Genomic DNA, 144179 nt, shown 5'->3' with positions numbered 1-144179 from the left:
GGGGGTATCATTAACATTCAAATAAGTCTGTGCCTTGGCTGTCTCTTGGAAACCCTCATGACACTGATTATGTGGGAGCACGCTGATGCCACTTGACCTTTGCACTGCGTGAACTTGTGTGAGTGAGAAAGCACGGGGGACTGCGGGAGCATAATGTATATGATTATACGGATGAGAGGTTAACATGCCATCTTATGTGGGATCCTAGAACACTCACTGCGGAACAATTAAAGGTCAACGCTTCATGGTATCTATAAAAAAAAAACCATTGTTTTAAGGTCTACGTAAAGCACCTATGTGTATTTACTTTTGTACTTACTTAAAATAAACAGTAGATTAAAATGACATTTGTTGTTGTTGTTGTTGTTGTTGTTTGCTTGTTTCAGGCCCTGCAGCATAATTCACTGCAAGCCAGCAAGATAAATCTGTAAGCAGAGGGAGAAAAGTCCAGCCTCAGAAAGTAATAGTCCAACCATGTATTGGTTTTACCTGTGCACTTCACAGATGATTTCACCAAGTAGCTGCTCTATCTGGCCAAAGAGTCTTGCTGATTAGAATCTGCTGCTTTAAAGGGACACTTCACCGATTAGCATTAAGCTTTGTATCTTTAGAAAACCAGTCATGTTTTTGAATGCATCGTGCATCATTCCCTCAGTTTGCCTTGAGATGGGAGAAATACGTATTTCAATGAAACCCATGAATAGGACTTCCTGCTTTCAATGATGTAAAATGATGATTTTCACATCATTGAAAGCAGGAAGTCCAACATTGAAATCCGTATTTATCCGATGCACGACCATTCAAAAACATGACTGGTTTTCTAAAGATACAAAGCTTAATGGTAATCGGTGAAGTGTCCCTTTAAGTGAACGATTGGCACAGATATGTGGTAGGACTCTCCACCTCTGCACTACATAAGTGGCCTTCTGTACACAGGTATAGACAGATCATAGCACTGGCTAGAACTTAATTCCCAGATACTCTGCTACTCAACCAATACACCCCAACTTCTGCTCTACCTCGTTCCCCTTCCTTCACTATTGTCCATTTAGAGAGAGAGAGAGAGAGAGAGAGAGAGAGAGGGAGAGAGAGGGAGAGAGAGATCTTGGAAGTTGTTGAGTGAGCGGCAGACCTCATGGGCTCAGGCAGAGTCTCTCCCCCAACCCCCAGACAGATGTCGCCCCTTTTCAGATGAAACAATCCCGGCCGCCTGGTCTCGGCCAGAAAGCCCCCCTGCCTGGCTCTTTCACAGGGTGCTCTGCGGAAGTCCGTGTGAAACTTGCAGGCCATGGGCCCTTCAGAGCCTCAAAGCTATACCCCCTCGCCTTACTCTCTCCTCCCTCCCCCCCCCCCCCCCACCACACACACGTCTCCGCCCCATCCAGTGCCTGCCCACTTGCTCCCTCTGCATATAATTAATAGCTTTCACTGGCAGATTTTGCCCCCTCCCCTCTCTTTGCCTCCTCGGATCCAAATGGCCATTAGTGTCTATTAATTTTGCCTCTGGCCAGTGATTACAGATTGCACCGCATTGAAAGGAGGCATTAACAGTTGGAGTTTTTGTGAATACTTGGGGTGTGAAGTCGAGTTAAAAACGTGATTATTGTTCCCCTGCCTGGAACAAGCTGACTGACGACGTGAATCTCCCTTTCATCTGTGACCAGGGGAAGGGTGTGAAATAAGTGTTGGCTATTTTACCAGTTCTAAAGAGGCCGGGGCTTTATATTAGAGGATTAGACGGAAGAGAGTGACATTTCTTTTTTCTTTTTTTTTTTTTTAAAAATGACACCGCTGTATACCTCAATAACCTCATCTAAGAAAGTGACACATTATGAGGACTTGGAAGCAATTATGTGATGTCTTTAGCGGCATGTGTTTTAAAGTTCTGTGCAACTTTTATACTGTTCTTGTGTCGCTGGCACAAAAGATAGACAATAAGTTTCCTACAGCAAAGGACTTCACCCCCCTATTTAAAGATAAAAGAGGGCATTGAGTATTTGTTCATGTAGGCTATGTATGTATGTAAGTATGTATGTTTGTAGGTATAGTCCTATAGAAGTTTAAATGAGAACATAATGCTAATAACAGATCTATAGGCCTACGACAACTCAAGTCAGTCTTATATATTTTGAATGTACAAATCTGCTATATTACTGCCATGGATTGGTGTGAACCTTCTGTTTTAATCATTGTATTTATCACCTAATTCCTATTATAGGATTAACCAAATGTGGCTAATTATATTTGCAATCTTATCACGAATCTTGTTTGAGTTAACCATGATCCTGTCCTAATGCCGTGTCCACTCTTTAATGCCATCTAGTGATCTAATCATGTAAAGGATAACCATGGTTACGGGTTATTCCTCAAGTGCACCTCTACAGGTGTTGGGCTACCTGAAGCAGACAGAACACTTAGCAGTCAGTTTCATCATCATCATTGTTATTATTATTATTATTATTTATTATCAATATTAAGAACGTTCGACTGTAAAGTAGGCTATAAATGTTTGCCAGATGCGCACTAGGCCGCTGCATTGCCGATTCTACTGTGTTCTACAGTTTTTCATCGAACAAGGCTATAACAGAGACGTTTTGTTATCGTAGCCTATGCACTCAAAATCATGTCAGTAAATCTTCCCTCTGCAAGACCTTTGTTTTGCTAATTATATTTATGCATGTGTTACCCTTAATTCCATTTGCGCTTTTGATGCGTCTTCATCTCTAAAGGTGTAGCCTATGCTATATTAACCCATTTCATTATGGCGGAACGCATATCAACACGTTCTGTGAAACATACGTGTCACAGGTGTGACCTTCCAGTAAAATAATTAGGCTAGGCTATACCATGATTTTGGAGTCCATGATAATAAAAAGGCTAACGTGTCCACATTCGATATTGAATGCAAATGTAAAGTTAGTCAAACTTAAACAACGACTCAATTGTAGGGTGTTTTGAAATTATTCGTTAGAGGGGATTGTTAAATCAAATGACATAAGCAATTAGAAAATTACTATAATAACACAATAATAATACTAATAATAATTATTATCATTGTTATAAAATGCTAATAATTATATACACTTTCATTTATATTCAAATAAATGATCATGACTAATTGTTTAAATGCACATTCATTTGATAGATTAACGAATAGGCTACGAGACAACAGTATAGGAATATTTCAATTCCTTGTACCGCACACATTGACCCCAGAGAGAAATTGTAGGGTGGCCTATATTTTATTGAAGAGGCATGGGATACCACACAGTAGTACCATCTTCCAAATGAGTCTTGTCTGACAAGAAATACCTTAGGTCAGTGGTTATCAAACTTTTCACAATAAGTACCACCTAGGAAAACAATTGGCTCTCCAAGCCTATCACCATTATCACCGTGATTAAAACACAGTAGCGCAGGACAATTGAATTACATATTTTACATTGCACATACATTTTTTCCAGGAAAGACAAAACTAGTTTAAATTCAACTAACTTTGACATAATTGGAATTGATTATTTCTTTTTATGAAAAAACATCCCGGAGATTCCCAGAGTAGAAAGAGTCTGCGTATCAGCAATGGTACCCGTACCACAGTTTGATAACCACTGCTTTAGGACATATACTTTCGTAACAGAAATTAAAATAAAGACAAATATGTTGCGGTGTCTTAACACCAACTGTTTAAGTTCCTTTAAACTACAGGGAGTCGTCACTGTCGACCGAGATGAACTGTTCGTCCCCCGAACACGGCGACTGTTGGGCTTGGTCCTCTTTGCTCTTTCTCCATTTCGTTCTCCGGTTCTGGAACCACACTTTAACCTGGATCTCTGTAAGGCGCAGGGCCGAAGCGAGTAAAATTTTCTCAGTCCCGGTCATATAGCGCTGCTTGCTAAACACCTCCTCCAGTCTCGTCAGTTGTTCTGTGGTGAAGATTGTGCGGATCCGTCTGCATGTTTTACGCACGAAACCTCCATGATATGTCAAATTATTTGGGTAAACGGCGTTACCTATAGCGCACAAAAATAAACATGTTATTCTGTGAATTATATGTTTTATGTTACGCAGCCTTGCCTGTTGCCGCACACATTTCAATGGATGTGAATATTAAAAAAAATCTTACCATCATATAAGTCTGTTTCATAGCTGTGGTGATGGAATGGCTGGAGATGTAGCTGAAGGGGTTGTTTCTGGTACGGAGCCCTGCCAGATATATAGGCATACGGCGAGGACAGCGGAACATGCGAGGCGATTATTTGCTGGGGGTGAGCGGACCGATGGTCTGTGGACAATATGGCATCAATGCTGAACGAATATTTCGGCTGTGCCAACGGTTCCAAGGATTTGATGTAGAAGGACCCCTCCAAGAGAGGGAGGTGTCCCTTCGTGCGTCCGCCGAGTTTTTCTGGGAGCGTCCACGTCATGTTTGCCTGTAATGAGAGCCGAGGAACCTCTCAAGCATTTATAGCGCCGTGGCCTGGTCACAGAAGACAAGGCGGCAATTCCGGCAGTGAGCGACGCCTTTGAGGGAATTAGACCTAAATCCGATGAGGACAGAGAGTCGGGTGTTCTGTGCTAATGAGCAGATTACGATCAACGTCCTGACTTGTTCTCGGTCCCCTAACGTCCAATCAAAATGGTTTCTCATATCGACAATGTTTGATATTTAACTGAAAAGAATCCAACCTGCCGAAAGGCTCCCCATCCACCTACTTGATAATTGTTCAAGAATATTATAGTTAGACCTGACACTACGTTTCAACATAGGACACGGTTAAAACTAAATTAGCTAGGCCTACATTATTTTGTCATGTTGATTAATATGACTGAATCACGAGCAGCCCTCTTTTGTAGCAGGTGCCGATTTTAAAATATGGAAATCAGTCTAGTCCAGTCATCACTTAATATGGTGGGCAGACAGGAGTAGGTTATCATTTCAATAATTGTGTCACTGGCACCATGTACGAAAAAATACTAAATAACAAACAGTAGCCTAATGTGGGGATTTAGCAGCTTAATCCATCCTTACACCAGAAAGGAAAAGATTATTGAAGTCATTTCACTGAAGAATAAATGGGGAACATTACATTAAAAGATTCCAATCTTTCAAGAATCTTTCCCAAATCCTGTAAAAGTCTTCTGATATGGTATTAGCTGGATGGCATTACCATAGGGAAACCATGACCAAGGCGGTAAAAATTCCCAAGAGTTATTTGGAGGCATTATCTTGTGCTTGGCTGCTTTTATGCCAATTTTGATTATGACTATGTCTGAATCCTTTAATTCAAAACATGCATGCTCATTTCTATTGCCTGCATGCCAACTTTAAATCACTGTGCAGGCTTAGGTATTTTGGTGACTAGAGCTCCCTCTAGTGTCACAATATAGTTATAATTTACTCTCAGGGAAATATATATATTTGATAGACATTTGATAGACATCTGTGGCGCCCAATGAACGGATTTGGGCATTTTTTCAAATACGAGAAAATAAACGTCTGGTTGCCAGACCACATCTCGTTTGAGAAGTGGTAGGCGCTAGCCAGGCTAGAACATTGACGGAGTTTGTTCTCTTTCCCCTCTAAAACTTCCTGTTTACATGGTTCAAACTCATGTTGCCGTAGAAGTTACATTTCTGTCACTAAGAGGAAACTCATATTTGAAATAGCCTATTTTGTAGGCTGTTCCTTTTACGAGAACACTTTAAGAGACTGATCAAGCTTTCAGCCATTGAATGCTTTAAATCACTCAGTTATGGTGTAGGCCTATGGCTTGAGTGATCGCTGCACCTTTAAATGTATGGGATTTTACATGTATAACCATGCTGTCTTTTGTTGAAGAGCGAAGAGATAGTGTTCCATCTGTGGATGAACTGCTGCACAATTTCAAACAGAATCATGTTCAGGTTTATCCTAAAATGTAGGGGGAAAAATTATCTTCCCATTTCTGTTCAAGAGGACATTGTTCATGATGTTAATTTCTTATACTTTGTTTTTTTCAAGGAGAACTATGATTCTTTCATAGCTTATCACCTGCACAACAGTGGGTTTGATATTTCAGATGGTCCAGATTTAGCAAAAGTAATTCAGTCTGAGGATTTTTTTGATGAGGCATATAAGGCAGTACGATCTCCATACATGATAAAAGACCATTGTAAATCACAGCTTAATATGACAGAGCATGTCCATTTTAAGTTGAGAATCGATGAAGGACATTCTGTGGGCTCTTACTCATATGTACCTATTGGTTTGGTTTTAAATAGTTACTTATCTCATGAAGATATGAGATCAAATTCTGTTAGAGAATAGACGAGAGTTGGATAGAGAATATGTAAGTGACTACACTGATGGAGACATTTATAGAAACCACCAGTTCTTTAAAGATTGCCCACATGCATTGAGACTTCATTTTTATGAAGATGAATTCGAAGTTGTAAACCCATTGGGTTCAAAAAGAACAAAGCACAAGCTTTGTGCATTTTATTACACTGTTGGCAATTTGGACCCAAGGTATAGATCTCAGCAAGGTCATATTCACTTAGCGTTGTTATTCCGCTATGCATTTGTCAGACAGTTCGGTTTGAACATGATACTAGGACCGATGCTTGATGATCTTAAAAAACTAGCCACTGATGGCTTTACAGTAAATTGGGATGGAATAGAGCACACTATTCATGCAGCTCTAGCAACAATATCTGGTGATAATTTGTCAGCTCACATGTTAGGTGGGTTTATCATGTATTTCAACTCTGGAAGAATTTGTCGCTATTGCATGGCTACACATGCCGACATAAAAGAGATGTTTAGTGAGACAAACTTTGTTTTAAGAACAGCTGAAATTCATCAGTGTCATCTTAACCGGATTCAGCAAGTTCCTGGTGATGAAGTAATATATGGGTCAACACAGTCGTTCACCTTTTGAGGGGTTACCTTACTTTGATGTGACTACATCTCTACCACCAGACATTATGCATGATTTATTAGAAGGAGTTATTCCTTTAGTCATGAAATTGGTTATCAGCAAAGCTCACACGGAGAAACACATTAAGGGAGGTAAATGAAGAACTGCAAAACATGTGTATTGGTCAAAATGACTGACAAAAGTAACAAACCAGTTCAGCTTTCAGAAAGACTACAGAATGTTGGTGTTGCTGGATCATGCCTCTTGAAAATGGTGCCTCTTCAGGCTTCTGTCTTCTGTAATGGCACATCGAGTGCCACTTAATTGCAAATACTGGCATGTTTTTTTTTTTTTTTGTGTAGGGAAATAACAGATGTGGTGATGTCTCGAAAGGTGAAAAGGTGAAAATCTTCCGTTGTTAATTATGTTGGTTCATGAGTTTCTAACCGAGATGAAGGACGTTTTTTTGGTGATGTTATGACACCCAAGTGTCACTATTTAGTCCATTATGCAACACTTATTGAAAAGTATGGGCCCCCCCTATGGTGCATGCGTTTTGAAAGCAAACACCAATATTTTAAAATAGTTGCCCGCAACTGTCGTAATTTTGTTAACATTGCCTCATCTCTTACCACCAGACATCAGTTTAGGCAGTGCTGGGAGTTTTCTTCACAGTTTGTACTGAGTTAATTTGAAAATGTTCCTGGAAAAAGTGTAACCACACCATTTTTGTCTTTGCCCATTGAGTTACAAAGACAAAAAACATTGTTTGTACGGGCACTGCACTAGTATGCAATCAATGCACAATAATTCTATTTCATTCACATGAGCAATTATGAGCAAGAGAAAAGGCAGTGACATCAGAAACCTTTTTGATGCTAAAAGAAGAGTAAGTAGGCTATAGGGTATAACACATTGGGAGGCAAGTGGTTAGATATAAATGCTGTAGCCTTATAAAATGTTGTGTATGAAGGAAACAGGCACTCTGCAGTCAGAGATGAGAGATCAGAGCCAGGCAGACAACAATGCAGCACAGCAGGGGGAGAACCAGAGGGCAGCAATAAGGACCATGAGCAGGCAGTAAATACAGGAAATGAGGACAGAGCCAGTGTTGCCAGATTGGCCAATTGGGCTTCCTTTATTATAAATAACTCAAAATGTTATTTACCCGCCTACTGCTTATTTCCCCCCCCCCCCCCCCCCCCCCCCGAACGATATCCGCGGGGGAAAATAAGCAGTAGGCGGGTAAATAACATTTTGAGTTCAATGGTTCTCTATGAGAAAAACGTCATCGGGCGTTTTTTTTGCTGAAGACGGCGGGGTGATTGGGCGGAAATCAGTCAACCCAATCTGGCAACACTGGGGACAGAGCGGGAGGAGGAGGAGGACCTTGAGCACCATGAGGACCATGAGCAGGCAGGACATAGCCAAGAGGTGGGGTGTACTGTAGGCTAATTAGAGTGGGATAACTCTATAACACTGTGGGTGTGTTGTTTATTTTGACGGCACAGGTTCAAAGTTCTTTTTTCACTGATTTTTAAATGGCAATTGGCCCTCCTTTTTGTCGTTGTTATTTTTCAATGTTGTGCATTCTTTTGACAGCGTCCTTCCTTCAAGAGCTTCAGCGCTCACTGGGGGAGGACATTGATGATGAAACACCACCACTTCAGACCTCATCTGACTGGGCGACCCGAAAGAGCCTCATAAGTGGATGGTGGGCAAAAGAGAGACCCCGGCTGGTGAACACCATGCTGGGCCGGCAATTAGGCATTTTCACGTGATGTCAGCAGCTGGGTATCAGTTCGTCCGGTAACGTAATTTAACTTTACTCTCAAATCAAGGCAGCTACGAGAGCAATGATTGCAAACGATAACTGAGGAGACGTTAGGAGACCCCTGCTATACATAGCAGCAACTTCAGCTAGCTAACATATCAGCACCGAAGATGAAGTTGGTTTGACATTGGCTATTCAGATACCCAATGAAAGACCTTATTTTGAATCTCTGTCGAATATCCAACTTGATCTTCGGTGAAGCTAGCTGAAGTTGCTGCTATATATTAAGGATTAGGCTACTGACTTTACTCTCAAATCAAGGCAGCTACGTGACGGCAATGATCACCAACGATAACAAGGAAAATGAAGATAATAAATACACGTGAAATATTAATCTTACCTCAAAAACTGTAACCATATCACCATAGCTTTTGCTTACGCCGGATGAACTGATACCCAGCAAAGCTTCAAAGCGGAAAGTGTCTGACGTTAGCATGAAAAGGGTGAATTTGCGGCACCTCGGATTTTCCAGCTATGTGGAGAAGGTCCAGCCATTATTTGTTGTTCTGACTGTCGACCAAAACCATTCCTCTATGGTCAGTGCGATATCAGGGTCCACCAATGTCAAGTGTTCCATAAAAGGGATTTTATCACCCGTTGCCTCCCACAACTTGCATAGTCGAAAGGGTTCTAACCCATCGTGGTAAGTTGTAGCTTTTGAAAGTCACATTGTCATTCTTTTTTTTCAAGACTGTCTTGTACCTTTGGAGATGTCAGACAGAATATGTGGTTGTCTACGATCCAGTGTCATCGCAGGACAGTCCACAGTTGTGGTTACAAGTTGGTAAGAGGTTGTTTATGGGTGAGATGGTGGCAGCAGAATTCCACCCACAGCTGTTGCCTGACTACAGCCCACATTTACTCCCTCTCATTTTCTGTTACATCTATATTCATGCACATTAAATTCTATATGAATCAAAATGTTTGTAGAAGTGTCCTCCTCATCCATCCTCAGTCAAAGGTTCTCACATCAATGATCTGTACAAACAGGAGCTGAAATAGTTAAAGAGGAATAATGCAGGATTGGCGATTTCATCTCTGGTTTCGTTTTCGCTCGTTTTATGCTTGCATATTTCTCTGCAGAGCTTCCCCGACAGCTTTACCGTGTATATTTATACATATATAGGCTATATATAAATATATAAATTGCAAGCGTGGTTCTTCTTGTTCCTTTCGCGTCTCTGACTTCCAGATGTAAACAGCAAACGATCGTTTATCAGAAAGTTGCAAGGTTGTAATAGCGGAGAGGGACACTAGGGGCGGGAGGAAATGTGACTGTTTTCGATAAAACTGGTCAGTCAAGCAAAACAACGATTTCTAAGCGATTTTATGACTATGAAAAAGTTGCATAGGGTCTCTTTAACTGAGTGCATATTTCCCTGTTTTTCCATCCAGGGCGATAGGATCTCAGATTGCCTCAGATTAGATGTGAAGCATGTGAAGCCACTTGGAGTCCTAGAGTAGACAACCTGGGGCCATGTTTCCCGATAACGTTCACTCTTATGGCCTAGTCAGATTACACAATTTCAGCCCGATTTTGGCCCGACAGCGTTGTATCCGATCTCAAATGGTCGGGCACGACATCGAACGCGGAGTGAATCTTATAATGTGACATGCTTCACGACTTGTGATTTGTCGTTCACAATGTTCTAAAACAACCCGACATTTCTGGCTTGTCAGAAATTTGACGGGAGTCGTATTACGCGACCGATGCTTTCGGTGTATGTGGCCACTCCCGACCAAGACGCGGAGAGGTTTTCATGGTTCTAAAATCATATAGTGTGACATGGTAGATCGTAAGCGACAATCGTGAGCGACAAAAAAATCGCAGTCTGACCAGGCCATTAGCGAGCGTCGTGGTTCCCGAACTGTTTCTTAGGAGTCTTCTTACGAAAAGCTACTTACGTCCGACGTACAAGGCACTGTCCACCAAGAAGGTGCTGAATTAGGTGACATCGATTGCTCAGAAATCGATTTTTTATTTTACGGGGAGGCATGACAGTATTATGAAAGCGTTCACACAAAAAAACATTGCTCAAATAGCCTATCGCCCTCATAACATTCACTATTGTGTTACCCTGTGCTTACTGGCACACTTCGAGGAGAACCCAAATGGACTACTGCTACAAGTTGATGAAAGTGTTGAGGTATGTTTCTATATCTGTCTGTTTTGTTTTGCTATGTTTCAGGAAACAGACACTCCTGCAGATGTTGAGAGATTCCCTTCACGAGATGCGCCGAGATTAGTCATTCAAGGTCGCTCCCAGTTCAAAGATCGATTTAAAACGAGCTTTGGCACCTGAAAAACTGTCCCTGTGGCCAACAATACTATGTGGAACAGTATGATGTCGGTCCACTCTTTGCAGCTATAACAGAATATTTAAGCTTTAGGAGACGTTTGCCATCTGGCTTTCTAATGTGGAACAGCTCATGAAGAATCAAGATTGAGATCTGACATTTCCCCACTCCATGGGTGCCTCTCATTTGTCTTTTTATACATCCTCCCTTCCTTCCTCGGTCCTCGTTCCCACTGATCTCGATAAAGAAAGATGGGGTGGCAACAATGGGATAGTCTATCCAGTGTTAGTTATAGATCAGTGGGAATGAGCCTGGAGGACCGAACATTGAGGAGAGAGGTTGAGAGGCACCCCATGAAAACATATCGTAAAGCAACCTTTGGTGCTCTGGACAAGGTGACTGCTGCAAAGGAGAAGAGGAAGGAAGCCCGGTTGTCAGCGGAGAATGAGAGAAAACAAAGGTAAGGCATATCTTTCATGTTCTGCGGCTGGACCCTGCTTTCCTCACCACTGACATCTCAACGTGCGAGCTCACCCAGCCTACAAGCAGGCTTTGATTCACTTGGTCCATGAATATGGTCAATGACAGCGCGGAGCGTAATGTGAAACTCAGCAGACTACATAGGCTCTACAAGAGTAAACTGACATATCTCAGTAAGTAATGAAGATAGACACAACTGGCACCAAATGATGCGCAATGTCCATATTTATATTCAACTTTCTTTATCATGGTAGGGCTTATTTTTGTCGTTAATTAAGAAATACACGATATTTATGTATGTTGTTAAAGAGACCCTATGCAACTTGCTGTCGGGGAAGCTCTGCAGAGCTTTGCAAGCATAAAACGAGCACGGATAGAGAGTCCAGAATGAATTTAATCGAGTCAGTACATATCCGGAAATGTCGCTGCTGCAGCTGGCAACGCTAAAACAACACTTTATTAACATTTCCGGAAAGGTACGGACTCGATTAAATTCATTCTGGACTCTCTATCCGACCACATAAAGACGTGGGGATACTTCAGTTTGGCTTTAGGGATCCTCTACTCACTCCCACGTAAGTGTAGTGTTGTTTGGAACAGTAGAAGAGGTATAAAAATAGCGTTTTGTAGCGGCGAAAGGACATGCCTGCGTCACTTCCAGGCTAACGAGTTTTGGCTAAACGGTGAGCTCAAACTTTCTCAAAATACATCCGAATGACATGATTTTGGTGTCAACTCAACGTATGTACTCCCAATAGTCCGAAAAATTTATCTAAAGTGCATTTCACTCCGGATTATCCCTTTAAGGTAGCCTGGCTAACGCCTACCACTTCTCAAATGAGACGTGGTCTGGCAACCAGACATTCATTTTCTCGTATTTGAAAAAATGCCCAGATCCGTTCATTGGGCGCCAAGGATGTCTATCAAATGCGCATAACTCACCCAACTCGTTCGTATGCAACGCTAAGGGCTGCCATTGACATCAGTGTAAATACTTTGGTGTCGAATGTAGACGCAAGAAGGCAACGGAAACTTCTCGGATGTTCTGTGATTGGTTCGCCAACATCAGGCGAACATTTGGGCGTTAGTTTCCAGACTGGCTTAGCAGCGGGATTGAAATCACCGCGCAAGGCAGTATGGGAAAACCCAGGCTACCTTTAAGGCCTATTCGGATGGGATTAGTTTTATGGGGTGACATCAGGTAAAGTAATAATTACCAGGGAAACATAACGGAGTAGGCCGATGTCGGTGAAATTTACAGCCACTTTTACCTTCTGTAAAACGGTCCGGAGAAATTACCGTTGGTAATAATAATCCCGTGCGAACGCAACCCTCTGTAAAGATGTCTGTAATATTTCGTCACATCCTGATTTAAAAACAATTCCACCATAGTCTGAATGAAAACATAACATGCTGTGCAGCTTCGAATAGGACGTTAGCTAGTTTGCCTAATGGCATGTTGTTAGCAATTTCAAACTACTTATGGCAGAATAGAAAGACAACGTTAGCTAGTTTAACCAACTTGTGTAGTCTTTGAAATCTGAAAATGCCGAACGCAAGTTGGAGAGGAGCAATATGCAGCATGAACTTCCCCCCTGCAGAGGCGCTTCGGAGGATAGAGCCGGTGTATCCCTCCAACTCAAAGGCCACAGCGGCCATTCTCCTCCTTCCATGGCCACCTGTAAATTCAATCATTCAATTCAATCATTTTGATTGGAATTAAAAGTAGTGGTAAACAAGCACATAACATCATGCTTCAGTGAAAATGCCACACGCAACTTGGAGAGGAGCAATATACAGCATGAACTTCCCCCCTGCAGAGGCGCTTCGGAGGATAGAGCCGGTGTATCCCATCCCTCCTCTTCATCCTCACCTACAAAACCCAACAGCAGAAACTAAAAATGACAGTGAAATACCATGGTACATACAATATACAGCCTAAGTAATAACTACAACATGTAACCACACATAGACACACTGTTTCTACTATGGCAATTCGTTTTGGCTGACATGAACATACCTGGTGTTGGAGTCTCATCACCCACACAGATCACCTCTGCACAAATAACAGACGTTTAATACTAAATAACTTTTACACTTGTGATATTATTGGTATTGATAATCAGCATTACTCAAATTACCCAATTCTCTTCTCCCAACATAAAATGTCCTTTTCCAAGGTGAGATTATGTCAGAAGCAGTCTGGAACTCGGCAGAGAATTCACCCTTTGTCCATTTACTGCCATCTATATGGCAAAGGGTGAATTCACTGTCCTCATGCCTTCCCGGCCAGAACATTTCCTATTTGGAGTAGGTCATCATATGTCTCATCCCCCTGCAGTATGGCGGTCGCATTTTGATGACGTATCATGACGTATTGATGCGTGATTCTTTTAAGCTCCTCCGATTTTTCTGAGACTCCACTATTTCTGACAGCGTTTTTCTGACGACGACTCTGAGATGTTTTTCTGAGGCCGTTGGTTATAAGCAGCTTTTAAGCTTTTATGCACTTTAGCTTTTAAAAAAAAATTATGGGACTGATATCACTGCTATTGCTGTGTTGATTGTTGATGTTTAATGTTCTGTATTCTCTACGTCCTCAATGTTAGATGTTGTTGTGTCTCTTTTCTTAGTATTTATTTATTGATATTTATTGTTGTCTGTGCTTAAATGTTCAATGTGGCTCCATTGAGTGCAAGACAAATTCCCCTCGGGGCAATAAAGGTTTCATTCATTCATTTATAAGCAGTTTTATCTGATGATGACAGAAGTTTTTCTGACACAGTTTTGTCTGAGGATGACAGAGTTTTTTCTGACACTGAGAAAGTTTTGTCTGAGGATGAGAGAGGTTTTTCTGACACGGTTTTGTCTGAGGATGACGAGGCTTTTCTGACGCTGAGGCAGTTTTGTCTGAGGATGAGAGAGGTTTTTCTGACGCTGACACAGTTTTCTCTGAAGATGACAAGGTTTTTCTGACGCTGAGGCAGTTTTGTCTGAAGATGACAGAGGTGTTTCTGATGCTGAGGCAGTTTTGTCTAAAGGCTGGCTTACATTGCACGATTTTGGTCTGTTTTAACAGTCGGCGACTACATTTCCAAAATCGGGCGGAAATCTTGAGAGTTGTACTAGAATCTCGGCGCGCTCCAGTCATCTAAATCGTTTAATGTAAGGTGCCAATCTAAGCGGTTTTAAGTCCGTCATTGTCGGTCTTTTTCTAGTTTTGCTGTTACGACAATATCAAACATGTTTGATATTATCGGAAGTCTTTTCAGTCGTGGCTCATGCAAATAGTGACGTGAACATTAAAAACCAATAGCGAGCGAGCTCCAACACCAAACAGGAAGGGGCAAAATAGGCGACAGCTGTTGCCTATATGATTATTTGTTAATTCATTTCTTATAATTTATTAGTTGGCTATTCTACGTGACAGAACAGCTCTATATCTGTTAGGGATGTCACACATGAAACAATGCTGCAGAAACGCAACAAAATTACTTTGATATGAGTAGGCTATCACGTGAGTTCCTGTTGATGATTACGTGGGTTACATGCTGCCACTCAGACATGCCACCACTACGACATTCCTCCATTTAGACACGCCTCTATTTCGACATGCTGCTATTTAGACATGCTGCCAATCCGACACATTTTAGTACCCCCATTCCGACAGTTTAAACAAATCCTTTTTTTTTCAAGTCAATTCATTTTTTTAATTAAAGGCCTATTTAATAATAGGCCTTATTACAAGTGTAGCCTATAATTCCGGACGTGCATTCTTCAAATGAGCGTCGTCTGGCTGTGTCGGCTAGACTACCATAGGCTATCATAATGCATTTAATTATGGCCCCATTCTTTTTTTTTTCCTCATTTTTTTAACATTCACTCACAGCAAATAACCTTTATGCTTTGTCACGATGACATAGCCTACTCATCTGTCCGGAAATGTAGGCTATTTGCTTGTAGGCTTACACATTGTCCGTATCAAGAATATACATGATCATTTAGCCTATCCATGCAAAATTCACCAAGTTTCTGCTCGAGTTACTTTTTTAAATCATTATGTTAACGTGCCTATGGCATGACTCTTTGGCCACCAGAGACAGCGCACGCTTTGAGCGGCAAGTAAACCTAATGACAATCTCTATTGTGATCATCATTATTGTCCACTCTAATCTTTGATTTGGATTTTTTTCGTTGGAAAATAATTCCATTTGAAGTACGAACTGTCTTTGAATCAAGTTTGAACGGAGTTTTAGTTGATAGAAGAAAGTTTCAAGACCCCACTAGGCTACCCTATATTTTGAATGAATAAACGATACTTTTAAACTTCTATATCATGTAGTCTATATTTGTTTGTGTGTTCTTACTATAGCCTACTTGTTGTAACTTCTCTCAGACGGATCCTTAACCAACAGTGGGCATACATCACGAGCTTCCTGGTGATGCTTGAAACAAAGTTGATTAACTTTATTACGATTTCCTTTTTTTCTGCAATTTCTGTGGATTTCACGTGTTAGTAGGCTATAGCCTATATGACAAATAAATCCTTATGTGCTTGCAATGGTAGGCCTAGGCCTACATTTATTTTCTGTTAAATTCAATTGTGTTCTATTCTGTCTTCTTCACACAAATAGCAATGACCTCGTGACACCAGGGTCCTCAACTAGTTAGCCGAACTGCCATATTAGTTTAGCTTCATGGTAGCTACATGACTGTTGAGAGATGGCATATCTACAAATTGCCAACAGTCGGGGTGGGAAATGCTTGATTTTGGAGAACTACCGGTATTTAAGAAACAAATCCAGACAAGCGTCTATGTACTGGCGTTGTGCCCGGACTGGGTGCAATGTTTATCTAAAGACGGGAGTCTTTGATGTTGACGGGGACGATCCCCACATCAATATACTCTCTCAACCTGGCCAACATGGTCATGAGGCTGAGGCGGATTTAGTGGCCACCACCGGTTTAATTGAACAGATGCTTGTTCAGGTGGCCGCTGATCCATCCCGCCCATCGAAGAGAGTATATGACCAGGTATCTACTTTATAACTTTATATTATGCTAAATGTATTTCGTTTTCATGCTGCCCCGAGTGGTTATTACAGTAAGCGGTATCTTAAACCAGGTCCTGGCCCGTGCCGCGGATGTGGCGGCTATGCCCCCTTTCGAGGCAGTAAGGTCAAGGCTGGAGAGAAAGAGGGCCAGCCTCATGCCCCCCATCCCCGCCACATTTCAAGAGGTGGTCGTGGAGGGGGAATGGGCCGAGACGTGGGGTGGCGAGGCTTTCCTCTCCATGCGCAATGAGGTTCATGGGTTTGTTCTGTTCACGACAGAGGAAAACCTCAATAAGCTTGCCAGATGTCGCCAGGTTAGAAGCCATCCCCCATGTTAAGATTTGTAGCAGAGGCGTTTCACCGGAGCAGCTCAAATGGGAGATCTTATATTTTATTTAGGCTAAAAATTAAGGTGCCAACATAAAGGACAAACGTTTCGACGTGTGTCCTAATATGAATTAAAATAGCCTAAATATCTCCCATCTGAGTAGCTCCAGTGAAACTCTTTCCCTGCTACAGTTTGGCCTCCCCTGTGGATGCACCAGATAGTGAATTACAGAAGCGCGGAGGAAACACTGTTTTTCTATGTTTAAGATTTACATGGATGGAACATTTAAAACGTGCCCTAGGCCGTTTTATCAGTTGGTGTCTATCCACGGCCTGTATATGGACAGAGGCATTCCATTCGTCTTCATTCTGATGTCTGGGAAGACTGAGGAGATGTACCGCGCTGTGCTAAGGCATTTAAAAAGGAAAATTCAGCGCATCACGGGACAAGGGTGCGTATATGAGCGTGTGCGCTCGCGTCTTTGCTTCTGTGAGCGTCTATGTGTGTAGGTCTGTCAGTCTGTCTCTCAAGCGCACGTAGGGTGCCGTATCTGTCCTGTCGATCATCTGAAGGCCTACTGCCAAAGCTATGCCATTTCTCCCCCTCTTCGCAGAAGCATTCTAATTCAGTCAATTTGGAAGTTAACTGCGGGTGGAGTTGCCAACAGTTCAGACCTCTGGATGTTATTTTCACTTTTGCCAGAGTCTCTGGCGAAAGATCCAGGAGCTTGGCCTGTCTGGTAACTTGTTTAGGATAAATGATCATTTGGGGTGTGTGTGTGTGTGTGTGTGTGTGTGTGTGTGTGTGTGTGTGTGTGTGTGTGTGTGTGTGTGTGTGTGTGTGTGTGTGTGTGTGTGTGTGTGTGTGTGTGTGTGTGTGTGTGTGTGTGTGTGTGTGTGTGTGTGTGTGTGTGTGTGTGTGTGTGTGTGTGTGTGTGTGTGTGTGTGTGTGTGTGTGTGTGTGTGTGTGTGTGTGTGTGTGTGTGTGTGTGTGTGTGTGTGTGTGTGTGTGTGTGTGTGTGTGTGTGTGTGTGTGTGTGTGTGTGTGTGTGTGTGTGTGTGTGTGTGTGTGTGTGTGTGTGTGTGTGTGTGTGTGTGTGTGTGATAGCCTAATTTACTAATTTTCTCAACTTATGCAGCACCGTACCGGCACGACAGGCGACTCAAAAAGTGGGTAAGGAAAGCCATGGCAGTGGGCTACATCCCACTACCAGTACTGAGGCAGAATTTCCACCTCATGATCACCTCCCGACACACCACCAGGCTTCTACGTGTGTACCCTGAACTGAACGATTTCATTTCAACGATAACAGAACCAACAACCTTGTGGAAGGTACTGTCAGTATTAGATCCCGTCCCCTGATCTAAGTTTTCTCAACATGCATGAGAACACGCATACTAGGCTACTAGGCTATGCCAGTTTATTATCTTCTTCAGATGTTCAATTCGCGCACAAAGAAAACTGTTTGTTAAGTCGCCACATATAACACTCACGTTTGTGCACACCTGGAATGGTCATACAAATTTCCCACAATGTCTCAAGCAAACTTTTCACAGACAGAACAATGCATTCGCGTAGGGTAAAAGCCGATGCTTTTAGGCTATATTTTCCTCCTGTGTTTCGCAAATAAAGTGTAATTCGTGCATCACCTTGAACATCGTTTCATTGTGCAGGTAGCCTCTGTGTGCGACCCCATGCCTATGGCCTGAATTGCTGTGCCCAATCCCTATGAAACAGTCTAGAAACAGCCTATACCGATGCAAAATAATTAACTTGGCGTGGCTATCCTTAGAAATACATGGTAGAAATTAAATCAGAATGCATGTTTTATGAGAAGCAGATAGGCCCGTCTTATTATTTTCAGTCATTATGTTTGAGCTCAGTACTGTAGTCTGGAATGCACATGGTGATCTTAACCCTTTGATGCACGCATTGTGAAATACATTTTCAGGATTTTTTTCTGTATTGTTTTTCTTAATCAAAATTGACCTAAAGTTGATATCCCAAAAAATATTTTTTTTGAAATCTCATTTAGTTGACATAGCCTACACTTTACTGTCCATAGGTTATTACGGTGCTATTATCAGTAACTTGCAAACAATACAACACATTCAAATACAATTTTTGAGATTTTTGGATGCCCATGCAGTCACACTCATAGGCTACACCAATTGATCAGGAGACTTCAACCTTGCCCAGCTTCAGAAATTAAGCCCAACCGACCATGGACCATGTTTTCAGCATATAGGCCTCTTACACATCTATTTTTTCAGCTTTCCATCACAGATGGAACGCCGGCATGGAGCGGCGCCACCCGTCACTCTGGGTCTTCATCCGTCAGCTCAAAGATGAGCAGCGGCGGGTGGAGGCCCAGTGCGCAATAGCTGAACGTGGGGATCCTGCCCCACAGCAGAGGAGGAAGTGGAGGCAGTTGGAGGCAAGGCTTCAGCGGTTGCGGCGTCAGTACCTGAGAGGTGCCAGGTCACTGGAGGAGTACTGGGAGGCGGTCCAGTACTGCATTGTACAATTTGAATAGGCCTAACCAATTCATAATTTATTCATTGATTGGGTCGATTTTGTTAATTTGTGATTTATAAAGATTCGTATAACCACCATCACTAGGCTACTGCTGCCTGATGCAGATTTATTAATTCATTGATTGGTGGGTTGGTTGGTTGGTTTGATTTGATTATTATTGTCTGGTATTTCGTTGAAATTGATTTTTGGTTTATGGTGAACTGTTGTATTGTTTGGTTACTGAGTAAATTTGAATAGGCCTAACCAATTCATAATTTATTCATTGATTGGGTCGATTTTGTAATTTTATTTATTTATAAAGATTTGTATAACCACCATCACTAGGCTACTGCTGCCTGATGCAGATTTTTTTTTATTAATTCATTGATTGATTGGTGGGTTGGTTGGTTTGATTTGATTATTATTGTCTGGTATTTCGTTGAAATTGATTTTTGGTTTATGTTGAACTGTTGTATTGTTTGGTTACTGAGTAAATACTTGTTCTGGTTTACAAATTGCAGTTAATTTATGTGGAAATTAAGCACTCATAATGACACATTTATGATTTGCATGCAACTACGTCACATCACATAAATGTTGCATTAGGCTATTGCACAGTGAGATTGGCCTGCATTACCTCAGATTCTTAAATTATTGACTTAAAACTTCTTCCTTAAAACTCTGCTAATCACCACATAGTGCACGCCCCCCCTTAGTTACAGCCAGGGCTTTTAGGCCTATACAGATCATACATAGCTCATACATGGGGGTTGGTCGTGGGGGCATCGACCTGTGTGATATCTATATAGGCTATGTGACATGCTATATCCAAATCTGACCAGGTTTAATAGGATAGCCTACTGCTAGGTATCAAGACAAACATGTTTTGTGTCTTCATTTGTTTCATTATTGCCGTCTCAGCATAGGAAGCATTCAAAAATAAATCTTAGGCCTATATGTCTATAGGATGGATTGTTTAGAATCTGGCAATGCAAGAATCATCATGGAGGTTGGTGGTTTAGCAATTTGCAAATGCTGACAGAGTTTTTTAATTTTTATTTTTTTTTGTAAATTCAAAGCTGACTCTCTCGCGAACGGTGCATCATATCAACTAGCAAGTGACACCTTGGAAAAGCTCAAATCGTGCCGTTTCACGCAATGCCTATGTTATGACAAAGAGTCCGCGAATAATGAGACAGAGAAGAATGGACTTATATGTATGAAAACTGCTGGCTTTGAGCGATTTTATTTATTTATTTTCCGGGGACGTAATCAATGCGGGAGGGCTACTGTCAAGACCGCGCGTAAAGCGCTGGGGGGGAAACCCTATATGTCATGCAGTCATCCTAAGTTAGATGCCGCATGTCAGTTTTTATATGTTTCCCCACAGGTTATTGAGGGAAACAATCCCCCTATAGGTCCAGGGCTAAAAGTAGGCCTAGTTTTTATTCTTACCAGTAGTCTACAACTGAATAGGTTGAACTGCGTGCGACGAGAAATGTTCATATTGCTGAAATAACTTTTAATGACCAGCCGTGTCCATTACGCACTACAGATATTTAGGCTATTGTTTTATTTGAGTGTTTTTTGTCCACTACTCATGGCAAACATAGTTTAAAAGTTTGCCAATACTTAGGCCTATTTCTTTACGGCTTTCACAATCAGCTACAGCTGCGCCACTTCCCCGAGTCGCGGACGCAACAGACACATAAAATGACATTTTAAATGTGAATCTTTATTATTTTACACAGTTGAATATAGTAATGACATTAATAGCCTATTAATGACCTCAATGTCGGAATGGCACGTTGTTTGAAAAAAAAGTTAAATACCGCCACTGCGACCATGGAAAAAAAAAATGTCGGAGTGGTGGGACTTTTTCACATAAAGAGACATGCCTCCACTCCGACAATTGGACGTCCATGTCGGAGTGCTGGTATGTCGGAATGAACGGCGGATACCATTACGTGTAGCCTAGTGCACGATGGAAATAATTTGAAGGAATCTAGCGGCAGTCTTGTAAATAGTGACCCACTGTCTTTGCAAAATCCTAATCTGAGACTGGCCTGTGACTAGACAGTGACTAGAAACTCAATGAATTGTCTTTAGATGTGAGAGGGTCTGAGACAGTAGTCTTTCAAAAATCTTTTCCAAATCTTTGCAAAGTCTGTCAATGTAAGGTAGGCTTAAGGATGACAGATGTTTTACTGAGTCTGACTCCTAAGTCTGAGGATGTCCTAAAATGTACACCGTACTATGATGACTGGTCTGGGTTCCCACTCCAAGTCAAACTTAAAATTTCTGTACCGTAAATTCAGCTGAGGAGTGAAAAAGGAATAAACTTATTCACTCACTTAAGAAAAAAACGTTGGGAAGATCCACGGCTCACGGGGCCAACCCCACTGCCAATGGTGATGGTGAGGGAGGTGGTATACACTATATTGCCAAAAGTATTCGCTCACCTGTATTGACCCCCATATGAACTTCGGTCACGTCCCATCCTTAATCCATAGGGTTTATGATGACGTCAGTCCACCCTTTGCAGCTACAACAGATTCAACTCTGCTAGGAAGACTTTCCACAAGGTTTAGGAGTGTGTTAATGGGATTTTTAACCATTCTTTCAGAAGCGCATTTGTGAAGTCACATTATGATGTTGGACGAGGCGACTGGCTCTCAGGATCCACTGTAATTCATCTCAGAGGTGTTTTATTGGGTTGAGGACAGGCCTCTGTGCAGGCCTGTCCAGGTTATCCACACCAAACTCTGTCAGCCATGCCTTTATGGACCATGCTTTGTGCACTGGTGCACAGTCATGTTGGAACAGGAAGTGGTCTGTCAGTTTAACCGTAGTTCTTAGGCCGCTGAGCGATTTGCGACCAGATCGCCCTTTTTTTTTTTTTTGGCTTGAATCAGCCTTCAATGCGGCCGCACCAAATAAAAGGGTTTGGTGTGTTTTCACCACTGCACCAGAACCTCCAGCTCGATCCCCTCAGAAAAATTCGGCTTCCTTGTTCGACCCGACTTCGCCATCATTGCTTTCATGGTCCATTTGCAAATGTGTCATTACAAACTTGACCTTGAGCAGTACCTGGGCCAACTTTACATCAAACTGAATGGCGAGGTTTTCGGTGGCCGTTACTTACCTTAGGCTCCCTTTACACAGAAACGATCTGAAACAAAAACGCTAAAATGGTGTTTCGTTTTCACTTTTAACTCCGCATTTAGACGAGCGTTTTTGGGTAAAAGTCTGCGTGCATACGGAAACGCAAAAGTGTGTGACATTTCATATTTATCAATGCAGTAAACACGCCAGATGAATTTTTATGAATGGCACCTGTCCCAGTCATTAAGAAGGTAGCCTGCACGCTGTACTATTTAAGCGACGAGGGTCGGCTACACAAAACGGTGTTATGGATCCCGATGGGATCCTGTTATCTGGGGATAAACCATAGCAGGCAGTTTTACCAAATTTACTGCAGATGTGACTCTGATTCGACAAATAGTCAATCATAAAGCCTACTTCTGGGCAATACCGAACATATGGTATTGACGTGTCCATAATACAATTTACAAAAACAAACCTTATTTCTGCGATCAGTTGAAGACCCAGTTAAGTGTTACTGTCGTCAACGAAAATTATGACTAAATATCGTCGTCAACGAACTTTTATCATGTGATGAAAACGAGACGAGACGCAAAGTCGAGAAGTAAATGCTGGTCATGTGGCGATGACTATAATTAAATGTATATTGCAATATTGTTGACGAATAAAAACGAGACGAAAACTAGGCTTAAAGAGGAACTATGCAGGATTGGCGATTTCATCTCTGGTTTCGGTTTCGTTGTTCGTTTTCGCTCGTTTTATGCTTGCCTTTTCTCTGCAGAGCTTCCCCAACAGCTTTAGCTTGTATATTTATACATGTATAGGCTATATTTAAATATATAAATTGCAAGCGTGGTTCTACGTCTCAGACTTCCAGATGTAAACAAAGAGCGATCGTCTCCTGCAGAAAGTTGCATAGGGTCTCTTCAAATGTATCTTCATTTTTGTTGACGAAAACGTGATGAGATAAAATGTTATCGTATAGCAGTATAGTGTTTATATAGTAGAGGTTGAGAGTTAATATGGTAGAAAAAAAACCCAGCAAGGATTTATGCTACCTAATGCAACAGTTAGATTTTCCAGAGGCTGCATCTGTCCTGACATTGTATCTAACCCTGCTCCAGATTCCAGAAGTAGCACCAGCAGTGAAGCAAACCCTACATAAGAAAATGGCCAATCCAAGTGTTCAGGACTTCTTTACCACAACAAGGAAGTACAATGACAGCTCTCCAGAGCAGCGTACAAAAGAGCAGGGGATTACATTATGGATAGGCCACACATCATGACTCCCAGCGCGGATAGTAGAGGATGAGGAGTTTGTTGTCATGATGTCAGAAATGGACACAAAGTTTTAAGTGCCAAAACAACATAAAATATTGAACTTAATTGAGAACATGTATAAGGAAGAGAGGGAAAAGATAACAAACAATCGAGCCATAGCCCTGAGAATTACTATAGGGTCGGACATTTGGACGAAAAAGGGGCTAACAGCATCTTTCCTGGGAGTCAGCGCCTATTATTTCCACCCTGTGAAACAGGGCTGAACACAAACTCCTGAACCTGAAGGAGATGCTCCACCCTCTAACCGCAGAGGTGATTTATACACTTGTGGAAGAGTCGATGGAAGAATGGAGGATCCCCAGAGAGAAGATCCTCACAACGATAACAGACAATGGTAGCAATATGGTGGCTGCGTTCCACACTAAAGCAGAAGTTGCCACAACTTCCAAAGAGGACTCTGAAACCGAGCATGATGATTCCAATGATGAGCATCAGGAACGGGAGGATGATGAGTAAGTCTGTATGTTCTTTTGCACATTGGAATACGATATTTAACTCGTACCTTGGAGTTTGAGCGCTCTCTCTCTGCAAACTTAAGTCTGATATGTTATTAATTCAGAAGTACACAACAAACACTTTACATATAAAGAGTAAAAACACAAGGGGGACAGTAAGTTTGTTATCATCATTATTTCCATTTAGATACAACTATGGAGCCAGAGAGGACCCCATGCGTGGTTCACACTCTACAGCTGGTTGTAGATGCATCCTCCAAAATTCTCAGAACGAAGGACTCAGTACTTGCTAGATTTACGAGATTTGATGACGTAACGTTCTTGAAAAAGTGGCTTGAAAGTAGGGCTGAACGATATATTGCATTTGCGATAATATTGCGATATGATGAAGTGCAATTTTCTAACCGCAAAGGCTGCGATTACCCTGCGATTACCCCTGGTCACGTGACATGAGAGCGTAAAGTAGCAAATATTTGAAACAGTCTACCAGAGAGTGAACTCGGCAAGCTGCTCGATAGAACCATTGAAACATTTTTAAGAGTGCGACTGAAACAAATTCTAGGTTGCTCTGGTGCACCTGCGCTGCTCGGGTGAAAGCATCATGTCTTTCGCAAGTTTTCATTGTAGACTATGCGTGCAAATTCACCAAACGGTATAGATTCAAACCCCTCTCCTTGGCCCGCTTTCTCTCCCCCCCCCCCCCCCCCCCCCCCCCTCTCTCTCTCTGTCGTGCGCGCTCAATGGACATCCGCCCCTCGACATGCACATTCAATCCAAATAAAACATTCACAATCGTGAAAGCAATGGCGCATAGAAGACGATTAGCTAAATTATATATAAAATCCGGTTAGCATCATTATTAGCATGCGGCAGACATCTAAAACTCTTGCGTTCAAATTGACTGATCATCTCAATACAGATGTTTTCCAACTTCAAGACTCAAAAGGGCTTATTCCAAGGAGAAAAAAGTATTTATCTACCTTGAAACAGACGTGGGGAAACTGACCCGTCCAACCAGTAGACTATGATAAGATAGCCAATTACTGTATGCTACTTTGTTTACAATATGAGGCTTCAATCAGACAGCTGAGTTAAAGAGACGGAGTTTAATAGTCAGTGCAGTGTGCTGTGCAGCCATGAATAGCAGGAATTTCTGTATGCAGAACATATCACGTTCATTAAAGTGAATTATCCGAAAATTATCTGAATAAGCCACAGATTTAGGCTATTAATATTTTCATATTTTTGCAATCTGCACTTTTGTCTGTGTGACTTACTTTCATTTTAATCTTTACACCAGGCTTCCTTGTACTATAGCCTACTTTATGTCCTGATGTGTAGGCCTACAAGGTTGAAAGTTCAAAATATAGGCCTACTATTGTGATTGAAGTAGCTAGTTAAAAAAAATGTCATCCATCAATTCATGCATCACCTGTCATCATAACAGAGGTAGCCTATGACTTCCAGGAAATAAGAGTTTATTTTTAATCTAATATAGCCTATTGCCCATACTATATGATTCACTGCTTGTTTTTGTTGAAAAATTCACAAGACAAACACCTTAAAAAATAATGGCATATCGCATCGCAATCGCAATATTGGCAAGAAAAATCGCAATTAGATTATTTTCCATAATCGTTCAGCCTTACTTGAAAGGATCAATCCTTGACTTTGAGAAACACATTCAGTAGGCTATCAACTCCCTCTTTCATAGGCCTACATCATTAAAATATGGGCAATGCAGTAGCCTAACTTTGGCGATTTTAGAAGATAGCCTACAGCTGGAATAGATAGGACGCACACAAAACAGTCGCCTGTCAACAGACTGGATTACATTACCTGTTTGTCAGTACCTTTCTGGAAATGTCGCTGCTGCAGCTAGCAACGTGTTAACAACATTTTAATAACATTTCCGGAAAGGTACGGACTCGATTAAATTCATTCTGGACTCTCTATCCGACCACATAAAGACGTGGGGATACTTCGGTTTGGCTTTAGGGACCCTCTACTCACTACCACGTAAGTGTAGTGTTGGTTGGAACAGTAGAAGAGGTATAAAAATAGCGTTTTGTAGCGGCGAAAGGACTTGCCCCGGTCACTTCCAGGCTAACGAGTTTTGGCTAAAAACGGTGAACTTGAACATTCTCAAAATACATCCGAATGACATGATTTTGGTGTCAACTCAACGTATGTACTCCCAATAGTCCGAAAAATTGATCTAAAGTGCATTTCACTCCAGATTATCCCTTTAACAGGAAGGGGACATTTTCCCTGAATGTCCAAGCTGTATGCGACCAGAAATACAGGTAGGCCTACAAGGGTCTCACACGGTCTAGGTCGCCTCCTCTCTCTGAACGTCAAGAATTTCCAGAACGTAGTTTATATTTTTTCTCTGTTCTGTACTGGACTACTCTCGATCATCATTGCTGTTAACTGATTAACTCTTGAACGTGAATTACTGCATCTAAGGCAAGTTGAAAGTCTGCAGGGACGGACATGTTGATCCTGATGTGTTTCCCACGGTTTTCCGGCGCTAGATTATGCTTGTCACGTCATTTCTATGTGACAAGAAATGCAGTTTTGCGTTTTTCATCCTTTACACGGTGGCGCGACAGTAGAGCGTTTTCAAGAATTCCACTCTGGAGGGCGGTTTCACTTTCTTGCATTTTCATCCCCCCAAAACGCCGTTACCATCTAAACGATATAGTGCATCCGCAAAAAGGTGTTGTGTTAACCCGTTTTCATTTCTGTGTAAAGTGCCCCTTATGGTCTGGTCAGACTATACCATTTTTTTGTCGCTCAAGATTGTCGTTTACGATTTTAGAACCATGAAAGCCTCTCCGCGTCTTGGTCGGGAGAGTGGCCACATACACTGAAAGCATCGGTCGCGTCATACGACTCCCGTCAAATTTCTGACAACCCAGACTTTTTGTCGGGCTGTTTTAGAACGTTGTGAACGACAAATCGCAAGTCGTGAAGCATGTCACATTATAAGATTCACTCCGCGTTCGATGTCGTGCCCGACCATTTGAAATTGGATACAACGCTGTAAACTTGTTGGTCACGACAAATTCGGGCCAAAATCGGGCTGAAATCGTGTAATCTGACCAGGCCATTAGACCGTATTTGAACCATATTACCAAACACACCATTAATTTTCCAATAGAGATTGAGAACGTGACGTAAAACGCAACGCATTTTGGGAATAGGTGGCCCAAAATTAAGTTGTTTTACTGACGTGCGGGAACAACGAAGTGCAGTTGTCGAAATGCCGTTTACCTGCTGTGTTATAAAATTCAATAGAGTAACATGAAGCTTATCTTTTATAGTTTTCCAGCGTAGAAAAATAATAGTATACGTCATGTTTCAGAGGTGACAAAAAGGCGAGGAATGGCTTGGATAGCAGCACTAAGGAAGCGCGAGATTATAACTGTTTTTCACACAATTTTTTCACGCTTAGTTTTCATTATTATCATGCCAGATCATAGACCCAGACCCACTAGTTTACATGGGCTGGCATCAGGCGAGCCAAACCTACCCATAATTCTTTGTGTTTTGATGACTTTAGTCACATGTCTTAGCGATCTCTATAAAGATTTTTTTTTTTCTTACTAACCAGGAAGCATTAAAATGGTAACACTAAAAACTACAAGCTTCCGTGTGACTACCACACTTTATGGCTGATATTTTCAGAGCCCCAAACTATATAATCCCATGATGATGGTTGGCGAAATATGCATTTCTTTTGCGTAGCAACCTGAGAACCATTGGCTTAAAGGGATATTTTGCCATTTTTGGAAATAAGCTCATTTTCCACCTCCCCTCGAGCAAAACAATTGATATTTACCTTTTTCCCGTTCATCCAGCCATTCCGTGAGTTTGCCGATACAACTTTTAGCTTCAGTCATTGAATCGGATTAGACTATTAGCATCTCGCCTGCTAGCATCATGCTTAAAAGAATTCCGGTGATTTTCTCATTTAAAATGTCTCTTCTCAAGTTAGAAAGTGCAATGAGACCAACTGAAAATGAAACCTGGCGTTTTTCTTGGCTGATTTACCATGGGGCTACTCTCATCTGGCGTAATAATCAAGGGAAGTTGCCAACGTGTTTGATTCTGAGTGCCCGTTTTCTGAGAGAGGAGAGCATTTATCCTCTTGGAGCTTCCAAGTCAAAGGATCATGACATCTGTATCCTCACTTATGGTAAGTAAGGTTTGATAGCCATTTTGTCTGGCATGATTAGCATGAAGGAGCACACGGGTATCTGCCTCCTCATGGGAACATCTCAGCTCTTCCACAATATTCCAGGCTTCTTGGCTAAGGCAATAGTATGTCTCTCCACAGGTTGCAATTAACTGTTTGCTCCGAAGCTTTGCCCGATTCTCTGTCTGTTTCCACTGGTCCACAATGAATTTTGATCAAGGTTGTTTTGCTCTCAGAATTACTTAACAGTTTTCTCCACAGCACAACATCGTGCCCCACTGAGTGCTACAGTACTTGCTGAGCCACGACAGCACCTCTCAGCATTTTTTAATTGATGTCTTCCAGTACACATCAAATACAACATCTTGTTGTTCTGTAACCTAACTAAACTGCTTCCACACACTGGCCTAGCAAACACCAACCAACTCCAACTCTAAAGTTATATTTGTAGCCTACTGTAGAATGTTCAAAAATAAATCTAGTTCCAGACAAACAGGAAAAATGTAGGCCTAATACTTATGCAGGATCTACATGCATTCTCTTTTGGATTGAACTATATCATGGCATGTCCGATATGTATAGTTCTGGTATCATTAAGAAAACAGGTTAATTACCCTAAAATATATTTTTCTGAGAAGTCTGTATACTCTAGATGAGATATAATGTACATTGAGACATCTCCCAACTTCCTCCCTACCACTATACAGTACCTTAGTTCTGTAATGTGTTCTACATTACATTGAAATGCATTGATTTTCAATGGACAGCTCTTAGTTATGGGTCTAAAATAGCTGTGCAAAGTGTGTTCAGCTATCTATCCCATATATTTTCTAAAAGCCCATACTCGCTAGATGTGATATAGCAAGTGTTGGGATTTGACCCACCCACTTTCAGTCCTTTGCCTGTATCTAATCCTATATTATATAGGTGAAAAAGTGTATGACGAATACATTTTAGCCTATGTAATTCATGGAAATGTAGCAGGACTAGGTCCACGCCCCTTAGACAGCTCGGCAATGCCCTTCTGAGTGGCTCTGGGAAATTGGAGGTGAGCCAATCAGTACGTGGGAGCGGCTATAAGGTTTTAGCTTTTATGTTGAAGGCTAGCGTCGTAACTACATCGTTTGCTTGACTCCAGCCTTCACCGCTCCCCGTATTGGCTTCACCTCTGGCCGGTTCCGTGTGTCCGCCGACTTCTCGGTAGGTGATGGAAGTATTGTGTTTGTTGTTGGCTACGTTTGTATCAGTCAGTGGGCTAACTCAAACATTGGGGTTTAGGAGTGCAGTTAGTCGCTGAACATGGGCCTTATGACCGACCACAGCAGAGCGGTAGGTCACGTTAAACGTTTTTAAAGTAATATGTAAACTTGTGTGGGTTTAATCGTATGTTCTTTGTGTAGCAGATCTCGGGCGTAACAGGGGGCGGCAACATCAAGGCGTCTTGGTCCCAGTTCCGACGAACGCTGCTGTTTTGTTTTGTCTTGTTTTGTTTTGTCTTGTTTTGTTTTGTTCAGTGTTGTGTTTGTGTTTCATTCCGTGGTTGAATCGGCTGTGTTTAGCCACCACGAAGTCAGCCCTAATTGACTAACTGAAGTGACGACAGGTGTGCTGCTGTGTGCTAACGAGTGACTACGAACGCAGTTCGGTTGTGGAGGCTATCCTTACCTTGTTGCACTGCGTGTCATAATTTGTCACCATAAGCCAGCGTGAAGTGATTGTGATTTACACTGTTTGCTGTGACAACTGAGTGCTGTGCATTGTAGTGCTGTGTATTCACGAGTGTCTCATTCCCTGAATAGCCACCATACTGACTTTAGCGAACTCACTCTGGAGAGTACTACTGCTGTTTAGCGAATCCACACTGGAGAACCATACTGACTTTAGCGAACTCACTCTGGAGAGTACTACTGCTGTTTAGCGAATCCACACTGGAGAATAATATACTGACTTGAGCGAACCCACACTGGAGAGAATTCACTCCCTATGTTCTTAATTGTAATAAAGAGTTTATTTTTGGACACACGCCTCTCTGGTTTTCCGTGACCCCGAACCTGTGTTGCCTGGTAGCTAGTTTAAATCCATTAACCATTCATATTCTGAGGGGAAGGGCCTCAGATGGCGTAGTCGACATGTGTCAAAATCTAGCAAACCATCCACTTTGCCACAGAAAGGTAAATTATCCATCTGTATATTTCCTGCCATGTACTGGGTATGGGTTTAAATGCCAGTAAAAATACAACTAAGCTACCACTTAGAAAAGGTTATCATACCAATATCTCTCAGACATAGAGGATTATGAAAATCATTGATAGATTTTGCCACCTTTGGTGAAACCAACTTCTGCTCTGGCCCATGGACTATTGGGCGTTGTGTTGTCAGTCATAAATGCTATGACAGTAGCTTACGACGAGTTAACGTTACGGGCGTGTCTCATAAGCCAAACGGTTAAGACCAAGTAGGCTGCAAGGTTGGTTTTGGTCAAGTTGAAGTTGGGTGTTTGAAAAGCATCTGCGCTACACATAATTTAACTAGAAAAGCACTCAGAGAGCACAGCTACCTCCGCCTAGCCTGATTGTCATCGACTTGAAAGGCTCTGCGAGACTTTAGTCTGACCAAGAGCCTGTGCTACACGGTTTCTCCAAGCGCTTGGTTGACCCGCCTCCTTTAAGTGCCTCGATTTGCTACTGGTCGATGTCTGAAAGCGGTTTGCTGAGTTTAAACCAATAACAACACTCTTTCCTCTGCCTTGAACACGCCTCTACCCAGAGCCGTTGGAGCTGCTCAAAGTTGATTGGTTCTCGACCAAAGGGGGCAGTTCTGCAGATTTGGGGAATTCAGAAATCCTTCCCGATTAGCAGTTGACCAGACCAAAGATCCTTAAGGCGTAGCAAGATATGTCGTCGTAGTTCATGTCTATGGGCGCAAAACGGGGATCACTTCCTCTGCATAAAGAGGCGCGTCATTGCGTGTCAGACGTATTCATGGGTTTCATCAGGTCCCTTTCCACAGGTGTACAAAATCAAGCACTCGATTATCAATGCTTGATGATGTTCCAAAAATAATCTTGCTGCTCTTTCAAGCCCTCTACATTTATTAGTTCTAATATGGAAGTAACACACACAAAGCATACATTTCAAGAAATTGAATAAAAACATCAGTGGAATAATGGAAATATGTCGCTGCTCTCATTAAGTTACCCCAGCGCCATCTGATCGTCGTTAGCACAAATCAGGATTTGGTCAGCTGGCTGGCTAATGTGTTGTCTAGGTAGAGCGTCATGGAGGTATTATAAGAACTGGAGAAAGTGAACAAGTCCCGTCCCCATTCATTTCAATGGGAATGCAAGGCTAATGAAAAGTGCCAAAATTGAACGATTTTTTCAGGCTTCAACATGGCGTTTCAAGGGGCTTGTTTCCAGTGCCGTTTTACTTAGCCAATTAAGTGCCAGGTTACTGACTGACGTAAGGTACAGAACGAGATCTCGTGCCCACACTAAGCTCGTGCATGAGCTGAGAGTGGAACAGCCACCAATCAGCATGAGGAAAACGCAGGGAAAACGGCACCGGACATGATGTATTTCTGGAAAATGGCGACGAGGAAGTGCTTTGCTAATCGGCGAAGCTAATCTGTCAAATCCTGACCCCCTGTAGAGCGTAGACCAGCGACAGCAACGCCGAAGATGTTACATCACTGGGAGGGCGTGCCAGGCTAACCTCCGCCTGCCTTGTTCTTCCTAGGTTGTCATACATTTGAACCTAAACTATACAGATCGCCACCACGTGGCCATACCATGCCATTACACCACTAAGCTTAATACATACACGCCTCCGGAATCACGATGGAATTATGGATCACTCCCAAAATGTAATCGTTTCTTCCTCGGGCCATGTCTCACCTTCCCTGAAAATTTCATAGAAATCCAATCATTAGTCAGAGACAACAAGATTTTTCTATTGCTCTGATAATACAGCTCTGGTGTGTCTTTGTTATCCCTGTGATCTGAATGATCAATAGTATTCTGCTAGTGTCCTTTGCTTAAGACTATAGGTGCTTCTCAACATACCTTGGCGATCCTCGATGCTCGATCCTCAAGGGGCGTTCCCACTGATCTACAACTAACACTGGGGCTACCGCCGTTCATTCCGACATACCAGCACTCCGACATTGACGTCCAATTGTCGTAGTGGAGGCATGTCTCTTTATGGGAAAAAGTCCCACCACTCCGACATTTGTTTTTTTCATGGTCGCAGTGGCGGTATTTAACTTTTTTTTCAAACAACGTGCCATTCCGACATGAGGTCATTAATAGGCTATTAATGTCATAGCTATATCCAATTGTGTAAAATAATAAAGATTCACATTTAAAATGTCATTGTGAAGACTTCTTGATATGGTTAAGTGTCTGTTGCGTGCACGACTCGGGGAAGTGAAAGCAGTTCTAGACATGGCAAGTTTTCTTCTCTGTCTCATTATTCGCCGACTAAGTGGAGCTAAATTAAGTTATTATTTTGCTGTCACTTCATCTGTTTTATGGCCTAGAAGGTTGTATTTGGTATCTGTGGATAGCTCTAGCTCTCCTCTTTTATCTGACATGCAAGCCGTATCTTTATAACCACGGTTTCACGAGTAAATTAAACGAAAGCGGTAGTCGAAGCTATATGATTCTTATTTGTTTGTCACTTCGTCTGTTTCTATAACACAAAAGGATCGATGTGTTTGGTATCAATGGAAAGCTCTGTTTCTCCTCTTTCATTTGATATGCGTGTTATGTCTGTGTGATGCCTGGTCCCGGAGTAATTCAAGCGAGAGCAGTGGCTGCGTGGGTGAACGCAGAGCAATAGACTGTAAATATGATATCATTTAAATTCATGATTTTATTTTTATTTTCATACTTGATCGTACAGACACGTGTCTAGTCTCGTTGGAAAGCCCCGGATCTGAGCTCTTTCATGCAATATAGGTCTCATCTTGCTGTGACTAATAATCGCGGAGCAATGTAACAGAATGGGTGTGTTTTTTGACGCACTTTGCGTCCGTCGGGCTCATAGGGTCCGTTAAATTGACGTGGGAAAAAAATATGATTTGTAAACTGTCGGAATGGGGGTACTAAAATGTGTCGGATTGGCAGCATGTCGGAATAACACCATGTCTGAATAGCGGCATGTCGGACGAAAGGGATGTCGGACTGGCAGGATGTCGGACTGCCGACATGTAACCAACACTGGATAGACTATCCCATTGTTTTCGCCCAATCATTCTTATGTAAATCAGTGAGGATCGAGGCCAGAGGTGCGAGGGAGGACGTATAAAAGCCAAAATGAGAGGCACCCATTGTATACTTCACGGGTGCACATTTGACGTTTTACCTCTGTGAGTTGAAGAACAAAATTATCTGTTTCTCTCAGACTCTTGTCTGTTTGTCTCCCTCTGTAGGAGCTGTAAGGTACTGCTGTCATCCAAAGTCTCCGCCCTTCCCTTGTCGGCCCCTGGTTCTCACCTGCCTACCTGTGTCTGATCTGCCTACCTATTGTTTTTTTTGCTGCCAGTGAAAGAAGACTGGCCTGCTGCCCGGAGGAAGGATTGGGTCTTGCCAGAGCGGTAGATAAAACAGAATGGCGACACTCCCATAGACCTCCATAGGAAAAAATGGCAGCGCTTTTTCCAGGCTATTTCCTCGTTATGGGGCTTTTGGAACTGTTTACAGCCAATCTCTTGGTCAGTAGTCAATGAGTTAATTGATTACACCTTCCAGCATCAGAAGTACATCCCACCCTCCTGCGATTCAGCCATTCAGCACAGGTTTTTTTGGAACTTTTGATGCGGCAACATCAAAGAGTGTCGCAACTCTCTTTCTATGGCTCTGGGTCTTGCGCTTTCCCCTGCGACCCCCCGGCGAGTCCAGTGGTCGTTTTTCATTTTTTTCTCAAGAGGACTTCTTCCTGTGTTTTTTGCTCTATTTCCTCAGGACTGTGGAAGCTGTTTTTAGACTGTTAATGAAAGACCTCTTTTGAGCCAAGTCTGACTGTGTCATATCTGAACCTGAGTCCTTCCTGTGTAAACGTGACAGTTTCATTGGGGCAGGAAAAATCTGAGATATACGTGGTAAACTGTAACACACCATGGACCAAATAAGTAAGGAATAATGTATAGAACGCCAGTCATTATCGGAAAATAATGCCCGACAGGATGAACTGAACCCCGACGCCCAGCGGAGGGGTTTTGCTTCGTCCTGAAGGGAATTATTTTCCGATAATTACCGGCGTTCTATACATTATCGCGCTTATTATACGGCTACTTGCCAAAATGAGAAAATAAACTTATCTCAATGTGTCTTTAGCAATGACTTGGCTACCATTTCGTGGCTTCCGCAACAACTAGCGGAGTGAACCCGTTGCCATTGGCAGCGGTCATTATACCTTCGGAGTGGTCATTATGCAAAAATAACTGACCGGTAGAACATTGGAGAGGCCCATTCAAATTGAATGGGAGCTCCCTCAACATTCTAGAGAGCCGTATAATAAATGTGATTAAAACAGTGCCCTTTAGGAGACCGGGCTGGCAGAAAGTAGCAATAAACCGAATACAAGATACATTCAATGGGGGGCGCTGTGGCACAACAGCCTACAGCGCTCATACCACATGCGGGTCCGAGTGCCCACGGGGACCCAGGTTCGAGTCCGGCCTGTGGTCATTTCCCGATCCCACCCCATCTCTCTCTCCCACTTACTTCCTGTCTCACCCTTCACTGTCCTATACAAATAAAGGCAAAAAAGCCCCAAAATATTCTTTAAAAAAACTTCTAGAACACCTGATAACACTTGCTGTCTAAAGATAAGGATACATAAACAGAACTCTTCAGTCTCTTACACCTTCAGTAAATCTCACCACAGTGACTTGTGGCTCAGGCCACAGGAAACTGACTGTTCAGACCGTTGCATGCCTATGTGAGCGGAAAGGCTACTAGGCGTTGTTTTCACAGTACTTACAACGTGTTTTAACATAAAGTCTTCTACCGCAACATGTCTATCTGCTGGCATGCTGCTTTGGAGATACTGTAGTCATTCTTTCTTCAGGTTTTTCATTCAGGCTGTCAGACACGTTTTGACAAATTTCAGATATATTGAGGCATGAGGACACAAACGGTACTAGCATTGGTTGTGGTGCTTGCAGGGACAACATATGGTAAGTAGCCTACGATGACCACCATTGGTGATTACAAGATCATTGTACCTTTTTTTAATTCTATGATCTTCATAACCTGCTAATAGACTAGAGCAAGAATTCAGAAAGAACAGGTGCATCTCTAAAAAAATCGAGTGTCATGGATATTTATTTCAGAGGTGACATTTTCATGAAGTCTAGATTCATTTTGCATGAAGTGAAACATTTCAAGTCTTTTTTCTTGTATTATATTAGTCTTGATTATTAAGACCACCACGCAGCGATCTGTTAAGGATTCCCGGGACACTGAAAGACCGGGGTGCACTAAACTTGGTGGGCAAACTGGGCATGTAGCCCCACATGGATAGCATGTCGGCATTGTTTTTAGTTTTGATCCGTCGCCTCCCCACTGGACTGGCGGACACAGTTTTCAGTGAATATCTCGAGAACCGTAGGGCCTAGGTTTTCATTAAACTTCTCACAGCTCACAGCGTCAGCATCACCATCAGTGATGAACTCCACAAAAAAACTGTATAGGTCTCCAGATTTAGAAGCTTTCAACTTCATATCTACACTTCTGTATTATTCAGCTAATCAGTATATTAGTGTAATTAGGTCATAATGCCGTAAAAACATGTATCTTTATGTGAGCAAAGCCTTTAATCAATCATTTTTCACATTTGTTGGACAGGAATGGAGTCGATTTGTGATTCTACAGGCAATGGTACATGTTATGGGACTCATGGACAGCCTCTATTTCTAGCGCTGATCACAGATCAACCCAGACGATTTGAATTTCTTATGTATAGAAAAGAGAAAGATGACAGAGAGCGCAAGATTCTTCAATTTAAAAAGAAAACACTTTCCTATTACAATGAACTGGACCAGCAGAGATGGACGTTTTCTCATGACAATGGGACCTTGATTATAAATCCTGCAACCTCGGCTGATTCAGGAATGTTTAAAGTAGACGTCTTCTACACAAATGGCTTTTTGATGGAAACTAACTACGTGCACCTTATCATAAATGGTAAATAACTTTTTGAGAACAACACTCATACTGGCTATAGGCTTATGAATCTCTTTGTTACAGATAGCTGTACAGCATTTGTTAGTGTTGCCGTTCATATGAGTGTTTAATATCACTATCTATACGCGTGTGCATGTTTTTTAGAGATAACCTCCACAACATTGGCAGTCTCCCCAGTGACAGGCCCTCTACAACCTGATGATACAGTGGCAAATGAACAGGGTGAGATATTTATCATTATTGTAGTATTGTACTGTTCTTGCAGCCATCGGTTTCAATTTGTGTGTACTGTATACTGTATACTGTAGTATGACTTTGAAGTATTTTGTTTTTCTCTTTTAGCCTTAACTGTAATATCAGGATCTCTCGGAGTCTTATTTTTCTGTTTGGCTGGGCCAGGAGGAGTCTACTACATCTACAAAAGAAGAAAGAACTCCAGTTGGAGAGGTAAGACAATTTGACATTTAAATACAATGCATTTATACAATACGAACAAAATTATGTTTCCTTTTGACCCCGTTATAATCAAGTAAAAATGGAGGAATATGGAACATAGAGGAGCTTGCAGTTGTTGTAACTTGGCATAACAGGTTACTTCATCTTCTCTCTGTCTCCCCGTCTGGATGGCGGCTCTTGTCAGTGTTTGTGCTGCTGACAGGTCTCACTCACATTGTACTGTTTGTGTAGTCTGACTGTCACCATTAGTCTGGGGAGCTTTATTTCTACTGCGCAAGAGGCGTGATCAATGGGCATGGTTCAAATGACTCCGTACGCTTGGATAGTCCTTCAACCAATCAGACCAACAATCCGGGTGCACCTGGTGGATAAACCAGTTTGTGATTGGACCATAGACTGTAGGATTGGACCCGGCAAGGTCGTGGACAGGAAGCAGGAGAGATAGATGTGCAGGTTTCCAGCCTGAGCTGCAGAGGGAATTCCACATCGCCTAATTATGCTGCTAATGTGTTGTTTTTTGTGTGACACGGCATCTCTCTTTATGGAATATCCTTCCTTAGGTTTAGCATCATGGATTGGAAAAGATTATTTTTTTTCCAGATAATCTGATCGAGGTATTTTGGCCAGTATTGGACTGATACTGAGTATCTACAGTACATGTGTTTGTCTTTCCTCTCTCCCCTCACACCTGTCTCTCCTCTTAGCTGAGCCTGGAGAGCTGGAGCCTACACACAGCAAGGGCCAATCAGAGCAGAGGCAGTGGTGGGAGGAGACGGAGATGGTGGAGTACAGGTGTGTGGACCTACAGGACCAACGCACACCTGTGGAGCAGGAGGAGTGTGTGAGCCTGATTGTGTATGTTGAGTCTGGACACTAGAGAGGCCAGCGTGAAGTACACTCAGTCTCAGTTCCATGCTCTTTGTCATCGTACAGCACAATATAAAACATCTGACAATGAGAGGAGCTTTTCACAGTTTTTTTCACATGTGGTTACTTCTCTGCTCTTGACTCTGAGCTGCTGCTTTGTGTGTGTTGCATTTGTGAACATAATGAAGTTCGTTTTCTGAAAACTGTTATGATGACTGCTGTTGAGTTCATGTGCTGTACATCTGTTAATCATTTCAGAATCTCCGGTATGTATCTGAAATCTGTAGATATTTGTTTATACTTTCACTCTGCTCTAGGTCAGTGAACCTACTTCAAATGTGTCAGTATTCTTAGAGCATTGTATTGCTCAAGGGGCCTCATTCACCCATAAAAAGAGCACTTTTACCCAGGACTCTCCATTCCTCTACAGAATGCAGCAGATGCTACAATAACTTGCGTACAGTCTAGCTCCAACTCAAGAACTTGTGCTTACTGTAAGTTGCCTACCATATAAACGAGGAAAACGATATAACTGTTTTAGGTTCAGGTCTTCTGTGCTTTGTATTCCTTTGGTTATTTTCATTGTCACCATTATTGTGTTGCCTGACTAAGTGATACTGTGTACTCTCACACACACCTACTCTACTAAAGCCTGTCTGTGATAACTGGGGTGTGTGACATATAATCACTCTAACAGTGCAGGGAGGGTGTCTTTCTCAGAGAGGTCCGAACCTGTGTGGCATTAGGTTGTGCAATGCGTCATACGCTATTTGTAAAAAAAAACTCAATTAAAGAGTTCAAATAATCTCGAAGACAATGTCACTGTTAAGTATCTTTCATATTATTTCTCTTCCATCTCTCTTTCCAAGTTCTAAATATGTGATTTGTGAAACTAATGGCCTGTCTGTATGTGTCAAAGTAGTGACAACTGACATCTATTGACGAAGCTAGTCTAGACAGATATAGGCCTACGTAGTAAACTGCAAAGCATCAGGGACCAGAAATGAATGTGATTAAAATGGTGTCCATGTTCAGGAAACAGGCCTGAGAGGAAGTAACACTAAACTACTCTAAAGCCAAGATGCACTCACTGCACCTCTACCAAGTCTCACCACAGTGACTTGTTAAACTCAGGCCCCAGAAAACTGTGACTACTGTTCAAACAGGTGCATGGCAACGTGAACGAAACGGCTAGGTGTTTCTTCCACAGTTCTTACAAAATGTTCTAACAGAAAGTCTTCTACGGGACCTAATCTGTTTTCTGGCAGATGCTCAGGAGATAGTCACTCTTTCTCAAGGAACACATTTCGACAAATTACCTTTTTAGACATGAGTATACAAGCCGTACTAGCATTGGTGGTGATGCTTACAGGGACAACATATGGTAAGTACTGTAACCTATGATGACCATCATTATTGGTGATAACAAGATTATTTAACTTTTTAAAACAATATTGTTAAATGTTGGCAAAAAAAGACTCTTTAAAATGTTTTGGTTCATTGGTCACAATATCCTAATCTAATGACCCATGATTATCGTGCCTCCGAAGATCTTCATAAGCTGCTAAATAGACCAGAGCAAAAATTCACCAAGTGCAGGTTGTTGAATTCTGGGGTATTCTTACTGTATTCTGATGTGTTCATATATATTACTCATAGAATGGGATAAGCTCTAAGCTCTGATATTAGGTGCCCAAGTAGGCATGTTTACGTCAGAGAAGGCCTTGTAGCCCAGAACATCCAGATAACATGGGCCGAGGGCCGGAGCCATTGTATCTGGGTCAGAGCTGGGTTTTTCCACTTGATTGCCACGTTTACATGTATGATTCATGTTAGGATGTCAGTATAACTAACTTTCCTTATTGTATTTCTCGCGGAGACGGATCGAGAAGCCAACCGCATAGCATCGCTCGCGAAGATACTATGTGCCACGTTTTGATAGCAACCTCAAGGAGTTAGACTCTGTTCGGTTTTACTGTTCGAGACTTAGCCTGTGTCATGTTATCCACTGATTGTACTACCTAACAATAAATCATCATTCAATCGCCGATCCTGATCCAGCCGTCAAGCTTTATTGACCAACTTCAATTCAGACATTAGAACATAAAACTGAAACACAACGCAAACCACTAAAGAATCCTACAAGGTGCATCTCAAAATCATGGGAAAAAAATACACTTTCATAAAATACAAATTCAATATACATAAGATAAAACATGTCAATAATTTTGTTGTTTTAATAACTTTAATAACTTTATTCCAGTCAATGATTAGGCTACATTGTACCGCTCATGGAAATCAGGAATTCTGTTTCAAAATACAATAAAGAATTTATAATACAGAAATGTGGACCTGAAGAGAGCTCTAATCAGTTTATTAAGTTAAAAAAAAAAACAGCAATGTTCTCCTGAGCCTTTAATTTCTCAGTCTCTGCAAGGCAATTATAGACGTTTCAACATTATTTACATTTTGTGAGATGCACCTGTAGTTCTACTAAAGTGTAATGGCAACCTTTTCTTATAGTAAAATGATGGTCATGAAGAACTAGTTAACAAGCCATAACCATTGACTATTAACATATGCAGTTACATATACACTTGTTGGTGCATTTATTGAATCCAGTTTTAGCTGTTTCAACTTGTTGCATTAGTGTTCAGACTCAAGTATCATGACCTAAATTCTGAATTGGTGAAGTGCCACAATAAAAAGTTTTCTTGCTCTTTACAGTCTGCTTTTTTTCAACTTTTTTTCAACAAAATTCAGATTTAGAGGCTGTTAACTTCATGTTTTGTCTACCTTTTTTTTTATTTGTCAGTTAATCAGTACCTACAGGTGAATTAAGTCATGTTTAAGTGAGCCTATTAAAAATATATGTTTTACATTTGTTGGACAGGAATGGAGTCGACTTGTGATGCTACACGGAATGTTTCATGTTATGGGACTCATGGGCAGCCTTTGTTTCTTTTTTTAAGTATATTTTTTGGCTTTTTGCCTTTATTAGTACAGGACAGTGAAGTGGTAGACAGGAAGCAAGTGGGAGAGAGAGATGGGGTGGGATCGGGACATGACCGCAGGCCGGATTCGAACCTGGGTCCCCGTGGGCACTCGGACCCGTAAATGGTACGAGCGCTGTAGCCTGCTGGGCAGCCTTTGTTTCTAATGTCACCAACCAAGTCAGACAACTTGCTGTTAGTTTGTATCGAAAAGACGACAAGAACAATATTTACAATATAATTCATAGATTTAAGAGAAACATGACTACATATGTTGATGGACTGAACAAGCAGAGATGGAAGCTTTCTCCTGACACTGGGACCTTGGTTATGAATCCTGTGAAGTCGAGTGATTCAGGAATCTACAAAGTAGAAATCTTCGACACAGATGGCAGTCAGAAGGGAACTAACTATGTGTTCCTTATAATAAACGGTAAATAACTTTTGAGAGCAACACTCATTCTTGCTAGAAAGTCATACCCATATCTACTGTATGAATCTCTTTGTTGTAGATAAGTATACAGCATTTGTTATACTGTTGCCGTTCATATTTGAAAGTCTGTCAGCACTGTTTAAAATGTATGTGTAATGTGTATGCTTTTAGAGACAACGCCTATGATACTGATGGTCTCCAACATTACTTACCCTCCTCTATATAACAACACAGTGTCAAGGGATCAGGGTGAGACATTTGTGACATTATTTTGGTATATTTGGCCCTCTGCGGTTGTTGCCTTCAGTTACAAGTTGTGTGTATATATTTCTGAAGCCTGTATGTGTTTTTCCTTTTTTTTCTCTCTTTTAGCGTTAATATCGGGATCTCTTGGACTCTTGTTTTTATGTTTGATTGGGTCAGGAGGAGTATACTACATCTGCAAAAGAAGAAAGAGCCCCCATACGACAGGCAAGTCCATTAGAGATTAAAATACAGCTCAGAACAAAATGCTGTGTCCATTGGTCAATTGTCCTTAAATGAAAACTGAGAAAATGGAGCTAAACTATATGCTTTGTAAAATCGTTGCAGGTGTTGTAACTTGGCATAAAAGGTTACTTTATCTCCTCTCTGCCTTGAGTGCTGCAGGACTCACTGCCGTGTCACATCGCACATGAAATATGCAGCTCAAGTTTTTCTGTGTGACAAGGCATCTCTGTTAATGGAGTATCCTTCCTTAGCTTTGGCTTATTGGATCAGACAAGATCAGTATTTATTCATTTTTACTTTTGGCTGATCTTGGTCCGATATAGATCCGGATCGGAGTATCGGATGGGAACACAGAATTTTAAAATGACCGCTAATCCAAATTGTGAGATCAGACTACTGCTGTCGCTGGAACGTGGTAATAAGTGAATGACTTGCTCCTTCTTGCTCTTGTCCCCTCTCTCTTATCAACCCTGTCTCCCCGTAGCTGATCCTGAAGAGCTGGAGGCCACACACAGCAAGAGCCAATCAGAGCAGAGGCAGTGGTGGGAGGAGATGGAGATGGTGGAGTACAGGTGTGTGGACACACAGGCCCACCGCACACCTGTGGAGCAGGAGGAGTGTGTGAGCCTGATTGTGTATGTTGAATCTGGACACTAGAGAGGCCAGCGTGAAGTGCACTCAGTCTCACCACTTCTGTGGTCTTTGTCACTGCCAAACACACAGCACAATTTCAGCCATCTGACAACGAGGGAAGCTTTTCAGTTTTTTTTTTTTTTTTTCTTCTTTCACATGTGGTTACTTCTCTGCTCTTGACTGTTGCTTTGTGTGTGTTGCATTTGTGAACATACTGAAGTCCATTTTCTGAGAACTGTTATGATGACTGCTGTTGAGTTCATGTGCTGAAAGAGTTTGTCTTCTACGTAGAACAGGACATCACAAAAGTCTGATGAATGAATGGCGTTGCTGCACTAGTATCGGTGGGCTAAGTTGCAGATGCCCAAACAAAAGACGTCTTTCAAGTCTGTGTGGTACTCTGAACACCGCTTTGCAAAAGCAGGACAGATGCATAATTTGTGAAGCCAACAACACAACACAACACAACACAACACAACACAACACCAGATGTTACTATAATAATTTATGTTATAATAAAAAGTATGCCTTATATTATGCCTTCTATAGAAATGGTCTATTTTCTAGTGTTATTCACCACTAATCTTACCCCGATGTTTATCCTCACTTTGGGACCTTTGTCCTAACTTTTGGGCACAAGTGTCCTCATTTTCAAAGTCATGGGAAAAGTCACCCTAGACATGCGCACAGACAGGCACGCACACACAGACTCACGCGTGCAGGCAAAACACGCAAGCATGCGCAGCCACACACACATAAACACAAACTTGTACACACACACACACACACACACACACACAAACACGTCATTACCACCACCCACACACTCACAAGTTAATACACACACGAACACAAATACAGGCAAGCCAGCCCACGCACACACAAACACTCACAAGCGAACACACAGAGAAGCACACATACTGTATACACAAAAGGAAACGCACACCTGCAATTCACACACTCATTTAACATACGCAAACATTGCAGGAGTAGGGGATAGAGGAGTTGGAGACAAATTGACAAGCATGAGAGAGCAAATGTGCAGGACTTGAGGAGACAATGGGCAAGACTGAGTGGCGGTTACATTTTGTACCACTTTGTGGTATATCCAGATTTTATTGACACCATTATTGTGTTGCCTGACTGAGTGATCTCCTGTGTACTACTAAAACCTGTCTGTGATAACTGGAGTGTGTGGCATATAACCATTCTAACATTGTGGGGAGGGTTAAAACTATACTGTTCTATACTATGTGTACTCCTCCTTGTGCTTAATTATACAACGATGGGTATCTTTGGATATTCCTCCTTCTTATTTCTAACCGGGTAACATACATTACAAAGTAGCAACGGCAGGCAATGCAACTGAAGCTCATCAAGACCTCTCACTCGGTCTCTCCACAGGGGCGCGCCCTAGAGTAGGGGTCACACATGAAATACAACACATGAAATAAAGTAAAATACATTAAAATGTGTATCCCCATACTACAGAATCTCACTGTTAAGTATCTTTCTTGTTGTTTCTCTTCAATTTTTCCATCTCTCTGTTTCCAAGTTTAAAATATGTGATTTTTGAAACTAATGGCCTGTCTGTATATGTCAAAGTACTGATAACTGACAACTATTGACAAAGCTAGTCTAGCCTGACGAGCCAGACCCACATCAAGATGTAGGGTCTGGACACTCACCGTAGACAGGGCTCAATCGGAGGGGTGGGATAAACAGTTGTCTTTCAAATTCCCTCCCCGCAATAGGATAACGCTAAACGAATCATCTTCTTGTTTTCAAGTAGCAGGATGCGTAACCATGGAGGTATTATAAGAACTGGAGAAAGTGAACAAGTCCCGCCCCCATTCATTTCAATGGGAATGCTAGGCTAGTGAAAATTGCCAAAATTGAACGATTTTTTCAGGCTTCAACATGGCATTTCAAGGGGCTTGTTTCCGGTGCCGTTTTACTTAGCCAATTAAGTGCCAGGTTACCGATTGACGTAAGGTACAGAAGGAGAGCTCGTGCCCACACTCAGCTCGTGCATGAGCTGAGAGTGGAACAGCCACCCATCAGCATGAGGAAAACGCAGGGAAAACGGCACCGGACATGATGTATTTCTGGAAAATGGCGACGAGGAAGTGCTTTGCTAATCGGCGAAGCTAACCAGTCAAATCCTGACCCCCTGTGCGTAACCTTCCCTCTCCACGCAATAGGATTACGCTAAACGAATCATCTTCTTGTTTTCAAATAACAGGATGCGTTACCGTCGCAACTTCTGGTCGCATGTCAGTCACCATTATGTTAAGCCCACCCACCGACGCTGTGATTGGAGCACTGGTGCTGGGGTTTCTCAGCTCCCTGGCTCAATGGATCGTGCCTAGACTGCCCCGCCAGCCAAATTACATTTGCTGCCGCTAGGGGCGTCTAGATTTCTAGGCTAAGTCTAGACAGATAGACAAAGTAAACTGCAAAGCATCAGGGACCAAAAATTAATGTGATTAAAATGGCGCCCTTGTTCAGGAAACAGGCCTAAGAGAAAGTACTAAACTAAAGCCAAGATACACTCAATGCCAAATAGTACAGGATGGATCATTTTACACTTTTACAACATCTAATAACACTGCTGTCTTAATGTGAGAAACACCAGAAACTTGTGATAGGCCTACAAAAGCAGCACTCTTGCACCTCCAGTACAGTTAGTCTCACCACAGTCACTTGTTAAACTGCAACTACTGTTCACACCGGTGTATGGCAACGTGAACGAAACGGCTAGGTGTTGCTTTCACAATACTTACAACATGTTCTAACAGATAAGGGTTCAGCTGCAAAAGCCTCTAAATCCGTCTGACCACTTTTCTTTTAAATGAGCATTTTGTATCAGGCTCCTATAGGGTTTTGCCTACAAATCAATATTTCAGACCAGGAAGAGAATGGTATTTAGTGAGTTTTGAAGCTAAATTATTGAATTAACTTACACTATATGTGAAGAGCATTCACTCACCATCATTATCTCATTTTTGACAAAAGGTGGATTTAGAGGCTTTTGCATCTGAACTCTTAGTCTTCTGCCATTCTGCTGGCAGATAGATGTTCAGGAGATAGTCACTCTTTCTCACGATCTTTCATTCAGACTGGTTGATCGGACACGTTTCGACAAATTGCATATTTAGAGATGAGTATACAAACCCTACTTGCATTGGTTGTGATGCTTACAGGGACAGCATATGGTAAGTAACCGATGACATTATGGTGATAACAAGATTATACTTTTTCAAATATTGTGATCTGTTGGTAAAGCAAAAACTCTTTAAAATGTCTTACTGTAATGGTTCATTGGTCACAATATCATAATCCAATGTCATGACCTCATGACCCATGATTATCGTGCTTTCGAAAATCTTGTAATCTTCATAACCTGCTAAAATAGACCAGAGCAAGATTTCAATTACTGGTGCATCAGAAAAATGAAACTTTATCATATTAATTAATTGCACATGATATAAAAGATGTCAAGCCTTTTGTTCTTTTAATCTTAATTATTCTAGTCTTAATGATTACAGTGAACAATGATTACCACTCATGGATATCAGAAATCCTGTATCTGTAAAATATTATGATAAAGAATTTATATAACAGACATGGACTTGATAAGAGCCCTAATCAGTTAATTAAGTTTAATTAAGTTCCTGAGCCTTTCATCTCTCAGTCTCTGCAAGGCAATAGATGTTTCAACAATATTTAATTTTTTTTTAGATGCACCTGTATTTGTACTAAAGTGTAACGGCAACCTTTTCTTATAGTAAAATGATGATGATGAACTAGTTGAACTAGTTAACAAGCCATAACCATTTACCATTAACATATGCAGTTACTGCAAACACTTGTTGGTGCATTTAATGAATCCAGTTTTAGCTGTTTCAACTTGTTGCATTAGTGTTCAGACTCAAGTATCATGACCTAAATTCTGACTTGGTGAAGTGCCACAATAGAAAGTTTTCTTGCTCTTTACAGTCTGCTTTTTTTCACCTTAACTTTCCCTGCACAGCTCACTGTGTCAGCGTTTACAGATGAACTGCATGAAAAACTGTTGCCGTTTAGAGGCTGCTAACTTCATGTTTTGTCTACTTTTCTTTATTCGTCAGTTAATCAGCACCTATAATTAAGTCGTGTTTATGTGAGCAAAGCCTTTTAACAATATATTTTTTACATTTGTTGGACAGGAATGGAGTCGACTTGTGATGCTACATGCAATGTTTCATGTTATGGGACTCATGGGCAGCCTTTGTTTCTAATGCTAGTCACAGACGAAACCAGACTAATTGAATTTCTTATATTTAGAAAAGGCAAAGACAAAAACAGTGATACCCGGATTCTTAAATTAAAAGGAAACTTAACCATTTACAATCAACTGGACAAGCAGAGATGGAAGTTCTCTCCTGACAATGGAACCCTGATTCTAAATCCTGTAAAGTTCACTGATTCAGGAATATATATGGTAAAACTCTTCTACACAAGCGGCAAGTTTATAGCAGCTATTCATGTGGACCTTATCATAAATGGTAATAACTTTTTCAGAGCAACACTCATACTTGCTAGAATCATATATTTAATGTATGAATCCCTTTGTCATAGATAAATGTACAGCATTTGTTGTAGTGTTGTCGTTCATATTTGAAAGTCTTTCATACTGTCTAAAAGTGTGTGTATGTTTTCAGAGACAAACCCCATGATATTGACGGTCTCCAACATTACATATCCTCCTCAACATAACGACACAGAGTCAAAGGAACGGGGTGAGACATTTATGACATTATTGTGGTATATTGGTTCCACTTTTGCTGTTGGCCTCAGTTATACCTTGTGTGTATAATATCTCAGGCCTTGAGTATGTGTTCTTTTTTCTCTCTTTTAGCTCTTTCTCTCTCTTTTAGACATTTAATGTTAATATCAGGATCGCTCGGAGTCTTGTTTTTAAGTTTGATTGGGTCAGGAGGAGTCAACTACATATACAAAAGAAGAAAGAGCACCCTCAGGACAGGCAAGTCCATTAGAGATTAAAATACAGCTCACAAAATGCTGTGTCCATTTTCCTCAATTGTCCTTAAATGAAAATTGAGAAAATGTAGCTAAACTAGAGAAGCTATGCTTTGTAAAATCTTTGTAGGAGTTGCAACTTGGCATAAAAGGTTACGTTATCTCTTCCTTGAGCGCTGCAGGACTTACTGCCGTGTCACGTTGCTTCTGTTCACATGAAATATGCAGCTCATGTTTTTCTGTGTGACACGTCATCTCTCTTCATGTGTATCCTTCCTTAGCTTTGGTGCCTTAATGGATCAGACAAGATCAGCATTTATTTATATTTACTTTCTAACAATTTGGGAATTTTGGCTGATCTTGCACAGATCCTGAGTACCTCTACTGAATTTTTAAATGATCGCAAATCCAAATTGTGAGATCAGACTACTGCTGTCCCTGGAACATGGTTATCAGTGAATGACTTGCTCCTTCCTGTTGTTCTTGTCCCCTCACACCTCTCTCCCCTCACACCTGTCTCTCCTCTTAGCTGATCCTGGAGAGCTGGAGGCCACACACAGCAAGAGCCAACCAGAGCAGAGGCAGTGGTGGGAGGAGATGGAGATGGTGGAGTACAGGTGTGTGGACACACAGGCCCACCACACACCTGTGGAGCAGGAGGAGTGTGTGAGCCTGATTGTGTATGTTGAATCTGGACACTAGAGAGGTCAGCGTGAAGTGCACTCAGTGTCACCACTTCTGTGGTCCTTGTCACTGGCCAAACGCACAGCACAATTTCAGCCATCTGACAACGAGAGGAGCTTTTCACAGTTTTTCTTTTTTTTCACATGTGGTTACTTCTCTGCTCTTTTCTCTGAGCTGCTGCTTTGTGTGTGTTGCATTTGTCCATTTTCTGAAAACTGTTATGATGACTGCTGTTGAGTGAGTTGATGTGCTGTACATCTGTAAATCATTTCAGAATCTCCTGTCTTTTTCTGAAAGAGTTTGTCTACTACTTAAGTAAGCAAGCACATGCGCGCGCGCGCGCACACACACACACACACACACACACACACACACACACACACACACACACATGCATAAACACAGAAACACATACACATAAAGACACATGCACAAACATACTCACAGTAGACATTAGGGTGGCCATCACAGTAGACATTAGGGTGGCCATCCATGCGGATTTCGTCCAGACAGTCTAGTTTGTGAGCCCTCTGTCCAGACAGAGAGTGTGTCCTCCTTTTTGAATATTTATCTGGATTTTTGGCATGAGTGGCCATCTGTCTGCCTATGTGCATTTCAGAAGCACATAGGCTACACTTCATTCCAAGGTAGCACAGGACATCATAAAACTCCACCGATCTCCTTTTCGCAAAGTAGTCATTGCGACAGCTCACCTCATGACTGTTTGAATGAATGGCGCTGCTGCACTAGTATATCGGTATAGGCGAAGTTACATAATGCCAAAACGAAAGACGTCTTTCAACTCGGCGTGGTATTCTGAACACCTCTTTGCCAAAAGCAGGACAGATGCATAATCTGTGAAACCGAGCCTCATATCAGCTCCAAGTCAAGTCAAGTCAAGTTTATTTATGTAGCGCATTTCATACACAGAGGTCATTCAATGTGCTTTACATAAACAAAAACCAAACAGTAATAGCAGATAAAAGCATAGATGAGCAAAGAGTAATAATAATAATAATAATAATAGTAATAATGATAAAATAAAAATAAAAAGAAAGCAATAAAGAATAATTAACATAAAAGACATAAGGTGGAATAACTAGAAGACAGGTCTGTTTTTAACAGATAGACTTTGCCAGAGTATAATTTAGCAAACCAGTGATAGTGATCCTTCTCAAACACCCAGAGCTGTTGCCACTCTTTGGAGATTCGTTGACGTAGGCCCATCTGTGTGCGCACATAATATTTCCTTTCTTACTGGGGAGACCTTAATGTCCAGGGCCGATAGCTCAGCCGTCCCTGACGCTGACTACCACCCAACAAAAACTATCCCCAAACGGGGGCCCTACTCACCTGAATCTCCCTTTGCCCAACCAGGGGCAGAATGTAGTACTTAAAAGGAACAAACCAGTACTACTCACCATGAGTGCATTTCTCCGGCATGTTGAGGGATCACACACATCAGGTTTCAATTTCCAAAACAAAATAAAAACTTATAAGGAAAGCATAACATCATTTAAAAATAAAGATTTATACAGAAAGCATAAAAGACTCAAGGTGAAATAATTAAGACATTTAGCAGAAAGCATCTGAGAACAATTTTGTCTTAAGTCTAGATTTAAAACTGGCTGCAGTTGAGGCCTTTTTAATGTCATCCGGAAGTTGGTTCCAAAGCTGAGCTGCATAGCAGCTAAAAGCTGCTTCACCATGTTTAGTTCTAACAGCGGGTTTTACTAACAGGTTTTTCTCCTGAGACCTGAGAGGACGAGAAGGTGTGTACTGCTGAAACATGTCTGATAGGTATTTAGGTCCTGCTCCATTTACTGATTTATAAACAAGCAGTAGTGCTTTAAAGTCAATTCTGTGACTTACTGGAAGCCAGTGCAGAGATTTAAGAATTGGAGTAATGTGCTCAGTTCTTTTTGTTTTTGTGAGAACCCTAGCTGCTGCATTTTGAATCACCTGAAGCTGTTTGATAGTCTTTTTAGGAAGGCCTGTGAACAGTCCATTGCCGTAATCAACCCTGCTAGAGATAAATGCATGAATGAGTTTTTCTAAATCATGTTTTGACATTAGCCCTCTCAGTTTGGCAATATTTTTGAGGTGGTAAAAAGCTGATTTAGTTATCATTTTCATGTGGCTGTTGAAATTTAGATCACTGTCGATTAATACACCAAGATTTTTAACAGTATCCTTTGCTTTCAATCCTTTTGTGTCAAGGAGAGTGGCAACCTTAAGTCTTTCCTCCTTTTTACCAAATACAATGACTTCAGTTTTTTCTTTGTTCAGCTGAAGAAAATGTTGAGACATCCAAGTGTTGATTTGTTCTATACACTGACACAGAGAATCAAGGGGACCATAGTCGTTATGAGACAGCTAGCTAAGTAGATTTGTGTGTCATCTGCATAGCTATGATATGAAATCAAATTATTTTGGATGATTTGTCCAAGTGGGAGCATATAGAGGTTGAATAATAGTGGCCCCAGGATCGACCCCTGAGGAACACCACAGGTCAAGGACGTTGGTGTTGAGGTACAGTTGCCGATGGCAACAAAGTAGCTCCTCTGTTGTAGATATGATTTGAGCCAGTTGGTAACTATGCCTGTAAATCCAACCCAGTGTTCTAGTCTGTGTAGTAAAATATTGTGGTCAACAGTGTCAAATGCTGCACTAAGGTCCAGTAGCACTAGGACTGATGTTTTACCAGAATCTGTGTTGAGACGTATGTCATTGAAAACCTTAATGAGAGCTGTTTCAGTGCTGTGATTTGCCCGAAAACCAGACTGAAAGTAATCAAAATACCCATTTGACGTTAAGAAGGTTGTTAGTTGATTAAAGACTACTTTTTCAATAATTTTGCCAATAAAAGGTAGATTTGATATGGGCCTGTAATTGTTTAGCTTGGAGGCATCTAGGTTATTCTTCTTGAGCAGTGGCTTTACAACAGCTGTTTTTAGGGACTTAGGAAAAGTGCCAGACAGCAGTGACGCATTTACAATGTGAAGGACATCTGCGGCTATAAGGTGAGAAACACTTTTGAAGAAATTTGTAGGCAGGGTGTCTAAGACACCCGTGGAGGAGCTGAGAATCTGTACTGTTTTTTCAAGTGTTTCGTAGTCTATCAAATCGAACTCTGACATCAAGTTAAGTTTCCCTCTATTTGTAGCTGGAAGTTCCGGGTGTTGAATGAGTAATTTAGCAGATATATTGAGTCTGATTTTGTCAATTTTACCTTTAAAAAAAGATGAAAACTCATTGCATTTATTAGTTGAGAGAAGTTCGGGTGCTAATTGTGAGGGAGGATTAGTTAACTTATCTACAGTGGAAAATAAAACACGAGTGTTATTTAAACTTCTACTGATGATGTTAGAAAAGAATGATTGCTCATACTGATACTCATAATGAGCTCCAGCGGTAAAAGTGCATTAGGAAGGCACACTCTCATAGTCAAGCGCAAACACAAGAACAGATCTGCTGAGCAATCCTCTATGGCATCGTTTTTACTCCAGCAGCAACCACAGCTGCAGAGCTCAATGAGTTATTAAGTGACTAGAAAGTTACTGGGACATAAAGGTGGATTTGTGGACTAATGTGAAAAAAACACACATAAAACAATAATGTTACTGTGTTATTATAATAAATAGTTGCCTTGCATGGAAATGCTGGAAATGATTGACTAATTTGAAAAAAGCACAAACAACAACAGATGTTAACTATAATATGTTATATATAATATAATATAATATATAATATGTTATAATAAATAGATATGCCTTCTATAGAAATGGTTTCTTTTTTAATGTTATTCCCCACTAATGTTACCCCGATTCTGTGTGGATCCTCACTTTGGGATCTTTGTCCTGTCTTTTAGGCACAGGTGTCCTCATTTTCAGTGTCATGTACACTGTGTAGACATGCACGCCACATACACACACACAGACTCGCACGCACATGCACACACACAAGCATGCGCAGTCACACACAAAAACACATCACATGCGCACACACACACACAGACACACACACATGCACACAAATACACACATACCATTACTCACACCCACACAGTCACATGTCAATACACACACGCACACACATGCAGGCAAGCTAACACACGCACATACGCGAACACACACAGAGAAGCACAAATATACACAAAAACAAACGCACATCTACAAGTTTCTAGGTGTTTTAAGCCCCCAACTGTCTTCAAGGCCATGTTGAAGTACTGCACATCTTCATTGTCACCATTCTTGTGTAGCCTGACTAAGTGATCTCCAGTGTACTTTCTCACACTCTTTCAAACGCCTGTCTGTGATAAATGGGGTGTGTGGTCTAACAAAACTGGGAATGGGCCTGGCCTGGTATTATGTGTACTTAGTTTAAGTCTTTAATAAAATCTGTAAACTGTACTTTGGTCTGGTGTCTGTCTCAGAGAGGAACGAAACGTAGCATCAGGTAGTGTAATGCGACACTATTTGTAAAAAAAAAAACTGAATTAAAGAGTTCAATTCATCTCCAACAGAATCTCACTGTTAAGTATCATATTATTATTCTTACATTTTTCCCTCTCTCTGTTTCCAAGTTCAAAATATGTGATTTTTAAAACGAATGGCCTGTCTGTGTCAAAGTACTGAAAACTATTGACCAAGCTAGTCTTGACAGATGGACGTAGTAAACTGCAAAGCATCAGGGACCAGAAATAAATGTGATTAAAATGGTGCCCTGATTCAGGAAACAGGCATAAGAGAAAGTACTAAACAAAAGCCAAAATGCAGTCAATGCACAAATAGTACAGGATGGATCATTTCACACTTTTACAACATCTGATGACACTGCTGTCTAAATGTGAGAAACAACAGAAACTTGCGATAGGCCTACAAAAGCAGCACTCGTCAGTCACATATTCTCACAGAAAGTCTTCTGCCAGTCTGCTGACATGCTCAGGAGATAGTCACTCTTTCTCAAGATCTTTCATTCAGACTGGTTGATCGGACACGTTTTGACAAATTACCTATTTAGGGATGAATATACAAACCCTACTAGCATTGGTTGTGATGCTTACAGGGACAACATATGGTAAGTAACCTTGACCATCATTATTGGTGACAACAAGATTATTATACTTTTTAAAAATATTGCGACATGTTGGCAAAAAAAAAGACTCTTTAAAATGTCTTGGTCACAATATCATAATTTAATGTCATGGCCCATGATTATTGTGCCTTCCAAGATCTTCATAACCTGCTAAAATACACCAGAGCACAAATTCACCAAGTACAGGTGCATCTCACAAAATACGAATGTCATGGAAAAAAATAAACTTGTTGAATAAAGTATGTCAAGCCTTTTGTTGTTTTAATCTTGATTATTCTAGCCTCTAGCGGTTTTAACTTGCTTAGTCCAAACTCAAGTATCATGATCTACATTCTGAAGTGGTGTGAAGTGCCACAATAAAAAGTTGTCTTGCTCTTTACAATCTGATTGATTTTTTCAACTGAACTTTCCCTGCACAGCTCACTGTGTCAGTGTCACCATTAGAGATTAACTGCACAAAAAAACTGTCTCCAGATTTAGAGGCTTCATGTTTTGTCTACTTTTCTTTATTTGTCACTTAATCAGTACCTAAGTGAATGAAGTCATGTTTAAATGAGCAAAGCCTTTTAAAAAATATATGTTTTTTAATTTGTTGGACAGGAATGGAGTCGATTTGTGATGCTACACGCAATGTTTCATGTTATGGGATTCATGGACAGCCTTTGTTTCTAATGCTGGTCACAGACCAATCCATACAATTTGAATTTCTTTTGAGGAAAAAAGACAATAACTACACTAACACAATTCTTAGATTCAAGAAAAACATGACTAAATATTTTGATGGACTGACCCAGCAGAGATGGAAGCTTTCTCCTGACAATGGGACCTTGGTTATAAATCCTGTGAAGTCGACTGATTCAGGAATGTATAATGTAGAGATCTTCAACACAGAAGGCATACAGAAGGGAAATATCTATGTGCACCTTATAATAAACGGTAAATAACTTTTCAGAGCAACACTACTTGCTAGAGACATACCCATATATTTATGAATATCTTTGTTATAGATTAGTGTCTGTAATGTCTAAAAGTGTGTGTATGTTTTCAGAGACAACGGTCTCCAACATTACCTACCCTCCTCAACATAATGACACAGTGTCAAAGGAACAGGGTGAAACATTTGTGACATTATTGTGGTATATTGGTTCCACTCTCGGAGTCTTCTTTTTATGTTTGACTGGGTCAGGAGTAGTATACTATATCTGCAAAAGAAGAAAGAGCACTCATACCACAGGCAAGTCAATTACAGATTTAAAAATACACCTCCTCAGAACAAAATTATGTTTCCATTTCCGTCAGTTGTCATTAATTGAGGTGAGAGAAATTGAGAAATGGAGCTAAACTAGAGATGCAATGCTTTGTAAAATCTTTGTAGGAGTAGGAGTTGCAACTTGGCATAAGAGGTTACTTTATCTCCTCTCTGCAGGACTCACTGCTGTGTCAGCTACAGTTCCCCCCCCACAGAATTTTTAAATGTCCGCAAATCCAAATTGTGAGATCAGACTACTGCTGTTCCTGGAACATGGTAATACTGTAAGTGAATGACTTGCTCCTTCCTGTTGTTCTTGTCCCCTCACACCTCTCTCCCCTCACATCTGTCTCCTCTTAGCTGAGCCTGGAGAGCTGGAGGCCACACACAGCAAGGGCCAATCAGAGCAGAGGCAGTGGTGGGAGGAGACGGAGATGGTGGAGTACAGGTGTGTGGACATACAGGCCCACTGCACACCTGTGTAGCAGGAGGAGTGTGTGAGCTTGATTGTGTATGTTGAGTCTGGACACTAGAGAGGCCAGTGTGAAGTGCACTCAGTCTCACCACTTCTGTGGTCTTTGTCACTGCCAAACACACAGCACAATTTCAGCCATCTGACAACGAGGGGAGCTTTTCACAGTTTTTCTTTTTTTTTCACATGCGGTTACTTCTCTGCTCTTGTCTCTGAGCTGCTGCTTTGTGTGTGTTGCATTTGTGTGGCATCGTTTTTTGGAAATGGAAATTGTTGACTAATGTGAAAAAAGCACAAACAACAACAGATGTTACTATAATAACGTATGTTATAATAAATAGATATGCCTTCTATAGAAATGTTTTTTTTTTTTTTAATGTTATTCCCCACTAATGTTACCCCGATTCTGTGTGTGTCCTCACTTTGGGACCTTTGTCCTGTCTTTTGGGCACAAATGTATGGATCATTTTCAGAGTCATGGGCCTCATGGCAAAGATCACCCTAGTAGACATGCGCGCATATGCATACAGACAGGCACGCACACACAGACACACACACACACACGTACACACAGGCAAAGCACCAAGCTTCACCCAAGATTAATTAAATCTTTGGATATTCCTCTTTTTATTTCTAACCGGGTAAGATACATTACAAAGTAGCAAAAGCAGGCACTGAAACTGAAGCTCATCAAGACCTCTCACTCGGTCTCTCCACAGGGGCGCGCACTAGAGTAGGGGTCACACATGAAATACAATACATGAGATAAAGTTAAATACATTAAAATGTGTATCCCCATACTACAGACGCTCACTGTTAAGTATCTTTCATATTATTTCACTTCCATCTCTTCCATTCTTCAATATTTCCATCTCTCTGTTTCCAAGTTAAAAATATGTGATTTTTGAAACTAATGGCCTGTCTGTATGTGTCAATACTGACAACGGACAACTATTGACGAAGCTAGTCTAGACAGATAGACGAAGTAAACTGCAAAGCATCAGGGACCAAACATTAAAATGGTAACCTTGTTCAGGAAACCTATGACCTAGGCCTATAAGAGAAAGTAGCATTAAACTAAAGCCAAGATACACTCAATGCGCAAATAGTACCGGATGGATCATTTTACACGTTTACAACATATATAACACTGCTGTCTTAATGTGAGAAACACCAGAAACTTGCGATAGGCCTACAAAAGCAGCACTCGTCAGTCTCTTGCACCTCCAGTACAATAAGTCTCACCACAGTCACTTGTTAAACTGTGACTACTGTTCACACGGGTGTATGGCAACGTGAACGAAACGGCTAGGTGTTGCTTTCACAATACTTACAACATGTTCTAACAGAAAGTCTTCTGCCATTCTGCTGGCAGATAGATGTTCAGGAGATAGTCACTCTTTCTCACGATCTTTCATTCAGACTGGTTGATCGGACACGTTTCGACAAATTGCATATTTAGAGATGAGTATACAAACCCTACTTGCATTGGCTGTGATGCTTACAGGGACAGCATATGGTAAGTAACCTACGATGACATTATGGTGATAACAAGATTATACTTTTTTAAATATTGTGATCTGTTGGTAAAGCAAAAACTCTTTAAAATGTCTCAATGGTTCATTGGTCACAATATCATAATCTAATGTCATGACCTCGTGACCCATGATTATCGTGCTTTCGAAGATCTTGTAATCTTCATAACCTGCTAAAATAGACCAGAGCAAGATTTCAATTAGTGCATCAGAAAAAATAAACTTAAATCATATTAATTCATTGCACATGATATAAAAGATGTCAAGCCTTTTGTTCTTTTAATCTTAATTATTCTAGTCTTAACGATTACAGCGAACAATGATTACCACTCATGGATATCATGAATCCTGTATCCTGTAAAATATTATGATAAAGAATTTATATAACAGACATGGACTTGATAAGAGCCCTAATCAATTAATTAAGTTTAATTAAGTTCCTGAGCCTTTCATCTCTCAGTCTCTGCAAGGCAATAGATGTTTCAACAATATTTAATTTTTTTTAGATGCACCTGTATTTCTACTAAAGTGTAACGGCAACCTTTTCTTAGTAAAATGATGATGATGATGATGAACTAGTTGAACTAGTTAACAACCCATAACCATTTACCATTAACATAAGCAGTTGGTGCATTTAATGAATCCAGTTTAAGCTGTTTCAACTTGTTGCATTAGTGTTCAGACTCAAGTATCATCACCCAAATTCTGAATTGGTGTGAAGTGCCACAACAGTTTTCACAAGTTTTCTTGCTCTTTACAGTCTGCTTTTTTTTCAATGTTTCAACAATATTTAATTTTTTTTAGATGCACCTGTATTTCTACTAAAGTGTAACGGCAACCTTTTCTTAGTAAAATGATGATGATGATGATGATGATGAACTAGTTGAACTAGTTAACAACCCATAACCATTTACCATTAACATAAGCAGTTGGTGCATTTAATGAATCCAGTTTTAGCTGTTTCAACTTGTTGCATTAGTGTTCAGACTCAAGTATCATCACCCAAATTCTGAATTGGTGTGAAGTGCCACAACAGTTTTCACAAGTTTTCTTGCTCTGTACAGTCTGCTTTTTTTTCAACTGAACTTTCCCTGCACAGCTCACTGTGTCAGCGTTTACAGATGAACTGCATGAAAAACTGTTGCCGTTTAGAGGCTGCTAACTTCATGTTTTGTCTACTTTTCTTTATTCGTCAGTTAATCAGCACCTATAATTAAGTCGTGTTTATGTGAGCAAAGCCTTTTAACAATATATTTTTTACATTTGTTGGACAGGAATGGAGTCGACTTGTGATGCTACACGCAATGTTTCATGTTATGGGACTCATGGGCAGCCTTTGTTTCTAATGCTAGTCACAGACGAAACCAGACTAATTGAATTTCGTATATCTAGAAAAGGCAAAGACAAAAACAGTGATACCCTGATTCTTAAATTAAAAGGAAACTTAACCATTTACAATCAACTGGACAAGCAGAGATGGAAGTTCTCTCCTGACAATGGAACCCTGATTCTAAATCCTGTAAAGTTCACTGATTCAGGAATATATATGGTAAAACACTTCTACACAAGAGGCAAGTTTGTAGCAGCTATTCATGTGGACCTTATCATAAATGGTAATAACTTTTTCAGAGCAACACTCATACTTGCTAGAATCATATATTTAATGTATGAATCCCTTTGTCATAGATAAATGTACAGCATTTGTTGTAGTGTTGTCGTTCATATTTGAAAGTCTTTCATACTGTCTAAAAGTGTGTGTATGTTTTCAGAGAAAAACCCCATGATATTGACGGTCTCCAACATTACATATCCTCCTCAACATAACGACACAGAGTCAAAGGAACGGGGTGAGACATTTATGACATTATTGTGGTATATTGGTTCCACTTTTGCTGTTGGCCTCAGTTATACCTTGTGTGTTTAATATCTCAGGCCTTGAGTATGTGTTCTTTTTTCTCTCTTTTAGCTCTTTCTCTCTCTTTTAGACATTTAATGTTAATATCAGGATCGCTCGGAGTCTTGTTTTTAAGTTTGATTGGGTCAGGAGGAGTCAACTACATCTACAAAAGAAGAAAGAGCACCCACAGGACAGGCAAGTCCATTAGAGATTAAAATACAGCTCACAAAATGCTGTGTCCATTTTCCTCAATTGTCCTTAAATGAAAATTGAGAAAATGTAGCTAAACTAGAGAAGCTATGCTTTGTAAAATCTTTGTAGGAGTTGCAACTTGGCATAAATGATTACTTTATCTCTTCCTTGAACGCTGCAGGACTTACTGCCGTGTCACGTTGCTTCTGTTCACATGAAATATGCAGCTCATGTTTTTCTGTGTGACACGTCATCTCTCTTCATGTGTATCCTTCCTTAGCTTTGGTGCCTTAATGGATCAGACAAGATCAGCATTTATTTATATTTACTTTCTAACAATTTGGGAATTTTGGCTGATCTTGCACAGATCCTGAGTACCTCTACTGAATTTTTAAATGATCGCAAATCCAAATTGTGAGATCAGACTACTGCTGTCCCTGGAACATGGTTATCAGTGAATGATCTGTTGTTCTTGTCCCCTCACACCTCTCTCCCCTCACACATCTCTCTCCTCTTAGCTGATCCTGGAGAGCTGGAGGCCACACACAGCAAGAGCCAATCAGAGCAGAGGCAGTGGTGGGAGGAGATGGATATGGAGATGGTAGAGTACAGGTGTGTGGACACACAGGCCCACCACACACCTGTGGAGCAGGAGGAGTGTGTGAGCCTGATTGTGTATGTTGAATCTGGACACTAGAGAGGCCAGCGTGAAGTGCACTCAGTCTCACCACTTCTGTGGTCTTTGTCACTGGCCAAACACACAGCACAATTTCAGCCATCTGACAACGAGAGGAGCTTTTCACAGTTTTTCTTTTTTTTTCACATGCGGTTGCTTCTCTGCTCTTGACTCTGAGCTGCTGCTTTGTGTGTGTTGCATTTGTGAACAAACTGAAGTCCATTTCTGAGAACTATTATGATGACTGCTGTTGAGTGAGTTGATGTGCTGTACATCTGTAAATCATTTCAGAATCTCCTGTCTTTTTCTGAAAGAGTTTGTTCTACTTAAGTAAGCAAGCGCACACACACACACACACACACACACACACACAAGCAAACACACAAGCACAGACACACACACAAGCAAACACACACACACACACACACAAGCAAACACACACACACACACACACATTAACACACACATGCATACACACAGAAAAACATACATATAAAGACACATGCACAAACATACACACACAGTAGACAGGGTGGCCATCCGTCCGGATTTCGTCCAGACAGTCCGATTTTTGAGCTTTCTGTCCGGACAGAGAGAGTGTGTCCATATTTTTGGATATTTGTCCAGATTTCTGGCCATCTGTCCGCATTGCATGAGCACATAGACTATACCTCAAGGCTCCAGGGCCTCTGTACTCACCGCTGTGTCATCATTTCTGACCCTCTGTCAGTACCGTAGCACAAGACATCACAAAACTCCACCGATTTCCTTTTCGCAAAATAGTCAATGCAACAATTGACCTCATGACTCATGACCTCATGATTGAATGAATGCCGTTTATGCACTATTATACCGGTAGGTGAAGTTGCATATGCCGAAATGAAAGACATCTTTCAACAGCGTGGTTTTCTGAACAACGCTTTGCTACCAAAGCAGGACAGATGCATAATCTGTGAAACTGACACTGATGTCAGCAGTAAAAGCGCATTAGAAACTGATCCAGCGGTAAAAGAAAGGCACACTCCCACAGTCAAGCACAAACACAAGAACAGATCTGCTGAGCAATCCTCTGTGGTATCGTGTTTTACTCCAGCAGCAACCACAGCTGCAGAGCTCAATTATTAAGTGACTAGATTCTAGAAAGTTACTGGGACATGAAGGTGGATTTGTTGACAAATGTTTCCGTGTGTGTCCTCACTTTGGGTAGCCTAGAAATCTAGACGCCCCTAGCGGCAGCAAATGTAATTTGCACATCTTGATATGGGTCTTGCTCGTCAGGCTACACTTTGGGACCTTTGTCCTAACATTTGGGCACAAGTGTCCCCATTTTCAGTGTCATGGCGGTAATCACCCTTGTAGACATGCAAGCATATTCAAATACTATACACAGGCATGCATGCACATACTCACACGCACGCACACACATAAGCATGCACAGCCACACACACATAAACACAAACACGTACATGTACCTACACACCACACCCACCCGCACACACACACACACACACACACACACACACACACACACACACACACGCACACACACACACACACACACACCTTTACCCCCACCCACACATTTGCAAGTTAATGCACACATGCACACACATGCAGGCAAGCCAACAGATGCATATACACTCACAAGCGAACACACACAGAGAGGCACACATACAGTAAAACAAACACACACCTGCACGTTTCTAGTTGTTTTAAGCCCCTAACGTTGTCGTCAAGGCAGCATTGCCTGGATGGTGCTAGGGTTAGGTATGAGTCAGGGTTAGGTGTCACCATCAAGTCAATGGTAGCAGTGCTGCCTGGAGGGCAACATTGGGAGCTTAAAACACCAGTTCATGCAGTACATCTAGTTTCCATTGTCACCATTATTGTGTTGCCTGACGAAGTCATGTTGTGTACTCACACACCTACTGTACTAAAGCCTGTCTGTGATAACTGGGGTGTGTGGCATATAACATTCTAACATTGCGGGGAGAGTTAAACTATACTGTACTATAATATACCCCTCCTTGTGCTTGGGTGAAGTCAACCCATGATTAATAAAATCTGTAAACTGTACTTTGGTCTGGTGTCTGTCTCAGAGAGGAACGACATTAACGACATGGCATTAGGTTGTGTAATGCGACATACACTATTTGTAAAAAAAGAGAAAAAATCTGAATTAAAGAGTTAAATTAATCTCAAAGAGAATATCACTGTTAAGTATATTATTATTATTATTATTATTATTCAACTTTTTCAATCTCTTTGTTTCCAAGTTAAAAATATGTGATTTTTGAAATGGCCTGTCTGTATGTGTCAAGTAATGAAAACTCACAACTATTGAAAAAGCTAGTCTAGACAGATATACGTAGTAAACTGCAAAGCATCAGGGACCAGAAAAAAAAAAAAAAACGGTGCCCTCCCACTGAGCAAAAACTGGTCCAAAATATGTCCAGAAGACGTCTTCAGAGTAGCCAGAATGCAAGTTTTTAAGACGTATTTCCTGGACGTTGAATAGATGTGTTGTTCTGGGTGTGATATAGGCGTCGCTTGAAGACGTCTGAAAGACTTAATTAGACATCCAGAAGACGTCCTCAGAGTAGCCAGAATGGCAGAACGTCTAGTTGCAACTAATTGTGGCTGTCTATAGACGTCCCGGATGGGGTCAGGCTGGACTATTGTCCCAATGTCATTTATTAACTGATTCTGGCTGTCAAATAGACGTCCAGATCACAGCCTGGACAGACCACTGTTTTTTGGACGTCCATAGACGTTGCTTGCTCAGTGGACTGATTCAGGAAACAGGCCTAAGAGAAAGTACTAAACTAAAGCCAAGATACACTCAATGCACAAATAGTAGGCTACAGGATGGATCATTTCACACTTTTACAACATCTGATAACACTGCTGTCTAAATGTGAGAAACAACAGAAACTTGCGATAGGCCTACAAAAGCAGCACTCGTCAGTCACTTGCACCTGCAGTAAGTCTCACCACAGTGACTTGTTAAACTGTGACTTGTTAAACATATTCTCACAGAAAGTCTTCTGCCAGTCTGCTGACATGCTCAGGAGATACTGTAGTCACTCTTTCTCAAGATCTTTCATTCAGACTGGTTGATCGGACACGTTTCGACAAATTACCTATTTAGGCATGAGTATACAAACCCTACTAGCATTGGTTGTGATGCTTACAGGGACAACATATGGTAAGTAACCTATGATGACCATCATTATTGGTGATAGCAAGATTATCATACTTTTTTTTTAATATTGTGACGTGTTGGTTAAGTAAAGACTCTTTTAAATGTCTTGGTTCATTGGTCACAATATCATAATCTGTCATGACCCATGGGTTAAGTAAAGACTCTTTTAAATGTCTTGGTTCATTGGTCACAATATCATAATCTGTCATGACCCATGATTATCGTGCCTTCGAAGATCTTCATAAGCTGCTAACATAGACCAGAGCACGAATTCACCAAGTACAGGTGCATCTCAAAAGATAAAAATATTATGATTTAAAAAAAAAAAAAAAAAAAAAAAACTTTTATACAATACAAATTAATTAGTGCAGGTACATCTCAAAAACTAAGAATATCATGGGGAAAAAAATAAACTTTCATATTGTATAAATTCATTGCACATAAAATAAACTATGTCAAGCCTTTTGTTGTTTTAATCTTCTTTTATTCTAGTCTTAATGATTACAGTGCATCGCTCATGGAAATCCTGTATCTCAAAATATTATGAAGATTATTATTAGAATTTATAATACAGAAATGTGGACTTGATAAGAGTTCTAATCAGTTAAATAAGTAAAGAAAAACAGCATTTTTTCCTGAGCTTTTAAACTCTCAGTCTGTGCAAGACAATTGACATTTTCGATTTTGTGAGATGCACCTTTATTTTTGCAAGTGTATACATGGCTAGACTTATTTGCATTGGTTGGTAGGTGTGTAGTTTATGGATCATATGCATAATGTTACGGTTTGTGTAACATTAACTTCAGCCGTGAGACATGTATGTAAAAATGATCAACAGTTCTAGCACTATGGTTTAGTTTAGAGATAGATCATCATTTGGGGCTGTTTGGGAAAGTTTAATAGGCCTACCAGTTTAGATTGGCTTACATCTGGTCAGAATCCAACATAGCGGACGGTGAGAATATATTAATCTTACTTTATTTTTTGTTTAAACTGGTTTAGCTAATCCAGGGTTAAAATTGAGATGTGCAACATAGTTCATTTAAACCCAATTTAAACCTAGATTTACTGATTCTAGTTTAGGGCTAAACCAGGATTAATCTAAATCACATTGGCGCAACCCACCCTAAGAGTGATCTTTTCTTATAATAAAATGATGCCCATGATGAACTAGTTGACACCCCATAAACATTAGAATATGCAGAATACATTCGTTAGTGCATGTAGTCAATCCAGTTGTGTTTTAACTTGTTGCATTAGTGTTCAGACTCAAGTATCATGACCTAAATTCTGAAGTGGTGTGAAGTGCCACAACAGAACGTTTTCTTGCCTTTTACAGTCTGATTGATTTTTTCAACAGAACTTTCCCTGCACAGCACACTGTGTCAGTGTCACAATCAGCGATGAACTGCACGGAAAACTGTTAAGGAATTGAGAGGCTGTTAACTTCATGTTTAGACTACTTTCCTTCATTAGTCAGTTAATCAGTAATTAATCAGTGAATTAGGTTAATGCTATGAAATGTGTTTATGTGAGCAAAGCCTTTTCACAATATCTTTTCACATTTGTTGGACAGGAATGGAGTCCATTTGTGATGCTACAAGCAATATGTCATGCTATGGGACTTATGGACAGCCTCTATTTCTATCACTGGTCACAGACAAAACCAAACTATTTGAGTTGCATATGTATAAAGATAAAAACAAGAGTAAGCTTCTTAGATTAAAAAACAACAATGCTACCTTTTACAATCAAGTGGACCAGCAGAGATGGAAGTTTTCTCTAGTGGGAGACAGTGGGACCTTGGTTATAAATCCTGCAGTCTGGACTGATTCAGGAATGTATATAGTAAATCTCCTCCAAAGAAGTGGCCAAAGAAGTGGCCAGTTGATGGCAACTAACTATGTCCATCTCATAATAAACAGTAAGTAACTTTTTGGGAGCATCCTTCATACTTGCTAGACTCTATAGTGTGTATATACTGTATACTGTATATATATGTGTGTGTGTGTGTGTGTGTGTGTGTGTGTGTGTGTGTGTGTGTGTGTGTGTGTGTGTGTGCGTGTGTGCGTGCGTGCGTGCGTGCGTGCGTATATATATATATATATATATATATATATATATACATATGAATCTCTTTGTAATAATAAGTGAACAGCATTTGTTGTAGTGTTGTCAACCCCCAAGATATTGACAACCTCCAGCGTTACATACCCTCCTCAACATAACGACACAGTGTCAAAGGAACAGGGTGAGACATTTCTGACTTTATTTTGGTATGGTTCCACTTTTGCTGTTGGTCTCAGTTATACCTTGTGTGTATAATATCTCAGAAGCTTGAGTATGTGTTCTTTTTTCTCTCTCTTTTAGCTTTTTCTCTCTCTCTTAGACATTTAATGCTAATATCACTCGGAGGAGTCTTGTTTTTATGCTTGACTGGGTCAGGAGGAGTTTACTATCTCTGCAAAAGAAGCAAGAACACCCATAAGACAGGTAAGTCAATTAGTGATTAAAATACAACAAACAGAACAAAACTATGTTTCCATTTCTGTCAGTTGTTGTCAATCATTAAGAAAAAAAAGATAAATGGAGTAAACTTGAGAAGCTATGCTTTGTAGGTTACTTTACTTCGCCTCGGCCTCTCCCTCTTTCCCTAAAACCTTTTTCAGTTGAGGCTGAGGAGACGGAGCTGGAGTATGCTGATGTGGCCATATTGAGACGACAGAAGAAGCAGCCGCACCAGAAGGGGAGGCAGGAGGAGACGGTGGAGTACGGGGAGGTGAATGTCCAGAGAGGTCTCACACTAGGAGGAGTCTATGTCCCTGACTGTTAGAGCATGTGGTAGAGACAATATGGAGCAATCTGAAATGCACTGTCTATGTGTAATCATCTCTGTGCTCTTTACCATCCACAAACAGATCATTTTTTGTCACATGAAAAAAAATGAGAGAAACTTTTTTCCTGCAGTTTGTCCTTTCTCTGAGTGTGGCGTTTATGTTGAATAGGAAACAACAGGACAGCTATAATATTCTTAGCTGCTTTACCATAATACATTAATGCTATGTTGAATGTAAACAATTTAGGACAGAATTTCCTTCCTCTGCCTTAAAATCCTAGTGCCTTGTTGGTTTATCATCTGTGTTTAGTGTGTGAATCATGCTCTCTTCAGTGAAGAGGCTCCATTCACTTATAGCTTCAATATGCAGATATGTTGCATATGTGTTTGTTTTTCATTTCCTTTGTTGTAATGCAGTGAGTGGTACAATGTTGTGTACAATGTGCACAATGTTGATGGGCACAGAGGCCGTTGTTTTCCTACGTTTGTTTTTGTGGTGTTGTGGTGGCCCGTCTTGCAAAGGGAGAAGCTGTTAACAGTAGGGCAATTGCTTTGTCGCTAGTTTGGAGTTTAACACGGTTTTAAACTAGCCTGGGTGTTCCCATCCTACCTTGCGCGGTGATTTGATTCACGCTGCTAAGGCAGTCTGGAAACTACCACCCTAATTTTTGCCTGAGATAAGGACCATTCACAGAACAGGGGGAAAAGCAAGATAATGATGAGCTATGCACAGACGCATTTGATAGACATCCGTGGTGCCCAATGAACGGATCTGGGCATTTTTTAAAATACGAGAAAATGAACGTCTGGTTGCCAGGCCACGTTTCATTTGAGGAGTGGGAGGCACTAGCCAGGCTAGCGTGCCGAGTACCTTTTGTTTGACACTTTTGACAGCTTCTTGCAGACGTGTGAAATAAAGGTGTCAGCATTTCCTGTGATGACTATTTCCTGTTGTTTGGTCCACAATCCACTTCAAAGGCTTACTTTGCTTAATCATGGCTTTACACATTTTAAAAAACAATGAGCATTTAATAATCATGTTTCAGTTGTTATCGTCACATACTTTAGTGGTTTTTTTTGTATTTAGTCTTTTCGACTTTGAAGTATATTTACTTGTAGGGATTGGTCTTTGAGAGGCAGCATGACAGATTCTATTACTTTTCCATAAAGACTGAGTTTGGGTTAAAACAGGGTTAGATTGTTCTGTTTTGCCAATACAATATTTGGTTGAAAAAAAATATTTATAAAGAAAACATGTTCTTCAGATGATGTAATTTTTTGTATGGGTAGTCCACTGTGAACTTTAAGACTACTTAATGGGCAGTTAAAAGTATGCTTCAAGTATGAAAATAATATCTGGATGCAACGTAGCAGTACACTTTAAAAGTAGGATATGAAGTCCATGTAAAGAAAACTTACAAGTATATATTATTTGCATTGCCATATAAAAACTATTAAACTTATGGTCGACTGAGGATATACTGTACTATACTATATCGTACAGAGGTAATGGTGAAGGGAAATGAAAATTGAGCGGAAGCTTACGTATGGCTATGCCAGGCTATACATTTCTCGAATCATCCTTGCGATTTGCTGACATTTCTGATGTAAGCTATGGCTAAACATTTACACTTTTACTGTTGTTGTTTTTTTTACTGTAATTTGTTGACAGACCCTGTCATTGTGATAACTGCATAGTACAAAGAAAAAAAATAAAGTAGAATTTTTACCATAGGACAATCTCCTTAGGGAAAACTATATATGCAGTGCTGTAGGAATTACAGTGCAGTCTTCCTACACCTCCTGACGTTACTGTCTTTAGGGCCGCAAATGTTAATGACAACATGTTCAACCTTTTGCATGTAAAGACTTATGCTATGAACTGATGCCTAAATGTTGTGGGGGTGAGACTATTCAGCAGAGAATTGTTCATAATAATTTGCATGTATATGTACATTTGCAACTTGCTCAAAGAAATTATAAACTTTTTGATGTGCACAAGATAATCTGATCTGAGATCTGAGAAATGTACCAAAGCGACTGAGAAAACTATAAATCTAACTAACTAACTAACTAACAAACTAACTAAGTACACTATCATGAAATGGGCTATATGTAAGTGTATGTAACCGCCAAGGAGGTTATGTTTTCATCAGGGTTGGTTTGTCTGTCTGTCTGTCTGTCTGTCTGTTTGTTAGCAACTCAAAAAGTATACGGATGGAATTCGATACAATTTTCAGGGAAAGTCAGAAATGACCCAAGGAAGAAACAATCTCATTTTGAGAGTGATCTGTATCACGGGGCCGTTTCTGTGTTTTCTCTTAGCGGTGTAATGGCATGGTATGGCCACGTGGTGGCGATCTGAATAGTTTAGGTTCAAATGTATGACAGCCTAAGAACAACAATACAGGCGGAGGTCTGTGCTCCCTGAGTGCTTTTCTAGTTCACAATGTTGCTTTTTTTTTACACCCATTGATGTTACATTCATTAAATATATTTGAATATTGTATATGAAACTGGATTATAACTTTTACGCACACAAGTGAAGTTCATAATGATAAATATGTTATATGTATTTCTTTGTCAAATATCCTGATAACCTTGTTTCTGTGTGATGGAGAGAAAATAAACCCCCTCAATCATCGAAGGTGGATGAGTGAGAGAAATGCTTTTTATCTATCCTCCCTTCCATCCTTCCTCGGTCCTCCGGCTCGTTCCCACTGATCTACAAAGAACACTGGATAGACTATCCCATCGTTGCTGCCCCATCATTCTTTATCTAGATCAGTGGGAATGAGCCAGAGGACCGAGGAAGGAAGGGAGGATAGATAGATTAAAGATGAATGAGAAGGGCCCATAGAGTAGGTGAGCAGAGGTAGAGAGAGGTTACAGGAGAAGAGAAGAGAAGAGGGAACAGGAAAGAGGAGAGCCACACCTGATGCAGTTATGTACTTTGTCCACCTCTGTATTGTCCATTTCCAAGTTAACGTTTAGCTAGGATTAATGTGTAACCACTTGCATACGACTCTGCATTCCCAGATGCCCAATCAAAGGGTAGGTTGGGAGGGAATGTTAAGGATAGGACAGGCAGCATGAATGAATATTTTGCAGCAGACCAATAGCAATGGGTCTTGAGACCGAAGATGGGCACAGGTTTTCACATTCGTTAGCCAGATGTTCCTGACAATTATACTGAGGTGCATACAGGGAATGAGTTTATCTCTTTTCCACGTTTTTTCCTTAAACTTTGGGGCCAGGGCTATACTAATTAAAATCTAATAATATACCAATAAAGTTTAGGGGTCAGGGGTCGGGCGTTGGGGGTGGTGCATGTGGATTCCTACTAGACCACACCTATCTGAGCAAAAAAACAGCATATCTTTCTTTGGCTGCTAATGTGCACACATAATCCATCATAACAAGTTTGAATTGGATTTTTCCACAAGAAAAAAACACATATGCCAACTCAGAAAGAACAAACAGAAAAGAAGAAACATATTTCACACCAGTAGTATACTATATGCAAAAAAATCTCAAAAATGCTTTATCAAAAATGGAAATGGAACATGTTAATGAGGCATACTGTCTTTACGATTATCAGACAGAACGACTTACAGTGAATTATCTACAATTCCCAGTACCCTGCAGTCACTCACAACTTCCTGTTGTTCTATTTCACGATAGGCCTAAGTACTAAAACACATCACCCCTGTAAATAATAAGAACTAGACATATGGAAAAACACAGAAAGAAAAAAGGATGACTTGATCACATGAAAATACCAAGACACCAAGAAAAAACACTAATGTAAATCTTTAACTCTCTCCCTCACAAATCCCACTAGAAGTCTATATCATTTTCATTAAGATTCATGAAAAGATAGCTAATCAAAAGCTTTTGTTTGTTAAGAAAATAAACACTCTAATATACAGTATAGTCAAATATTTACTAGATGAGAAGTTGTCAGATGATGTGCTTCAGCATTGTTCCTAAAATAATACACCTCTGAAGTGAATTTTAGATGTTTCACTTTCAGTTTATAATTACTCTTTTCTATTCCTGCTGCTCTTCCCACTATCATCCTTCCTTTTAAATCAGAGTACAACGAAAGCCCTGCTATGCATTAAAGTATGATGCTTGTTTAAAATGTACAATATTAAGTTTGGTATGTCACACAAAAAGGGAGGCATCTTCTCAGTGGCACAGAGACACTGAGGATTCCCAAAGCCAAAACCCTGGATAGAGCGGCTCCGTGAATGTGGCATGGAATGTGTACAGAGGAGTGAGGCTGCCTGTGTTGGGGGAGACACTATAGAAGGACAGGGTCCCTGCTGGCCAGTCCAAATACACCCCTACTCTTCTGGAGAACGTGGAGGGGGCAGGTATATTGTCACTCTGATTATTGTGTCTGACAGAGAATGTGTTATGCGCACAGTACAGACTCCAGGACTTGTCGTTGTACCCCAGCCAGGACTTATCTTTGGTTCCAGTCCAGTACTGGTCACTCAGAGCCCTCCTATTGACGCCTTTATAAGCCACGCCTATAGCGGCGCCATTCCCGTCCCACTCGGCCTCCCAGTAACAGCGTCCACTCAGACCCTCTCTACACAGGACCTGATAACAATAGCCCTTAAATCTCTCTGGATGGCTGGGATGGGGCTGCTTCTCAGCGTTCCATGTTGCCTTTCTGTTTGCTTCCGATAAACAGAGATGTGTGTTTGCTGTGTTTGGATCCATTGAAAGTTTACAGACATCTACAGAAATGAGATGAAATAACATTGTAGAACTGTTGACTATACATACTCATGTGAACTCATGTTCATACTATGTGTGTGTGTGTGTGTGCGTGCGCGTGCGCCTTCACAACTACTTACATTTTTGGGGTCCTGGCGTCAGCCTGAACTCTCCTCCTTTGTCGACGCTGGAGACAGAGAGAACCGACAGAAAAAAAAATCGTTTCACTCTCAAGACAACTCATTTTTTGAAGCTGCCAGCATTCATATTTTACATTACCAGACCATGTCTCTAAAAAAAGTCCTGAGTGCTTTTTTTTTTTTTACAGTCGACAGCATTTCTTTCTGCATCTCAGTGCATCTTTTTAAAGTAGAAGAACATTTCACATCACATCCTATTTCATTATAATGGGGCTGAAAGAAGTATTTTCTGCATACTTCAGCTTAATTTGATGGTGTGAATCTTCTCGTTTAGCAGACAGCAGCTTCACTCCCGACTCGGTTGGGTGATTGTAGCTCAGGTCCAGCTCTCTCAGGTGCGTGGGGTTCGAATGCAGAGCTGAAGCCAAAGATGCACAGCCATCCACTGTCACTAAACAGCAGGACAACCTAGAAAGAAGACTTTTTAATTCTTTATTTTGGAAAGAATAACAAACAAAACAAAACAAACAAAAAACATAATTGAGAAGTGTCTAGAACAGAATCACCACCGACCTCAATATCTGCAGATGACACACTGGATCCCTCAATCCAACACAGAGAAACTTCACTCCTGAATCCTGAAGGTCATTGTGACTCATGTCCAGCTCTTTCAGAGGACAATTCACTGACTGAAGAACTGAGGCTACCGCTTCACAGGACTGTGCAGTTAGCTCACAATCAACAAGTCTAGACAGAGAGAGAACCATGTTCATTTCTGTACGTGAAAATTCTATGTGAAAAACAGCCCAGCATTCCATGGTAAGACATCTTCAGCATATTGGTTGTGCTTATAAAGTATGTGTGAAGTTAACTCCAAGTTAGTACAACATTGAGAATTGAACTTTGTAAACAGGGAATTTTAAGTCATCATGTCTGGTGGCTATACACTCACACATGCACCATGCACGCAAAACACACACACACACACACACACACACACACACACAAACAGAAACAGAAAAGAGAGAGAGTGAGAAAGACAGACAGACACACACACACACTCACACAGACACACACACACATACACACACCATAATACTACGTACTTAAGTGTCTTTAGTTGACAGTGTGGATTCTCTTGAATAGCTGAGAACACATTCTCTGCTGAATCTCCGAGGGCATTGTAACTCAGATCCAGCTCTTTCAGATAGGAATGATTGTAACTCAGAGCTGAAGCCAAAGAAGAACAGCCTTCCTCTGTCACTGAACAGCCAGAGAGTCTGAAATCAGATTGATAAAGAGTTAACGATAACTGTATGAGAGCCAAGGAGGCTGTAGTTACAGTAGATGGGAAGATCAGGCCTGCGATGTTTGCCAAATTAAAACAGAGAGTACGACACTACTTTGGGCTCATTACAGTCTATGCAGAAGAGGTCTGCACTGACCGGTACTGGGAATGTCTCACATCTCTAATTTGCTACACCTCTCATCTCACTCTCTCCCACTTCTCTCCTGCTTAAAGCAGCTTTAACTGAAATGGCAGCCATCGTTGAGGACTCAACTCATGAAAATAGGACTTTGACAGACAAAAGGAGCTCATTTGGCATTAGAATAGAATAGGTCATCCCTCTATAGGCATTGTAATTTACAATTGGTTTGCAGTAGTTAAGTGTATTTTTGGGGGCTTTTATGCCTTTAATCTGACAGGACAGTAGAGAGAGACAGGAAGCGAGTGGGAGAGAGAGCTGGGGTGGGATCCGGGAAAGGACCACGGGGCGGGAATCGAACCCGGGTCGTTGGCGTGTGGTGCAGGTCGCGCCACAGCTGGGGCCCGGTTTGCAGTAGTTGTTTAATATTTAGACACATAGGAATTGGCTGCTTGGCCCTGGTCAAGGTCATGCAATATGGCCCTTCTGAAACTTCACAACATCCACAGCAACGGCTCACAAAGACTACATTTATACTAACCTCAAGACCTCCAGTTTGCAGTTTGGGTCCTCCAGCCCAGCTGAGAGCAGTGTTAACGCTGAATCCTGAAGTTTATTGTGACTCAGGTCCAGTTCTCTCAAAGCTGAGTTTGCTGACCGTAGAACCGACACTACAGATGAGCAGGACACATCAGTGAGATTACAGCCAGCCAGTCTGCAGAGTAGGAGAGAGAAGATGCTCATATGTTATGCTTATGGTTATGGTTATGGTTGTGTTATTTAGCAGATGCTTTTTTCCAAAGCCACAAAGCAATAACAATACAATAGTTACATTTAAAAAAAAATGGTCAGACTACACCAAGGAGAACAGCAATAATAAGCATCAATGTCAATTCAATGGAAAATAAATCAATACAATAATATACAAACCATAACGCATCAGAACATAATGTACATATAATCTGCTTTAAATGCACCGCATTCTCAATAGACATTAAGATTCAGCATCAGAATACAAAGCAATATGTTTATACAGACCTCAGTATCTGCAGTTTACACTGTTGATTCTTCAGCTCATTTGAGAGCAGCTTCACCCCTGAATCCTGAATGTCATTGATGCTCAGGTCCAGTTCTCTCAGAGGGAGATCTCCTGACCGCAGAGCTGAAGCTAATGTTTCACAGGACTCTTCCGTTAGTTTACAGTCAGCAAATCTACAAGTTAGAGACAGATATACAGTAGGATACAGTTTATTTTCTAGAAGCACACTCTCTGTATATGATGTAAACTAACAATTTACAAACTCACAGTGCTTTTCTGCAGCACCTCACAGCGGGGAGTAATCTCCTACGACCCTCATCTGATGTGTTGTACTTCCTCAGGTCAAACTCATCCAGCTCTTCTTCTGACATCAGAAGCATATAAACCAGTGCTGTGCAGTGTGCAAGTGTGAACCTGCTTTTGTACATCTTTGACTGGAGAAAGTCTTTAATGTCATCATGAACTGAGCAATCATGCATTTCAGTCAAGCAGTGGAGTATGTTGATCCATCTCTCTGGTTGAACATTATTCTGTTGCATGAGCTTGAGATTCTTGACTGTTTTCTTTCTACTCTCTGGTTTGCTCTCTGTGTATGGCAGCACACCATGGAGTAGTTTCTGGTTGGCTTCCAGTGATATGCCATGAAGGAAGCGAATGAAGAGATCCAGGGACCCGCTGTCACTATCCAAGGCTTTGTCCACCGCTTTCTTTAGCAGAACATCCAAAGGAACAACCTCTGGCTCAGATTCATATTTCTCCCCAAGGAAATACCCAAGCACCTTCATGTTCTTGTTTAGATAGCAGTAAAACACATAGAGAGCAGCAAAGAACTCTTGCACACTTCTATGCACAAAGCAAAATACCTTCTTCTGATGGAGAACATGTTCCTCCTTGAGGAAGACCTCAGTGCAGATCCCAGAGTATACTGTGGCATCATTGACGTCAATGGCACATTCTTTCAGATCCTCATCATAAAAGATAATATTGCCCCTTAGCAACTGATTTAATGCCAGCTCAGCAAGTTTCAGTAAAATCTCCTTGTTTGACTCCAGAGGATTCTTTGAGTTGTTTTCAGCGTCTTCTTGAAATTTCTTGTTCTTTATTTTTGTCTGAATGATCAAGAAGTGAATGTACAATTCGGTCAGAGTTTTAGGGATCTCCTTGCATTTGTCTTGAGCCTGGATTTGCTGAAACACAAATGCTGCAATCCAACAGAAAACTGGGATGTGACACATGATGTGGAGGCTCTTTAAAGCCTTTATGTGTGAGATGATTCTGTTGGCTTGATCCTGATCACTGACTCTTCTTCTGAAGTATTCCTCTTTCTGTGGATCAGCAAATCCTTGTATTTCTGTCACCCGACTGATAAACTCATGGGGAACTTGATTGGTGGCTGCAGGCCTGGAAGTTATCCAGATCTTTGCAGAGGGAAACATATTTCCTTTGATCAGATTTGTTACCAAGACATCCACTGATGATATTGTAGTGACATCATACAACTCCTTGGAGAAATCCAGCTGAAGTTGACTCTCATCTAAACCATCAAAGATGAAGACTGTTTTGTATTGCTCATATGTCATTGGATCCAGCTCTTTCAGTTCTGGGTGAAACTCTTGCAGGAGTCCCTGAAGACTGCACTGGTTTTCCTTAACCAAATTCAGTGCCCGAAAAGGGAAAACAATCAGAAAATGCACATCTTCATTGGCATATCCCTCTGCCCAGTCCACAATGAACTTCAACACAGAGATGGTTTTTCCAATCCCAGCAATGCCCTTGGTTAGCACTGTCTTTATGTGTTGCTCTTTCCTGAGGTATTTGGATTCTTGCATGGGCAGTGATCTGAAGATGTCATTGCAATGGATTTTAACATCCTGTGAGATCTGTTTCCTGGGTGACAGTTCAATCTGTAGAACCTCATGCTCTTCATTGACTCCTTCACTATCTCCCACGGTGATAAGGAGTTCTGTATACAGCATACTGAGTGGACTTTGGTCCTCTTGAACAGTGATGGTTTCAATCAAATTTCCATTCTTGCGTTTCAAAGTGGCTTTATGGTTCTGAATGACGCCCAGCAGGAGCTCACTCATTGGCAACATATTTTCTGCATTTTGGTCAGGCTGGTCACACGCGGCCATACTGCAGCAACATGATAAAATGTAAAAGAAACAAAGAAAGAGAGTTACTGTACACAGACAGATCACTTGAAGCATTTCAACACCGATATTTACCACTAGAAAGGCCACGACGGTTGTTTTTTGACCGCTAAATGTCTTTTCAAATGACTTTCTTAAAAAATAAAAAATAGTTCTGCTGCTGATCAAAATTGCCGCCTTGGTTCTAGTGTTAAAATACTTGTAATTGCTCTGACAAAATTGAGGAGAGAGGTATTTAGATCATAACTGAGCAGCTTCACCTTTAATAAAGTAGTTATTAAATATATCTAAAATAAAATAAACTTATCAAAAGCAAACACCGCATCCACAACATCAATGCCAGAGGCATGGATTACCAAAAAAATTGCCCAGGTCCATGGATTCACTTTGGGCAAAGGGTCGTTTATTCACAGTTATTAATGAGACCTGTCATCTTTTGGCTTAGAAGCCACTCTAGAAACCCACCTTAAGTTAAAGGGGACTTTATCTCCAAGGCAAGCTGGCTGGTGTGTCATGGAAATGTCACTGTGTAGACAAGTAGACACACAGCTGGGCCGAGGCGAGACTGCTCTCTGCAAGTCATCAGTGCTGGGAAACGAGAACAAATAGTTGAAACAATTAACATAAAATAGGAAATGAAACTGCAACAAAATGAAAGAAAGAATGAATGAATGAATGAATGAATGAGGATATACTGTAGATGTTTTATTTTATCAGAAAATAAATAATCCTGAATAAAATCAGGAAATGAATGGCCGTCTGTAACATCTCTGTATCTGCACTACACCAACATAGACAGTCTGACCTGGTATCAGAGGTCTCTCCACTTATATTTGGGGGTTTCTGCAAGGAGGCATCACTCTTAATAGACATGCAGTCGGGGACTGGAGATCCTGTTTCATGAGTGTCAACTCTAGAGATTTAAATGAAAAGAAGACAGACTAACTGATTGGATGAATGGATGAATAAATTAATAAATGCACAAATAAAACATACGTTTTCCCTTGTTTTGTTTCCCTTCCCAGTGTGTCACTTACTTCGTGTTAAAGGGGATTTTCTCTTCACTGAAACATGGATTTTTCATTGAAGTGTCACTCCTCATAGACACACAGCTGGGTACTGGAGATACTGCTCTCTGTGCTTGGTCCCTGGAATACCAGCATGTGCAATGTCATTAAACCAAAGAATTTACAGGTACCAACCTGTATTCACATGAACAGATTAAGATGAATAATATACCCCACCTATGATAAATAGCTAATAAATTAATTTAAAAAGGTCATCGCGCACGACTGCCGCCGTCACTAAACCAAAATTTCATCAGAGCTGATAAAAGCATGTTTGGCTTAGTAGCTGGCCTTGGTCCTGGAATGGCAACAATAGCTGAGACTGCAAGCATGCAATGTTTGACAATGCCTGTGGATAAGGGCTAATGTGATTGTAAGGCTACCAGTCAAAGGAGAAGTAAGTGGGGGGAGAAGAGGGTGGAACAGGTGTGAATTAATTGTTGTCAGTCATCCCTATGGGCTCCTCCTGGTTTTACAGCATTCTGACTTTCTGAGTTTCCAGATCACTTTGGTACTAGAAAAAATACCAACAAGGGCCATAACTGATCTATAGGACAACCGTCAGCACTTTTTTTTTTTTTTGGGGGGGGGGGTTAAACATAAACTAGTTTCCCAGGGCAGCCATGGGTTAAGCTACTAGACTATTTAATAATTCAGTTAAGAACTCCAGTGAAAAAAGCTTTTAGTCCAGGACATCTTGATGTGGGTCTGGCTGGCCAGGCTAGGACTAGACTAATCCAAGTCTGGAAAACTCGCCCATATGGTCTTAAATTCTAGGCTTCTCCAGTACCTGTCATCTTCAAGTAGGCATTTCTTTTTTAATCCCGTCGTCTCCACAGCACAGTTCTCAGGATGCTGCCTTTTAGAGGCAGTGGCTCCCTGCTCTCCATCTCCACAGCGACTCATCTCGAAGTGCCGTTTCCCTCCTCACAGCCTCCACAAAGTTTTCTCCGGCTGAAACACAACAAAAATAACCGACATCTCAGACACAATCGACAGTAGAGACCCAAATCTATGCAGCAGTTCATCCCTGAATCCTTGAACATTAGGTCTAATACGTGAGCCAGCCTGCTAGTCCAGGACACTATAGTTCAGACCAATTAATTCGTTCAATTTTTTGGGGGATTATGAAAACTATATATTTTTGGAATCCTTAGAACCTGAAGAATCAGGAAATCTTTGTTTGACAATTTTCAGAAGTCATTAAAGCAGTCATTTTGGGTCTTGAAAATGGTGTACTATTGCATTAAAAACGCCATATAATGCTATACTGGGTAACATTTTAAACTTTTATGTATCACCACAAAACTTTCCCAGTTATTCACTTACATTAAGACAAGATTTTTTTTGTATTACAAGTTTTCTGAAATGTAATGTTTAAATATGCAAATGCATATGCAAATGAGGCTTAATATACTGAAATAGGCGGTAATTTGCACAAACTTCCAAACCTGACATGTACATATAAAAGTAGCTATCCTTTATGGAGGATTAAGGTTTTAGCCCTTTATTATTAAAATAGCCTACTTAATAGTTCCTGATAAAAAAAAACAGTACGGTAACTATTAAACACTGGGCAGGAATTCAATCCCAAATCATCAGCACTAATATGATGGGATGAAATGCATTATTTCCCCACTAGGCATTAAGCCAAAAAAATGTTAGGCCTACTGCGAAAGAGCAGGTAACATTTTACCTTTACCCATAGCGCCAACACAAGGTTGTAATAATTCTATTGTAACAGTTTGAACAACAATTATCATTTAAAATGACGGAGGGAAGATATTAAATGTAGCTTATGCTATGCGTAAAACGATAGCCTACTGTAAAATAGTAGCCTATGTGCTAATCCATTCGTGTATTTAAATGCAAATCTAAACAGCTGAATCGGACTGATACGTAGGAACCATAGATAGTTTGCACTTTCTGTAGGCTAAATCAAGTCATCCTTTAAAAAAATCTGTCAGATTTCCGTCGTTATGACAAGTAGGCTAGCCTACGTTATTGTCGAAGACCTCCAAATAATAACCTGTCCGTTGATAAAAATCGAGGATTCAACAGTCAAACTATGGGTTCGTTATGACATTTTGAGTGACGTCCAGCCTAGCCCAGTCTCTCGACAGCCACAGATCAGATTTCCAAGAGATTTCTCCCTCACGGAACTTCTCACCTCAGTATGACGCATCATTCTGTTGTCCTATTAATGATAGCCTCCTCGTATCTCATTTGATCCATTTGCATTATTGTGTATCATGAAGTCATGTGATCCTACAGCTGATCTAATGGCAGGCCAGGCCAGCCTTGTATGGTCAAAGTTTACTTTACTTTCCGAGAAAGTGCTTGTCATTTATTGGTCCTTCGCAGTATGCTGGGCGCGGCATTTCAACTTGAGTGAAACACAATGACGATTTAAAAGGTATCACTTCGAAAGCAACCGACACTGATACTCTGTATGATTTGAGTTATACGCGCACTGAACCCCTCACAAATAGTAGGGCCAAGTAGGCCTACAGTATTTTGACTTGGGGTCTAGTCAAGTGCCTTAGATTCCAATTAGGCACTGAGTTTTATCGCAGTCATCTGTATCAACAACTGTACAGTATCTTGTCCTTTAAAAAAATACAAATGCAAATTTAGTTGCAACATTTCACAGGTAGCCTAGATATCATTTGTATTTCACCCATAGGGGGCAGTGTTACACAGAGAAATGATTAAATGACGCACTGGTTTACAACTCTGAGTTATTGATTAACCCCTAAACACCAATCTAAATCCTGAAAGATATATTCATACTTTTTGATGATAAAACGAATCCCTTCAAACGGATACAAAATTGGAGTTTGAAAGCAGCTATTTCATTGTCATGATAAATACTTTTATTCAAACATTTCTTACAATATTGTGGCTTCAATGTGATTTCAATTTTCAAAAGTCTAAATAAACATCTGTTTATTCCTCCATCCTTTCAGTAGTTCATTCATCCTCCCATCCACAAATTCATCCTTTACCAAGTAATAATCAACAGTTTATATTCTATAATAAACACAAACAAAAAAACTATATTATCAGTCTGTGTGGACAGCAGGTAGGCTGACATCTTAGAAATTAGATGGCCTGTATGTAAAGGCCTGAGACAAATTAGATCCACAGATGAATTCAAATGTTCACTAGTCTCTGGTTGAAGTCAATGTTGCTGGCTCTGTGTGCAACAGAACTCCTCCTACCCCACAGATGTGCACACATTAGCATTCACACACACACACACACACACACAGACAGACTGACATACAGACACACAGACACAACCGTTCAATCATACACAAACATTTCACATCACACACATCAGCACAAACACTACTTCCTGTGTTCCTTACAAGGACAATAGTCCTTCCCACATGACCCCTCCAAACATTACTACATGCAGCCCCTGTCTAGATCCTGTTGGACATGATGCCGGTGTTGAGCTTCTTGAAGAAGGCCTTCATGCTGCACTGCTTGCACTTCCCCTTACGCTCCTTGCCCCTGAGCTGGGACAGCTTCCCCCAGTCCTGCTCCTCCTCCTCGTCCGCGGCCCAGGGTCCCCAGGCGCCCCCGTTGTTCTGCGGCTGGGCACGGGGGTCCTGCGGCGGGTACCTGACGGGCACGGAGGTCCGGTTGTAGAGGGCCAGGCGCGCCAGGAGCTGCCTGACCACGTCGGGCCTCTGCCCGGACAGGTCTCGCCGCTCGTACGGGTCGGCGGTCACGTTGAAGAGCCAGAGCGAGCGGCGCGGCGCGGTGTGGCGCTCCAGGCTCCACCAGCCGCCCGGGAAGCTGGACAGCATCTGCGGCGGCGTCCAGTCGCCGTAGCCGGGGTCTCCGGTCAGCAGCTTCCAGTCGCCCACGCGGACCGCGGCCTGCACGGACGTATCCCACAATCCCCAGCCCTCCTCCAGGGAGCCGTGCGGGGCGGGGCTGTGGAGGGGGTCGATGTTGTGGAGGATCTCTTGCCGTGGCGACGCCACGCCCTCGCTGATGGAAGCCCACGCGTCGTAGCCGTCCAATCCTGAGGCAAGGCCGCTCACGTTGCCCCCGGCGATGCTGAGCAGCGTAGGGTACCAGTCCGTGATGTGCAAGAGGTCGCGGCTGACGCGACGCGGGCGCCTCAGGAGGGGGCTGTGCACGAACCCCAACCCTCGCACGCCCCCCTCCCAGTAGGTCCCTTTCCGCCCCCGCAGCGGCCAGTTGTTGCCGCCGAACAGCGGCTGGCCCCCGTTGTCCGTGGAGAAGACGATCACGCTGTTGTCGTAGTAGCCGTACTTGCGGAGCGCGGCGGTCACGTTCCGCACGGCGTCGTCCACCGCCGTGACCATGGCGGCGTACTTGCGGCGCTCCACGTTGCCCATGCGGTGGTACGGGTAGATGTAGGAGCGCGGCGACTGCAGCGGCGTGTGCACGGCCTGGAACGAGAGGTAGACGAAGAGCGGCGCGGCGGCGGGGTCGTGCGCCGCCAGGATCTTCCGCACGCGCCGCGCGTACAGCTGCGTGGAGTACGTGCCGCCGCGGCCCCACGCCACACGCTCGCCCTCGTGGAGGTCGAAGCCGCACACGGCCTGGCCGTCGCACGCCCAGTAGGTGTAGTAGTCCACGCTGCCCGTGAGCGAGCCGAAGTACGAGTGGAAGCCGCGGCGCGTGGGCAGGCAGGCGCGCTTGTAGAATCCCAGGTGCCACTTGCCCACCATGTGCGTGGAGTAGCCCAGCTGCTGCAGCCGCTCCGGCAGCGTGGCCTGGTCCAGAGGCAGGCAGTTGGGCTGCTGGGGCCGGATAATCCCATGCTGGAGCCCTGTGTGGATCTGGTACCTGCAAGGAGTGGCACACAGTTGGTATTTAAGATAAGATAAGAAAAGATAATACTTTGTTGTCTGTCATACAAGGGTTACAGATTTTTTTCTTTGACAAGGCTCCAGTCACAAAGAAACTGACACTCTCATACACATAAACATACACACGCAAAATATACAAAAACATACACACCCACGGAGACAGCTACAGAAACTCTTAACCAGGTAGCCTATGCATGAAAAACTTATTCCGTTTTATATTCAATGGCTTGTTAAACAAATTCGCATTTTATAGAATTCGATATTGCATTGGCTTAAATCAAAAGACGGGTTGGCACTGTGCCAAGGTCACTCACCTGCCTGTCATGAACTGACTACGCGAGGGTGTGCAGGTAGGTTGGATGTAGTAGTTCTCGAGCTTTACGCCCTGCGCCGCGAGCTTGTCCAGCACTGGTGTTCGGATGTCTTTGCTATGATACCCAATATCGTTGTAGCCCTGATCATCGGTCATGATGAAGATGATGTGCGGGGGTCGATAAGACGGACTCCCCGGCTCTCCTGGCTCTGGCACGGCATCGCTCTCGACTTGGTTAGGCTTTGTCCAGTCCCAGGAGAGGTAGCCCAGGCTGAGTAAACTAACTACGGACAGCCCCGTTAGCGCAGACACTCCCATGGCAACGGAGCGCAGCTGTAAGAGGACGGTATAAAAAAATAAATATGGAACAAGCCTACCCTACCTTTCTTCAATCAACCTACAAACATCGTTGACATTGTTGGATAAGGTGTAATAAGGTAATTTACTAACTTGAACTTAAATTTGAAAAAAGTCGGCCGCCTCCAGACCTGGGAGGTCTGTTTCCTCGGGTGGTAGCCTATTCAGTTCGAGCCTCACGCGAATCTTCAGTCTTATTCAGTTAAACACAGACCAACCTTAAGAGTACATTTGTACTGTGTAATAGCATCATCTTAGTCGTTGTAACCCCGCCCGTTTTTTTGCCGGTCCATTGAAATCGGATGCACCAACCTCCCTGGGTTTTTGGCAGCCACCCCTGCCTAAGAAAACAACATGACTCTACAGAACATTCGAGGCAGTGGGCATTCTTCAAGACAAATAGCCTTCGGTAGCCTGCTGTTGCTACTACTGGCCTACCTACTATGACAAATGTGTGTCAAAAAAGTATGTTCTCTTCTGTTTAAACTACATGAGCATATTTCAATAGAAAAAAAAGAATCAAAACGAATGTCTCTATGTCCATTGTTGATGCCTGCCTGTCTGTCCTACTTGATGTCTATGTAATTTCAGTCCTTCATTTTACTTTTATGAGCTCTTTACACTGGAATGATCAACTTGGAACTGTGCAGGTCTAAGTGCTGTTATTCTTCTGTTCACAACATGGTCTTTATGGGTAGGGGGCCAGGGGCCCTGCATAGTCTGCACAGGCTGACTCTGTTCCAGGGGGCTGGGACCTTGAGCTCAGGGGCCCAGTGTGGGGCTGTGACAGGGATACTGTTCAGGACTCTACCTCCTCATGAGACGTCCTTTTACAGGACAACTGCTGTTGTTGGTTAGTGAGGGGTGTAAGTGTTGAGGGAGAGAGTGGCAAGGCAGGAGGCAACAACTGCTGATGTTCTTCACACACACACACACGCACACGCACACACACACACAGAGAGAGAGAGAGAGAGAGAGAGAGAGAGAGAGAGATGAATAAGGAATAAAGAGTCTTCCTATCTTGGCAGTTACAACTTCTGTGTATCATGTTTATGGTTCAAGGATTTAACACCTCTCCTATGAGTATCTGAAACCAATCATTATCACCTCCAGCTATTACAGTACCACACCAAATGATTCTGCAGTGGATGTTGCTACACTTACTCTAAACAAAATGTGTTGTCACTATGTGTATAAAAAAAAAACGATACAAGTTGTGTTGTTTTCCATGGATGTTGTGATATATTCAACACATATTGGGTAACAAATAACAAAAGCAATGTGTTGGGAACAACACAGACAGTCTTATCTGGACACAGAGATGTTGTGTTGCGCAAGTTGTGTTGTTTTCAACACATTTGTTTTAAGAGTATATGAATACTACTAACATTTTAGCTTGAAGCATAATCAAATAAATGTTAAACTGAATTACAATTAGATATAATATCAGCGCACAAGAAGATCTTTATTCATACATTGCTATTTCATACTGTTTGCTCTGACTTCATATTGAAAAATGTATACCTGGATATGATGTTACACACACACACACACACACACACACACACACACACACACACACACACACACACACACACACACACACACACACACCCTGAACTGTGTGAATATACTGTTAACACCAAGGTCAGATTATATTTTTTAAAAGACCTTTTTACAACTTGGTTTTGAGTCATTTGCATGTTAAAGAGAGGTGCTTGCAGGTGCTGGTTTGCCTGAGGACAAGGCGCCTACTTAAAACGGACTTGGACGGAGAGCTGAGGAAGTTGACCAGAGGCAGCCGGCGAGCGTCGGGCCAGTGAGACAGGCGGCACCGCGCTGACCCCCTCCTCAGGTGAGAGTATCAAAGGTCATTTGTGGGAGAGTGGAGGATAGAGATAGAGAGGGGAAAGAGAGAAGGAATTAAAGAGAGAGAACGAGGGATGGGAAGAGGGAGCAGAGAAAAGAGAGAGAGAGAGAGAGAGATTGAGGAGAGGAGGAATGAGCGGAATGAGAGAAAAGTGAGAGAAGTGAAAGGAGGTAAGGAGGGAGGGAGAGGGGCAGTTGAGCTGGATCAAGGGGAACGGCCTCTGAAGTTGATGTTTACTTGTGTGTTTTTCCTAGAGGAGGCGGTCAGCAGTCTGCAGAGATGTGGATCACAGGATGACAGTTGTGTGTTTGTCTCTATATATGTGTGTGTTGTGTGTGTATTTCATTAGAAGCAGGAATCTTTTACTCAGTCATCCGAGGAGAGGCAGCAGCACACAGAGGTTCTTCACGTCCAGACTTTGAGTAAGAGTGTGTGTGTGTGTGTGTGCGTATGTTTATGCGTCTGTGTCAGAGTGTTTGTATTAGTGTATGTGCACAGATACGTGGGGGTAAGAAAAACACCAAGGGAGGGACATGAGTAATTTATTTACTCTTTAGGTGTGAAGTGTGTCTTTCCACGTGTGTGTTTGTGTGTGTCCACACTGACATGTGTGGGCAGTCATAACACTCGGGAGGAACAAGTCTACTCTTTTGGTGTGTGTGCGTTCAACTATCAGTGTACTGAGGCCAGATGATGCTCCCTTGGCCCACCACCCCAGACGGCTGAGTCAGACTTTGCATGAGGGGCCGAAGTGACGTCACCAGGAGTTTACAAAAACCTTACAGTAGTTTTCAGTTGATGCATATAGGGTACAATTATAGGCTTTTAAAGCAACACTAAAGCACTTTTCCTCTGTCACACGCACTGTTTATCCAGCACGATGTCCACAGACAAGGTAGATTATGTTGCATGATTTTATGAAAGTATGATGTTTTGCAACATCGAAGCAAGTTAAATTGACTCTGACGAAGATGTAATCAACATTGAAACGTTAGTCTTTTTGTGCACCATTGTATTTAAAAAATCAGGTCTCAAAAACCTCTGCGTTGCTCCGGTATCCTTCTTCAGTTTGATCAGATTGTCCCCTGCCGTGGATGCACCAGTTGTTTGCAGAAGCGCATAGGATCTACTCCTTTCTTGAAGTCAAATTGGTATGTTTCATTTCATCGAACTACAGGTACGCTACCCAATCTGGTAAGGTTACATAGTCCGGTTATAGCCGATAGAGGGCCACCAAGTGAATGAAGAAGTGCCGTTCACCCTGTTACGAGTTGATGAACCGCTGAAATGATTTTGGAAACATTATTTTAAGGTACGAAAAACTCTTTTGTGTTGCTCTAAGTGTACTGCTAATGAGCCCAATAAGATTTAAAACTAAACCAACTCTAAAGAGAGGGTTAAAGCTACACTATACATGAAAGCTGCTGAGCTTTTGGGTAATGTCAGTAGACAGACCTATACAGTGTGTGCCTTCAGGCACTCAGGCACACATTTGGGATATGTTACGGTCAATACACAGTCATGGTCGCAAACACACACACACACACACACACTCCTACACATACATACACACACACACACACACACACACACACACCTTTCCCTCATACAATTTGTTTATTTTAGTTTTTGTCTGTTTTGCAATCGTGTATGTGTGTGCGTGTGTGTGTGTGTGTGTGTGTGTGTGTGTGTGTGCGACCATGACTGTGTATTGACCGTAACATATCCCAAATGCCGGGCTGTGAGCACCTGATCTTGGCCGTGATGTGTCAGGGCGGCGATGCGTTATTATTTCTCTCTGGCAGGGCAGCAGCAGTGGGCAGAGCAAACACAGTCCTCCAGAGTCAACAGCAGCTTTGAAGCGCCTGTATCTGAGCTGCCGGGCAGCTGAACAGCCAAATACCACACATGCCACAGTGTCCCAAATAATACTTTTAATTTTGTGTTAAAAACCATGATATGTTTACACAAGGTATTAATGGAGAAGGATTCTGATGCAGTTTACTTGAAATAGCAACAGTTAGGGGTGTGAAATGCCTGGTGAGGTATTTTGGCCAGAAATGGTTTGTTTCTTTATTCACACATCCAGTAATAATATGTCCAAAAGTGAACCTTTGTTTCAGCATCTGGTGGTGTATCAGCAATAACATTTAAGACCAACACAAATGTCTCCTTTTAAAGCTTGTGTACACTACTCACAACAAGTTAGGTTCAGTATATCTGGCTTTTGGGTGGAATTCAATGTTTCCGTTCAGAAAGTACTGAAACATTGAACTGTTGGGCATGCACTTTCAAAAGTTCACAGAAGGTCACACTAAGTTCGCCTGTAAAGGTTATAGTGGATTTACAGTGTAAATCCTGAAATTTCAGCCCAAAAGCCGAATATCCCTGACTTTTTGTGAGTAGTGTATATTATCCATTTCATCCATTAGTATCAAGCTTTCATTGGATATTCATATAACATAACATTTTTCCTTGCCTCTTTTACAGTTAATGTCACTGTGCCGTTGACTGTGGCTTGTTGTTTGCAATCCAAGGGGATGTCATATAATACATTTCAAATGTACCATAAACAAACTTCAGGCAATTCATTCCTCAAGTCTGTTGGAGATAAATAACTTGGGGCTGTGTTAAAACATCTGAATATTTTACTTGGCAGACCACTTAAGAAGCGGTAAAAACACATATCCTGTTAGGACTTAAAAAGGCTTAACGCAATCGGCAAACCTTTCCTTTTACTGCGGGAAGATTGAACATGTGGGCTTCAACAAGTTGTAAAATACTTCATCTGCCACTTTGAAGGTCTGCTCTTGTTCTTGTTTGAAACTAGCCTATTTGTCTGATTTTGGGGGGGGGGGGGACGACATTCAGTTGAAAAACAAATCTGTGTCGCATTAGGTTTATGAACACACCCAGCTCACATAGCTGTGTCCCCAGTGCTCAGCAGTGACCTCTATGAACTGTCCTACTGTCCTATGAGACCTGAGAGAGACTAAGCTGGCTCTGCAGCTAACATGAGGTTGTGTTACATCTAATTCCCATTCAAAGATTGACACATTGATTGGCTCAGTGACTGTTTGGCTTTTGCAATCATACCTGTTGCTACTAAATAGCTTCCTCCGTTTTTAGTTGCATCACACAAGTGCCCCAGGTAGGTTCGATAAAGCCACACACACAAAAAAAAGATAAAAGCCTGAGTAAATCCTGATGAAATCTTTTAGCAAATATGCATTCCATGGGGTAGAACCGCACGCGCGCAGACACACACACACACACACACACACACACACACACACACACACACACACACACACACACACACACACACACACACACACACACACACACACACACACACACACACACTACAGTACACTAAATTACACTGCTCAGATGTCAGACCTGAGCAGGAACAGCAGTCACCTACTGGCCTTTTCCTCTGCTTTCTTTACCCTCTTCCTTCTATCCCTCCTTGCTCTCCGCTGTCCCATTTCCCATCACTCCATCTTCCACTCTTTCTCACCATTCCCTCTCTCTCTCTTTCTCTCTCTCTCTCTTATACTGCTCTCCTCCCACTCGTCTCCCAGCCGAGTGAATAATCACGGGCGGAAATAATTAGATGAAGCTCGTTTGAGAGCTGAGCGGCAGGCAGTTTGCCCCAGATGTTGGCTTTGGCTGAGCAGAGAGCGCCAGACGGGCAACGAGGCTGCCATGTGAACACCTGCCTGGGTTTTTATGCTTCCCGTAAACCGGCTCACCTCAGCTCCCACAATAGCCCTCTATCTGTTCTCTTTCTCTCGCTCTCTTTCCCTCTTTTTTCCTCTGTAAAACGTTTACCCCCCGCTTTCCAAAAGAGCATGACTTCTTGTCTGTCTTGTGTTTATGTGTGTGTGTGTGTGTGTGTGTGTGTGTGTGTGTGTGTTATGTACCCTGATTTAATTAGTAGACTATCTTGCCCATGTGATTATCTGACTCTGAATGGAATCATGCTGCCAATCCATGTGACTTTTTCCAAACCAAAGTTTAGCCAGTGGAGGGGCCAGGGGGGAGTAAAAGGTTTTAAAAGGTTATGAGCTCAGTGATACAGACACAGAGAACCAGAGAGTAAAGGACCTGGCATCGCTCTTTCCCTTCTGTCTGTGTGTGTGTGTGTGTGTGTGTGTGTGTGTGTGTGTGTGTGTGTGTGTGAGAGAGAGAGGGGGTACCTGAAGGTTGACCTGGCATTGCTAGAGAAAAAGCACCCTCTTTCCCTTCTCTCTGTGTGTGTGTCAGTGTGTGTGTGTGTGTGTGTGTGTGTGTGTGTGTGTGAGAGAGAGAGAGAGGGGGTACCTGAAGGTTGGCCTCTCCCACACTCTGAGGCCCATGCTTATCTGAGGCTGTGTCTCCACTCTCAGGTATCAGAGAGACCTCCACACTGCACAGGGATGGAGTCACTTTCAAAGGGCCCCTTAATAATAATCCACTGCCTGTCCATAATCACCTACACAAAAGTAAAAGAGGAACACACACACACTCTTTCTCTCTCTCTCACACACACACACACACACATACACACACACACAGATTGTCCCTCAACGGAATAGATATTCATATTTAAGTTACAAGTACATACCTCAAACACAAAGCACACACACACACACCATGTGGCTGGATCTGAGGAATGTGAGGTGGGTTTTTGTTTCCTGAAAGAACAGACCACCCTTCATGAGTTTAGCCTGAATAAACACTCTAGTGAATCACACACAGAAACACACACACACACACACACACACACACACACACACACACACACACACACACACACACACACACACAGATACATAACTCAAATACACACACACATTACACCACACCCACACACTCAAACCAACCGGATAGGGAAAGACCTTGATTCCACCACTTTTGAGTCAGGGGAAGACCTTAGTATACTAAAGTGTGTGTGTGTGTGTGTGCGCGGCGAGAGACAGAGGGTGCCTCTCATGTAAAGTTTATACGTCCTACCTCGCTCCTCGGGCCTCGATCCTCATTGATCTACATAAAGAAAGATAGACGAAGGGATAGACTATCGTTGTTGCTGCCCCATCATTCTTTATGTAGATCAGTGAGGATCGAGGCCTGAGGAGCGAGGGAGGACGTATAAACTTTACATGAGAGGCACCTAGAGAGTAGATGTTTGTGCTTAGACTAGACTGCTCGGATGGCATTTCAACCCAACTTGTCTCTCCTTTGGCTCTATGCTACTGGGAACCATGTGGCTGCTCACACTCCTACTGGTTTCACTGATAATGAATGAGACTCTTTCAGCCTCGAGTAATATCTGACCACCTTTCAACTCTCTCCAAACACACACACAGCAGTGTTCATATTACTGACAAAATTGGAAATACCTTATTTCATCTTTCATCAAGGACCAATAGATATATACAGTAGATAGATATATACTTTAAAGATACTTTATTGATCCTCAAGGGGAAATTCAAATGATTTATCCACAAGGACAGTTGAAATTCAATAAAACTACATATGTGCAAACATATGACGCAGGACAAACAAATGATGCGCACACAAAATGTGATCTGCTCACTTCACATGAGTTTATGACGAATGTTCCATTTCACTTCACGTCATCCAGCACACACACGGTTCCCACATCTCTCTCTCTAGCCATTCTCTGCCGTCTTGTACAAACACACCTGTGCCTCTTCTATCTGATGGGGCCGGCTCCAAGAATGAAAAGCTTTCAACTTGTGTATTTTATTTGTCTGAGGAGTGGGTGGGTTCCACTGTGGTCCTGTTTCCCTGTTAACGTGAGAGGAACTCTAGCAGAACAGAAACAAGGTATCTGCTAGTGTCGCAAGTTTGTGTGTGTATGTGTGTGTGTGTGTGTGTGTGTGTGTGTGTTATAGTGAATGCTACTTTTATTTTCTGTTCTTTTACCTTTAAACTCAAACCAAGAATCGGAGATACAGATCAATGAGAAGTGACCAGATCTCAACCTGTGGCTCAAGCAGAAGAGCAGTGTGACTGAGCTGCTTCCTTACATATTGGATCACACATTCCTCATTTCCCCTAGACTGGCTAGCGCCTACCACTTCTCAATGAGACCTGGTCTGGCAACCAAACGTTTTCTCGCATTCGGAAAAATGCCCAGATCCGTTCATTGGGCGCCACGGATGTCTATCAAATGTGTCTGTGCATAGCTCACCATCGTCTTGCTTTCCCCCCTGTTCTGTGATTGGTCCCCTATATCTGAGGCAAAGATTAGAGCGGTAGTTTCCATGCTGCCTTAGCAACGTGAATCATATCACCACGCAAGGCAGCATTGGAACACCCAGGCTATGTTTCCCCCTCATCCTCGTCAACATTATAGTGATGTGTAAAACTACGGACATGAATAGTGCACCATGAAGACCACCATGAAGCAGTAAGTCTCAAGCATTCAGCAGAAATGTGGCTCAAAGTGAAAACATACTGTGGTTAAACAAGGATAATTGGAGAGGGGAAAAAAATGTTTACACTTCAAATTGCTTTGCTGGACCAGAGTTGTCATGAAACTAGGTGACTGAACAAACATGATTTAATTTAAGAGGTATAGTAATGAGAGAGAATAGAGTTAATGCACATATAGTCTCCGCAGTTTAGGGAAGTTATTTCTGGAGCTACTACAAAAATACGTCAGATCCCTTACAATGGGGTACTTCATAAAGCATGTTTTATTAAAAAAGTTTCTCTCAAATGAAAGGTTCAAAGCTCAAAACGCCCAAAGCTTAATCAGATGAAAACAAATTAAACTCAATTTAAAAGGGATAGCAATTTCCCTTCATATTATGATGAAAATGATATACATCTTTAATTTTTAAAGGAAATTAGCCTACAACGTGCAGGCACTTGGCAATAACACAGTGGCTTTTGAGGTGAAGTTATTTTGTTGCAAAATAATTTGCAAATGTATCTCCATGAGTGCCCACAGGGGGTCTGGGTTTGAGTCCGGCCCGAGTCACTTCCCGATCCCACCTCATCTTTCTCACACAACCGTTTCCTGTCAGTCTCCTCATTGTCGTATCTGAATAAAGGCTAAAAGCCTACACTTAAAAACTCTAACATGTCTGAGAGACACAATGCACTGACGTGCTGCTGATTAAATGTTTGATGCCTATCGGATGCAGAGCTCAGTTGATACTGTACTTATGCTTGGGATCAGTCCGGGTGGTAGTCATCATCACAAAATTATGCTGGTAGCCTTAGAGACCAAATAACTGCTATGGCATACATCACATGTGTGCTGCCTTATGACATGAGATGTTTTGGTTGGTTGGTTGGTTGGTCTTGGACACCCAAAGCTAGTTTGTAAGTGGCTATCTATGGTCTAACACAACACCAGCGACTTTTGAGGACGCAATGTTGGTACCACAGATGTCACGTGTTGTCCTCAGTTGGTACCACAGATGACATGTCAACAGCTGGGCCCATCCTGTGCTTGGACGTTGCCTGCGTTTCCTGGAGCAACACCATAGTGGACCATAATGCGCCGGAAAACACTCTCGAAGTGCATGACACTTGGATTGTTGTTCCATCCACCTGGAGTTCATAAGAGAGATAGCTTCGTCATGTACTGCATTTTTCAAACACGATTAAGGGTCACATCATGTTTAACGTCGGTTTCAGGTAAATGTGTACTGATTTAGTTTTCATAGCTATATCTGGTAGATATGGAAGACAGATGTATTAATATTGTTTTTCACAGCGCCACCATCAGGTAAATATTACAAGTATGTTGTACTGATATTATTAACACAGTTATTTCAGGTAAGCATTTCTTAAGAATTTCCTGTATTTCCTGTAGAACAATTTTGTTTTCTCTCAACAATTTCATTTTAACACTTTAGCACCTGCTCCTATTTTAGGCCCTGATGATGGAATTAAAAAAAGAGAGCTCCAAGTGTCCCTGACTGAAGCAGTATATGCACACACATCACATGTGACTAAGGGCGTACTCACACTACGGCCGTCACCCAATGTTGCTGCAATTTGGATTATGCATTTTTTGACTGACCACCATATACAATAAAAACCTGAACTACATGAAAACCGACACTTGGGCTATAGCCATAGGGCTGGTGTATTGGAGGAGTGCCAGCATGCCGCAGGTGAATTGTGGTGAGAGGTGAATTTGCATGCATATAACTCAGCCCACCATAATAATGTTGTAGTAGGCCTAATTATGAGCTTAAAAAAAAAAAAAAAAAAAAAAACATTAATACATTACCTTCACTCATCTCTGATAGGAAGTCCTCACATTTTTCAGCAGTGCCTTTGTTAAGATCTTTTTGCCTTTTAAATTCTTTAACAGCACATTCACAGTCTTCTTAAGTCTTCTTTCCCTGTCCCTGGCATTTCTTAAGTGCCGTCGTAATTTCTCCACCTCCTCCTGATACTCAGCTAACTTCTGTTTTGCTTTAGCTGGGTCCAAGGCATAATCATGATCCTGAAAAATATTTAAATTTTCAAGAACTTAAACCAAGCTTCCTGACTTTTATAAACGTCACTGTAACATCAGCTCAGCATTCAACAACGATTAAAACCAACATTATTTCACTTACTAAGATTGACTCCTCACTGAGGTCAACTGGTCGAAGTCCTCGCACAAATGTGTGGGACTGTGGAGATGGAACTTCTGCCTTTGATGTCCTGCTTGACCTGGCTGTACTAGGTAGCTAGAGGAAAAGGGCATTTTAAATTCTTAAGTCCCGTCTTTTCCACCTTCTCCTGAGATTCAGTTTTGCTTTGACTGAGTCAAAAGCATAGGCCTAAGATCAAGTCTCCACTCTCCACACTTATAAACTTTAACATCAGTCCAGCATCCAACAAAGGTGTTTGAAACATAGAGAAATAGTTAACTCACTGAGACTGACTCTTCAGGCCTACTGAGGTCAAGTTCTCCAAGTCCTCTGACAGTGCCTGACTGTGAACCTGGAATTTCTTTTGCTGCCTGGTTTGATGTCCTGATTGTCCGGGATGTAGGCTTACCACCAGGTATCTAAAGTGACATGGGTGGTGAAAATGCAAATTAAGTCATCAGGGCTTTGCTGTAAAAGAGCTCTATGGGCTCCATCAAATTTCCGTAACCACTATTATTAGCCTATTATTAGGAATATTATTGTTATAATATCATTATTATTAAGTCAACACATGGACAGTGAGCATGAACATATTTAGACTAAACAAGAAAATGTCGTAGCACTAACTTTGGAACGACGATCAGGAAACTTAAAAATGGATGGTATCACTCCTTCCCTGATACGAACTGTCTGTCCAGTCCTGTCAAAATCCTCAGGTTTAAAATGAAAACTGCAGAGCACTGTACGGTGTGTTGGTTCAAACAGCTTCCTCCTCACTGCTGCTTGCCATGCATTTCGCCTCAGTTTGTCATTGGGAAATCTACAAACAAAACAAATACATTTTACTTTTGTAACGTTAGTGCAACCAAGGGGACTTTCCTTTAAAGATACAAATAGCTTCGCCTGACAAAACTTTGCTAACGTTGCTTCAGTTAACTTCGTATCAGGGCCATCGACCATGCACTGTTGTTGCGTGTTTGTAGGCTACAAAAAAATGCTCACCTGTGAAATGTTATTCCTTGTTGTTTAGTTTTCTCATTCCTTTCATTGGAACATCCAAAGGCAGCACAGAAGTCTGGCATCTTTTGTAATGGTCAGCAAGCGGGCCAGAGATTAGTTTATGGCATAAGCAGTAGAAGACATGGGAAGAATACGTCTATGATCGAAATCCTGTACTAAGATGGCGGCGCCGGAGAAGCATTCTGGGATGCGGCAAGAACTAGAACCGAAATGTTTTCTACTATTAATATCTTTTCATTTATGTCTATCATATCTACGCGCAAGGCGACATCTACAGGATATCTAAAATATCTTCCAACTTTGTAGTTCGGCAGTATCAGATTACACTTCTTCTTCTTCTGTGGTTTTTAGATTACACTTCGATTAGTGTTCTTTACAGTGTGCAAACGACTTCATTACCCAGCATGCATGGCGTTGTAGGGGCATAATGGCGCCTTCGGTTCGAAGGTTAAAGTTTAGCAACGTGGGATTTGAAGCAACATGAACGTACTAATGTAGTTTCGGTTTTCACAGAATAGGCTTGACATTTCAGCCACAACTTCTTATTATTTTAAATATGGCTTCTTTGGATAAACCTGCTGTTAGTGACGCATTGGTTAACTTAATCTACCGGCATTTGAAGGACAACGGATACGAGAAAGCAGCCAACGTGCTCAAAAAGCATATTCCTAAGGTTTCCATAGGCTACTCCTTTTCTTGCCAAAACATTGACACATTGTTTTTGTTTCAGGGCCGTAGACGGTAACATTGTTTCAAGTGCTGTTTACAGCGCTTCATGTTTATTTGTCTAATCAAGTGGTTTGTGGACATGTTGCAGGGGGAGGAAGGTGTGGCAAACACGTCCTTACATGATATTTATAACAAATGGACCGCGTGAGTAATAGACAGTGCTTAACAAACAATACTTTTCTTCCATACATTATTTGTCGTGCTTTCACGCTTTGGACTCTGTTTTGGACTCAGGGGTTTGCAGAGCGGAAGTAAGGCTGCTGAAGCTTCCAGCAGTACAGCAAGTTCCAGTGACGACGAGGAGACCCAGGTAGCCTAAGCAGTTGCCCCTGCATCTCAGATCAGACAGGGAAATGCCTGCATGAGCTAGAGTGTAGACAGCTATAACATGCATGCAACATCTGTCCACATGACAGCTCAGATATAATGCTTGTGTTATAAATGATAATTGGGTTGGTTTCCTGCTTTTGTGCGGCTATGCATCACCCCAGACATTTGTGTGTATGTATGACATTAGGTTATGGTTGTAACTGTCATATCCAGTCGTCCAGCTGCACCTAAGCTTAGTCCAACTACAGCAGCAACTTCAACAGCCTGTTGTCATCAATATTGAGTGTTCATTATTATGTTGTATATTTACAGTATTACTGTACACACATACTGTGTGTGTGTGTGTGTGTGTGTGTGTGTGTGTTCCATTGCTGCCTCCAGAGATCGGTTCCACTGGTAAAATCCTCCAAGACCAATACAACAGCAACTTCAGTCACCAACACAGATGCACAAACGGGTCCCTCTACTGGTGGGTTTGTATATTGTATATTATTTGTGAGCAGGCTTGCAATATTGAAGGTCTATGGCCTAACACAATCTTTAGTATTGAGTGTATTCATTACCGCACCATGTAGCTAAGGTGAACTAAAATGTCAACTGTTGTTAATTCACTGCTGTTGAATTTTGCACTTAAACTCTGATATGGTGATCTGATTTGTTGTTACTGATGAATAGCATCACCATCTCAACCCAAAGGAAAGAAAGCCAGTAAGAAAGACAGCACGGCACCTTCTAAGAAGAACACACAGGTATGCTTTCTTCAAGGTTACTGTTATTGTGGTGATACTGTGATATCCTCGCTGGAGCCTGTTTGCAGCTATTTGGCACTGTTGGGCAGGCAGCTCACTGCTCTGGGTTAGTGTGTGCTGCACCTCACTGTGTGTTCACTGCGTGCTGTGTGTGTTCACTAATTCACAAATTGGGATAAATGCAGACCAAATTTCCCTCACAAGATCAAGAAAGTATACTTATGCTTATGTATTGTTTGATTTGATATCTCCCCTTGTCCTACTCAGGGTGCAGGGAAACCAGCAAAACGGAAGGAGAAGACGGATCCTCCAGCCCCAAAAGCCAAGAGGAGAAAGAAAAGCTCTGAACCAGAGGCAGCTTCCACAGTTTCCTCTATTCCTACTACTTCCACTACAGACGCAGATGGGTCAGACTCCGACAGCAGTCTGGACGTGGAGAAATGGAAGAAACTTGCTTTGGAACTGTCAGGTACTAGACAGAGAGACAGTTGAGGAGAGATAGAGAGATGACAAGAAAGTCGACTTTGCTTGGACTACGGAAATAAGGGAATTTCCTAGTGATGTATCAAGAGAGAAAATCTCGCTTCCTTTTGATGATGTTCTGTAGAGTACCATCCTCCCCATTTCCTTTAAAGAGCACACGTCAGTGGGACGTCATTGAAGGAGAGGGGGGTAGAAAGAGGAAGGTCACTAACATTTACTAGTGTTTGAAAAATGGTTTGTGTATTTAATTGTACTTGTTTGTGTGTGTGATTTGTCATGTCAATTTTAACAGACGCTGATATTGCAAGGATGGAAGCGATCACCTCAGTAAACTCCAAGAGTCCATCAAATGGCAAAAAGACACCCAGAAAGAAACCGGCGGCAAAGATCTCTAAAACAACTAGCTCAGTGAAGAAGACCCCTTCAAAACCAACAGGATCCCAGAAGAACTCCCTGTCAAAAGCAGCTAAATCAAAGACGGTCAAGAGCCCATCTGATGACAAGAAAACAAAAAAGGTTCAAGAGGCCAACAAGACAAAAACGAATAAAACTAAGAAGGATCCATCAAAGTCGGCGAAGGTCAAGACTACTAAAGCCATGTCTCATAACGGTACTTCAGAAGCTAAGATCACGGAGACTGCAACAGCTGACCAAAATGGTAAGACCTCTAAAAAATCGCAGAAAGAAAAGAATCTCAAGACCCCCTCTAAAGAAACAAAAGCCACCATTTACAGTGAGGTAGACAATGCGGAGACTGCTGCAGCTGATCAAAGCCCGAAGACAAAACCCCACAAGCGGAAGACTCCCAAGACGACCCCTTCTAAAGACGGTTCAACTATAACCTCATTACCAGAAAATGTGTCTCCTTCTACCACAGAAACTGTAAAAACAAATTTAAACAGCAGCAAAACCAATACAGCAGTTGAAAGTAGTACAACACCCTCAAAGGCTAAGAAACATAAGACACCTAACACCCCTTCTAAAGATAGTGCAGCAGCTAATTCGACAGAAGTTGAAAACCCAGAGAAGACTTCAAAAGCTGGCAAAGACAAGACCCCCTCAAAAGACCGTAAAGGCACAACCCTTCCAGAAGACGGTACGGTGACAAATTCTACTGTTGACGGCAAGACAGCACCTGTCTCAGTTGAGCAAAATGGCAGCTCATTTTCAACACCAGCTAAGACCTCCAAAAAAAGTAAAACTAAGACTGCAGCGACCGATAGTAAGAGCACAGATTCTACTGAAGGTCACAATGCAGATACCCCTTTAAAGAAAAACAAAGAAACAGTCACACCAGCTGAAGAGAGTGCTAACACTAGCAACACAAAACGTAAAAAGTCAAAGACTCATAAAACCTCTTCTACAGACAATACAACTGAAGGTTCCCTAGAAGTTCAAAATACTGAGATCCAACTGAAAGGCGATGAACTCGTCAGTGCTCCCCGAGAGGAGAGTGAGACTCCATCCTCTGATCCTCCTGTGGAGAAGAAGAAGCACAAGAAGAGGAAAAAGGAGAAAGAAATTGCTGTCGAGGAGGTTGTTGTTGAGGAGCCAGCACCTCAAGAGGTCCCCTCAGAGCTAAAGAAAAAAAAGAAGAGAAAGAAGAATAAAGATGAAGCGGAAGAGAGGAGCGAGGAGCAAAGCCAACAGAGTGTTGCAGAAACAGAGCCACCCACTGCACTGGAGTCGCTGGTCACTGTGACCACTTTGGAACCCACGGTTGAGAAAAAGAAGAGTAAGTAGTAGTTCACTACCTCAGGTCCAGTTCTGTGGAGCCTAATGTCATATGTTTCTCAACTGTAACGCTCATCCCTCTCTAGGAGGATTCAAACTACTGAAGGCTTTAAGTGCTTTTAAACATTTGAAGCTATCGGTAAAGTATGAGTGAACGTATGAAGTATGTGTTATGTAAGCTAAACTCAACATTTTGTGCAGAAAAAAAGAAGGACAAAGACAAGGAGAGAGAACAGGAGGAAGTGACCTCGGTGCCGTCGACCCCGTCAGCTCCACCCGAGGAGGAGGCCGTTCCTAAAAAGGTAACCTGTTTTACCTATCAAAAGACGTGTGTGTACATAGATAGATAGATCGATATTTTATTGATTTCAATTCAGATTCAAGGTCCCAGCTGCTTAAGACACCATACACAACATACTGTACACTACAATGTAAACAGGATGATCAACAACAACAACAACAACAGCAAATCAACCAATCAACATGACTAATAAGACCAGTAAAATACTAAATACTAAGATAAAGATGCGCATGAATGTACTGAGGATTTGTACTGTGATCCAGTAAGGGGTGTGTGTCAAGTTGGTAGTGCAAATAAGTCCATGTGTACCAATGACATGTTTACTTTTTAATGTATTTATTTCTTTTTCTGATCATGCTCTGCTCTGTTGTTTTTCTTCACAGAAGAAAAAGAAGAAGTTACTGAGTAACCAGCCCGTCACAGATCTACCTGAGCAGCCCTGAGCCCCAGGACAGATACGCCCCAGGACAGGTACGCCAGAGGACGGGACGATGTCCAGCCGAGGCTGCCCCTTACTGATGGCCATCCGCTTTGGAGGGCACCTCTTTGGAGGCTCCGAGAGCCCTGAAGGAGCCTCGAGATGCCCATCCGTCCACACAGACTCTCTCTGAGAAAGGGAAAAAAAAAAAAGTTTTAAAGACAAAAAGCAGAAGGGATTCCCTTCTCGAAGAAAGAAGCAAAGAAGAAAGGAAGACATACTTGTACTGTCTTTATAGGTTTTTTTTTATCAAACCCTTTTTATATGTTTTAAAATATGTAGTTTTGTAAATCCAGTGTTATGTCTTTTTATTTTTGTGGCACCAATTAAGGATCATGCACAATCAGGGAAATACACCTGAAGTGAGATGTGGTGGTGAGAGCTGGAAAAGACAACTGACAGTCTAGCGCAGATTAGACTAGAACAGAATAGCTTACATCAGCCATGTGTTTATATTCACACTCTAGTAATGGTCAGCGTCCACATACTGTACATTGGGCTCTTCTCATTCGGCTTTTTATCTATCCTCCCTCCCTTCCTTCCTTGGTCCTGCAGCTCATTCCCACTGATCTATAAAGAACACTGGATAGACTATTGTTGCCACCCGTCATTCTTTATAGATCACTGGGAATTAGTCTGAGGATCGAGGTGTTGAAAGAGCCTGTTATGTTGTAAGGCAATGGTTTTAAAGAAAACAGGACTGTATATGGAAAAGAATTGTGACACAAACATTTTACTTTGTGAAAAGAGTGCCTGCTTGTTTGATAACTATCATTGTATGAAGTCAGAGTTTAAAATAATATTTTTACATGTTGTTTCTCAAGGTTTCAACAAGAACAGGATTTTAATAAACCTTTTGATAAAAAAAATAATCTCTTGTCGATATATCCTCCTTTTCGATAGGTGGCGCTGTTATGTCCTATGATGACAAGTGGGGCGACTAAAAAGAAATCCGAAGAAGTATGTCAAAACATTTGATGCGAAGTTTGATGCTGTCAAGCGATGTGTAACAATTTTAGTGCAGCTAACATGTTAAGCCGAATGTGTACAAAGTTAAATTTGTGGATGACAGCGTTATTATTTCCTTCTCTGATGATGGAGTTCTACTGATTTCTGTTTGCTACCAGTGCCATATATCTGGATCGAATGTCGGCTACTTTTTTGAATACCGTTGACGTTACTCGCAAGTAACGTTTATCTTACAATATCATCTGATAGCGAAACAGCATACTTGTAAACCAGCGACATTAAAATGTGGAGGTTGAAAACAGTGCAACATAAAGCCCGACTCCAAAACAGTGGGGTCGAGGAGTTCAAATTGAAGCGGCGAGAACAAGAGAAAGGTTAGTGACCAAGCCAACTGTTTACCCATTAGCCTACTTAGGGCCGAATAGCCTTGTTTCTGACGTCTCTGTAAAATCATCCTCTGACTCACAGCACTACGACAAGCCCGGAGAGACCGACAGCTCGTGAGCAAGCGGCTCCTGCTGCATGAGGATGAAGATGAGTGTGAGGAGGAAGGACCGATGGATACGCACACCACGCTCACTGGCGACCAGGTGATTTATGGATAGAGTGCTGCTCTTAGGACTAGGTTAGCCTACCACCCTTAAACTTATTCAAAGTCTTCAGCTGTGTGTGTTTGTGTGTATGAACATGGATGCACATTTAGATGGTCGAGCTGTTGCGTGGACTGCAGGGGGGAGGAGAGAAGAAGGCCTCCCAGTTCAGGGAGCTCAGGAGAGCACTCAAAGACACCAACCTCCAGCTTATCTTCATCCGGTAGCTACACACACACACACACACACACACACACACACACACACACACACACACACACACACACACACACACACACACACACACACACACAGAGCGAAATCCCTCAGTATTGTGAAAAGTCTGCCTTTCATCCATCCGGTGTCCACAAGCCCAAAGAACGTGTCAGATATCCAGGCGACCTTTTGATTTATAATTTCTGTGTGTGTTTGTATTCTGTCTGTGTAGACTGGAGAACAGCATGCGTGTGGTGGTGGGTCTGCTCTCTGGACTAGATGCTCAGTGTCGTGTGGAGGCAGGGAAATGTCTGCACACACTCTCCCACTCTCCGTACACTGAGGTCGGGATGGCCTGTCTGCTCACCACTCCCTACCTGCTCACCTACCTCTCTGGACAGAGTGCCAAGTTCACGGTGAGAGACTTGTCTGATAGCTCTGCTGTTCTCATCTGTACAATTGTTTGAGTCAATATATGCATGTAAAACAGTGGATAAATATTCTTTATTTTACCTACGTTGCCATAGCCTGTCTGCGCCATCCTACATACTTCCACTCAGTTATCATTTCCCTTCAGTATATCATCTGGGTCTGCTGTATATTCGCGGGTTTTCTCAAGACAAAAATGTGGAAGTCCAATCAACAAACAGACCAAAGCGTCTCAACCAAACGTTAGTGATTGATTATGGCAGATCTGAGTGGCTCTGGGCAGATCCAATAGTTTTAAACATCAACAGAGTACCCCGCTCAAGGAAGTTCATGCTTGGCAGACTCTGCAGACTCTGTACATTATGAATGTACTAGGAGAGTTTGGTAGGACCAGGCTAATGTTATACCTCACTTTCGATTCCTCTGTCTCTTCTGTTTCTGTTTGCTCTTTTTCTCCTCCTCGATCCTCTCCTCCACCAGGAGTTGTGTCTCTATACTCTGGGAAATCTGTGTCCTGAGAACGAGGTGATCAGAGACAAGCTGTTGGCACAAGGGATCATCCCGGCACTGGCTCAGTGTGTCCAGGTGAACCCCCCGTCGACATCTGTAGCCATCCGGCCGAACTGATGCAGTACACAGAGTACACACTGCACACAAACAGTTCTGGAATAGTACATTCAAATGTATATTATTACTCAGTCTATGGTATTAAAGTAACAATGGAATGCAATAGTCAAGTTGCATTGTTCCCCAACTTTCTCCCATTAATGGGACCCATATTTTAGATTCTGCTGTGTGTATGGATGTTATGATGTAAGTTCTCCATGTCTGAGGTAGTCTCTTTATCTCTCTCTCTCTCTCTCTCTCTCTCTCTCTCTCTCCCTCTCTCTCTGTCCATACAGAATCACAGTGGCACTCTGGCAGTGCTGGAAGCCGTTGCCTTCACGCTCTCTCAGCTTCTACAGGCCAAAGACGCTGAGCAGAAGATTGTACCGTAAGTTGGTTGTGATTGCAAATGATCCATAATGGTAAATAATATTCACACGCTCATTCCACGCATTCTGCTGTGATTGGTCCTCAGGTTGGTATTGACCTCTGGCCTGACCTCTTACCTTATGGCAGGGTTGAACTCTGATCCTGAGTATGGCATAGGGGCAGCCATTGAATGTGCCTGGTGTCTGCACTATCTGAGCTGCAGGTAAGGCCTTGAACACTGTGTTTGTGTGTGTTTGTGTGTGTGTGTGTGTGTGTATGTGTGTGTGTGTGTGTGTGTGTATGTGTCTGTCTGTCTGTCTGTGTCTATTTGTGTGTGTATGTTACCAGTGCATGATCAGCTATCACCTAAGATAGAATACCAATGTAAATTGAATGAATTATAGACAAAAACGTCCACAGAGGAGCTGGCTCTAATGTTGGTTAAATGTAGGTCTAATGCATTTAGAAAGTGAATCCTAAATGGGTATATTTTTAGGGCTGTTTCTTTTCCTTACTTCAGTGAGACGCACTCCTCCATGCTGGTGAATCAGGGTGCTCTATTACAATGCAGTTCCCTGCTGGTGACTCTAGGGAGAGCTGTGGCTCACGGAGAGTCTATGGAGGGTTTGGAGCTTGTAAGTGGTCCTTGTTTGTTTCTGTGTGCGTGCGTGTGTGCGTGTGTGCGTGCGCGCGTGTGTGTGTGTGCAAGTGTATAATTTTTGCTTTGTTCAACTTGAGGAGTGTGTGTGTGTCTGCATGCGTGCACAAGCTTGCTGGCTGAGCACACTAATGAATCTTTTGCTCTAAGCAATTACTCCAGCCGACACTTCAAATGCACTGATGTTGTTTTAACTTTGCATTATACTTTTAAATTGGTAGAGTGAATATTATGAATTCTTCTTTTTTAGCAAATTTAGCATAAACAGATGACTTTTTTGGTGTCCGTGTGTTTTGCATAATCATGCTTTTAAGTTTTTGCATGGAATTTGTAAATTCTCCTCCCCCCCCAGCTTATTTGGCCCCTGCTGCGTTGCCTGGGAAACCTGCTCGCCCGAGGTGATGCGTACGAGGAGGCAGGAGTGCGCGTCAGCGACTGTCGTCTCCTGTCGGCACTATGCGTGTTTGCCCAAAGCTTCCTGCACACACACCCAGCCCTGGCCAGAGAAGGCCTCTGGGTTCTCAACAACCTCACTGGTAAGGCCTTCCCTTTCGCTTCCTATTTTCCTTCATGTCTGAAAGCCGGCGCCCACCGGACACGGCGGTGGCGCGATGCGACAAGGAAAAAGTTAGAATTGTTTTTTTAACGGAGCAAAGCCCACTAGAAACGTCTGCCTACGCGGCAGCCGCACAGGGTTAGAAAACTGTTCTAAAATTATTTTGCGTGTCAAGCCCACACCGCTGAACGCCATGTCCGGTGGGGGCCAGCCTTGAGTCAGGGTCGGGTGGGTGGCTGTATAACTAGGACCACCTGGGGTTGGCTCAGGTGTCACATTTTGCCGAGTCATCATTTAACTTTTTACTCTTCAGTACCTATTCAGTAGTCTACTCGCCTGTTCTGCTCTGCAGTACATGTCTTATTGTCTCCTTGTTCCTCCTCTAGCGGACTCTGCGGTGTGGTGTTCTGCCGTGCTGTGCAGTGGTTTGGTTCCAGTGCTCATTCAGCTCATGCCCTTCTCACAGGGGATCAACAGCATGGTGAGGGAGCCTCGCATATTATGCACAGTTGCAATATGCAACGCACACGCTACTAGTGTTCTGTGAGTGGATTTAGGGAACATCAGATGCGTGTTATGCATACTGCATATTTCACTTCGCACACCGACAATGACACACATGCACTCTTAGACAAAGTTTCACAGCATGAGACAGGGAAATGCTCATCATCAACTGTAACCCAGCTTCATTTTGAGCCATTTTGTTCAGCATAGTCCATGAGCTGAGGGAGACATGTTACTTCCTCTCCCTGTCCTGCGCAGGTGCTGAGGACTCTGGGTAATGTGGCACATAAGCGGACTGCGTTCTGCCTGCAGCTGGTACAGGCAGGGCTGCTCCCCGCCCTTTGTGCCACACTCAAGATGGCGGAGGCGGAGGTTGTGACCTTGACCTTGGAGGTTCTCCATATGCTGGTGGCCAGCAGTCCACGGGTAGGTCAGACAGCCAATCAGCATCCAGTTCTGCATTGGTCATCATCCAAACCGGAGCGAACAGGACACAATTTGAATTTAGTTTAACAACTGAAGGGGGTAGAGGAGCGCTTCCTGGACTCTAAAGTTTGGTAAAGTTAGAGGTGCTCTTTGTCAAAAACCAAAGACACTCCAAGGCACTCTCATTTGAAAGAGTTTTAAACTTTTTTATTATTATGTCTTGGTCTTCTAAACCTTCTAAAAACTCCAATGTGTTTCGGCTACGTGCCTTCTTCTGGGAGTTACAGACTTTAAGGAAAGACTTTAACTGCCCGGTTTGTCCTTCTTTGATGAGGTTTTCATTTCTGGGGTTGGGTTAGGTGGCAGAGGAGTTTATCCAGCTGAAGGGTGTGTCAGTGCTGGAAATGATGTTGTTCAACAGTGAAGAGTCCCTCCGTCTGCGAGCAGCCTGCATCATAGATCAGCTGCCTCAGCCAGTGGTAGGTACACACACACACACACACACACACACACACACACACACACACACACACACACATATATACACACACACACACACATAAACACACAATATCCTTGATGTAGGCACACTCACTGTGTGTGTGTGTGTGTGTGTGTGTGTGTGTGTGTGTGTGTGTGTGTGTGTGTGTGTGTGTGTAGCACACAAAGACCCTCTATCATACTGTCATGCACATGCTAAGAGACTGTGTGCAGTTTGAATGCTATTAAGAATTATAAGAGAAAAAGAGAGAGAGTGAATTATAAGAGAAAAAGAGAGAGTGGCCAAGTACAGCCATTTTACTATATCCTTTTCTCTTGTTTCCAAGGTGGATGGGTAGGATATTCAAAAGCATCCACAATGTCCCAGTAAAAACATCTTCCTGCATTCATCTTCATCGAAAAACTCAACCCAATGAGTAATGTTTACATGGTAAATTATATAATATTTATCACATTACATGATGTGCTTTTTAAACATTTCAATAATGATATTCTCTCTGGTGTATAAATTATTATTTATCAATGATCATGAACTTGTTAAAGGAACATCCACAACCACAATCCACAAATGAATGCATTTTAGAGGACAAACTGCTTTACATTTTGGTAATGTTTTAATAATAATAATAAAATAAAATAAAATGACTTATTGTAGCTGTTGTGCTTTTTCATGCCTACTGATGCTAACATTGAACTGGCAGCTAAAGAAAATTATCTATAAACTGAATGGAAATTATATTGAAATCTCTCTTTGTTTTGTAATAAACAGATAAAGAACATTATTGTGTCCGGTGGAGATTTATACTTTTGTGAAGCAACTTATGAATGGTCTGCCTACTGTAAGATTGGGGGTCATAAATGATTTACTACCATAAGTGCCATAAATTCATTTAGCTCGTATGAATGACACCTCATAAGTTCAATAAAGCATCTTCACTTGATCCCATGGTGAACAGAACAGAGGAAAACAAAAGCAGAAACTTCACAAATTGATTGAATAGTAGTATCTAGAATGTCTATTTTCACCTTGCTGCTCAGAAGCCATGTTCTGTCACTGCAATTTAGGAAATTCATTCAAGCTGTTTGGGTTAGGGTTAGGTGAGGCAGCGCTGCCATGAAGTCGACTGTTAAAAAGACCGGCAAGCGTAAATTTGCAACTCTCAGAAAACTACAATTCCACATCAAAAATGTACATTCCAAGAAAAATAGAGACCAATGACTGTATTATTTATTAATCAAGGATCCTTGCCAATACCATGCAGCACTGATTACACACACTCCCAGGATAGCTGTGAAGTTAAGGGAACACCTGGTCGTTCCCTCATCGTCTGCTTGGTTCAAAAGCATGATTTAACTTGTGTGAGATGCTGCAGAACATGGAATTGAAATGGGGTTATAAATCATATATATATCCAGTGGGCCTTGTCTGTTATTTTTAGTTAGTTTGTTTGTTTGTTTGTTTTTAATGCATATTATATGGAGGTGGTGTTTTAACGAAGGGGCTAAGGCAGGGGTAGGCAACCTGTGGCCCTTTAGCTCCTCTCTAGTGGCTCCCTGGCTGTGTTTAAAGCGTCGATGACGTAAAAGTTAAGCGACACCTAGCATCCACACCGCTAGCCGTCAGTTCATTGATAGACCGGTCCGTGAGAGTAGCACCATGGCCGATAAGGCACAAATACAAGAGGCCATCAAAGCGCAAGGAGAGGTCGTCAGGAAACTGAAGGCGGAAAAAGTCAGCAAGGAACAGGTCAGTGTCTTTTCAGACATGTACACAACATATCTGAGTCCTTTTGCACGGGTTTGTTGAATGGTGTTGGCAGTGACGTTAGTTAGCTAATCGTCACTGCCTAGCCAGCCAGTTAAAGCATGGTTTGTGCTTGTGCGTTTGTAGCATGTCGAAACAGTCAGCATGGAAGCCGACGCTCTTATAAATGATTTCCCGTTATGCTGTTGAAGTTACACCCCCGCTGAAGTGGACAAATCGGTGTTGAGCAGTAGAGAAAATGAAATGTTCACTTTTACGCATGGCTAATGTTAGCTGGTCAGCGGCTAGAAGGCTAATTTTCGTGCCTGGGTAGTGTTACACAAGTATACATTTTGTTGAATGCACTGAAGGTTTGCCTTTAAAGTGCGTCCGTTACCAATCACTGATTTCGAGTAATATACAAAAACAGAAATTCTCGAGAAATTATGAAACGACCCTCCAACACATCTATATCATCTTTAGCCAATCAGTGTCTGTCTGATGCAATCTTGCTATGCTAGCCAGCTCGCTGGCTGTGGTCTGTGTATAGTACAGTAGCCTACACTAGTATGACAGCTGTCAAGTCAGAAATTGAAGTAATTGATTCTGAAAAAATATATTGTCTTCCATTTGCACAGAGTGTCCAAACAAACACGTGTAACATATCTTAACAAGATCTTAGGGGTTAATTTGTTGGCTGTTTTTCAGTCATACTAGTCTAATGTTATGTTTTGGTTCCCAACGTCGGTTAGGCATATTATGCTCCCTAACATAATTAGAGAAGTTTGGCGACTCTTTTGCCTTGTTTTGTCTTTCTTGTTGCATTTTAATAAAGTGCAGATACTATGTTGGAACATGTTCTTGCTAGTGTGTGCCAGGTCCAAGCAGTGGTGCAAATTGATGTGTGCTGTAATGCACCATAATTTGGGTTTGATAAGTGTGTGCTGCTAAAGTGAGTTAACCCCTTGTGTCAAGTGTCATCATGTGGCTGCCTTGGCCTGCCACACGTTGAAATCCGGCTGATTTTTGACCCAGGCTTCCTCTCATGTTTTGCCTCCATGTCGCTGTGATGCCACCCCCCTATAGCGATAGGGTTGCTGATCACTTTTCTCCTGTTCTTACTGCCCGTTGCTACGGATACTCCATCATCACCTCAACTTCCCTGGCTCTTGGATGTGATGGCAATTCTGTTGCATCCCTGAACCGCTGCACCACCTGATCTTTTGGAATGACCTGCCACCTGTCTTCAACGTGGACCTCCATGGTGCTCCGTGATATGTGAACTCAACGTGGGACTATTTTGTCTGCCGTCACACTGATGGCGTGCCAATGAACTGAACTGAACTGAACTGAACTTGCCAATTGTTCTTGTCTCTGATTTTTGCACTCCTGGTTTTGTGTTTATGTTTTTTTTTATCATCATGATGGCTGCGTTTGGATTGACTTACGCGCGTTTGTGTGCTGGTCTGAACCCTGCACGTGTGTGTGATGGACTTATTGGTCGCCGCACTGGACTGTTGATGCACTTGACCCGGTCTCTCTCTGGGATGACCATTTCACAGGTAAGCTGTTATCTAGACACTAGATAGAGACACACACACACACACACACACCACACTAAGCACGTTGTCAGACGTGGTCAGAGAATGGCTATTAACTTAAAATGATGGGGTCACATAACGAACCAGTAGCTCATCTTGAAGTAAGGCTATTTAATTGATGTTCGATTTGTTTCTGCTGTGCGTCTCTGTGACCATCTCACGTGTGTGTTTGTGCTCTGCAGATTGATGAAGAAGTGGCCAAGCTCCTGCAGCTGAAAGCACAGATAGGTGGAGATGAGGGGAAACACGTGTTCGTTCTCAAGACCCCTAAGGTGAGCATGGAAAACCATAGTGTGTGTGTGTGTGTGTGTGTGTGTGTGTGTGTTGTAGTCAGGGGTGTGCAGATTGCTGGTCTCTCTAAGCCAAGAGCAAAGGCTCTAGCAAAATTCTGCTCAATTTCTGTGATAATTGTCAGTCACCACATATGGAGAAGGTGCTGTTTATTGTACCCATGAACTGAGACCAGAGGCATAGGCTCCTGGGTTTACAATGCTGGTATGTACGATTGTTTGTGTTCAATGAAATCTATTGTAAAACGTGAACACAAATAAAGGCATTAAAATGTGTCATTATGTCATTAGTCTGTATCAATGATGTTCTCCTCAAGTATTCACCAATCTAACTGTGTGTGTGTGTGTGTGTGTGTGTGTGTGTCTGTGTGTGTGTGTGTACGTATGGCGCTCTGCAGGGTACCAGAGACTACAACCCAAAGCAGATGGCCATCAGGGAGAAGGTGTTCAACACGATTATCAGCTGCTTCAAGCGCCATGGTGCTGAGACCATCGACACGCCGGTCTTTGAACTCAAGGTAGGAAGGAGGCACGCAAGGCCCATTTAGAAAAGCCTTCACATATGCAGCTCTGCATGAACTACTACTACTGATGATGACAACCTGACAAACAGGAGCATGTTAATCGAAGATGACAAATAACTATGTCTGCCTACCGTAATTTCCCAAGTATTAGCTGCGGCTTATACATTAATTTTGCTAAATTTCTTTAGCTATGAGGTTAATATACAGGGGCAATTAATATGGTATCAATAATATGATTTTGTTTCTTTTAACTTGCATGAAACGCTGTCCCGCAGCTTATAAACAGTGCAGCTATACACAGGACATTACTGTAGTAGCTTTGAGCGTGTAGCTGTACATATATACTATGCTGATATTTGGTGGTTGTGTTTGTTTGTTTTTAAAGGAAACGCTTACAGGGAAATATGGTGAAGACTCCAAACTCATCTATGACCTGAAAGATCAAGGAGGGGAACTGCTATCTCTCAGATATGACCTCACTGTATCCTTGGAAACTGGTGCTATACAAATTGAATATTGTAGTTTTGTTGATGTAGCCCTTTGTATTTACAACATCTGTGGGGTCATGCAGTGATGGTGCCAACTAATGTTAAAAGTGAAATGTGTGTTTCTTCTTCTGTAGCTGTCTAACTGGCTACTTTTGTTATGTTTTAGTCACTGATGAGTGCACAGCTGAATCGAATCAGACAAATACCCACACATTTTGAGTTGATTTTGATTTTGATTTTGTCGTGTCCACTTGGCTCATAGCGAGCATGACATGAACGGGGGAGACCACACCAAAGTATATTTAAACAAAAGTATATTTATTAACTAAGATATTTACAATGTCAGTATGTGGAAGGCAAAAGCAAAATGTAGTGTAGATCAACATGTGGATATGTAGTGTAGAAAGGTAAATAGCAAAGTTGCAATCAGCTCCGCCTAGAGCGAGTTTGTGCGTGCTGTGCCAGAGAGAGAACCAAGTGGAGAACGCTGCCTTATACAGTATCAGAGCTCTGATTAGAACTCCAATTAGTCCAGTAGGACCTCCACAGCTCCCCCTACAGGAAGACAGGAACAGAACAGGTTGTACAACCACAGCCAGCAAAGGGAGAAAGAGGCGAACCCAGCACAGTAGAGCTGGGGCGTCACAAGTTGCACACACACACACACACACACACACACCAGCCTGACTGTCCATCCACTGGTTGCTGTGTCCTTGACCATGTGCTTCAGGTGCCCTTTGCCCGTTACCTGGCCATGAACAAAATCACCAACATCAAGCGTTATCATATTGCCAAGGTTTATCGCCGTGACAACCCAGCCATGACCCGTGGACGCTATCGCGAGTTCTACCAATGCGTGAGTCTTTCCCTCACACATAGGCTGTGTCCGAAACGGGCTAAAATGCTGCCTTCTAAGATATCTTACAGGGGAGGGAGGCATCGTGTCACGTCCGAAACAAAAACGCTGCCTTCTAAGATACCTTCGTTTTGCCCAGTTTTGAAGGCAGCATAGATGTATCCTTCATGCTGCCTTCAACGTCCAAAAGTTCTATTTAACTATGATGTCAGTGAACGGTAAAATGCTTCCATTCACCTCTTTGTATTTAGCTTGCAAAAATCACGATAGGTCTGTTTACACGTCTAAGCATGTTTATACTTCAAATTTCGACTTCTCTCCTCCACAACACCATCCCCGGGGTCTTATCAAGTGAACCACGTTGGCTGGTCAGGTTTTTAAAGCATTTCCAGAAATTGTCCGGTCATTACATATCAGTGGCAACTAGAAAGCATTTCCCGGTGGGAAAGTGCGAAGTGTGCTTGCTCCGAAGCGCCGCGAGAGCGCCCCGGCAGGATACGCGACAGCTCGCCCTCAGGTCAAAGCGCCAAAGTTTGGCCAAGACGCGAAGCTGCTTCGAGTTTGGCGACGTTGCCCTCGATTGCCGAATTCTTACACTGACCTGACGAGTTGCCTAGGTTTATCAGTGGTATGTCCCAGAGCACCTCCAATGTAAAAATGTAGATGTCATCCCAAAGACGTAAAGACATATGAGCCAAAATGCATTTTTGCTAATTGCGGCGCCCCCTAGTGGCCAAATTACAACACATTTACTGAGGCTACTTTGGATGGTGTCCAAAATCATCCCGCCAAATATGGTCTCGATACCTCACAGCATTTCCGAGATTTGACCTCACTTCCTGTTTGGACGCTTCACCATCGAATTTGATTGGCTGTCACGGGCGAACGCTTTGATGTATGAAAATGAAATGTACACCTCTAAGGTCTGTAGACCTTGTGTTGAATTAAGTATGAGTTGTTCACGTGTAGCTAGCATGAAACACGTAACCACTGAAGGAAGGAGGGAGCCTAAGAAACTAGGCATGTTTCTAGAACAAATACGAGTAATGTTAGGAGTATAGCTATCCTGTTATGCGGGAACATCCGCAGTTTACTCACTGTTGAATAAGTTGCAATGTGTTATAGCAACTCTTTCAAACAGAAACGTCAGTCCGTTACATCTGCCTCTTGTCCACAAACTGCATGTCGCTGAGTTGACTAGCAACGAAGACTTTCACATAAACACACACACACACACACACACACACACACACACACACACACACACACTGCATGTTGCACAGTTCACCCACATCTACCCACAATTCTTTGATTTATAATTAACCCCAGCATTAAAAAACTGCAATGTGTCAAATCTTATTATACAACAATTGGGTTCTATGAAGCTGTTTCTTTGTTTCTGATTGGCCGAGAGACGTTCCATGAGTTGAAATATCCCACGATAATCCACTCTGACTTTTCACAGCTAATAATAAATCACTCCGCGATACAATGTCAAATTGTCAAGTGTAAAACGAACTGTCACGTTGCATCCAAGCTGAAATACAGACACTCAGAACATAGAATATGACGGAGGTGGATATTAGCTAGTTGGATGGCAAGTAGGCTAAGTAAAATAGTGATGTTTCAAAGCTAAAAGCATGTCCTAACCAGACGCAATGCGAGCTAACGTTTATTAGGCTACATTCTGCATTGCTTGACAACGGGAGAGATAGAACTAACGACTGGCTTTTGGCCATAGCAACGTGCTTTTAGAACTAATGACTGGCCTTTGGCCATAGCAACCATCCATTTAGAACTAGTAACGGCAGTTTGTCCTGCAAGTAATAGAACTTTGTGGCGGAGAGAAGTTAGTTCTACAAACAAGACAGTTTTAGCGATTTACATTATAATGGGAAATTAGCGCAAAAAACAAGTGGTAGAATTGTTGTATAAAAGCAATATAGCACTTGTGATCGTGGGTTGTTGCTGGATATTTACACGGGTGTTGTTGCCTGCGCCACTCGGCCTCCGGCCTCGAGGCTACGGCCGAACAACACCCGTGGGAATATCTAGCAACAACCCACTCCCACTCGTGCTATATTGCTTAAATATGTATACTGTATGTACAGTGCCTATAGAAAGTCATCATACCCTTTTGAAATAGTTACTTTTTTTGTCTTACAGCCTGAAATCAAAACCCATTTTAAAAAAAATCTTTTCCAGTTTTATTAACAAATTTAGCTGTACAACATCAAAATAATGAAAAAAAAGTAAACAGTTCTGAAAATTAATAAAAAATGAAAAACTAGAATAACAAGGTTGGAAAAGTCATCATACCCCTGACTTAATACTTTGTAAAGCTTCCTTTTGCTTTCATTACAGCCATCAATCTGTTTGGATATGTCTGTATTATAGCTTTGCACACCTAGATAGGGGAATATTTGCCCAATTTTCCGTACAGAAATGTTAAAATTTAGTCAAATTCTGTAGGGAATGGCGATAGACTGCTCTCTTCAAGTCAATCCACAGATTTTCTATAGGATTTAAGTCAGGGCTCTGACTTTGCCACTCAAGGATATTCACCATCCTATCTTTAAGCCACTGCTTTGTTCTTTTGGCAGTATGTTTAAGATTATTGTCGTGTTTGAAGGCGAATGACCTCCCCATCCTCAGCTGTCTAGGAGAGGGACGCAGGTTTTCCTTAAGAATGTGGGTGTACTTGGCAGCATCCATTTTCCCTTCTATCCTGACCAATTGCCCAGTTCCTGCTGAAAAGAAACATCCCCACAACATAATGTTGCCCCCACCATGCTTCACACTAGGTATGGTGTGTTTTGGGAGGTGTACTGTGTTGGTTTTCGCCAAACATTGCGCTTGGAGTTCAGTGCAAAAACACATCTGGAATATTCTGCTACCATGTGGAAAAAGCTTATATGGTCAGATGAGACTAAGATCGAACTTTTTGGAGACTAAGATTGAAGTTTTTGGACTGAGCTCCAGGCGCTAACCAAACACAGTATACACACCCAAACACATCCAAAACACACCATACCTACTTTGAAGCATGGTGGGGGCAACATTATGTTTTGGGGATGTTTCTCTTCAGCGGGGACTGGGCAATTGGTCAGGATAGAAGGGAAAATGGATGCTGCCAAGTACACCAAAATTCTTGAGGAAAACCTGCGTCCCTCTCCTAAACAGCTGAGGATGGGGAGGTCATTCGCCTTCAAACACGACAATAATCTTAAACATACTGCCAAAAGAACAAAGCAGTGGCTTAAGGATAGGATGGTGAATATCCTTGAGTGGCAAAGTCAGAGCCCTGACTTAAATCCTATAGAAAATATGTGGATTGACTTGAAGAGAGCAGTCCATCGCCATTCCCTACAGAATTTGACTAAATTGTAACATTTCTATACGGAAAATTGGGCAAATATTCCCCTATCTAGGTGTGCAAAGCTATAATACAGACATATCCAAACAGATTGATGGCTGTAATGAAAGCAAAAGGAAGCTTTACAAAGTATTAAGTCAGGGGTATGATGACTTTTCCAACCCTGTTATTCTAGTTTTTCATTTTTTATTAATTTTCAGAATTGTTGAGTTTTTTTTTCATTATTTTGATGTTGTACAGCTACATTTGTAAATAAAACTGGAAAAGATTTTTTTTAAAATGGGTTTTGATTTCAGGCTGTAAGACAAAAAAGGTAACTATTTCAAAAGGGTATGATAACTTTCTATAGGCACTGTATATACTGTATGGGCAATTCCATGCAAAACTGTCAAGTCCATAACCCCACACAGCATCATACTATGATGTGGATGATGATTTCTTAAAAGCTTACCATTTCGCTCTTCTTGTTTGTACAACATATTCGATGACATTGTTAACATAATCATTTGCATTATATAAATATAACCCCCTTTTCCACGTCTCAACATATACTGGAGTCACATTCTTAAACATAAACAGGATCCTAGGTTCTCAATTTGCTGGACTCACTGTCTACCATAAAGTTAAAGAATAGTAATAACAGAAGAAAAGGTAAGAAGATGTTGATAGCGTGATTAACTAGTGTGGTGCCTCCACTGAAGAATTTCTATACCACTGCACTGATGGAAATATGTAAATCCTCAGAAATGTCAAGTGACTACAGTTACTTCTACCTGCTTTGATATATCATTTCATAAAAACAATTTTGGCCATAATAATTATATTGCAATAATATCAATTAAAGTTTTCTTTGTAGCACAAACAACAATAGGCTACAGTTTACATTACTTAAGGGCGTAATGTTAACAACTTCGTTAACATTAAGTTTGTTTGTTCTGTACTTTGCATGACACAGCAACCATTTACTTCCTGTATCATGGTTGCGGTGTCATGCAAAGTGCGCTGTGCCATGCCGCCATCTAGTGGTTAAGGAATATTTCACACCCATTATTATGATAAAAGCTGCGTGGTTGAAAATTGGCACAAAGTCGTTTGGGTGATCCATGTGATAAATTGTGTTTTGCTTTCCATACTTCGTTACTTTATGAATGGTGGTGTATTATTAAGGTATCATTTTGAATGTCATTACTCTGACATTCAAGAAATAACGGCTGCCATTTTTCGTGACCCAGGGTCAATGGGGAATTGCATTGAACATGGGTCACGGATGTAATGTTTTTGTTCTCCACTAAGTTTCTCCACGTTGCGTCGATAAAATTTCGAAATTCTTGCTCTATTATGTCGGACAAAAATGTAGGTTATTATCAAAGTGAAATGGTTACTGTCATATGTCAGCAGCGTTTGTTTCAGCACATCGATCGGAATCAATGGGAGTCAATGGGGAACCGTAATACTTTTAATAGCGGCGTACAAGGAAGCTTAGTGCAGGATGACGTGACGGCGGTTTTTCAAGTGTTACTTGCCCTCACGGACTTTGTACCTTTCCTCAAACGACCCGTGTTAGTGACGCTAACGTCGCTACAGTTTCACAGCACATATTCACAGCAGAATGAACGTATTGGTCCGTCCATTCATCTTTAAAAGTTCGTTTTTTTCTAATTGTTGAGCAAGCCATTTTCTCTCATCTCCTCTCTCTCCCGCTAGGCCTATTCTCTGTTGCTGAAAGGTAAACAATCGAGTTGATTGGCTTGGCTACGGACGATGCTCTTTGATGATATTAGGCTGACAATTAGGCTGGGTCCGGACAGAACCATCACTGTGTCCGGACCCGGACCGTGGTCCTCCATTTGGTGATGCCTAGGCTACTCTTTGGGGTGGCCTGACCAGCGATCACGCAGTCCACCACTGCAGTTTACATGGAACAGTACTGCCTAGCCTACCACACAAGTACCTGCCATACACAGCTTACTTTCTCCCTCTTTTGGTGAGCCATACCCTGACGGTGTCAATGACAATCAATCAGGAGGAGTAGTTATTGAAAATAATCACGCTGACGGTGTCAATGACAATCAATCAGGAAGAGTAGTTATTGAAAATAATCACACTTTAGACATGACCAGCCTACTTCAACTTGGCAGCAGCTAGCAACAGGGGGATTCATGGGTGGCACATAGACCATAGCTAGCATGAGTGCAAATATTTTTAGATCTTCTGAATAAGTTTACTGTACTTATTCAAACGACATCAGCACCACTGTCACTGGATATAAAGCAAACGTTGACTTTCACTCGGTGCTTCACTGACGGTAAAAAAGTGTCATAATATTATCTATGCACTGCCTGATGTAGACTGACTAGCTTGACAGCAATTGCTAGCTCGATGAGTTGCGAAACGACATCAGCAACATGTACCTCTCGTTCCATATTAAATTTACAGTTAACATAGTTTGGCTTCTTGGACCATGCAGTTAATTACCTTTCACTGCCTTCACGTCTGCCAGGCTCCAAACTGTCTTTGTTACTGAGGGCTAAAGGACTGTATGGAAATGAGGTTTTGTGTTGCTTGGGTGGCGTCAGTTAAAACACCGGTTGAAGCAGTCGTTTCTTTATTTTCTCTTCAAACAGGTTCCACACAACAGTGTGGATGAACTTATACATATAGGAATGTGTGGTCTGTAAAGAACCAAATAAAATGCTATTAGTAATATGATTACCAAATAAAGTGTATCTCTATCTCTCTATGAGCACAACTTGTCTTAATTACACACGTAACATAAACAGCATTCAATCATCCCCTGAATGCTAAATCTCCGTTTAGCATGCTAATCACTTGCATTATATTAACGTAAACGACACATCCCACCTACAATACACATAACCAAACATTACTTTTACTTACTTTGTTGTCATGGACGCACACAACTTCAACTTACAGGTAGTAGACTCACTCTGTATTAATCTCTATAAAGCTAACGTCATGACTGCAACTCTCTGGTAATAGGGAGGGAAACTAATCTCATCGCCACCTGGTGGTTGCGTTCCTAGAGGCTAGCGGGAGGGGATGGGATTTTCTTTTAGAAAAAATACATCTCGGCCCACGATCGGAAGTTAGTTAAATGCCTTCAATATGCTATCCATGTAGGTCAGCTCTATTGCTTCTAGTGGTCATACTTTATTTTTTAGGATCAGTTTAATTGTTTTGAGTTTGTTTGTAACATGGTGATAACGAACTACAGTACTAGCTACAGTAGCATTTGACGTCACCAGTTTGGGCGCTTCATCTCCAACTGATCAAAACGGCAATTTGCTGAACTGGCTTTACATATTTTTGTAATAACAGAGAGCGATGTAAACCGCGTGGTAATTACCTTTATGTTGGGACAACTTGTGTTGTGCTCCTACCCACACAAGACCTGGCAGTAAGTCTGATTGTCTACTAACTAACCAACTAGCTAACAGGCTAATAAACAAACGATGCTAGGCGAGTAACGTCGTGGAAGGGTGTCACGTCACTTGAAGTTGTAGTCCATTTATGAAATGAAACGAGCAATTACGGTTTTTTTTATTAAGGCGAAATAGGGTCTGATATTTTCACAGTTAGTAGATTATTACAGTATGAAGACTGAAAAATATTTTTGGTGGATAAGATCGCTGGAATAGCTGCGTAGTATTTTTTTGAAAAGTCGGTCTATGGGACTTAACATTGGAGCTGCTCTTCGATAGGAACGCAACCACTTGGGGCGCTGGTTTTCACTTTCCCTCCCTTATAGGGCAAAGATCATAGAGCGCTACGCGCAAGATGGATCAGTTACGTCAAACAATGAAGTACGCTCTAAGTTCGACAGGGCGCCATTTTAGTAAGCTCAGCGCAACATTTCAGACAGAGTTCCAATCATATAAACCCACCTAAACAGCTGTTTTTGCCGTTGCCAGCTGTTTTTTTTTTTTTTTTTTTAGCCTAAGCCTACTCGGTAATGAGCTTCAAGATCTGGCCGTGTGAAAGTTATTATTTTTCACCATTCCAATGAATAAGGATATAGGCTATTTAGGCATTTATTTAATCCGATAATATAGCCTTATTGCGCTGGTGAATAAATCACATCAATTCCCACTGGGAGATACTGTTAAGCTAGCTAGCAGGCAAACTAACTTAGCAACGTTATTATCATTTCTTTTCTTTTTTTTCTACCCTTACTCTAATGAAAGTCCAGATTGTTTGCTGCTGCTCTTTTCCCCATGGACAGCTTCGCCCATAAACAATTTCCCCCGTAAACAGTTTAGTTTCCTTCACCCAAGCTGTCAGCTGTTCCATAACGTTACTTTCACTAGATGGCGATTTCAGAGATTTGGATTCTGTGAGGCTAGTTCTTTCCAGTAATCTCCAAAGTCTCAGGAGAGTTGAACAACGACAGGTAGGCTACAGACTTCTTTATTAACATGAAGCAGCTCATATCGTTAAACACGCCGCCTCCAGTGTGAAAGCTTGTTGTGCAGTGTGAAGTGTTTAGCTTGGTCCATGTAGCCATGGTCGTTTGCAAGAAGCCATAGAAGACCGATACGGTTGCATGTTTTTTATTGCACCTAATATCTTTCGTTGTCAACTGACCTGAGCGAATAGGTTCATTGTAGCCCATATTCTGTCTTATTTCTCTCAACTGCAACATTGACAGACAATTGTAGCCTATAGCCACGAGCTATTAGCCTAGTGTATTAAACTTGGTCTAACGGTATCCGTCTTTTTCATAATTGGCTGCTGTGCTGTGTCGTTCATAGTAAATGTGAGCGCAAAGTGTCGTGGCCAGAGCCATAGAGAGCTGGTCGTGGCCACATAGGCTACAGTTGGGACATAAAATAGTTTGACAAAGTTAAGGCATGTTTAGTATGGCAGTTCTATCCGGCTGTATGATGATAGTCTATCAGACTGTTTATTTAAGGATTTCCGATGTTGTGGTCGAAAGCGGCACCTCGTGGTTGTTACACTAGGCCTACATTTAATAGTTCACTTGGTGAAAGGGTGAACATTTATAATGTATGTGTGCTTCTAATGGACAAATTAGTTATGGAGCTGTTAGCTGCTAAATTTGTTATGTTGCCAGCAATAGCCTACCGCTATTGAACGTATGCTGAATGGATGTTGCAGCCTAGCCTAATTTATACCCTCGGAAATATTATATATCGTATTTATGCAATATATTTAACGAGTCTAGACATGGTGTTGTCTGACCGGTTTCTCGTAATTGGAACAAATAGCTTTACAGAATAAATATTGTTCATATTTTAGGGTCAGCGCCATAGGATTCCCACTGTGGCCAGCGTCTGTGACGACACCTGAGCTTACTAAAATGGCGCCCATGGAGCTAGAACAATGGTTAGAACGTACTTCAACATATTCCATGTATTATCCGGCCACTGATCTATCTTGCGCGTAGCGCTCTATGATCTTTGGTAATAGCCTACTACTAACCAAAGATCATAGAACGCTACGTCTGATAAAACTAAACATGAGACTGCACGAGGGAGCGTCGCTAGGCAACCACACCTCAACAAAATAAGAGTCTTTCATACAGTCTTCATAACAGCAGTTGCAATTCAGTATTAAAACAGCCTTGGTAAAGTTAAAACCAACTATTTGAACTGCAGTTAGTTTAGCCTACCCTCATAACTAGACCTCTCAAATTCCGAAATTTGAAGTCTAAATATACATTCTAATTAAAAATCCTCGTTGCCTCACGCACACCACAGACCTATGCCACAGACAGGGCGACCGCTCTACTTCCGGTATTTCGCCGGCTTCGAGTGATTTACCCAGAATGCTCAGGTCAATACAAATCATCCAAAACACACCGTCAGTATGAAACATCGTGTGATTGTCGAGTATATATACCAAATGAACACACTCAACACCTAACAGCGCATAAGTCCGTACTTGCCCCTCGGGGTCATGGCATTGCTAAGATATAAACAGTCTCAGGATGAGACACTCCGTTGTGGACCACCCTAGAACTACACCTACATTGCACCGATGCGGACCATCTCAGCCATCCAATGAATGAATGACAAGTGCAGGTCTTCCATTAGACCATGAGGAAAGTATGAAATTACATGGCAGAACCACATAGTGCTGTGATAATTGCACCAATAACTTTTACAAGAATATCCTTGATTTGATTTTTTTTTTTTTAAACATCAACATTGTATCTTAAATCACTCTGAAATGTCATTTCTGCATGACCTAAGCAATTTAAGATGAGCTATTCCGAATAATAGTATACATTCACCAACACACACGTTTTTGCTAATTATAGAGCCATCGACAGACCAAATAACACCAAATTTATTGAGGGTGCTTTGGATGGGGTCTCATGTCATCCCACCAAATATGGCTTTCATACGTCACAGAATTTCCAAGATAGGCCCACTTCCTGTTTGGCGGCTTCGCTCGCTGAATTTAATTGGTTATCACAGGCGAACGCTTGGACGTATGAAGGCGAAATCAAGGCGGTTGATCCGCCTTTGTCTGTAGATCATGTGTGCCAAGTTTCATGACGATCGGATAAACTATGCGGCCAGGGTAGCTTTACTTTGACTTTGGACAAAATTCAAAATGGCGGAAAATCCATCATGGCGGAAATTGACATCATATGGTGCGTTGGAATCGGCTGAGTCAGAGGATTCCAATGGTATAAGTTTTATCAAAATCGGCCATACGGATCAAAAGTTACGGGCATGAACGTGTTTTCCATCTTTGACCAGTTGGTGGCGCTAGAGCGTGAGAGTGGCGAGCATGAAACCTGGTGGTGTCAATCAGGGTAGTCTCCTCTATCAGCATACCAAATTCCATGACTTTATGTCTTACGGTTTGGGCTACAGGTGGAAAAATGTGTGGGCATCAGCGCTCAAAAGTCGCTTTTCCATTCATTCCTATGGGGAAAAAATCGACCGGAAAAACTGGAATAACGGGAGAACGACAAGGCGTATCGAAAAGCTTTATACAAGCCACCATCCTCGCATCAGGACGCACGCGTGAGAAGTGGAACGGCGTCTCTAGCTCCAAATCCCTAGGACAAGATAGGGAGACAAAAATGTTCCGCAAGATAAACTAGAATGCATTTCCCGGTGGGAAGTGCGAAGTGTGCTTGCTCAGACGCGCCGCGACAGCGCCCGGCAGGAGACGCGACCGCTCGTCCTCAGGTCAAAGCGCCAAAGTTTGGCCAAGACACGAAGCTGCTTCGAGTTTGGCGGCGTTGCCCTCGATTGCCGAATTCTTACACTGACGTGAAGGGTTGCCTAGGTTCATCAGTGGTATGTCCCAGAGCACCTCCAATGTAAAAATGTGGATGTCATCCCAAAGACATAAAGAGATACCGTATGAGACAAAATGCATTTGTGCTAATTGCGACGCCCCCTAGTGGCCAAATTGCACCAAATTTACTGAGGTTACTTTGGATGGTGTCCAAAATCATCCCACCAAATATGGTCTTGACACCTCAAAGCGTTTCCGAGATTTGACCTCACTTCCTGTTTGGAGGCTTCGCCATCGAATTTCATTGGCTGCCATGGGCGAACGCTTTGATGTATGGAAATGAAATGTACACCTCTAAGGTCTGTAGACCTTGTGTTGAATTATGTATGAGTTGTTCACGAGTAGCCAGCATGAAACACGTAACCACTGAAAGAAGGAAGGAGCCTAAGGAACTAGGCATGTTTCTGGAACAAATACGAGTAATGTTAGGAGTATTGCGGGAACATCTGCTGTTTACTCACTGTTGAGTAAGTTGCAATGTGTTATAGCCTCAAATTGATGGTAGAATAAACAGGACGAATCACCTGTTCAAATGGTGTAATAGGATGAAATTTGGTGTTGATATGTCAAAGCAACCAGGCTGTTACTGGTTAACGTTTCTGAATATGAAATCGATTTTGGATTGGTTGCATGTGATAAAAGCTATGCCATTTCCTGTCCAGACAGCATTCATATTCAGAAATACTGTACACCGGCAACAAGGCACACACACACAGACACACACACATACATACACCTCTTTCAAACAGAAGCATCAGTCCGTTACATCTGCCTCTTGTCCACAAACTGCATGTTGCTGAGTTGACCCACAACGGCAACAGCAACGAAGACTTTCACACAAACACACACACACAACACCCCCTCAAACCCAAATATCTGTGTGTTACGTCTGCCTCTTGTCTACAAACTGCATGTTGCAAAGTTCACCTACATCTACCCACAATTCTTTGATTTATAAATAATCCCTGCATTAAAAAACTGCAATGTGTCAAATCTTAATATATTTATATATATATATGTATGTATACTGTATGGGCAATTCCATGCAAAACTGTCAAGTTCATAACCCCACACAGCGTCAAACTATGATGTGGATGATGATTTCTTAAAAGTTTACCATTTCGCTCTTCTTGTTTGTACAACATATTCAATGATATTGTTAACTTAATCATTTGCATTATATAAATGTAACCTATTTTTCCACCCGTATGTCTCAACATATACTGGAGTCACATTCATAAACATAAACAGGATCCTAGGTTCTCAATTTGCTGGACTCGCAGTCTACCATAAAGTTAAAGAATAGTAATAACAGAAGAAAAGGTAAGAAGATGTTGATAGCGTGATTAACTGTGGTGCCTCCACTGAAGAATGTCTTTACCACTGCCCTGGTGGAAATATGTAAATCCTCAGAAATGTCAAGTGACTACAGTTACTTCTACCTGCTTTGATATAGCTTATCCTAAATGAAATACTATGCATAATGCAACAATCACAAAACATTTATTGTATCCTTTGTTTTTAACTCTTAGAATTCAGTTCAGTATGACATAATAAAATGAAAGTACAAAAATAGTTTTTAAACCCCTTTTTAAAAGTTCAACCTATCACTTTCAATGAAATCTCAATTAAGGATTACGTAGTTCTAAATAGTAACTGTGTGGTAATAATTCACCTATACCACCCATAGCCTAAATTAATTAAATGTTTACCATGAACAATAGTTAAATGAAACACACAGTAATACTTTCTATAACACTTTGTGTTGGATGTAATTAATTGGACCTAGAATTGTTAACTGCTATAAGTGGGCCAAACTTCCCAGTTTAAGTCTCCACACATAAGCTTGAGTCGAAAAACCGTAGCTCCCACTTTCCTTAGCTGTAGTGGAATTCTGGGATTTCTCCCTAAAGCGGAAACTATTATTTTTACCTAATTATAATTACTATTATTATTGGGGAGGTTATAGGTTTGCACTGATTCGGGTAGGTAGTGGCAATATACTGGATGGTATATCGGTTAGAATATAGGACGGAGAAGAGATGGGGTTTAACTTTGTATTGTTCCAGCAGAGACATTCAGGATTTCCATACAGAGAAATATGGGTATGGCTATTTATATATATATATAGATAGTCTGAAATAAGAAAAAGACAAATACAATTTAGGTTCTAGTCTTACAAATAATATATCTGCAGCATACAGAAATGCATCAACACTAAGCTCATTAAACTGAATTGTAAGCCAGGACACACATACAGCAACGCTAACCCCTTCAAGATAGAAAGGGAACCTTTTTGTTCGTGACTACAGTTATTATGTGGTCAATTACGCCATCTAGCGGCGTAAAATGGTACGGTGTAATAGCGTTAAAAACTTCCATTTGAAAATGCAACATCCTTACAACAGTATAACGCTAAACGGTAGATTCCTAAGCGAAACACATGAAGTATTATAATTTCAAAGAACACTTACACTATATTACTTCATGGAAATTATGTCAAGAGCAAGTTTAACTATATTAGCAAACCTCTTGCATACCAGTGTGAATTAAATACAAACTTACTTTTCATCAATGACTCGCAACTCTGAATGTCAAAGACTGGATTACTCAGGATAACTGCAGGAATTGTCAAAAGGTAAATTAATTATCTCTGTTTAAGTGCACAACGAACTTGCACGTCTCTGCAGGTACTAACAAAAATAAGAAACTTAACAGGAAGGCACGCGAGTTTACCACATGAAATATCGCAACAAATGCTAAATCACAGCGAACACACAAATGTCCCGTCCTTTTCTACATAATCACTCAAACTATAATGAATTCTACATGCTAAAACAGATGTAAACTTGTGCACATTCAAAGGATACACAACGAATACAAAAGCAGTAGCCTAGCCTACATATAAAAATGCAAAGCGAAAGTAAACAATAGGCCTAATCTCCATTACATCTTCTTAAGACGTTAAACAACATGTTTCAGGCACGTTACAACATGCTGAACAGTAAATATTGTAGACTACTGGCCTCACTAATTCGAGCTAGCTCAGCTATCCAGCAAGTTTACAATCACTAGGCAAGGACGAACAAAGAATGCAGGAAATCTTCACTTTTTTCTCCTTTCCTTCATTTATGCTGTAAAACTGTCAATACAAAAATAAACTATTTTCATTTGTCTTGTCTAGCCACGCATATAGCGAATTGCCGCCATATCAAAAAACAAAGAAATCTTTCTCACATATCTTATTTTCTGTACTTATGTCTAAACACATATTTCACTAGAACAATGTATACTTACAGGCATTGCCTTCGTATGGGTAAGAAATAACTATAGCAGGTGAAAAACATAAATTGTCCGGAGACAGCAACCAGTGTGAATCATCTCAGTGACTTCTCTCGTTTTAACGCTAAGCAGGAAGTATTTACTAGCCTACTTTCACTCCAAAGTAGATTCTGATAAGGCCAGTAGATGGCGCTCTAACATAACAAATGACTGGTAAATACTGAGTGCAATAACATAAACGAAATCTTGGTCGGCTCAGACCGTGACAATATTATTGACTAAACAATAAACATGTAGGAATGAGGTGTCAAACTCACTTTATGGTCAATTATCATCACACGCACGCCAAAGATAGCACAATGTCTCTCTCGCTCAGAAAGTGCACGGACATAATGACTGGTGCATACGTGCAGGAGCGGTCTTTATTACAGGAAGTTACCCAGAATGCTCCGGTCAATTATGGTAAATAACAAGAAATAAAATCGAATTACTCTCAAAACATCACAAATATATCAAACGATATCCTGTAATCATTACAATCTCCTAAATAGCAATTCATTACGAAGAGAAACTATTACAAATTGTCAAAAACGAAACACCGTCACAGTGAAAAGTCGTGTGATTGCAACCTTATATACCACCTGGACACTGAACATTATTAACAACGAACAAGTCCGTACTTGCCTCTCGAGGCCATGGCGTCGTTAAGATATACTCAGTCTCGGGATGAGACAATGCTGCCGACAACCCAAATCTCACCATTGCGGACAATCTCAGACAAGTCCGACAAAGATATCGGCGCAATGATACCATGCAACTACGCTGTCATCAAACTATGGAAATGATGGATCCCGTCCCAGTTACTTATGCAAGAATTGGCATACTTTGATTTTTTTTTTAAAAATATCAACATTGTATCTTAAATCACTCTGGAATGTCCTTTTGACATTACTTAAGCAATTTAAGATGAGCTATTCTGCTTAATAGTATACATTCGTCAACACACACGTTTTTGCTAATTATAGAGCCATCGACAGTCCGAATAACACCAAATTTATTGAGGGTGCTTTGGATGGGGTCTCAAGTCATCCCACCAAATATGGCTTTCATACGTCACAGTATTTCCAAGATAGGCACACTTCCTGTTTGGCGGCTTCGCTCGCTGAATTTAATTGGTTATCACAGGCGAACGCTTGGACGTATGAAGGCGAAATCAAAGCGGTTGATTCGCCTTGGTCTGTAGATCACGCGTGCCAAGTTTCATGACGATCGGAGGAACTATGCGGCCAGAGTCGCTTTACTTTGACTTTGGACAAAATTCAAAATGGTGGAAAATCCATCATGGCGGAAAATTACATCACATGGTGCGTTGGAATCAGCTGAGTCAGAGGATTCCAATGGTATAAGTTTTATCAAAATCGGCCATACGGATCAAACGTTACAGGCATTAACGTGTTTTCCAACTTTGACCAGTTGGTGGCGCTAGGGCGTGAGAGTGGCGAGCATGAAACCTGGTGGTGTCAATCAGGGTAGTCTCCTCTATCAGCGTACCAAATTTCATGACTTTATGTCTTACGGTTTGGGCTACAGGTGGAAAAATGTGTGGGCATCAGCGCTCAAAAGTCGCTTTTCCATTCATTCCTATGGGAAAAAATCGACCGGAAAAACTGGAATAACGGGAGAACGACAAGGCGTATCAAAAAGCTGTATACAAGCCACCATCCTCCCATCAGGACGCACGCGTGAGAGGTGGAACGGCGTCTCTAGCTCCAAATCCCTAGGACAAGACAGGGAGACAAAAGTTGGCGTTAAGATATATGATAATAATAATAGGAAGAACAATAGTGTGCTGCTTTCAGCAAGCACACTAATAAATTTGATAATAATAGGAAGAACAATAGTGTGCTGCTTTCAGCAAGCACACTAATTAATTTGCAATGACTATCATGCTAATAGCTAACGCAGCTAAAGCACAGCTGTTGGTAACATAGCAACGGCGTTCTATGTTGATATCTTGCTAGGCTGTCCGAAACAGAGTTTTTAGCTGCTGCCTTGTTGCCCTCTACGGCAACTCACTCGCAAGGCAGTGAAGGCAGCGTGGCAGTAGGCAGCTGCGTTTCGTTTCGGATATAGCCATAGTCTGAGAACTTAAAGGCTTGATGTTTTTATAGCCATCATAGCCATCACATCACACCCTAAGACTTTTTATTCAGCTACAGTTTCATGTTCATGTTGTAACTCCAGACACTTTAAATGTCGAGTGGTAAATCACTTAAAAATCCCAAGCAAATACTCCCTCAAAATTATGAACATTTTCCATCAAAGATCTGTTGAATTTCAACCAGGTCTTTTCATGTCTGTGTCTGTATGATTTGTTTGTATTTACCACTTGTGCTCCTACTCCAGGATTTTGACATTGCTGGCCAGTACGACGCCATGATTCCCGACGCAGAGTGTCTGAGGATCGTCCACGAGATCATGAGCGAGCTGGAGCTGGGAGACTTCCGCATCAAGGTTTGTTTATCACATTTGACAATAATAAGAATTTGCTTCATTATAATACTTCAATAATATTGACTTTTAAAAGTAAAAAAAGATGTGATATTTGTGTTGGTTGTCATAATGTGGAACGTGTTCCTGTTGCTGCATGAGCATGTGAAACCATGGCAACCATTTGTAAGCACAGAGGCCCCTTCCATTAAAAATCCAAATTTAACCTCTGGGGAGAGGGTGGGGGGTAAGCAGGCGAAAGAAAAGAACAGCGATAAGGATCTCATGAAATCAAACTCTGCCTGAAAAGGGGATTGTATGTAATTTTGGTGAAAAGGAGAGCTTACTTGATGTGGATGGCTCATATTTGTGTGTGTGTGTGTGTGTGTGTGTGTGTGTGTGTGTGTGTGAGTACGAGTGCGAGTGTATGTCCAACTTATGCAAGAGATACTGTAAGTGGCCCCTGCACGTTGTTGTTTCTTCAGGTGAACGACAGGAGGATCCTAGATGGCATGTTTGCTGCGTGTGGTGTTCCCGATGACAAGTTCCGAACCATCTGCTCCTCTGTGGACAAACTAGACAAGGTGAGACGCATACACACAAGGAATCATTTTGCTGGTCAATGTCTGAATAGCATTCACATGCAGCCTCTAAGAGTGCGAGTACAAGCGCGCTGAGTAACTTGTGTGTGTGTGTGTGTGGTGTGTGTGTGTTGTAGATGCCATGGGAGGAGGTGAAGAATGAGATTGTGAAGGAGAAAGGCCTCCCAGAGGAAGTGGCAGATCAGATTGGAGAGTATGTCCGCATGCAAGGTAAGACACACACACACACACACACACACACACACACACACATTCAGAGCACTCACACGGAACCAAGCATACACCTCCTCTCGAGCTGCTGTGTAATTACCTTTCACTTTTACATGTACATGTACTCTCGTGTGTGTGTGTGTGTGTGTGTGTGTGTGTGTAGCTGGTGGAATGGAGCTGGCGGAGCAGCTGTTGCAGGACCCTAAGCTGTCGAAGAGTAAAGCGGCCGTGGCCGGCCTCACGGACATCAAGCTGCTCTTCAGCTACCTGCAGCTCTTCAAGGTCACGGACAAGGTCAGAGTCAGACTCCTGTATGGACCAGTGGAGACATGACGGGTCATGCGGTCTCCTTTATCACCATAGAGACTCACACACATGCACATTCACCAAACTCGCTCTCGCTCTCGCTCTCGCTCTCGCTCTCACTCACTCACTCACTCACACTCACACACACTCACTCACTCACTCACTCACACACTCACACACTCACTCACACACTCACACACTCACTCACACACTCACTCACACACACACACACCGTATCATAGACTTCTCCCTCTGCTCCACTCACACTGGGGCCTCATGGCACATGTCAGGGGACCAGCCGTGCACACGAGAGCCTATGGTGTCCACACGTCACACTACCCGGCCTGAATATCAGTTACTGTGGAATCACTGATCCCTTCACTATTGGCTCTTTTGGAAAACCAGTCAATCCTATTCATGGGTTTTATCGGGTCCCTTTCCACAGGTGTATTAATCAAGCACCATGCAGTCTGAGTCTGCATTCACAATCTAGGTGCTTCATTGTATACACATGGATGAAACCCATGAGTAGCCTTGTGCAGACACAACTGACCTTTACATTTACATTTATTAATTTAGCAGATACTTTTATCCAAAGAGACTTACATATGTGACCTTCCACGGCGAAATCAGTCACATTGTTCAAATTTTCAAATAAGTTTTCACGAAAGGGCAAAATCAACCTTCAAAACGATACCTATATCTAATGAATTGAACGTCATATTACTGAAATATAAACATTCAAAGGAGTTGAGTTCATCCACGATTTTAGCACAAGTAACATAAATGGTCATTTTTCTCGGAAACGCCTGTTGCGACAACTGGTTTTGCCGTGGAGAGTCACATATGTCAATCATATTACAAGGGCCGTAGTCCCCAGGGCAGCTCGAGGTTAAGTGCCTTGCTTAAAGGCACAACGCTGGAGCCAGGAATCAAACTTTATCTTTCAGCTTGTTCCTGTCTCTTTTTTGAGTTGTATGTATTTGTAGTGCTGTGTGTGATGCAATTACCTCCGCCAAGGAGGTTATGTTTTCATCGGGGACCGGTGTCTGTCTGTCTGTCTGTTGGGATTCCGGAGGCGTTTATGTATTTTGCTTAGTGGTGTAATGGCACCAGTGGTGTGTGGCCTACGTAGTGGCGATCTGAATAGTTTAGGTTGCAATGTATGACAAGCTAGGAAGAACAATGCAGGCGGAGGTCTGCGCTCCGCTCTCTGAGTGCTTTTCTACTTCTGTAATGTCTTTGGTGTGTGTGTGTGTGTGTGTGTGTGTCTGTGCGTGTCTGTGCAGGTGGTGTTTGACCTGTCTCTAGCGCGCGGGCTGGACTACTACACAGGTGTGATCTACGAGGCCATCCTGACCCAGGCAGGTGTGGCCCCGCCCCCCACCCCGCAGGACGCCAACGGCAGCGCGGGCGACGACGGGCCCGTCAGCGTGGGCAGTGTCGCCGGGGGCGGTCGCTACGACGGCCTGGTGGGGATGTTCGACCCCAAGGGCCGGAAGGTTCCGTGCGTGGGCGTCAGCATTGGCATCGAGAGGATCTTCTCCATCATGGAACAGAAGGCAGAGGTGAGATCACATCACCTCACCATACACATACACACACACACACACACACACACACACACACACACACACACACACACACACACCAACACAACCTCATATGTCAAAAAAAAGCCTTGGTGATGGCCCATACACACACTCGCCTTACATCAAACATACAACCAAGCACACTGAACCACATTCCCAGTAAGAGTGGCCATCAAGTATCTGTCTGATACTGCATTCAGAAGTGGACAGAAACTGTGGCAGCTGGTCTAAGTAACAGATCAAATACTGTATGTACACACCCATTACTGCACCCACACCACTGCATGTGAAAACTTTGCACTTTCTTATTACACGAATCACACTTTTAGTTGTGTGGAATATTCTGTCCTTAAAACAAAAGGAATGTGCTAGGTGTTTGTAATGAAATAATTGACATTTTAAAACACTGGTTCGTTCAAAGTAGGTTCATCACTGGTTTGTGTTCAAATGAAAACACAAGTAGACGGCTTACCCTTTATCTGAGCTGAGTACCACTGTGTGTCTCCAGGTTTCAGCAGAAAAGGTACGCACGACAGAAACACAGGTGCTGGTAGCCTCGGCCCAGAAGAACCTTCTAGAAGAGAGGCTCAAACTCACCTCAGAGTTGTGGGACGCAGGAATCAAGGTGAGCACCAGCATGTTTCTTCCAATATTTCTTCCTCTACAAATGCACACATTGCACATACAGTAGACACTTTATCTGATTGTCAATGTCAATGTCAATTTATTTGTATAGCACTTTAAAAAACAACAATAGTTGACCAAAGTGCTGTAAAACAAACAATCAGACAAACAAGAAACATAAGACAACAGAGGCTAGACGGAGGGGCGTAGTCACCAGCGTGCCTGTGACACCAAGACAAATAAACAAATTGTAAAAATATTTTGTGTGTGTGTGTGTGTGTCCTTCGGTCAGGCGGAGGTGCTGTACAAGAAGAACCCTAAGCTCCTGAGCCAGCTGCAGCACTGCGAGGAGTCGGGCATCCCGCTCGTGGCCATCTTGGGGGAGCAGGAGCTGCGGGACGGCGTGGTCAAGCTGCGCAACGTCGCCAGTCGAGAGGAGGTCAGCAGCAGCAGCAGCAGTCCACACACACACCCTATCCACTCAACAGACATTGGTCGCGTTTCCCAGATTCGTTAAGAAGCTCTTCAGTGCTAAGAACATTCTAAGAACGCTCCTAAGAAGTTCTTAGCACTTAAGAGCTTCTTAACGAATCTGGGAAACGCGGCCATTGCCAGTGCATTCACTCACTATCACTATCTTGAATTTCCCCTATCTATCTATCTATGGCCAGAGGTGGACATCCTGGGTTCAGAAAGTAAAAGTCCTGCCAAGTATTTGATCCAATCATTTAGTAAACCAACTCATCCTAATTAGCTGCCAGGTAGATCTGGGCCCGTATTCACAAAGCATTTTATCTTACCACTAAGAGTACTCCTAAATCGTGCTAGAAGATTTTAGTTAGGAGTTTTCCCTTAAAAGTTACTCACAAAGCCTTTCAGACCTACTTTTAGTAAGGAGAAACGCCCACTCCTAAACTAAAAGTGAGTCTTCGTTGCTATGGTTGACGTCATTGCTCATGCACGAGCTTGATGAAAGCGACCACCTTGATTGGCTGGTGATTATAACGCGGGAATGATGGCAAAAACCTCCCCTACGATGACGAGTTGAGTGACAGGTGTCAGGTCTTAGCTGGTGAGAATGCGTGCGCTATGTCGGACTGTGAAGGATAGAAGATGATGAATAAATGGGTATAGCCTAAATTAATAAAGAGTAGGCTAAAGCAAATAGCCTAGGAGCATAATGAAACACGGACTGGAGCAGCCTATATTTGCAACATGGTTTAAATGAATCTGTATGAAAGCACGTAGCCTACATTCGCGAAGAGGATAAACAATTTAATTTGATTTAGCCCTACAACGACACGGTACATTTAGTTTACATGCAGTGGTGGTTTTTTGATTGTCGGTGGCGTTATTGCATCTCTTAGTTGCAATGCACAATGATTCCCTCGCATGACGGCTCCTGTAACCGCACGGTCATTTCACTACATCGCGACGTGAAATGCCACTAAAAGCGGTTTGTGAATAGGTCTTACTGAGTTAGGAGTCCTCTCGACTTCTTTTAAGCTGTCCTAGACTTAGGAGCTACTTTTAGGCTTAAAATGCTTTGTGAATTACTTTTAGTGAGAAAAATTAGGAGTCCTAAAGTTAGGAGTGACACGCCCATTTTTTTAAGGAGTTTCTCCTAAATTCGCCAGTTAGGAGCTACTTTTAGCCCTAAAATTCTTTGAGAATACGGGCCCAGATAATTAGTGAAATCACCTGTGTTACCTGCACAGGTAGAAAGAATATATGGCAGGACTTTTACTTTCTGGACCCGGGATGTCTTTCATTTTAGACATTGAAATGGACATTCCTCACCCCTTCTTCTACGTGTATGTTTGTGTGTGATTTTTTTTAACTCTCTCTGTGTGTGTGTGTGTGTGTGTGTGTGTGTGTGTGTGTGTGTGTTTGCAGATGGACGTCTCCAGAGCAGAGCTGGTAGAGGAGATCAGGAAGAGGACCTCTCAGTCTTAAGCAACCAAATTCAGCCAAACACATCTGAGTGAATCAGTCCCACCACAACCTACCATCTACAACACACACTCGCGCACACACACACACACAGTCCCACACACAACCTCTGACTCACTCGAACTTTATGTATGTATGACACTACCACACACATTTCTCATTCTGCTCAGTCGTCTCTGCGTACAGTCAGATAGGAGTGAGCGGCTCTCTCCCGAGACGCAGCAGCCTGCGGAGCATGGACTAAACCACCCCCACCTGTCCTGGGTTGCGTGGAGTCGGCCATCTGAGGATCTGCTTGTGTTACCATTTATGTTCTATTCTCTCATGGTCCAATGATGAGTAGCTAACCTGTAACAATAAAGACAGAAAGCCAACAGAAGCGTCTCGTCCTGCCCCTAATTGGCTCACTGATGAAGACCACGGTTTTAGCCATCGATTGGGAATACAAGAGATATGAAATTAAAAATACAACCAGATGTCCCGAGTTGCTGTTCTGCTACTTTCTTTTTTTTTCCTGGAGTAAATTGTCCGGATGCCTGAAACAGCATAACAGCATGCCATGCCTTCACTTTGCAAATACTTAATAAATATAACAGAACTGTTGGATATTTCTGAGCAAGATTAAGGAGTTAGTGAAGTAATTCTTCAGGTAAACACCTGAAAAGCCAGAAATCTGGAAGCCAGCCTTATGCAAAGAGGGCACTCTCAGGTTTTAGTCTGCAGTCATATGGACAGCCGAGTAATCCTACTTCGTAATCTGTTGCTCCCAAAATGTCCCTCTTAATGTATGTTGATTCCTACTGACGCTCAGTGCTCAATCTCTCATTTTTAATGCGTGTAAGTGTACGCAAGAGACTGAGTTCTAGCCCACTGGTTTGAGTAGAAGCAGTAAAAAGTTAATGCATATGCCTTTAGATCACTCCTGTCTGATATTTGGTCTCGCTTCCCAGAATAGTACAGATCACATCTGAGTGAGGCTGAAGTCGAGACTGGAAACACTGCAAAAATACGATAGAGGCCCCAAATCAGATTTGAAGTTTGGAAAAAAATTCAATTGACAGTCAGATTCCATGCGTGCTGTGTAGTTCACACAAAATGTGGGATTTGGACTGGTAAAGTTAACCTAGCCTATGCCTCATCAGAAACGGCAAGACTGAACATACTGTTATCTGAATATGGTTAGAGGTTTCAATAGAATGAGGGCATCAGGAATATGATCAGTCGCTCCCCTCTTACATAGTCGGCTTGTTAAACGTTCCTACAACATCAGGATTGTGAGTCATGGAGTTTTATCTGGCCTTGTTGTGTCCCCTTGTAAGCTAGGAGAATTCTAACCACATGTTATGAGGACCAATGACTAGTACATGAGCACAACTGCAGTAGGCTATCTGGAATACAATGCTCACCTTAACACCAAGTAGGCTTTATCATTCAGGAGTCTTATATTGGGTTTGGTTATTTAAAAGGCATTAAAAGAGGACTACGCATCAGTCACTAACTTACTAGGTGTGAGCTCCATCTCGGCTAGTCAGAGGTCTGCATGATCTGAGAAGGGTTATAACATGGGAGAGTTCAACCCTTACTCCAAACACACTTCACTCCTTTTATGGCTATTAATAAACTTATGAAACAGCAACCCTGACTTTCACGCAACGTCTATTGTAATGGGAACAATGACATCTCATATATCTCGCATATGGAGACGAAAATTCAGAGCAATAGCACACATTTTCCTGTAGAAATGTTTCAGACTTTTAATAGTCCTGAACATAAATGAGGTAGTTACAATACATGACTTGTATTCATTTCTTTTTTTTAAATCAAATTCAAAACACATCACCCTATAAACACTATTTACAAACCCACACCAAAAAAGTGAAAAACGTGCATAGAGAAAGCATACCGTGAAAAACCAAACACAAATCTAATAAAGTGCACAATTAAAACACAATTAAAACAAACACACTTAAAACATTACATAAAAATAAACAGTAAAACACCATTAAAAATAATAAAATATTAACGAACTTGATGAACAACCGTACGTGTTTGTGCGTGAGCGAGACCGGACCCCCTCCGCGGCGGGGCGGTCAGACCTGCGGAGGCTGAAGGAGTTTCTGCAGGAGCTCCATGGCGGCGACACACTGGGCCTGCCTCATCAGGCCGCCGACCCCCCCCGCCGCCGCCGCCGCCTCGGGGTCCGGCTGGATGTGCGCCACCACGGGGAACACCGGCACGGCCAGCCCTGGGATGGCCACGTTCCACAGGAAGTGCTGGTAGCCCTCGGCGCACGTGTACTGCTGCTGCAGCTCGTAGTGGGGCGCCCCGAGACCCATGGACTCGCACAGCCAGCGCAGGAAGAAGACGGGGTTGCCTCCCCCCGGCGCCTCCATGGGGCCGTACTCCTGCAGGCCCCCCACGGGACCCCCGAAATCGGGCCTGAGGGGTGGAGGGGAAAAGCTCTGGAGGAGGGGGACGGGTGGTGGGAGGTAGCCTTGGGGCGAGGAGGGCAGGCCGGGGGGGCTGCTGGGGAGGGTCGTCTGGGGAGGTGGTATGCACAGGCTGGGGGGCGACATTCGCGGCGGTTTAGAGTGAGATTTGCCGCCCCGCCGCATTGGGGATGTGCCTCGCTTGTCGTACCGGTCGGGACTGGTCGGCAGAGCGGTGGAGGACGTCCAGCTCACTGCCAGCGTGACGCCAAACTGCTTCTTGAAGGCTGAAATGTACAAACAGGTCAGACTGAAATGCTGTGGTCAGGAGTACGACGGAACAGAACATAATAGATAAACAAACTAAATCACAGACAAAAAGGAAAATGCAACATTTTATGAATTTGTTGAAGCCCTTCATTACCCCACTTGACAAACTACCAGTGGAGCCAATTAACTATTCTACCAACCTAGTTTGCCTGTCACTCATCCATTATGTTAATCAGACCCATTTTCAAATCTAAGCATGTTTTTCCATTGCGCTCCCTGCCTGGGTTGGTGAAATGAACACTCTGTTGTGCTGCCACAGGAAGATTAAACAGATGCTTTGACAAAATAAAATCAAAACTGCTTGGTCACCGTTCCCATGCATGCAAATGAGTCATGTTTTGGTCCATTAGGTGTCCTCTTTGAAGTAGACGCGACATCTTTTGATGATAAAAATAACAAACCACAAACAGCTGTTAAATAATCGAACACAATAATGTCACAATCATGTGCCACAAAACCCGGAAGTACACCTACACCTTTTTGGATATGAATATATGCCAATTAATCTCCATCATAAGCCTAATCTGGAATAGATCCATCCCTGGGGCTATTCCCAGAGTGTGGTTTAATGACAAACCTGGGTAAATAAACACCCAATAAAAATGGCTTCATTCTCGTAGCAACACAAAGACGCAGGGCTCTTCTTTTAGGTTTACCAATGGAGTTAAAGTAACTTACTCTGGGATGGCTTCAGATCTGGCAAAACAGCTACATGTTTGTGTGAATGTAAATGGTGGTGCACCTAATATCCTGTTGTGTTGTGGATTTTGTGGGTTCTTACTGAGGAATGTTTTGGAACGTTCTAAAGGATTTTAGTCGGATCCATTGTGCGTACAGTACAACCTCTTCTGCACTGCTGCTGATAGTGTCGGCTCTGGCACACCCAAATGAGAGAAATTGTAACTCAAAGCATGCAAACGAAATGGAAAAACATGATTGATTTAACTTCAAACTGTTCATGAGCTGCAAGTAAAATATCCCTATCTCTCAAAGCACGTGCAACATCCCATCAAAGACCCTTGTCAACATCTACTGCATTTTTCATCCTGCAAAACACGCCTCAGCAGCATCTTTTTGCAGTACCCCAGTAAATTGCAAGGCCATCATTCACCCGGTAATCTGTGGCATAGATTTGGTTGCCATTGTTTACACCAGAAGTTGTTTTGAATGCATTTATAAATATGTACTGCATTAATATTACCAATACCAAGTCACAATGAGGAGAGTAAAGGACAAACTGAATGCAACCGCTTGCTGTTTACATCATAAAAAAAGACAGACAACCTGAAATGCCACAGCAGAGGTGGGAGATCTCACACACACACACACACACACACACACACACACACACGTGTTATTGAAGACCCTGGGTACCATGTTATTGTTAGTCTACTAGATAATTTACCCTCCTAAGTGTCCTAAAAAATAGAGTTAAGCGCCCACGACGGTATATATCCGGCCTACTGTACCTTGCACCACCACCTTCTTGACCATGGAGGCGGCGTGGTGGCTGGAGTAGGTGGCCAGCGCCGTGGTCTGCTTGTCCCGCTGCGTGCCCACCAGCGCGGTCTTCAGCTTGAGCCCCACCAGGCCCTCGCCCAGCTCCTCCAGCACCTTCATCAGCGCCACGCGCTCCAGGCTGCCCGGCAGGCCCTCCAGGACCAGCTGGTGCTTCTCGGTGCTGAGCCGCACCACCAGCGAGGTGCCGCAGGGCAGCGTGCAGCGGTGCAGGATGCGGATGGCGGAGCGCGCCGCCCCCGCCGTGGCGTACTTGGCGTAGGCGAAGCCGCGGTTCTGCCCGCTGAAGTTCATCATGAGGCGGAACTCGTAGAGCGGCCCGGCCGACTGGCACAGCGGGATCAGCGTGTCCTCGTACACCTCGCGCGGCAGCTGGCACAGGAAGATCTCGCACCCGGCGCCAGGGGCAGGACCGGTCCAGTCTTCACAGAGAGAGAGAGCGGTGAGAGAGAGACAGACAGACACAGAAACAGACAGACAGACAGACAGACAGACAGACAGACAGACAGACAGACAGACAGACAGACAGACAGAGACAGACAGACAGAGAGAGACAGACAGCCAGAGAGAGACACACAGACAGAGACACACACAAACAGAGAGAGAGAGAGCGGTGAGAGAGACACACAGACAGAGACACACACAAACAGAGAGAGAGAGAGCGGTGAGAGAGTGACAGACAGACACAGAAACCGACAGACAGCCAGCCAGAGAGAGACACACAGACAGACACACACAAACAGACAGAGAGAGAGACAGAGAGAGAGACAGACAGACAGACAGACAGACAGACAGAGACAGACAGACAGACAGAGAGAGACAGACAGCCAGAGAGAGACACACAGACAGAGAGAGCGGTGAGAGAGTGACAGACAGACACAGAAACAGACAGACAGCCAGCCAGAGAGAGACACACAGACAGACACACACAAACAGACAGAGAGAGAGACAGAGAGAGAGACAGACAGACAGACAGACAGACAGACACAGACACAGACAGACAGAGAGAGAGAGAGAGAGAGAGAGAGAGAGAGAGAGAGAGAGAGAGAGAGAGAGAGAGATCACATTATTGCGTGTTCCCAGAGGAATCATTACTTTACATTTATTCATTTAGCAGACACTTTTCTTCAAAGCAATTTACAACAATGCGGATTAACAATTCATTCCAGCTGCCATTGTAGAGGAGACCTTTATGTAACAACTAATACTACAGCAATGAGTACTACTACCAGGGGATGATGGGGCAGACGATTAAGTACTAGTCAACGTGTAGTTGAAGGAGAGGAGGGAGGAGTAGGAGGAGGGAAGAAGGTGTTGGGTTGTTAGACGTATTAGGAGAGGAGGTACTCTTGGAAGAATGGGGCCCTCAAGAGTTTCTTGTGGAAACAGATGGGTGCCCTTGCTCTGGTAGCACTTGGAAAGTCATTCCACAATCAGGCAAGCGTTAATGAAAATAGTCTAGATTGCCATGTGTGTGTGAGGGGCTAGTAGTGCCAGATGACAATACTTAGAGGAACCTAATGGCCGAGGGGTGACGTAAGCCTTTATGACCCAGTCATCACTTCGATGCAGGTGGTTAAGAGTAGCCAGAGGAGCTCAATGAGCAGCAGGGGAACGTGTGTCATTTTTGGCTGATTGAAAACCAGACACGCCGCCGCCATCTGAACCATCTGCAGCAGTTTCACCACACAAGTCTGTGAGGAAGAGCGCTGCAGTGATCAAGGTGAGGGGTAACCATGGTCTGCACCAAGAGCTGAGTGAATTCATAATTTTGCCATATATTAAAAAAAAACCCATCTAAACATTAAAGGGATATTCCCCCATTTGGGGAATTACACTAAAAAAAAAAAGAAGACACTCTCAGAAACACTGTGAAAATCACATATTTCCTTCCTTGTACAACCCAAAATGTTCATGACCTGACAAAAATCGGATATCATTAGGAGATCATTACTACACACAATGAATGTAAACTGCTCACAAAAAGTAAGGAAACTTGACTTTGGCCCATTATATCTCCCTTTTAGTAATACCAACCAGTAAAGTGTTTCATATCATTTTTATCGTTGATTTGTCACCTTTACAATGAGGTATAGCTTGTAAGCATAGGGCAATCATGGAATGAGCAACACAAGCAAACGTGTAAGTAGTGCCAACGAAAAATGTGCCAAAATGGCCTGTTATGCTGTTGGAATTCACCTTTGTTACTTCAAGCATTGACGATTGCACTCTCCCACAGAAATGAGGAAAACAAAACATGTTAGGCATACATTTGTTCATTTTATACTCAGTGTCATTTTATACTCAGTGTCAGGGTCCTCAGTAGCGTGTAGAGGATCCATATGCAGCCACAACAGCTTGGCACCTTCTTCTCATGCTGGTCACCAACCTGGCTACATTCTGCTGTGGGATGGCATTCCATTCCTCGATAAGGATCTGTTGTAAGTCAGCCAACCTGGTTTTGTTGGTGACTCTGGCACGTACAGCATGCCCAAGCTGATCCCACAAGTGTTCACGGCAGGCCATTAGATCCTCTCCACTCCCAAATTCTGGAGGTACTCTCTGATGATCCCAGCTCTATGGGGGCGAGCGTTGTCATCCTGGAGGATGGCAATTGGTCCCATATTCTGGAGATATGGAATTGCCACTGGCTCCAGAATCTCATCCCAGTATCTAACTGCATGATGATTGCCTTCAATGATAACAAGGTCTGTCTTTCGAGTTAGGGAGATGTCACCCCACAGCAGAATGTAGCCAGGTTGGTGACCTGCATGAGAAGAAGGTGCCAAGCTGTTGTGGCTGCATATGGATCCTCTACACGCTACTGAGGACCCTGACACTGAGTGTAAAATGAACAAATGTATGCCTAACATGTTTTGTTTTCCTCATTTCTGTGGGAGAGTGCAATCGTCAATGCTTGAAGTAACAAAGGTGAATTCCAACAGCATAACAGGCCATTTTGGCACATTTTTCGTTGGCACTACTTACACGTTTGCTTGTGTTGATCATTCCATGATTGCCCTATGCTTACAAGCTATACCTCATTGTAAAGGTGACAAATCAACGATAAAAATGATATGAAACACTTTACTGGTTGGTATTACTAAAGGGGAGATATAATGGGCCAAAGTCAAGTTTCCTTACTTTTTGTGAGCGGTTTATGTAGTCAGACAATCTGAAACATTTTTTAAAGTAATGTTCTCATGGCAGTATTTTTTCCTTCATGGTCATCATTTTTTTTTTAATCTTCCAAGAGATGTATATTAATTGAAAGAAAATAGAAAAACAGTGAAATTTCAAGATGGGTTGTTCCATGCCATTGCCAAACTCCAGAATTGGCCAAGATCATGTCATGAATTTTGTCAACAACAACAATCATCATGCAACCTTGCAAAGCTCAACTTCTCCATAAACATTTTAGTTATGATTTATTTTTTTCTCTCTCTCTCGGAGCCAAATTTAGTTATTTATGTGATGGATAGTAAATGTACTCTAAACCTCATAAATATCTTATTTTTCACTGGATTGGGTTGAAATTTGCAATGAGCATCCAAGAATCCTTATGGATAACTTGCAACATGTATCCATGTAAATAACTCTTTCAGAATGTTTCACAGTAATCAAAACAATAAATAATAAATGATTTTTACCCAAATGAGGAATCTTTCACTTTCAAATTGATATCTACACTCATTTCGGTCTCTTGCAACAAGACATGATTCTGTGAAATAATATACAGTGGGTATAGTAAGTATTCACACCCATGCTAAAGTTGACTAAAAAGAGGAATATAAAATCATCTTTTGAGAATTGATTGTAATGCCTTAATTCAAAAAATGAGTAAAAATCAAACCGCTAAGGACACTAATTTTCTTTGTGATTTGAAGAATGTATCGTAAATAGATAAATGTTCTTCCTTAAATACAGGTTGCATAAGTAATTGACCCCTATGTTAAATTCCCATAGGAGCAGGAGGATTTTTTATATGTTTTTATTTTTAAAGGCTAGCTATTTCATGGATCCAGGATATTATGCATCCTGATAAAGTTCCCTTGGCCTTTGAAATTAAAATAGCCCCACATCATCACATACCCTTCACCATAGCTAGAGATTGGCATGGTGCTTTTTTCCAGTTAGCCTATTAGCCTGTTTGATTTGCATTGAGCTCAATGAGCATCAAACAGGCTAATAGGCTAACCGGAAAAAGCACCATGCCAATCTCTAGCTATGGTGAAGGGTATGTGATGATGTGGGGCTATTTTAATTCCAAAGGCCAAGGGAACTTTATCAGGATGCATAATATCCTGGATCCATGAAGTAACTGGCCTTTAAAAATAAAAACATATAAAAAATCCTCCTGCTCCTATGGGAATTTAACATAGGGGTCAATTACTTATGCAACCTGTATTTAAGGAAGAACATTTATCTATTTACGATACGTTCTTCAATCACAAAGAAAATTAGTGTCCTTAGCGGTTTGATTTTTACTCATTTTTTTAATTAAGGCATTACAATCAATTCTCAAAAGATAATTTTATATTCCTCTTTTTAGTCAACTTTAGCAAGGGTGTGAATACTTACTATACCCACTGTAGGTCTATCACATCATATTCATTAGTTATTTGATCCAGCATAACATTCCAGAGTGCCAAAGATCTTGCTTCGGTGTTGAAAAGCCCCAATTATACTTGTACTATTTTCTCCAAGGATTATTTGAATTTCCTTGAAACCTTTCTTAAAAGGGAAAGGAAAGGGGGGAGTGGGACATAATATCCATGGCACATAATACCCCACTGGTTGTAATTGGTGCTAGTTCATAGATATTTGTACAATATTGACGTAAAGCTTTGTCTTCATACGTGTGAGCCTGATTTTTTTTTATTAGAGATTTGCGAACATTTGTGAGTTACAGCTTGCAGTGAGTTGATTGACAGCATACTAGAATAGGCCATTTTTCTGTTCTTTGTGTCTGGGCAAATCTCTACATATAATTTTGCAATTCAAACTTTTTAAAACTCACTTCTGCCCATGACATATACTGTGGGACACTTTCAAATTAAGAGTTTATGGGATTGTTCAAAAGTGCAGAGCCCTGTAAAAAAAAAGTTCTGAGTGATTATTTGCACCCGGGTGTAAATGGTGGAATGGAGGCATTTTCTTATTTGCACCCAAACCTGAAATGCGTGCTATCCAACATAGCGGGACCATCTTGGCAGGAGATGGCCTAAATCTAACAAGTTAGGATTATTAAAACAATATTTAAGATGGGAAAGTGGTGCTAAATTTCCATAAACTTTATTCAGTGAACGGGTAAGAGCCCTGTAAAAAAAGTTGGCTATACTGTACCTACTGTGCACGTTATTCATGTAAATACAGAAAACCCCGGGAGTGGGTACACTAAAGCCTACCTTACACTGACGAGCTTTGGGAAAGATTCTTGAAAGATTGTAGTCTTTTAAGTAATGCTTGAATGAGAGGCATAAAAGACTACAAATCTTTCAAGAATCTTTCCCAAATCTTATTTTCAGTGCTACAGTAATGTCTAGATAACACGCAAGGCTTTGGCTATGTGTACATAGTTTCTGATATGAGATTCTGTAATGTGACTTTCATATGTCATGAGTCATGACTTTTCTAAATAAAAAGTTAATCACAAAAAAAATAATCTTTCCCAAATCTTGTCAGTGTAAGGTAGGCTTTACTTGCTCTGTTATAACAGAAACAACCTCAGAAATTCTAATGGTCTGGTCGTTACAGGATAACAGGGACTAGTAGTTTTAATTGACACAAATGGCCTCTATTGATAATGTGTCTGGCTATTCATGGGTTTCATCAGGTCCCTTTCCACAGGTGTATGAAATCAAGCAACTAGATTATAAATGCAGACTGTATGGTGCTTGATTAAGCCACCTGTGGAGAGGGCTCTGATGAAACCCATTAATATCAGATCATAGGACAAGACAATGGAAACCAATGCAAACCAGTGGGAATATGTTCCATACACTGAACCATGATATACTCCTTGTTTTAAAACTTCTATGTGATGGTTGCTATTATTTGTATTCACAGCAGTGTACATACAAGAGTGACAAGAATACACTTATGGAGTAAATTGAAAGAATGGGAATAATTTGGGAGTTCAAGATGGGGAGCTGTAAGCAAGCATCATGCGGCCCTTTCAGACAGAGGACATGGACCACGGTATGGGTCTCTCCAATTTTACCACCATGATTAAGTTCTTAGACAATCATAATTAGTACCAGGTGCAGTAAATTATCCACAACATTGGCGCGCACTAGCCTGTTATGGCCTGGGGATAGCCTCGGGAGGGTAGACTGAGTGAAGCATGCCTGAAACAGCGATGGCTGAGCATGCTTGCCCACTTTCGCCAAAGGCGCCAACCTTGATTGTGGCCTGCTGGCTGTTTTTTGACTGCCTGAAGAAAACAAGTTGCGCGTCTCATAATTTAATTTGTGTATAGGCTGGCCATTTTTTTCCTGCGTCAAATGTCGCAACACATCAATGCACCAGGCTACTGTGTCCGACTCTATATCCACACAGATTGCACGACTGTTGCGCCTAAAATGGCAAAGATGCTCAAAGTATCATTCAAATGTACACATAGCGCATGAGAGAGGAGTAGGCCTACCATGACTTGATAAGGCAGTCTCTTGCATGGACAACTGAACTGAAACATTATTTAATAGGCCTCATTGTGTTTCACAATCACTAGTTGTAGCTCATTCCCAAATGTTGTCAAAATTGTGGAAACAGTGAACTTGATGCTAGAGGAGCTCCAATAATTCATCGGAAGTTTGGATTGGTGTGGTAGAGAGAGCGCGTTCAAAGTTTTCTTACCCGGTGGTGGCCCGCCATATTTACGCTGACCATTCACTTGAGATAATGTTGTGTTGGTCTTTTGAAGCCAGTCTTCCAAGGCCTTCAATCGCTCGGGGGGAGACTGCTAAAGTCAGAAAACAAACAGCCTACATTATACACACGACATACCGCGAAGCATACAAAGTACCACTGTATATAAACACAGTCTGCTTGGTATGAGGTTAGTTTTCTCTGGATACCAATGAACATAACAAACAACTGCATGATCCATTCGATTTATCAGCATTCACGATGCATAGGCCTATTGTATCATTTTCAATAATAGAATCTACAACTATTTAGTTAAGTTTGAAAGCAAACTGATGAATTGCATTGGCTGGACACTACGTAGGCTACATCATCATAGTGCATAGACAAGCCTATACTGTATGTTTTATTAATTATTTAAATAACACTCACCCGCTGGCGTTCGTTCATCTTTAGCCTACGTACGATGCTAGTGATCACTGATATCTCCTTATCTCTTGCTCTTACTGTGACCACACTCACAGCCCCCTGGAAGCAGGTGATTGGATGAGCATAAACTTCCAAACAATTTTAAACGGAACCACACCACAAACAAACTCAAATACGATGGGGAATATAAGGGATGTGTGCTTCAAAATTGGAGAGTTTAATGGTGGCACATTTAGAGATAAAATAAAAAGTTTCAGTGAAATTACAATTATTTTGCTGAAGTTCATCGCCAGTTTCTACTACGGCCACGGTCTCGTCACGTGAATTGTCATCATCGTCTACCACCTGTTCTCTTTTCTCCTTCGCTCCACAAGATGTCAGTCGCTCACCGTATAATTTTGATCACACCCTACTGCTGATACGTGGTGCACTTCGAAACTAGTTGATGGTAGGCCACCACCGGTAGCAGCCTAGGTTTCATTCTTTCCACCCATTCACATTTTAAACGTAGTCTGCCTAACCATGGACATTTGGCCAAGGACTATTGCGAGTCTGTGCGCGTTGGAAATGAATAAATTAATAAACCCATGAGTCGCGTTCTAGACCTACCCCGACCAAGGCGCATTGTCTATATTTGGCAAGTAACACCATACTTTGCCGGAAGTTAATAATAGCATACCTAACACACATAATGTTGAATAATTGCCTAGAATAGGCTACAGCATCCAAGATCATCTTAAACTCACTGAAAAGACGTCTGGATGCATTCGTATGGAGCTGCTATGAATGAAACTAGACTCAAAATGAGGATTTGTAAACAGTTTCTTTCGTGTTCTTTACTTGAATGTTCGGTCTCTGATATGCAAGTGAACTGATTTTGTTTAGTCGTTTTGATGTGGACCACGGGGTTTAAAATAGCCTAATAGTTTCTCGCGAGTGGCGCATATGTAATCAGGTTTCCCGCTGTTGTACGACTCCCCGTCGCACCGCGGGCATCTGCATTTCAAGGGCTCGCGGCATTTCTAATTCAGGAAAGCTTTTTCATGGCTTAGACACTTGGCTATGAACGTGCAGGCTGTGGGCAAGAGCTCACCGCATCCGTCTGACTCTCGAGCACACACCGTTAATAAGTGGACTGGCTAACTGTTCCTCTGACAGGTGCGTGAGAGGCAGTGATGAAGCCGCGAAGCGCATTATCCATGAAGTAGTCTATCCCCTAGACAATAAGGCTGGATATTATGGCCTGTTGTTTGCCTCTGACTGCTGATTATTCTGTTAGAGTTCAAACGCATAAATATACCTACACTGGAATATGTGACATATATGAGAGGTCCATTTCATGAGAGTAGAAGCGAAAAGGGAGTTTTTTTCGACCCCCTTTCTGACAGGGGGTTAATTGTAACACTGGAAGAGAACCCGGTGTCTGTCGATGTGCGTGAAATGCCAGGCTCGCCAACCAAACTAATAGCCACTAAATTCTAGTTATGAAGACATAGTTTGTATTTCAGTCAGAATGAAAAGCACGTTTTTAATTGAAGAATTATCCAAACAAACAAACAAACAAACAACAAACAGATAGCCTACAAACAATGCTAATGCGCCTATTGTGCTAGTAGGCCCATCTGAGATTTACACAGTTCTGTTTACCGCTGGTCTCGCTCTGGCTTGTTCACATGAGTTAATTATTAGACAGGCT

The 144179-nt window shown here is 42.0% G+C and overlaps 8 protein-coding genes and 1 long non-coding RNA gene across 12 annotated transcripts; 4 read left to right on the top strand and 5 right to left on the bottom strand.

Moving 5' to 3' along the window:
- Nucleotides 1-3625: 3625 nt before the first annotated feature.
- On the bottom strand, nt 3626-4424 carry LOC134068531 (homeobox protein not2-like). The gene is made up of 2 exons (XM_062524205.1): nt 4124-4424; nt 3626-4010 (listed from the first exon to the last, which is right to left on the bottom strand). The coding sequence occupies exons 1-2, from the start codon at nt 4422-4424 to the stop codon at nt 3700-3702; spliced, it is 612 nt and encodes a 203-aa protein (XP_062380189.1). The 3' UTR covers nt 3626-3699.
- Nucleotides 4425-29665: 25241 nt separating this feature from the next.
- On the top strand, nt 29666-29981 carry LOC134068381 (uncharacterized). The gene is made up of 3 exons (XR_009936700.1): nt 29666-29715; nt 29794-29844; nt 29916-29981. It is a non-coding gene; the product is annotated as an uncharacterized LOC134068381 (long non-coding RNA).
- Nucleotides 29982-69639: 39658 nt separating this feature from the next.
- LOC134069487 (NACHT, LRR and PYD domains-containing protein 3-like) lies at nt 69640-76911 on the bottom strand. Its single transcript, XM_062525451.1, has 8 exons — nt 76796-76911; nt 73053-74921; nt 72785-72958; nt 72288-72461; nt 70893-71066; nt 70617-70787; nt 70320-70366; nt 69640-70199 (listed from the first exon to the last, which is right to left on the bottom strand). Exons 1-8 carry the CDS (start codon nt 76909-76911, stop codon nt 69640-69642), a joined length of 3285 nt encoding a protein of 1094 aa, XP_062381435.1.
- Nucleotides 76912-79410: 2499 nt separating this feature from the next.
- arsia (arylsulfatase family, member Ia) lies at nt 79411-81673 on the bottom strand. Its single transcript, XM_062525007.1, has 2 exons — nt 81179-81673; nt 79411-80841 (listed from the first exon to the last, which is right to left on the bottom strand). Exons 1-2 carry the CDS (start codon nt 81493-81495, stop codon nt 79437-79439), a joined length of 1722 nt encoding a protein of 573 aa, XP_062380991.1. The 5' UTR covers nt 81496-81673; the 3' UTR covers nt 79411-79436.
- An 8119-nt stretch (nt 81674-89792) lies between these two features.
- Nucleotides 89793-93207, bottom strand: LOC134068946 (THAP domain-containing protein 2-like). The gene is made up of 6 exons (XM_062524768.1): nt 93025-93207; nt 92650-92842; nt 92307-92441; nt 92005-92118; nt 91671-91889; nt 89793-90982 (listed from the first exon to the last, which is right to left on the bottom strand). Exons 1-5 carry the CDS (start codon nt 93102-93104, stop codon nt 91677-91679), a joined length of 735 nt encoding a protein of 244 aa, XP_062380752.1. The 5' UTR covers nt 93105-93207; the 3' UTR covers nt 89793-90982; nt 91671-91676.
- Nucleotides 93208-93487: 280 nt separating this feature from the next.
- tcof1 (treacle ribosome biogenesis factor 1) lies at nt 93488-98709 on the top strand. Of its 2 annotated transcripts, none has more exons than XM_062524955.1 (9): nt 93488-93715; nt 93860-93915; nt 94006-94081; nt 94483-94570; nt 94798-94850; nt 95118-95319; nt 95626-97068; nt 97269-97369; nt 97752-98709. In XM_062524955.1, the coding sequence occupies exons 1-9, from the start codon at nt 93599-93601 to the stop codon at nt 97809-97811; spliced, it is 2196 nt and encodes a 731-aa protein (XP_062380939.1). In that variant the 5' UTR covers nt 93488-93598; the 3' UTR covers nt 97812-98709. The 2 variants fall into 2 exon arrangements, with proteins under 2 accessions (XP_062380939.1, XP_062380937.1); XM_062524953.1 differs by having other exon boundaries at nt 94777-94850.
- A 110-nt stretch (nt 98710-98819) lies between these two features.
- On the top strand, nt 98820-104380 carry tmco6 (transmembrane and coiled-coil domains 6). Its single transcript, XM_062524398.1, has 13 exons — nt 98820-99189; nt 99284-99405; nt 99519-99628; nt 99854-100037; nt 100531-100635; nt 100953-101044; nt 101132-101248; nt 101546-101660; nt 102036-102219; nt 102626-102720; nt 103002-103169; nt 103529-103648; nt 103997-104380. Exons 1-13 carry the CDS (start codon nt 99099-99101, stop codon nt 104006-104008), a joined length of 1515 nt encoding a protein of 504 aa, XP_062380382.1. The 5' UTR covers nt 98820-99098; the 3' UTR covers nt 104009-104380.
- An 893-nt stretch (nt 104381-105273) lies between these two features.
- Nucleotides 105274-131531, top strand: hars (histidyl-tRNA synthetase). 2 transcript variants are annotated; one of them, XM_062524799.1, is made up of 14 exons: nt 105289-105417; nt 106501-106976; nt 107198-107287; nt 107704-107823; nt 108215-108310; nt 109048-109173; nt 125540-125647; nt 126109-126207; nt 126342-126435; nt 126599-126729; nt 128031-128309; nt 128842-128958; nt 129250-129396; nt 130854-131531. In XM_062524799.1, exons 2-14 carry the CDS (start codon nt 106818-106820, stop codon nt 130911-130913), a joined length of 1626 nt encoding a protein of 541 aa, XP_062380783.1. In that variant the 5' UTR covers nt 105289-105417; nt 106501-106817; the 3' UTR covers nt 130914-131531. The 2 variants fall into 2 exon arrangements, with proteins under 2 accessions (XP_062380785.1, XP_062380783.1); XM_062524801.1 differs by lacking the exon at nt 106501-106976 and having other exon boundaries at nt 105274-105417.
- Nucleotides 131532-132638: 1107 nt separating this feature from the next.
- dnd1 (DND microRNA-mediated repression inhibitor 1) lies at nt 132639-142875 on the bottom strand. Of its 2 annotated transcripts, none has more exons than XM_062525125.1 (5): nt 142750-142875; nt 142487-142582; nt 142046-142151; nt 135139-135609; nt 132639-133626 (listed from the first exon to the last, which is right to left on the bottom strand). In XM_062525125.1, the coding sequence occupies exons 1-5, from the start codon at nt 142768-142770 to the stop codon at nt 133001-133003; spliced, it is 1320 nt and encodes a 439-aa protein (XP_062381109.1). In that variant the 5' UTR covers nt 142771-142875; the 3' UTR covers nt 132639-133000. The 2 variants fall into 2 exon arrangements, with proteins under 2 accessions (XP_062381109.1, XP_062381110.1); XM_062525126.1 differs by having other exon boundaries at nt 142046-142148.
- Between the last annotated feature and the right edge of the window lie 1304 nt (nt 142876-144179).

The sequence above is a fragment of the Sardina pilchardus genome, chromosome 21, assembly GCF_963854185.1.
Source record: "Sardina pilchardus chromosome 21, fSarPil1.1, whole genome shotgun sequence".
Taxonomy (NCBI): Eukaryota; Metazoa; Chordata; class Actinopteri; order Clupeiformes; family Clupeidae; genus Sardina; species Sardina pilchardus.
This window is presented reverse-complemented; position numbering and strand designations above follow the sequence as displayed.

Coding starts and splice junctions, on each gene's coding strand:
- LOC134068531 (XM_062524205.1), bottom strand. CDS start 4,424: ATGACGTGGACGCTCCCAGAAAAACTCGGCGGACGCACGAAGGGACAC. Junction 4,011..4,123: donor TGAAACAGACTTATATGATG/GTAAGATTTTTT, acceptor TGTGCGCTATAG/GTAACGCCGTTTACCCAAAT.
- LOC134069487 (XM_062525451.1), bottom strand. CDS start 76,911: ATGAGTCGCTGTGGAGATGGAGAGCAGGGAGCCACTGCCTCTAAAAGG. Junction 74,922..76,795: donor TGCCTACTTGAAGATGACAG/GTACTGGAGAAG, acceptor ATGTTGCTGCAG/TATGGCCGCGTGTGACCAGC. Junction 70,788..70,892: donor TGTCATCTGCAGATATTGAG/GTCGGTGGTGAT, acceptor TCTTCTTTCTAG/GTTGTCCTGCTGTTTAGTGA.
- arsia (XM_062525007.1), bottom strand. CDS start 81,495: ATGGGAGTGTCTGCGCTAACGGGGCTGTCCGTAGTTAGTTTACTCAGC. Junction 80,842..81,178: donor AGTCAGTTCATGACAGGCAG/GTGAGTGACCTT, acceptor CACTCCTTGCAG/GTACCAGATCCACACAGGGC.
- LOC134068946 (XM_062524768.1), bottom strand. CDS start 93,104: ATGCCAGACTTCTGTGCTGCCTTTGGATGTTCCAATGAAAGGAATGAG. Junction 92,843..93,024: donor CAAGGAATAACATTTCACAG/GTGAGCATTTTT, acceptor TTTTGTTTGTAG/ATTTCCCAATGACAAACTGA. Junction 91,890..92,004: donor TCAGTGAGGAGTCAATCTTA/GTAAGTGAAATA, acceptor AATATTTTTCAG/GATCATGATTATGCCTTGGA.
- tcof1 (XM_062524953.1), top strand. CDS start 93,599: ATGGCTTCTTTGGATAAACCTGCTGTTAGTGACGCATTGGTTAACTTA. Junction 93,716..93,859: donor TCAAAAAGCATATTCCTAAG/GTTTCCATAGGC, acceptor GACATGTTGCAG/GGGGAGGAAGGTGTGGCAAA. Junction 94,571..94,776: donor ACAAACGGGTCCCTCTACTG/GTGGGTTTGTAT, acceptor ACTGATGAATAG/CATCACCATCTCAACCCAAA.
- tmco6 (XM_062524398.1), top strand. CDS start 99,099: ATGTGGAGGTTGAAAACAGTGCAACATAAAGCCCGACTCCAAAACAGT. Junction 99,190..99,283: donor GCGGCGAGAACAAGAGAAAG/GTTAGTGACCAA, acceptor TCTGACTCACAG/CACTACGACAAGCCCGGAGA. Junction 99,629..99,853: donor CTCCAGCTTATCTTCATCCG/GTAGCTACACAC, acceptor CTGTCTGTGTAG/ACTGGAGAACAGCATGCGTG.
- hars (XM_062524799.1), top strand. CDS start 106,818: ATGTTTTTTTTTATCATCATGATGGCTGCGTTTGGATTGACTTACGCG. Junction 108,311..109,047: donor CTCTCAGATATGACCTCACT/GTATCCTTGGAA, acceptor CATGTGCTTCAG/GTGCCCTTTGCCCGTTACCT. Junction 128,310..128,841: donor TCATGGAACAGAAGGCAGAG/GTGAGATCACAT, acceptor GTGTGTCTCCAG/GTTTCAGCAGAAAAGGTACG.
- dnd1 (XM_062525125.1), bottom strand. CDS start 142,770: ATGAACTTCAGCAAAATAATT. Junction 142,152..142,486: donor AGATGAACGAACGCCAGCGG/GTGAGTGTTATT, acceptor TTCTGACTTTAG/CAGTCTCCCCCCGAGCGATT. Junction 133,627..135,138: donor CAAGAAGGTGGTGGTGCAAG/GTACAGTAGGCC, acceptor TGTACATTTCAG/CCTTCAAGAAGCAGTTTGGC.